This window comes from Musca vetustissima, unplaced genomic scaffold (genome assembly GCF_032173495.1).
Source record: "Musca vetustissima isolate MV318-11 ecotype Yass unplaced genomic scaffold, APGP_CSIRO_Mvet_v1 utg19228, whole genome shotgun sequence".
NCBI lineage: Eukaryota > Metazoa > Arthropoda > Insecta > Diptera > Muscidae > Musca > Musca vetustissima.
In genome coordinates, this window is record NW_026879637.1 from 115353 (window position 1) to 259531 (window position 144179).

The following is a 144179-nucleotide window of genomic DNA, read 5'->3' on the forward strand; positions in this document are numbered from 1 at the left end:
TGTATCCGGTGGCCAACGAACGGTAAACAAATCAAACAAGAAAGAAGTACATGAAAACAAGCAAATAAATATGTCTGACAACTTTATGTTTCCAATAAAATATATAAATAAAAATAAAAACACACATATTTATACTTTGGCAATACTTTGTTCTATGTTTATTAGAGTGTAAGGGATTATTGAGAGTTCAATCGTATTGAAATTGCTCATCATAAATATGTTATAGGTGTAAAGAAGAGGAAGATGGGAAGAAGAAGAAAAAATAGAATATGAAAATGCATATGAATAGTGAGCTATACGATTTTATGTCTAAAAGGACTCATAAAATAGGGATTGTTATGCGTGCAATTGGCAAAGTATCAAATATGGAAAAGACAGCTAAAGATTGGTTTTAAATCAACGATAAGTGAAACTTTTTTATTATAAGCAGCTAGTAAATAGTATACCCTCCACCACAACTGATTGTAATTTGGTACTTAAGGCTTCCATGGGGTAACAAATCGCCCCACCGAAAATCATCGATATCAGTCCACATTTTATGATAGCTACCATATGATGGCCCTACCCACTGTTCGGTATTTTGGGGAGTTTGGACACGTATGTAAAGTTTTCAGTGGTCCATTTCCTTAGGATAGTCCCCATATAATGATATTTCTCAAATTTCGGTACTTTGAAAAGATTGCTCACGTTTTCCACCGGGTTGGCAATTGTATGGTATTCTGAATTCACATTATGTAATAAATGTTCTTGCCAATTTTTGATATTGGCACATTTTTTTTCTTTTTTTTTTTTTGATTATCCACTTTAATGGTACTCTTATTTTGGGTATTATGGGCTCGTTTTTTGTCGAATGGAATTTATTTGGTTCTCATTTTATGTAAGATCTTACTACCAAAAACAATCATGTCATAACCTGTCATATCCCTAAGATCTCTAAGGATTACAGGTTTTCTAAATGTACACCTCATTATGTAAGAATATTTTCATTACAAACCAGCGAGCGGAGCAGTATAGTCTGACAAGGCCAATCATATCATATCATATACCCTACATAACTACCACGAAAATCCACATTTCTGCGGTTCTATATTCTGAACCTGTGCAATATTTCGCAACCTCTAGGACGATTACAGATCAACCGCTACTATTTCTTACCCTGGCATATTTCTCGGGGTGAACATTTACAATGTTTTCCATTTTACAAAGAAAGATCTTGGTTGATTTTACCTTCTTATTATCAAAAAACAGCTTTTCTAATTAGATGGCCAGATTCCCTTCCCCATGTGATGTGTTATGATCTTCGGCTTATTATTGTCGTCTTTAGAGCGACATAAAAAAACACACAAATATTAAATTGTTGGTCTATTTCAACCCTTAAATATCATTTGATCATCACCGACAATTGTAGCCGTTAAATCTCTGTAAATATTTACGTGTAACTACCACATCCGCATTGCATTTTCGCCTTTGTCAAAGAAAAACTGTAAAATGTACCGAATTTTCACACAAAAGTCTGGGTCCATTTGACCCCCTAAATATTGACAGATTTTTATAAAAACTTCTAAACTTGTTCTATGGCCAAAACCCTATCTCTGCGACCTCTAGAGGGGCAGAAAAACAAACAAAACAGTTTGGGTTTACGATCAATATTTCGCCGCGTTACAAACTCTTGGGGCTGGACAAAGCTATAATACCCTGACAACATAGGGTATAAAAAACGATCAAAATCGATTATAAAGACGGTCAAGGGACCGGCGAAATAAAGGGCAGCCCTTTTTTCGGGACGTTTAAATACCGTCGTTAAATACAATTTGGAATGTATGATTTTTTTCCAATTTTTTAATGTATATTTAAATGTACAAATTTTATTTTTTTTTCTGAATAGTGTAATGGAGATAGCTTTTTATTTATAACTCTTCAGTCAAACGTTTGTTTGTTCTCGTTTCGCTTTTGGCTGTCTTCATGTTAACCAGACCATCACCACTCACACATTTATTGGCTCTTGAGGCGTTCAAAAAAGTTTTAAATCAATTTGATTTCTATCAAAATGTGTTTAAATGTTTGGACCTTCATAAATGTCTAGGTGTATAATAGAGTGGTAGAGAAAATTTTAAATTGAAAAACAAAATAGAAAAAAATGCGATAGTTATGACAAGCATCTAGAAAAAATACAATTTCAATTGTGATAGGCTAAAGTAAATTTTGTGTAGAAATAATTCTTTCGAATTAAATTCAAAAGATTTCGTCCCAAAATACGTATTTAATTTACCCACATTAATATATAAATGTAATGACTATATGTGTGTGTATATCAGCTGGTTGCAGGTTAGTCTGTTTATGTTTCCCATAGAAGCCGATCAGATACAGCGAGCAGCAGATAAATATTTACAAACAAATTATTGATGCTTGGTCATGTTTAATATTATTTACAAAATATCCAAATAAAATCGCTACATCAACCGATTGAATGAAATCGAAACGATGTGTAAATAGTAAACATAGACACAATGCCAACAAAAACAGCTACTGCAACAACAACAACAACAACCGTAATAATTGAGGCGCAAAAAATGCCTAGTAACGATGAGCATATAATTCAATATTATATCCTGGGGACAACGGCGTTGACATTATCTGTTTAGCATTCAAGTTGTGTCGATTTCATCGTGAGATGCCTGCCATACGAAGAAAATGTCTGTGTTTTTTGCATGAATAATATATACTCACATGTATACATATATTGAATTCCATACTTCTACAGGCTTAATGTGTGATATATTTGACAATTTTAATAAATATATATTCGGTGGAGGTACAAACAGATACAGGCCTTTCTTTGTGATTCTAATTATATTGAAGATGTGGAATAAAAACATTGAAACTAATAATAGAAATTATACGATTTATGCACCTGCAATAAAAGAAATAATAGAGATATATTATAGAATTTCAATTATACAAAAAGGAAAGATAAACGATTCTGGATATAAATACATTTAAAACCGGTTATAATGACAATATTTTTAACGACATATTGATTTGAAGAAAGGCATAAAAAACCTGAAAAAAAACCAAATTAGATAGCTGATTTCAACTTTAAATACAAAAAATGACAAGTTTCTAACCATTGTGAATGCATATCTTATATCCTATTGAAGGTTAATTCTCCTCTTAAATTTATAATCATTATGTTTTTTTTTTCTAAAATCAACTTTTAATATTTAATTTACAAAATTTCCATTTCAAATCACCCCAAACATATTGTAAGCAGCACAATTTCGAATCGAAATCGACAATTTATAAGCTCAAACAAATTGTAATTTGTGTCATATTAAATTGTTGTCTATACAAATTTGTGGCAATTAACCACAATTTTTATGTTCCCACAACATTTGCATAAAAATAATAGCCGCGACTGACCATCGTTGTAGCTCTGCTGTAATTCTAAGCAGATTTATAATAAATGACATGAATAAATGTTGTTGCAATTATGGACGGTGCCATGCAAATCGAAAACCAAATTAAATGAATCTTAATAATTGTTTTCCATGGACAGAGGTATAGCTGGGCGAAACCACACTGCTGCGCTGCCGCCACCAAAAAAGTCTCTCATAACTCACAAAACATGTTTGTTGGTTGTTTCTGATGTCTATTTGATTTGATTGGAATTGACAACGAGTGTGGCAACGACAAATGAATGGACGGACCAATAGATAGACATACATACATACATACATATTGGCAGATAACTGCTTTTGATTTTTAGTTGTTTGCTATTGCCTTTGCTGCTTCTGTTCTTGTTGCTGTTGTTGTTGGTGCTAATTTCTGTTACATGACAACCAGAAAATATGAAATGAAATGAATGGTCAAAAGTTTACCATCACCAATCAACTTGACCTGCATGTTGCTGGAGAATGTTAGCTACGTATCAGCCACAATGGCCAAATGACACCACCATACCAACTGGTGGTTACTGCCATGGCTTTTAAGAATCATTATGCTCCACATATGTACTGCATATATATATATGTGTATGTATGTATGCAAGTTCATAAAACGATTGAAAATTGAAGTGGTAGCGGTTCAACTGGCTGGATATTTGGTTGATTGGTTCGATGTACGACAAATACCACTTTGGTTGCCAACATCCATTACTGCCGCCATTTAATTATAATCTCATTAAGCGTTTAACATGGCAGTGCATTAATTTAGTTATTACTACGGCAGACCGGTGAACAACAACAACAATAATAATTCGGTAGGGATTCACTTTTGCGAAATGTGTATGGGTGTGTGAAATATGATTTTATTTTACAGTATTTATATAGTATGAGAATTGTATTCTTCTTAGACACTTGTACATCAATCTTATATAAAATTCAGAATTTTGAAAATAGAAAAAATTCAGATTTCGAAATTAAAAGCAAAAAACTGGGATTCAGCCTGACTATTTTGCAAAAATAAAATTTTTGAAAAAATATGTATTGTTAAGGCTCATCTTTAAGTTGATATGCCGATTGATAATATCTCTACTAGCTGAGTCTATCTAGACATGTGCGTCTGTCCATTATAATTTGTAAACACGATACAGGCCACAGTTACGGGCTAATCTTCATGAAAATGTAGGACCGGTTAATATTTAGGGGATGAAATGGACCAAAAACTTAATTTTTGCCTTCTTCTGTCGACGCTCCAGAAGCCACAATTATGACCCGAACACTTCGGAATTTTACAGCAGTAAAGTAAGGGAATTTGGCGAAAGAATAAGCATGACTATTTAGCTGGTCTAATGGACCCAGACTTTTGTGTGAAAAATGACAAACTTTTTATTCTGGGGCGTATATATTTACTCCTGAAGGACATAGACCCAAGAAATTGATAGCGTACCCGTGAGGAGTTGTTGACCATTAAATAATGCATCTATGATGGCGGAAATGTCGCGCTGATCACATTGATATTTTACATGAAGTTCCGGTTAGGGTCAAGGACAGATTCTATAATATTCAGTGATGTCGATTTTCTAGTCGCTAGACGCTAAAGTCTATTATTATATGCAGAACGTCACATATACAAATACACGGTGAAGGGGATCTGACAAAATACTTAGAACGACTGTTTAGGTGATGATCGGTCAATATTCCGAGGGTCAAAATAACCAAAAGTTAAAGTGAACAGATTTTTAGTTTATAGCGTAAATATTCACCTCGTGAAAATAAGATTTAGAAAATATACCAGGGTTAAAAGGTGGAGAAGTTGTTCTATAATCGACCAAGACTTATAATCGATCAATATTCCGAGGATCAAATTATCCAAAACCTAAAGAGACCAAATTTTTTTATCGGAGAAACAAGATTTGAAAAATATGTCAGGGTTATAATGTAGAGAAGTTCACCTATAATCGATCAGCAGAGTGCAAATATCACGTAATATTGTTCAGTCTCAGAATACAGAACCGCAGAAAGTTCGATTTTCATACTGCTCCGCTCACAGGTTTTTACTCTGGTGTGTTATCGCACTGCAATAATCTACTAATGTTTACTATATTTTTCAATATCATAAAGCTTATGGTAGTAAACATTTTTACATTCTAGCAGTTTCTGTAAAGACATTATGTCTTTCTAAAAATATATTTTTAAACAAATCTGTTCATGTGAGAAAATATTTTTTAAAACCCGACATTGAAAATATGATTCAGTCTTTGAAACCACCGTGTTTATATAAAACTCTAATATTGTAATAATCTTTGAATATTTGTTTTAATCCAAGGCTCGGTTGGTCTTTAAAGAACTATTTTCTTATACAAAATCCCCTTAGGCCTCAAGTATTATTTTAAATTCCAATATTTTCTCTTATAACTATTTTTCAAAAAAAAATACTCTTTCAGTTCAGTTCGAAAATTACTACTGCCAACAATTTCCCCCACTTCCTCCAATCTTGTAAAGAATTTTTAATTAAAATAATCCAACAAGCGGTCTGTCAACTCTATTAGCCGCATTGAAATAAGTTTATCAAACGGATTTCCAATTGAATGCCGATATGGATGCAGATGCTGATATTTGTAATGGAAATGCATTAAACTGTAGCAAATCAACAGCAAATCACTGATACAGAATCATCTAATGAAAGTCATAAGTAAAATGAAAACAGACTTGCTTACTGCGGATCGTGCAGACCAACGTGGACAAGAAGCAACCAAGGAAAAAAACAACAACATTAGTTGCCACAAAGAAGTCATTTTTATAATTACACACATAACAACAAGAGACAACAGAGAAACTAGAAAGGCTAGCATTGAAAAATAGTTGATTAAAAACTTAAAGTTCATGAATTAATTAAAATTATTTTCTAGGTTTTATTGAAAAAAAAACAAATGGCTGCAACAAAATATCTTCAACTCACAAACAACTGTTTTCCTTGCAACTTAAAACTTCAGACCACAGCATATTTCGTCAGGGTTATTTGAAAAAAAAAAAGAAAAAAAAAACATTTTCAAAACCAAAAGTTATATTTACAGCTTTCATTTTGGCAAATATTTTTGTTTAATTTTTCATTAATGCTGGCCCTGCATTAAAACTAGACAAGACTTACTGTTGGCGTTGTTCTCAGTCGTATTGACAAAAAATTCACCCGGAAAATTCCTCCCACATAGATTGTAAGGCGATACATGAAAGTCAACCACTGAACTCCGCTTTCGGAGAAAACAAAAGAAACCTTTGCATTCTCATTTGCCTGGTTGTAATGACTCCAAGTTGCCGGACACAAAGAAACACAATTGAAAAGAAACTCAACTTCCAGATGCAGTGACTGCAGCCATTATTTGCCTGACATTTATTTAAGTAGAGTTTCTTGTTTTATCGACCTCCCTCTCTCTCTCTCTCTCTCTCTCTCTCCCTCTCCCTCTCTCCCTCTTTGGCTTTGCACTTTTTAATTGAAACAGAACCAAAGAATGCAGTCGTTGTTGTTGTTGCTTTAAATGCTCAAGGACAAATGCCAACAAATTGAAATAAGTTGACGATTTTTTTAAAGGGCGTTCCGCCAAACCAATGACCAGTGTGCATTGACAATTAGTTGGGGACAAAGAGAAATAACCAAAAATTAATATTTGTCTGGTGATGTCTACCACGACAAGAAGAAACCCAAAGCATGGAAATGACAACAAAAAAACATAGAAAGATTTGTTGTTAAGTATTTTTGACAAGTTCATGGTATTTTGCAAATTGTTGTTGAAGTACGAAATTTCAATCTAAGTGGAAGGATTATATCTTTTAAAATTTAGATTATGGACCCGGTTCGTTTTCGATCGCCACTGATCTATATTTTCATGTTCTATTTATAAATTTCATGTTCTATATTTTATATATACCATCCTTATTCTTGAATGATCTACCCTTTTCTTAAACTGCATTTTAATGTATTCGAAATGTCATTCTGTTCCCCATGTGCCTTGAACGGCCACACTAAAAAATAATGAAATCAGTAAAAAAGCCAACAGTTAACTTCCCCCCATTCATCTTACTCCTGTAAATCTCTCGCCCACCATGGCGTATGAATAATGGCCAGACAAAATTAAAAACTACCCGGTGAGTTGAAGCGTATGATTGATTTTTATTATTCATAAAACAAACAATCCGTTCAACCGTCAAAGCCACTACTGGCCCGACGTATGAGCAACATATTTTGATTACATGATTTTATGTTTTATTCATTCGCATCGTTCTTCTTCTTCTTGTTTCATTATAACCTGGCTTCATTTCTATCTCACGCTCTCACACCCACACAGATTCGAATACCTTAGCCACAAAGCCATTAACTTTTTGTGTGGCACAATTCAGTTCAGTCAGGTCAGCCAGAATGTTAATTATTTTGTTAACACAATGAAGAAGTTGACCAAAAATAAAACTGAATGTTTTTGTTTCTTCTGTTTACACACTGCACACACAACGAAACGACATGACGGAGGTAGCGGTGGATACACTGAATGTACCAACGATGACTTTATTTTAGTTCTCTGCCCTTTTGGCATTTCGACCAATTCATTTTCTTGTCGACGAATGCATGAATGGATGGTGTCGGGCATCTCACACAGCTGGGTATTCAAGTTGAAGGTGCATGTCTTCGTGCAAGGTGTTTCTGAGTGGCCTTTTTTAAAAACAGTGTCCAACAGATTTAAAACGGACCTTGTGATGAATGGTAAATAACAAATTTCCAATGTAAATAGTTTTTGATAACCAAAAGAATTCTTTTGAAATTTTCAATTGCGAGGGAATACATTTTGTTCGACAATATTAAACATAAATAGCTAAGCTTGTGTTACAGTTCGACCAAGTGATAATCAGTACGAAATTCTAAAGAGAAAATGCATTATTTCCGTTACTAATTTTAAACAACTTCGTACGGTTAATTTAATAATTTAAACAACGTTTTAGATCCAAAATTTGTTCTATCAAATCCGTTTCTCGTAAGCCGCGTCAGTCCATTTGTGTACACGATTCCGTACAAATTTGTCATATTATGATATATCTGCCGATTTTTAGAAATATGAAGAATATACTTGACTAAAAGTCCGTCCATCTGATGACAATGTGATGATCGGCCTTCTCACTATGGCCTGAGATACTGTGAAATTTGACTTTGGCCTAATGGTATTAAACCGTAACCCGCATTCTTATGAAATTTTACTGTTGTAAAGCTTAAAATCCCCGGAATTTAAATATAAAACGTTTATCGGCTCTACCTGAAATGGACTTTTTGCCAAAGAAATTGGATTCTTGGCCCATAGTGCTTCAGTTTTCTTTTAAATCTTAACTCTTTCACCACCTAAACAATGTAAAATAGTACATTCTTTTCCAGACTTTTTAGAAAATATCCCCATTACTTTGCTTGCAAAAGCATTATGCTCCTGTGATATCTACCTCATATTCTCCCTAGTAGGTGATTTGTCCCTGGCAATATTCTTGTATCCATTCCATTCGGTTTCTACCACCTCACTGTGTGTGTATTTGCATGCCACCCCAAAAGACAACTCTTTAAAAAATCTGTATTTGATACTCTTCTTGGTGTCAGTGGTACAGCCCGAGGAGTACATCGTGAAATGTACGATACCATTTAGAGCTTGTAAACCTAGGCTCAACAGCATCATTTCGGCAAACAGACAAACAAAGAACAAACCGAGCACTCATTCGAATGGGTGAAGCAACTTCAGTGACACAAAGACCGTTTTAAGGAGAAACATGTCAAAGTTTACGCTTCATGCGGCTGCATTTATTATGAGCTCTGGTTATGCGTCATCAGATTTTGTCAATGGTATTATTTATCTTCGTGCATCAGGATGTATAATAATGTCTATATATGTTTGTGTACAAATTCTCTACACCCAACCTCTCGAACGAAACAAAGAAAAATACAGCACTGTGGATATAACTCGTCATAAGTGTGACAACGGCACGGACAAAATGAAAATGTGACAATGAATATGGCAAATGGAAGCTATGACCTGAAGCCTTTGGAAGGTACATCGCTATCATTATCGTCATTACAACATGTTTTGGCATTCAACTCCATGTATGATGTCTATTTGTTGTTCCATAGGCATTCATTCTTGTTACACAGCACCTCCCTCCCTCCCTCACCACCACATGTTTATAAAAACTTAATGTAAACAAGTAATTGTTATGTAATGTTGTCATTATTATGCCATATGGTAACTCCCAAGTACTTAGAGACATTTCTGTTAGAGACACCATACCAACAAGAAACATCTTAAATGATACGCTGCTCACTTATTAGAAAATATGTCATAGAATATCTGAGAGCAGCTGCACGTGTCTTTTTTTTTGGGTCCATAAACAGGCATCATATTTTACACGTCATTAATTAGGCAATATATGCAATGGATGGTAATATTTGATACTGTCTTGAATATTTTGGGGCGATTTCAACCAAACGACAACTGAACATGTTTAGTTCCAACAATATTGAGTAGTCGTGTATCGAATGACTTAAAGTTGGAATGTGTAAAAATCAGAAGCAGTTAGTAATGTTAAGCCCAGTGGCCCGATATAATTACGCATCGAATGCACACTTTTAAATGGTATACCGATTTAAATTACACTAATGTTGGTGGGTCTAGAAAATCCCTCAGGCATTATTTAAGTATACCTCCCATTAAAACAATGGGTTGACTTACGTTGCATCGGTTTCGTTGTCAACTATTTTCCTGTTAAAATAAAAGTGTTTTCAGTTTGAAAGACCTCAGCAGAGATAGTCCGTCAGAAACAGGGATGGCCTGTCAGAAACAGTGACGTAAATGACATACATTTCCGACGTATAATACATACGTCAGTACCTACCTAGTTTGGAACCTACCCAAAACCATTAGGTTTTTGACAAAGTATCTATTTCCATTAATCAATTTGGAAATTACGCATGTTTTACTCAAATTCATATACAATCTCAAAAATTTTTCTCAACAAAGTTTAGTTTTAGTTCTAGTAAGGAATAGTCAGATATATGTAAAAATAATATATATTCTTGAAAATAGCTGTATATGGTGATAATATTGATATAAATGATATATTTTATACAGGTATATGACGTTTTCGACGTTTACACCTTTTTGACAGTCGAAAACCTAAAAATACGTCACACGGACCGTCCCTGGTCAGAAACAAGGACGTAAATGACATACATTTCCGACGTAAAATACATACGTCAGAAACGTTAGTATGCTTTACTCAAATCCATATCAAATTTCATAATTCTCTTCTCCAAAAAGTTTGGAATTTTTTTTATCAGTTCTAGTAAGGAATAGTCAGGTATATGTAAAAATTATATATATTCTTGAAAATAACTTTTATAACGTTTTCGACGTTTACAAATTATTGACAGTCGAAAACATAAAAATTCGTCACATGGACCATCCCCGGACCTCAGACATTTTAAGGTGCACAAAAATGGTTCAACGAACTCTAATGGCATGCAACTAGAAAATGTAATTAAAATGATATCCATCAATTCGTTGCACAAACACGATGGTTGTCATAACCGGTCAATAATCCAAAGCCATTTCTATTTTCAGTTTAGCATCATGAAGGAAACATTATTTCTGTCATAAGCGATCATTGGCCTTTTGGACGTTATGAACTAGGAATGAATGAATCAATTACAGAGTTTTAATTCTAAGAGTGCACACAGAGTGGAATGAAACACAGCTGTCAATTATATTTGAGAATAATATTGGAAGCATTCAGTAATATGCAAAAACAAGTCGTATATAAGTTCGGGCAGCTGCGTATCCTTGTTGACAAAAATGTATTTTGAAAACTATGCATATGTACTCGATTAAAATAGAAATCAGTCGAAAATATTAAAATTTTATTTTATATCATTACAAAATAGAGGTAGAACTTTGAAATTTCAAATAGACATTGTTACTATTCCTAGTAAGCTTGGGACGGAAAATGCGGTGTATTGGTCCAATATTCGATATTTTAGGGATTACAGAACCTTAAGGGATTAAAAAATTGTCTCTAATTTGAAATGTTGTTAGTTCTCGTTGTGAGGCGAACTTTCCTAACTTTAATTAACATTGTTTAGGTATATGTATTTGGTCTTAATTCTCTAAACGCCTCTACACACTGCTTATACAAAGATGTTCTGGTGCTCAATAATTGTTAGCCAACTGGCAAATTCTCACAGATTTTTTCTAATCGTCTCTCAACTAATATTTACCGTTAAATTAGAGTTCTGGGTTGCAGGGTTAAGTGGTCCAACTAAAGAGGTTATATTTGTTAGGAATTACGTGTTCTTAAAGAATAAAATGTTGGTATATCCTGCAGATAACCCATTCTCCATATTTAAAATGTGTTTGCTCATTTTTCATTCCGTACTTTTGGATGGTGAAAGACATCTATGTACATAATATTCAATATGTATTAATGTTGACATAGCCCCCAATGCAATGATCTCACCCGATTGTTGGAATTTATAAGGTACGAGGAACATTTTCCAAGCGATCTGGATGCAATTTGACATTTCGATATAGCTCCATGTTTTGCATATTTCCCACATAAAAACCCGCATACCCTCCACAAATGGATACTGACCGGTTTTTAGGTATTTTTAATATGAAGGATCTAAACAAATTGACCCGACAGAACTTGAAGACGTTTTCACTTGTTTAATAGTAAATGTGACAAAAGAAAAAACATTAAATCGTTCGGCATTAATCCTTTAAAATCAATACAGCTAACAGAAGTTCAAATTTCTACTTAAAATTTTTACTCGGCCAAATTTGCCCACAACAAAATAAGAGAAGTGAAATCGTTTTTTTTGGCTCTTGTCATAACCGGATCGGATTTCCACCAAAATTATGTTTGTCCTCATGGTGAGCTTTTCTTTCATTCCAGTTTTTTTATTTCCTCAATCGTAGCGGAACATTGTTCATTCATAAACATTCTCCGCTTTGTAAACAAAGAAGTAAAAAAGTGTCAATCGGTGTTTCCGACACATATATACCATTAGCCTATGGTTTGTAGAGGTCTTCGGAGTTACACACAAGTTTATCATTCGTTTTATAAAAGGTATATGTTTTTATCAAACAGGTATTGACCCTTTTCGGGGGTGATAGCAGACGGGTACCCCCTTCGGACTTGACCAAGGCTTGGTAAAGATAATAAGTTGTGCAAAGTTTGGTTCAAGTCGGACATTCGCCTGATATTGGATTTGTAAATATTGAACATTTCGACTATTTGTGGGGGAGATACCAGAAATAGTGGACCAATGGGTCTCATTTTCGGATTTGATCTAGGCTTGGTAAAGATAATAGGTTGTACAAAATTTGGTTTAAATCGGATAGCCCGTCACATAATATTATAAAATTTATTATTGGCAATTTTGTGGGGGAGATTCCAGAAGGGGTGGACCCATATACCCTATCTTCGAACTTTAACTATGTTTGTAGAAATATTACGATGTGCAAAGTTTGAAAGAAATCGACCACTCCCTTCCAGTGTTATTATGCGCACCAACCGGCCAAACAGATGGACGGACGGACATTTGTAAATCGACTCCAAATTGTCTGAAACGGATTTGGTCCAAAGAAACATGGGGTTTCAAACCAATATTTCGATTATGCACATTTTTACCATATGAAAGTGTATATAACCTCATTAACCATAAGACTGAGGGTATAAAAATGGCTCATAAGGTCTGGTCGACATTTTTACGAAAAAAAACATAAAGAGGCTACTGGGGTGTAAAAACAAATTTAGATTCTTATTCACGATATTCTTTATGCAATCTCGAAATATTGTTCCTGGGATCTTTACCATCACAATTTTCAATCAAACTATATGCCCTAATTATGAATCATTCCATAACTGTCGTTACAGTTTTAGAATTCTACAACCTCTTACTGTATATTCTAGTTTTTTTAATTGCTTGCAATCCCAAAAGCATTTAAATAATTTTTAAGGTATTGCAAATTTAATTTGAAAAACTGGGATATATCGGTTACATTCTATCCAATTCCAATTACTCTTTTATATTTAGTATTGACTATAAAATATAAGCCAAATGCTTCTCTTAACTACTTCAATTGATGTAGGAGATATTACATTCCGCTACATCCGATTTGGATCTGTCCTTTGTCTGACTTTACCTTACCAATGTGGTTAATGATTCAGCAGCCATGTTCACTATCAAAAAAATTACACTTGTCAAATATGAGACAATTTCTTCATTTATGTTTTATTATTCTTATTCGCAGAGTGGTATCATTTCAAAGAAGAAAAACATTGAGTATAAAAATAAGTCATGCACTGACTACTGACTCAGTACAAATAATAGCATCGTTTGTACGACCAGGCAACAGCCAGCCATCATCCATACTTCAGGTTCAAATGACTTGTTAATGCCCGAAACACTGTCACTTGCACGCTGGTGGATCAAATGAAGGTGTAGAAAAAAACAATTTTTTCTAATTCAAACCAAAGAAAAACGAGCCAACGATAGACGAGGACACAATGTACAAAAGTCCGCCTACATAGATGGGCCTGAATACAGTGGAGACAAGACTAGATGATGACGAAACTGATGACGATGCTGGTAATGGCTTCTGGCTTCTTTTAACAACACCAACAAAAAAACTACTGAAAACACACACAACCATTGACAATGATTGTAGATATCTCCCAGAGGGGTATGAGGGCTTGAATGTCAGACCTGTGGTGGTCATAGAATTCTTACTAAAAGAAACGAAGCAAAAAAACAATACCCAAGCAAATTCAATAGCTTAGTCGATAGACATGCACATCATCATTTCAAGTAGTTTAGCAACAGCTTGGGTGGACAGACATAAAAAAAATGTGTATTTATAAAGTTATTGTTGATTTTCTGTTTTCCTAATACCATGAATGTGCTATGCGATTGCTAAGAAGAATGTGTTTCTAGAAAAACTTACGGGTATTCCGAACAGAATAGTAATGGTGTGGAAAATTGTCATTTTTTGAAATTATGAATATCGTCGTCGCTGTATTATTCTATTTTGAGCATTGCACTGGAATGCGACTTCAAATAGTTGAAGATAAATTGGCTGTGAAATCGTTAGACCCGTGTCACCAAACAAACCAAACAAAATAAAATCGTATGCCAAACAGATATGTAAATAAACGCTAACCACAATAACAACAACAACAAAAATAGCGACAGAAGAGAATGTCAATGGAAAAGAAATGACAACAACGCTGGAAACCACAAATTCAACATTTATTGAAATGATTTCATTATTACGACATTCTGATCTAATTTCACCTGACATCTGTTGAGGTTTCCTTTACAAGTTTCTGGGTGGTCACTTACTATGGTATGGCACAGTACTTTGGAACTGATCAAATTTGTATGCAAATAATGGGGATGCAATTGGGTTTATTTTTATATTAAAATTATTGAAAATGTTTTAGGTATCATTAATCTGAAGTGGGTCTATATTTTCAATATGACTCTATTCAATTTTTCTCTTTTAAATTTATCGCGTTTGTGGTTAATTATGTGCGAACTAAAATATATATTGTCCAGAAATTGTTTAGAGTTCCATAACCTATAAACTATATACCCGCTTGCTGTATATGCTTTTAACTGTCTGCCATATTTTTGTGGCAAATTAATTTGAAAATAGCTAATATTATGAACTATATATAACACATATGTTTCATTAGATTAAAACTATAGCAAAACTTTGCAATTTGAATTTGTTTTTTAATGTAACATACGAATACATCCCTCCTATTCCATATACGCATAGTCGACCCCTGAACATTAGGTTCCCTTTCAAAGCAAATTACCATACCAATAATAATTTGCTACACTAGACAAACCCTAATTGGGCATCTTCTGCATATGTCTGTCTGTCTGTCTGGTCGACTCTCTATTTACATTCTCAAGTAACTCGAACTAATAAATAAGCGATTTATCTACAACAACAGCACCAACACATCAAATCCAAATGAATTTCTTGTCAATTTCAATTCGATCGTAACAAATGTGTCGCATAAAACCGTCATGGTCTTCTTGAGCCCAAAAGACTGTCGTCGTCATTGTTTCATACTCGCACACACACACACTCACCCATACACCTAAACACACTACTCATGCATAGTCGTAGTTCATACAAAGTCTTTGTTTCATTCTATTTTGTTCAAATGCTCGATTTAATTTTCCACTCGGCATAATGTGAACAACGACGACAGTTTTAACACCAACACCATGTCTCACCCACCCTGCCACGTCAACGAAGACGAATTATTTTGTTTACATTTCCACTACATGTCAAGAACGTCATCAAAGCGTCTGAAGCGTGTAGGAAAAAAAATAAACGTTCAGCATAGAATATTTATTCGCGGGTATTGAATTTCAAATATATATTTTCTGTTGTTACGTTGATGGGTGACAAGGTGGTGGGTGATAGGGAATGGGTGCGCTACCTTGCATTGGAATGGTGATTGTTGCATCGAACAATAAAAATAATAAACATAAAAATAGTCAATGACCAAGGGATAAAAAATTGCTCATAGGCTGGACCGATGAAACCCAACTTCGAAGTAGACCTCCTCCTTGTATTCAACCCCACAACACATGGTAGAAGATTGCTGCACGCGATCGCATGTTTTCAATACAAGAAAACGGCATCAGCCTGGCTAGAGTGGTATCAGAAAAAATACAGTCGAAATCACTTATAATGGCGGTCATGGGACCTGCGATCTATAGTCGTTGTAAGCAATATCATCTTTACCACACCAAATGATCAGCTATGTCAAACATACAAGATGGGGTTTAACACCACAGGTACCTTTGCAAGGCTATATGGTCTTTTGGAATACGGACATCTACACCCGTTTTACAAACAAACTAATTTCCCCTCATTTGTTTTCCTAACCCTTTTACATTCATAATTTTGTAGGGGCGCCACAAGTGGTCTGTCCGCATCCAATGTACCCAACTGAAAAACACTTCAACAATTGTTTTTTTTCAATTGTTATTTGTTGTTGTTTTTTTAATAATTCTCCTCACACAATACATAAATAAGAATATCAACTACAACAACAAACCATTTTTATTTAATAAACAACAACAAATACGCCAAGTAGGAACTATAAAAATGACAAGTGCTGAGTAGGGGTGGCGGCATCCAACAACTACTTGCAGGAGGGACACAACGATGGGTAGCAAGGGCCATTATACGCAGATCCCAAATGACATTGAGTGATTACACTAAACGGCGTTCCACACTCATTACACGAGTAATTAATTATTTTTTTTTAACAAAATGAAAAAAAAAACAACAACCACGGTGACCATTTGCCAGGTATAATGAAGTAATTTTTCATCAACTTGTTGTTGTTGTTTTTGTGCTTAATATGCAATTTTTTGTTACAACAAATTAAGCATCACAAATTATGACCAAATTTAGAATGGGCAGCAAAAAAAAACAATTCAAACAAACTATTTAGATATTTTCATTTATAATAAAAATTGCCGCATATCCGCACCTCTACCACCTCCTTTCCATTTTTACATGGTCTTTACATGGAAATGCCAACATGCAAATATCTGTTATTGGCACGCCAGAGCATTCATTACTGAACTGGTTATGATTGACAGAACAATGGCAAACGAATGATGGACAAAACGTGCCATTGTCCAAAAACAGAAATGAGCCTCCAATAGAGAAATTGAGGCCTCCACTAGTCTCAGAATATGAGCCGGAGAGAGATAGCGAAACTGGCACAGTATTTTCTGTTGAATTTTTTTTTTTTGATTTATCTAGACTGTAGTTTTGGCATTATCAGTTTTCTGTTTTGATGTTTTGAAATATTCTTACTTCCTTCTTGTAATTCCCCTATTTATATGTGGTAAAAATATTTCATTTTCCCTCAAGCGATAAAGCAAAAGATTTATTTTTTCAAATTTACAGGAATTTCAAAATGTTCCTGCCTTTCGAAACACTGTGCACAATATATTAGACAAACAGGTTGCCAACTAGTTATTCAGTTACCCAATCAGCCTGCCTGCCAGCCTGGCCGACTTCCATTCATCATTCGTTCATTCATTCATTATGCACTCGAAATGTTTTAAATTATTCCCAAATTAAAATAATTTACATAACCTCATGTCATGTTGTTGTAGTTGTTGCTTCTTTCATATCTCAATTTCAAAGCATTTTTATGTTTTTGCCATTTGGTAGGATAGCAAAGCTCATTAATTGTATGTTTCCCTGACTCTTTTTGGGGTGGACAATTAGTAGCTTCGTTAATAGCATTAGAACGGCAAACAACAACACCGACACTAACTCGGTGGCAGATCGCCTCAATGATTGGATGAAAATTTGCATTTTCGGCAATGTTGTCGTCAATTAGTGGAAATGTCTGTTCTCCTCCACATCATCATCGCCAGCTCCATCAAAGCCATTGATTTTGCTATAATGAATCACAAGCACACACACACAGCTCGTATGGCCATAAAAAAAACTAGAAAAGATTTCCCCGAAATTTTATTGTGATAGAAGTTGTCCTCATGAACTGAAAATAAATATTACCAATAAATCTTGTTGTTTTTTTATGAAACAAATATATTGAATTATTAATTATTGAATTTTTTAAACGTGCGTCGAAATAAAGATGACTTTTCTTCGGAAAAACAAATCGATAAAAGGAAATGCTATGAGTACTATTTCCTTAAAGTAGACTACAGGCATATGTTTATCACAAGAGTAGAATGTAAGAAATGTAGTATCGGAAAATCTTAAAAGAAATGGGAAAATCACCACAAAGATATTAAAAATTTCCACAAAAAAAATTATTGGAGAAATCAGACGCCATGTATTAAAGAAATTATATTAAAAAATTAAACCCTTAAAGGCGGAATGCACTCATGTACAACGGCTAGCGTCGCTAATGAGGACCGGAGAAATGCGATGCATATCTTCTTCACCTCTTCCCATATTAATTGCACTGAAATTTTACTTACTTAAACCAATGCAACATCGCATGTTGGAGCTCAAGTGTAGTTAGCAACTAACTGGAATGTCTCAGTCGTTAATGCCGAAAGTTATTTACCATTAGCCCCCCACCTGCGTGACATTTTTATCTCTCAGCCTTATGCCTAATGAGGGCATATATATACTTTGATGAGCCTCATTGAAGTATTGTTTTTAGACCCCAAGTTTCTTTGCACACAAATACCAAATTTCCGTCCGTCTGTCTGGCCGGCTGGTGCGCACGATAACTCACAATTTCATCCCAATTTTGCCCACTCCTTCTGTTACCTCCCCCACAAAATGTCAAAGTTGTGCTAAAGATTTATTTTATAATATCATTCGAACCGATTTTAACTAAACTTTGTACAACCTAATATATTTACCAAGCCTAGATCAAGTCAGAATATGGAACCCATTGGTGCACTCATTTTTGTACCTCCCATTCCCAATGATAAAAATTTTCAATTTTTATAAATCCAATATCTGGCGAATGGAATTTCCGATTTTAACCAAATTTTGCACATCCTATTGTCTTTACCAAGCCTAGATCTAGTCCACAGATGGGACCCAAAAAGGGTCAATATTTTATATACTTGCAAATTTAATTTGAAGCGAATTGGAGAACCGATTTGATCATCATTAAATCTGGCATCACTTTGATAAAAATATATTCCATATATAAAACGGATAATAAAACCTGTGTAATTTCGAAGACCTCCGCAAACCAAAGGTTGAGGTATATATCGTCAGTCGGCAACAACGACAGACACCTTTTTACTTGTTACTATTTTATAAATAAAATATGCTCAACAAAAATCGAAAATCAATAAAAGATTTGAGAGCACAGAAAGATCCAAAATATCCACTTTTTGGTCAGGGGCAAAAATAGTAAAGTCAATAAGTCATATTTTGCCTTAGATTATCTCAATTTTTAAAAAGTATTACTATATGCTTTGTTAAAAATTGTAGTCGTAGTCTAACAATTTCAAAATGTTGTGACCAGAATGTGTGGTTCGATAGTCTATCTTCGAAAATGGTCTAGGATTTATCAAAATGGTTATCTTGTGTAGGGGTCGGTATTAATGAGATTATTTCACTCACATATTTTGTGTACCAAATTATGACCATTTTCTTGGAGAGGAGTGATCCGATAAGCAACATAGACAGCAGACGTTGACTAAATAGTCTCCAAATTTTTTTAGAAATGGTTGGGTCAAAAGACATTCAAGTTTAAAACCTACATTTAATGGAGACATATTTCTGAAGGTAACATTTGTGTGTATTTTTTTTTTTTTTTTTTTTTTTGAAAATAATAGTTCGCACTATTTTGGAGTTTCCTGTATTTGTTCTGTCAGGTTCCTTCATTCATAAAAATATCATTAATAAACTAATCTCCATTTTTACCTTCTGTCGATCAAAATTCAAACAGTTTCCCAAAAAATAACAAATGACAAGCAAAATTTTGGTAGTGGCAAATAGAGATGCGAATGATTAATTCTGGAATGTCAGAAAGTATAACCACAAAATTATTCACAACATCATCGGCCACTTCACTTCACTCACCACCCCTGCAGGCATTTACTGCCTAGGCATACAATTAATTTAATCTGATTGAGATTTTGTTACTTTTCCAATGAAAATGCGAACCTTTTTTGTTAAATCGAAAACTGGTATTCATAACAAATTAACATAAATCACCAAATAACGTTGCAAACCACAAAGGACCGCACAAAACGGTTCAATGATTTGTGACCGACCACAAATTAATTATGTCAGATGGCTAACGTCTGATCCATGGTTTAGATGTCATCGAAAGGCAATAAATCTACCAAAACATTTTAATTGCAATTTCAAGTGGTTGACTATTTTTTTCCATTACAGAAAATCTGCGAGTCGCACAGGAACTGAAGAAGAAGACGACGGCCAACATTGCTGAACGCAACGAAAGTCTAGTTCAGAGCTTGTCAAACTGCTTTAGAATGAAATGGATTTGCAACAAAGGCTTGGTCTTCGACCAACCGCAACAAATGTCAGTGACAGTGCCACAACCACCAATACAACAACGACGGCAGCAGCAGCAACAACAAAAACCACATTGTCAGCAACACCACAAAGCGAATACAATAGCAACACCGACACCAACACCAGTGCGGGGAATATTGAAAGAATGTATGATTCCTTTTGTTGGCGAGGTTTCAGTCCAGGTACCACAGACGAGAACAAAAATGAAAAAGTTCTGCCCCACGTTTGGTGTGAAGAAGCCCAAAACCAAATCACCGAAACTACAGCGTACCCCACCCACGATAACATCGACGAATGGATGTCAGGGGAAGGGGGTTCAAAATCGAAATTGTTTCACACATTCCGTTGTATACTCGAAACTTCCACAACTGCAGCAACGCCATCGACATCGCCCACAACACCAACAACAACTCATTACAGCTGCCTTAATACAATACCGGTGTTATCCAGCAAACACCACATTGAAATGCCACAGGAATCAAATCAGTTGTCTCCTTCCCTCGTCCCCAACCCTGCCCCATCGCCGTCATCATCATCTATGTCGTCATCTTCGTCCTCATCGACAGCGGAGTTCGTGCAAAAATGTGTGGAACGTTTGAAAGTAATTGTCGATGATTTGCAACAACCACTTCAAGAATTCCAAATGTCCTTTAAGTATCCACCACATCCACAAGGACACCATTCACATCATCGTCTTCATCATATGATGAACATGGATGAAACTATGACAACAACTAGTATTACAACAACAATAACCACACCAGCAAGTATTAATGAAAATTACAATGATACAGTGATGCTCAGTGATTCTACCCGCCTCTGTCCCCAGTACACAATGTTCTGTGACAAGACCCCTGTTTCTGTTTTCTCAACGGTCTCCCCCTCCACGCCTGCAACGCTAAGCAATAATGTTCGATGTTTTGTATTTCAAAACTTGCCCGAAATGGCAAAAGCATCATTCGAATCTTTACATGACAGCCTGCCAGCGTGGAGCGAACAGTCTTCGTCGCAAACATTTCTCAATGCTAGCAGTTGGGCTCATGGAACGGCGACAACAACAAACACCACCAGCACCACCACATGGAACGATGATTTATGGCCTTGGAGTCTGTCGTTGCTCAATTCAACACTGGCTGTGAACTCATCGTTGACAACATTTCCCGATAGCATCAACGGTTCGGATTGGCATGGTGATCTGATTAGTAGTGCAACGCCACCGGTAAAAGGTTTCGATTGGGGATTTCTGTTTGTCCTCTTTTTTATATTTGCCGGTGGTTTGGGTAATATTTTGGTGTGTCTGGCTGTCGCCTTGGATCGTCGCTTGCAGAATGTTACCAATTATTTTCTATTTTCATTGGCGGTGGCTGATCTGCTGGTTAGCTTGTTTGTGATGCCGCTGGGCGCGATACCAGCTTTTTTGGGTAAGTTTTTTTATGCATTGAAATATTTTATTATCCACAAGTTAAGACTGATTTGTGTATATAAAAACAAATTGTTTTAAAACAATAATAAATGCAATGAAAACAATATCATTACGATCTGAGATTTGCGACAGGGTTACCTTATGGCTCGAACATCTTTCCGAATTAGAATATCAACCGAAATAAAAAAAAATATCTAATTAATGAAAATATACATATTTTTGATGTAATACAAAAACAACGACCTTTGCCCAATTTTAAAATAAAAATCCTCGTCTCCCTAAAGTACTAAATGCCTTACCTAAATTCCCCTACATTTACGGCTCATGCCAATTAACATTTTCTTACGCCTTTTTCTCTAATTTTACAGCTCAAATTTGCCAAGCCATTTATCATCCGAGTAGAATTTGCTCGAGTACCCCAATAAAACGCCCAACAAACTGTTATTCTGTAATTCGGTTCTAATGTTTTCCTAATTGTTTTCTTTTCTTTTTAATTTGATTTCCTGTTTCCACGTTTATGACCAATACATTCGACTCAATGGCACATTCACATTTCAGGGACATAATGGGGACAACTTCCATGCGATTCGATTCGATTTTACTGTCGGCTTAAGTATTCATTAAAGTGCCAAATAAATTTAACGCCTTTTCACTGGACTCCGCAGAAACCAGAACCAATTTGAATCCCCAACAAAGTGCAAAACTTTTATCCTTGGCACTTTTCTCTCGGCCGACTCCTCCACCGCAATAACCCTTTCCAAAACCAAACAAAAAAGTTACAAACAAAAGGAGAAACTTTAAAAAACAAAAGACGAAAATTTATTTCGACATTTTGTTGATATTGGCACAGACAGCATTGGTTTTGTTGTTTTCCATTCTTCTTAGTGTTGTTGTTGGTGTTGGCGATGGTAAAAATTAAAATGAGAACTATTTACTACCCTACAATAGATTTTTTGTACGGAAGAAAATGTGGACTGAGGAAATACAGGACCCTAGAAACGAATTCGAAATCCAAATGTTTTAAAACAATGTACCCCACACTACTCGTTTACATATTCTGTACGAAAAGACACATATCCTGCATATCAAATAGCCAATACGACCGGCAATAGCCTCTCTCACTTGTTTTTGATTTTCCTTAATGCAAATCCACAGGCGTAATGCGAAATAATTTAAATCGAATTTGAGAATTCCGTAAGCCAAAGCGAAGGCGACATTAAAAACAACAAAAAGGTCGATCGCCACCAAATTGGAATGGAATTCCAACGCCAACAAAATGGATTTAAAAAGGAACATGCATTTTTAAAAGAAAAACCAACACAAACACATATGAGTGTTTGTGTCCAGGCACCCAAAAATTTCCTTTTGTCTGCTCAGCTACAAATGGGATATTCTAAACAAATTAATGGATTTCTTATTGATTTTTCAAAAAAAAAAAAAAGAAGAAAAGAGGAATGTATTGTTTTGTTTAAAGCCATCCTCCCATAACAATAATAATAATGACAACATCTACAGAGGTCTTGAATAATACAATGTTTTTCTTTTTTCATTTTCTTTTTGGCCAAAAGGGGTAGGGGTAGCATTTAAGCACTCCATTAAGTATTTTATAAAATACCAAAAATACGAACAAAAGGTCAGGCGGATGGGGGAATTGTTTGCCGAATAATATTCTCTATCATTGACCATTGAATGAAAGGTTTGGTTAATGGTCTCAAGTTGCCTGTTTTTCTAAATGGAGTCACTTACACACTCACATAGGCATTCGAACAAAGAAGAAACAACGACAACAACAACATGGTCACCATAAAGGTAATCTTTTCAAAGTTCTACTCCACCCCTTGGAAGTCGATCATTAGTTGGGGAATCCATTGATGGGGAGAGGAGTAAAATGAGGATTTTTCAAAATCTTGCTACCATGAAATAAATGATTATGGTGGCATACTTTTACACACAGTGACACTGTTCACTCGCCTACATACGAGGCTTAGTAATACGACATACACACACTTACAAACGAACTTAAAATGTGCCAAAAAATTACAAACGGATATAAATGGCTTGTCCTCAATCCTACAACTCACAATTGACCTTAACACCTATGTAAGTATGAGTGTGTGTGTGTGTGTCTGTATGTGTGCTCGTCGGATCCCAACAAACAAAAGAAAATCAAAATATTTATGTTCCTCGCCATGGCCCTATTCGAGTGCCCGACAATTTCCTAAATGAAAAGAGGATGTTGGCAAATTAATTTGTAGAAAGACAGCTCGGATTTGAAATATGATGCCGGACAGAAGAATAATGAAAGTATTTTTCCATGTTATGTCAGGCAATAATCCACTCACACACCAATGCCAAAGGCATGCACACTCACTAATGGAAGCACGAATGTCGTCTCCATGGTCTACTCGTGTCCATTTGAATGATAGAAATTTGTACGGCGAGAATTGGTTGGTGGCTATTGTTCGTCGGACACCTGTCATTAATTAAAGTCGAGATTTGTAGCAGAGTTGAGGTATCTAACGGTGTGTTTGTGTGTGGGAGAGGAGTGAGAGAGACGAAATGCGAGAGAAATTATGTAAAGTTAAGGCAAAATTTTAATTTAATTTATTTACTTAATTGTTCTAACAGCAATAAAATTTATTGTCATCCATAAATTCAGTACACGGAATTTTTCCAATCGAATTAAAAAGTTGAAAAAAATATATCAGGATACGATATATAACTGTGTGAATTTTATTGTAACTCCACTTGGAGAACGACTTTGAATGTTGGAAATTCCTTCTATTGGGTGTTTGAATTGAAGCCCCAAGAGGGATTTATATTTTTACATATTGTGTAATCTTCTGTAAATAGTTCTCAAATCAAATATCAGAAACATTTAGTCAACACATTAGTCATACCGAAAAATTTAGAACCACTGGAAATACGAATTACCAAATCACAGCTCATTTGAATCACTTAGATTATTAAGAATCCGTACAGAACAATTGTTGGAATCCCAAGCAAGAATTGTCTTCGCATGAAGGGCCTACATTTTATGACAACGCCAAAGACAACAAAGAGGGACATTCCTGAAATTTTTCTACAAATACTTTCGATCCAAAACCTAGACTGTATCCCACTTTCAATACAAAAAAACCCTAGGAGGATTACTTTTTAAAACACTGCTCATGTTCCTATCACTCTCACCATATCTACCCTTTTACAAAAACATTTGCACAATTATGGACATCCATAAATATTTATTAATTTTACACACGCCAAAATCTAATGTTGGACAGTCTCATCATCAACTTTGCCGTTTTGTAGACGAACTTTTTCCCCATTTATTCGAATGGACTACAACAACACCAACACTAAAGTAACTTTTGTGGAAAGTATCATTCGTAGGTATTACGGTTTCACAGTATTCTATTATCCGACCATGCAGATGTTAAATAAGTGCATGAGTGTGCGTGTGTGTGCGTGTGGATATGAATGTGAATATCCACATTTGGTAAAAGGGATAAAAGTTTTGGACAGAAATATTATCAGGAAATCTAATATCGAACTAACACACAAACAAACCAAACAAACTTCTAAATCCAAAGAAATCGAAAACTAGATTGAGGACGTGAATGGCATTTCTATATATAAATATATATATATATATATATGAGTGTGAGTGTATTGATTTTGCTGATTGATAACATAAGTCCAAGCTTTGATTAAATATGTGATAATAGCCATATAATATTATCCTTTGGTGGCTTTCACCAGCACAATTTTTGCGGAAATTCCTGAGAATTTATTTTCTGGTATGTGCAGTTGGAAGTAATCCCTTCGTTCGTTCGTTCGTTCGTCCAATGCCTGTTTGTAATGATGATAGTTTTCTTCTTCAATATTTGCCAACAATTGAATTTCTATGGGAATATTATTCGCCAGAGAGATAAATGAGAATGAAATAAAAATGTGACAATAATGAATACGGTTTTTTCTGATTTTTTAAACATGTAACTAATATTGATGTTTTTAAAAGTCGTACAAGGATTACTTAACCTATAAGCAGATATTGACAAAAGTCAATTGATGTCAACTATTTGAAGGATGTGTATATAATTTACTTTGAGAACATTAAAGAATTTGAAACAAATGATTAGAACGTTTTACATAGGGTTGTAGATATTTCGATTGTCCTTGTTGCGAATATTTGAAATTGGATCTAAATTCCAAAAATTAGGAGTAAACGGTAAATTTTTTTATATGAGATATTTCATACTCAATAATAATCTTCAAAGCACTACAGGATTTTCGAAATATATATATATATATATATATATATATATATGAGATATACAAAAAGAGAGGTATATACAAATTTTTAGATAACAGTATTAATTACACAAATAGCACGAGGGTGCAAATATTGCCCAGAACTCAGAATATAGAACCGCAGCAAGGTAGATTTTCCTGGTGGTTGTGTAGGGTATCATATGCTCCGCTCACCGTGTTTTTTAATACTAACGTGACAATATCAGAGGTACGAACTTTACATTAAATCATAATATTTCGTATGAAACAAAGTATAGATGTCCCTTTATAAATCATCTTAATTAGAGGTCATCATCAAGCTTACCCTTATCTACATCTTTTTTTTTTAATCGAAACTCAACCATTTTGTTGTAGCAGTAGGGGTTTTCCAGTTCTGCTTCATCGTCTGACTAATACTTTCGAAAGGACATCAATTCAATAGCAAAAATTCCAATCATAAAAACGATTCTAAATTCAACTATTCAATTCATTCATTTACTGCATTGTGCAAGGGAGGTCGGAATATGTGTATGTGTGTATGTATGTATGTTCACATCGTATAATACACAACTAATGTTGCAAATAGATTCCCATATGCTGCCACTGAGCCATTTTTCCATTTACTTAGTCGCCTTTCATTGGAAGCATCTAAGTCTCGGTCGGTAATTGTGTGCTCTGCTGTGCTGTGAGGGCGTGCGGGAGTGTCTTCGTCTATCTTCTTTTTCCAGAGATAGCATCCAACCGAAATGGAGGACAAAATTGAAAATAAGTAATATTCAAAAGAAATGTCAATTTGTTTACTAACGACAAAGAACACTGCAGGATGCAGTCGATATTAAATTTGTCATAATGTTTAAAAAACATTTGAATATTCAATTTGATATCTCGCATGGCAGGGAATGGACACACATATGTATATGGGTCATTGCATGCTCAATTTCAAGAGGGAATGACTACTATTTGCATCCATAACAAATGGCTTTTGAATACAACACATACGATTGTATATAAGAGGATTTATTGCATATGATAAATGCTGTGAAATATAACCACACATTTTACATTTTAGGTAATCGAAAATTTCAACCGACCCAGCATACATACTTACATACATCCCCAATATATGTAAATTATATAAATCTTGTTTACCTCGATTAAAGATTTATTGTTTACATTGCAAAATGATATGTGCGTGTGCGTGTGTGTGTATGTCTAATAACTTTTTCCCTTTAAGATAAATTTAAACTTTACTTTAAAAAAGTAATTCAAACAAACATCTGTTTCAATCGAATACCCTGTAAACATCTATCTGCATCGGAATTTATGTGCCTGCGCTCCAAATCGAAATATACTTTCATATTTATGTAGCTACATGTGTTCAACATTGAAATCTTTATAATGTAACCCTGTGTAGACTAAATATATTTACATACCGACTTGTTTTTGTTGTTGTTGTCGCTTCTGTAGCAATGTACTTTCATTTTCCAAGAAGAACATCGGATGGTCATGGCGTGCGCTCTTTTTTCTGCCTGCAATAAATTCTAACAGCGGCCATACACGAATTTGGGGATGAGGGGATTTCATTCTCCGAATTCCCAATTGCCGCTTCGTTGTTGTTGTTGTTGTTTTGTTTGCCAAAAACCAATTTAAATAAATTGAATCTTTTGTTTTCTAGCTACAGAAATATACACATCTATTCTATTCGAGGGCATAAAAAAGTGTTAGTTAAACCTCAAATAGAAACGTTTACTGTTCAGTGGATTTAAATCGATTCCTGGAAATGACACTTAAACAACTGCATGGACAATTCCATTCAATGGGTATTTGGATTTTTTATTAATTTTTTGCACGAAGTCCTGAATTACGATGAAGCATTACAAGGGCAGATTTTAATAGTCAATGGCCAGCGTGTCATATCGTTGACAAAATATGCAAATTTCTTTGTAAAATGTTTAAAAATAACACCATCAGGTAACAAGCTTCCAAATTAAATCATTCAAACGTTTCCTGGGTAATGGCAATTATATAAAAATTTATTCTTTGTGAATAAAATTTCCAAATTAAATCCCAAACCACATCAGCAGAATGAAACTTATAATCCTTCATAGTAATTTTTAGAGTAATTATAGTCCGAACTCCACTTCATTACAAACCATTATTCGAAATATATTGTATTATGAATAAATTTGTCGGATTTTATGCAGATTTGGTTGGTATTTGGTTTTGTGGGAAGCATCAATTCACAGGATTTGGAACTGGATGGAATGATTTAATTATATGCAGATTTATCTTGTTTTGATAATTTATAAAATATTTTGACTTCATTAAAATTAGGTGTATATATGTATGTATGTAAAAGTGTTAACTTGACATTTAGCTGAATCAACACAAATCTAAATTAATTCCCAAAGGGTTTATGTACATCTGTATGTATTTCCTTTACATACATTTTGTTTTCCGACTTTTTCACTTACATATATAAAAATTAATAAATTTTCTCATGGTATTTGTGCATATGTTTGTAACAGGAAAAGGAAACGAGATTGACCTTTTGAGAATATGCATAGAATCTTTTTCGGAGTCGGTGTATGCATGTCCGTCTGCCCGGCCGTCCGTCCATGTATTTTTGTAAGTAAAATTAAGGTAACATTTATAATCCGATTTGGATGGAATTTCGCACAGGTCACATATTCGGCCCAAAGACGAAAAAAAATTAGAAAATATAGAAAATCGGTTAAGCTTCAGATATAGCTCCCATATATAGTTTCGTCCGATTTTATCTAAATTGAACACCATACTGCCAATGAAGTTTCTACAAGTTTATATCGGTGAAGTTTTGTTGAAATAGGTTCAGATTTTAGTATAGATCACATATATATTTTTGTCCCATTTATGTAAATGGTGCACCACATATCCTGTTCTATTTGCACGACATTTTGTTGTTGAAATCGGAATTCAGATGTAGATATAGCTCCCACATATATTTTTATCCAATTTTATGCAATTGGAGGAGCCGATGTCGTCTGTTCGCTTTACAAGAAATATAGCATAGCGTATTGGATTGAAGTCATTTCAGGCTTAGATATAAATTCCAAAAATATATTTTTGTGCCTAGTGGTGTGGATTAAAAAAAAACCTCGAGGACAGTTTATATTGTTAATACCTTCTTCGATGATTAACATTCCACAGCTTCTCTTAAAAAATAATATAAGTTCTAAACGAGTTCTTTTACAAACGTTTCTCCCATTGAAAGTGCAACAAATTGCCCGAAACTCTTATATTAATCACCATTTGATGTTCTGCCATACAGTGCCAAATTACCGGATAATCGTATGGCAATTAAACCTAATTCCAACACAAAAGTATGACAAAGTTCATTGAGGCACGTAATATTTTAAAACATCATTGCAGACACAAATGATAATAGCACCCAACACTGCTTTGGACTAGGAGAAGAAAAAATACCCATTCTAAGAATAAATCAATGGCACATATTCCACTTCTGTCAATGTAAAAGAATTGACCAATTAGGCATCTTAATTGAACTATTATTTTTAAACTGTATATTTTTCATACATATATTTTTGCTTTAAATTCATATTTTGTCCAAGTAGCATTTCGAATTATTCAATATTGTCTTCATTGTATTTTCTCTTCTTTTTTATTCGTTCTCTTTGCAGGCTATTGGCCATTGGGTTTTACGTGGTGCAACATTTACGTTACATGCGACGTAATGGCCTGCTCGTCCAGCATCTTGCACATGTGTTTCATATCTCTGGGTCGTTACCTGGGCATACGAAATCCATTGGGCTCACGGCATCGTTCAACGAAACGTTTGGCCGGCATGAAAATTGCCATAGTTTGGCTAATGGCCATGCTTGTTTCCAGTTCCATCACCGTATTGGGTAAGTTTCAAGCGAAGTGTGTATTGGGGAGTAGTACACACTTCTATTTTTATTGGGATATTTTGGCACAGTAATACTAACTCAAATTTACCGTAACAATTTTTTAATCTTTTTCTGGGAAAGTACAAAATAAAAACATTGTTCTTTATAATATTTTCCATTGGACAAGATTTTCATCTTATTGCCTTCTCCGCATATTCTAAAACCAGAGCATTCCAGAACACAGAACATCCCAATGTTTCTCCATTATATTTTTAAATTCTTTAAATGAAAGAAACAAAAACTTCGTAGTTATTTTGTGGCACTGATCTGATCCGCTTCACGGATGTTCTACTGGCCACTATGAATGTTGATATAACCACGAGTTATTCTTTCCCCTGACACTTTGTCGCTTCTACTGCGGCTACATCTGTCTCCAATAATTTACATTGAACGACTTATTTTCCCATAAATTAACGTTGCAATCTTTTCTTCCTTTATTTCATTCTTTCTTTCTTCTTCGTTTCTTTTTTCTCTCGTTCTTTTGACAATAGGTCTAGTCAACGAAAAGAATATCATGCCACAGCCGAATATTTGCGTTATAAACAATCGAGCGTTTTTTGTGTTCGGCTCGCTGGTGGCATTCTACATACCCATGGTCATGATGGTAATCACGTACGCCCTGACCATTCCATTGTTACGGAAGAAGGCTCGATTTGCTGCCGAACATCCGGAAAGCGAATTATTTCGTCGGTAAGTTTGTCTTTCAATTTTTGGGTTGTGTGTGTTTGTGTATCTTGTTGACATTCACTATAAAGGTGAGTATCTTAGTGTGTGTGTGTGTGTGTGTGTGAATCTCTTTGTTTTTGTGTCGTTGGGGAGTGCTTTTTATTATCCACATTACCAAACGATAAAAACAAAAGCTGTAAATTGTTGGTTATACTATGTGTCAGTTTTGACAGTTATTGTCCATGTGCCAACCTTGAACGAATCTTGAAACAATAGCAAGTTTGAGCGACAAATCCTTGGAATTTAATTTTTAATTACTTGGCATTTTACAAATGGGCCTAAATGTCCTTAATTATAATGGGCAGTGTTTTCATTAAAGGTCGCTTTTTATTGTCACTACGGTGACAGGAATCAATATTTTCATGAGATAATAATAGGGTGCGTATAATCATTGTCATTGCTTATACGTTATGGGGGACACAAAAGATATTCAAGAGACCCATTCTGTGTCGTTCCGACATGCGTCGTTTCATGATGTGTCTTCTTTTAAAAACTGACAAAATCCCTGTCCCAACTTCATTTTGAGTTAGTTTACAATCTTTATCATTTGTAGTGCTTGATTTAGGGTAGTGCTCATATATCAATGCCGTCTATTGAAATCACGGAATAATTCACTGTATTAGTGATGGTATTCATATTACTTCCAGGACATGATTTCATAGCTAACATATACCGATTTTAAATACTCTGAAGCTATAAAGTATAATTTCCTATATGAGGGTACAGTTAGAAAATTAAAAATTTATAATTGGGAACCCTAAATAAAAATTACAGCCATTTTCAACATCGAAGATTGACCCTATAAAGTAACTATAATTAGTTATATTCACTTTATATAACCCATACCAATTGTTAAAAATGAACACTCCCGACCTTGCGAAAAATACTCTGCATCATTGGTCAACATTTGGCGTATAAGTATGGACATTACGTATACGCCATATAAACAATATATACTCACATTTTATGCTTATTTTTTCATCATTCTATACCATCAATTATTTCAAATTTATAATTCAATTCGTGATTTCATTTAAAACATTTATTATATTGAGAGTTTTTTTTTTCAAATAAATTCTATTACATTTGGGTTTGTAATTTCTAAATACATCATTTAATTTATTTCAGTAAATGAAATTCTGATATTCGGAAACCATAGAACAAATTTTCTAACAGTCAATTTAATGTTAATTTACTGACTTGTTATTGTTGTAATTTCATTGAATAAAACTAATCTCTGATGAAATTGAATTGATTAGTTTTTAATTTCGTTCAATTTTGTTTTTTCACTGTGTTCTCTACTCTCAATTACAGCTTGGGCGGTCGTTTTACAATACGACCACAACATTCACAGCAGCAAATTCAAATGCACAGTAGTTTCAGCAACAACTCCAGTTTCAGTAAATATTGCTTTGGCGGGAGTGCAACGGGCAGCGGCGACACGAATCGTAACTTTAGTCACGACTACGAAAAGCAATCCACAGCTCATCGCAGCAATTCATCAACGAATTTCACCAATGGTAATAATGGCAGCAATTGTGGTGGTATTGGTGGTGGCGGCGGCCCTCTGACGACTTCGGGCCACAGCACAACGACGACCAACACCTGTCGTACAAGTTTTCGTAGTGGAATTTTGCGTCATTCATCATCGTCATCTTTACGCAGTAAACCGAGCAACTTTAAAGTGATGGTGCCGACGACCACGACGGCCGGTAGTGTGGGTAGCAGCAGTCTGGGGGCCATCGGCAGTGGCAGCGGCAACAGTTACTCTAACAATGATAAACGACGCATATCTGTGCATAGCCATCAAACGGCATCGTCGACGACGGGACACCAGGACACTGGCAACTATTGGCGTTCATCGCATGCTGGTAATGCGAATCTAATGGATAGGTAAGTTATGCTTTAGGAACAATGGCAAGTGTGGGAGAGAACTGAATGTTGCTTGTCTTGCCTTGTGAATAACGAAGTGAAAAACTACACATGAACAAAATATTGACAAGAAAATGGGATTCATATCAAATAACTGAATCACTTAGTTCTTGAATTAAGAAGGCTATAGGTTAGATACCGTGGAAAAACACAATTGCATAGCTAGGAACGAAACCGTAAAACGTTTTTCACATGAAATTGCGGGAATAATAATTTGAAATTACACTTTTCTCAGTGTATGCTCAATAAAATCGAGAGTAAATAAAAACTAAAAATCCCAAGTAATTTGAACAAGAATAATGATGTTGGAAGGGAAACATGTTCGGACACCCGGAACACATCCACATCTCAGCATCAACATGGAAATTATTTCTTAATTACATTTGCTTCCACTTTTTTTCCATTGACAAGACGAAGAGCCATTTATTAAGGCAAAATTGATCGTTTGTCAACATTGAGGTGTTAAAGTTATAGATAATTTCCGATAGATAAATATTGACAAGAACCAAATTGATTCGTAAAATCTACCCATAATGATTTACAAGAAAAATGCTAGCAAAAAATTTATTTTTCAAAATATCTAACAAAATTTAAATTTAAAACAATTAGGCGAATAGTTGGGCATTACCCAACATCAGCTCACAGTCATGGGGTCGCATGTCTTATTAGATGGAAGAGTTGCTGCTGGTTCACGATTTCCTAAAACATGCTGCAAACATGAATTTGATGTTTCTCTTTTTCGTTGAGGAAATTTAACAGCCAAATGGTTTAAATGGCGCGGCCCTTCCTTGTTACTCCTCTCCTTATGCCATGCAAAACAATTAGACCACCAAACTAACCGCCAAAAAACATGTGAAGGAATGCAGCAACCCTACATCCCCTTCGTGTTTAGCCAATACAGACGGAAAACGGAAAACCACAAACTTTTAACCATTGCCGATGCTATTATTGTTGGGCGATGTGGTCGGATGATAGTAACGGCTGTTGCGATTTTTTTTTTCTCGACATTTCAATTCAGTTTATTTATCCCTCCATCATAATAGTAACAATTTTATGGCATACAAAAAAATCCCTAGCAAATATTGAAAACCCAGCCATAAAATTAACACTAGTCTACAGTTTTGTGCTACAAAATATTACCGTCATGTTGTGTTTCGTATACACGTAATAAAATAGCTCAATTTTTGCAAGAAAGTGTAATGATGCAATGAATATTTACTGGGAATGTCCAGGCGAGAGTTGCCATATTATACGACTTCCATATTAACCAATTATTTTATTTTGAAAAAAACATTGATATAAAATTTCGGCCAAAAAACATTGTCACCTTGACATTGCTCAAAAAATTTTTGTACTCAGTCCGAGAAGTTCAATATTTCTACCATAGAGTAACGGACCATGATTATGACGTGGAAACCAAAGGCCAAAACTCAGTGGGGCGTATACTTCTTAGTATTACTTATACGTAAATCCATGATTTTCGAAATTTTCTTAAAAGACATTTGCTAAGAAATATCCTACACAACTACCACGGAAATCTAATTTTCTGCGGTTCTATATTCTGAACCTGGGCAATATTTCGCGATATCTCGACCGATTTTAGGCCAACACATCTACTTTCGAACCCTGACATATTTCCAAATCTTGTTTACCCGAGATGAATATTTACGCCTTAAAATAACAATTTTGGTCACTTTAGGTTTGGTTATATTGACCGATAATCATCTAAAAAGCCGTTCTAAGAATTTCATACCAATATTATTGGTATCAATTTAAAGGTCAACCATTCCTCTTGGATATGCTATCAACTTCTCGGGTATATGTCACGCAACTTCTCGGACATATGTCCTTTCACACAAAAATCGGACTACTACATATTGACCGATTATCACGAAAAGATCCATGCTGGTTTCTTAGTCAGACCATTCTCTCTGAGCAAAATTTCATAATGTTCAGGTCGTAAAGTTTTTGGTCGATTTCATGTCCTAAATATTAACCGATCATTACCAAAAAGGGGTATTCTTTGGCCAGAACCCTTCCTACATGCAAAATTTCGTGACGATTGGTCCATTGGCCTGTAACGTGTTTACAAATTATAATGGACAGACGGACACACATGTACAGAATGACTCAACTAGTCGAGATATGATCAGTATACTTAAGGGTCGGTCTAGAATCAATATTTCGCGGCGTTACAAACTCTTGGGGCTGCACAAAGCTATAAGACTCTAAAAACATAGTTGTGAAGGGTTTACGTGATAGATTAGTATTTATTTTTGAATTAATTAAACCCGAAGAATAAATATAACCTCAAACTATTTAAACCCCTAAAGGAACCCCAAAGGCTTTTTTTGCCAGCAAACACTCATTTTATTCGCCTTGTTATTTGAGAATTCAATTTATTCTGCCAATTTTATTCCTCGCCCATGAAGTGGCAACACTCTGCCTCTGGCTGTACGTGCCGAACACGTATTAGAACACAGCAGGCAACTGACTGTGCCCGAGAGAGCTTTAGATGGCAAATAACAACCGCATTCGCACATAAAAATGCAATTTCACTTACCTAACTTTACCAAAACCCCAACTGCATACAAAAAATCGAGAATCGAGTCAGTCAACCAGCCAGCCTGCCATCCGTATGCAACTGACAACAACAAAATGCATTTTATAAACTGGCACAAAATAATAATAATAATGCAGAAGGATATGACTGCAGTTACGTATTTAGGGCGAGTGCCGAGCATGATGACGAGGCTGATGACACTTAAAAACGAAAACCTAAGTTTTCCAAATTAGAATGCATTTTTTGGGGGAAGACCTCTAGGATGCCTCACAGTGGTTTGGTAATGGAATTTAAAGGAAAAATTATTAGATTAGATAATCTGAATAATATTTAAATTTGGTTGTATGATTATTGTCGTTAATCATACGCTACGCAATAAATCTGTTCAATATAAAATGCATAACTCCAGATTATTTGTATATTGTCAGATTGGGGTGTATGACAATGCAAAACAAATATTTGTTTGTGTTTATAAAATAATAATAAAATTATAAATTAATTTAATTTTATATAATATTTCTATGTGCTTTTAGTTGTTCTATTTTTCTGTATTATTGTTTGACCCAGTGTATATAACACTCTCATATTTTTTTATAATATACATAAATACCATCACTTACATATGCAAATAGTTAACATTTAGATGGAGACACTTTCATTGTAAGGACTCAGTCATTTGAATTATGACAATTGGATAGAAACAACAGTCCTTTAACGGGGCACTAATAGGTGGCTGGCAATGATAGTGTCTATTCTGTAATGTCTACCAAAACTCGGGTACACACACACACATACAGATTTGCATTTTACCTTTCGTCAAACAAAAAAGAATGGACATTTTTTCCAAACATCAAAGATTATTTTAACGGTCATATGGAGAGTAGCGTTATAGAAATCCTTTTTGAGATATTCATAATTAAAAACCTTTCATTTGCATTTGTGTTTAGAGATTTTCTCCATTATAATGATTAAAAATATGCTTTGTTTATTTTTTTGGCGACACATCGGAAGAGGTTTTTTTCGTTTTTTTGTGATTTTACAATAAATCTTTGTTATCCACAACAAATACCGTAGCCAAAACCATTTCCATGGATATGGAACGGAGAGAGAGAGAGAGCACGTATTTGTCAACATGAAAAGGCTACTGTGCATTGGAAATTACTGGTAATGGACTTGCTTTCTTTATCTGCAAAATGACAGTGACTCAATGCAGTCAGTGGCCCACCCTCAAGTGATATACCAGCATTTTCGTACACTCACGTAAATTTTATCAGGCATCACGTGAATATTTGAAGACATGAATGAAAACGCCCAAACACATCTTCGTGAAACGGCATTCAAAACAAATGTGAATTTCGATGTGTGGATATGTAGGTGAATGTAATGTACAACATATGACAATTCGAAATACGCATGTAAAAGAGCCAAAAATTTTCACAGTATTTCAACTAAACTTAATGGAATGCCTTAGCCCCAGAGGCAACGTACATACCATAGCTGGTGTTGTTTTAGTTCCCAACTCATCTTTCGAATAATAGCCAAGTGTCATGCCACCACAGTCATATTGCATGGTAGTTCGTGTGGAAACGAAACAAAGTAATTCGCAAACAATTAAATCGCAGAAAGTTGTTGTTCATATTCTTTGTTGCTGTTGTAAGCTAAATGTTTCACATTAAGTTACATGACTGATATCATCTGACACCCTTCTTCGGTCCGAAATATGTTGAATAAGACATGAACATTTATACTATACACAAGATCTTATGTCTCTTTATTATATTCGCATATTTTGATTTGATCATTTGATTTTTTAGAATCAATTCCTTTTTTGGTACAAAAAGTACATGATTGACTTCATTTGAAGTTTGTAGTATCAAAATGTTTACCCTGATACTATTCCAATTTTCAAAAAATAACATATCATTCCACCATATATACAGAGACCTCTTAGTGCGAATTAAAAAAAAAAATAAGTATATATCATTTTGCATTATGAATGTGGAGAGCAGTCACTTTAACATCATCTAATAAGTGTAGTAAAACATTTAGTGCAGTTCGATTTCGATTTATTAGCAAATTCGGAAACAAAATGTGTAACATTTTATATATCACAGTTAAAGCAGAATATCATAAAAAATGTAATCACTGGCCTACGTAACAACACTGACCTTCAAGGATCAAGCTTTCGGATTTATCTGAAATATCCTTTCAAGTTACTTAAAAGGTTTTCTATCCTTTTTTAGAAAATCTATAATAGATATCATATATATTTAAGACCTAAACATTGCCATCTAGAGACCTATTCTAATTGATATATTACACATGGCTCATTTAATTTAAATTAAATTAAATTATTATAGCTTTGTGCAGCCCAAGAGTTTGAAATGCCGCGAAATATTGGTCCTTTTAAATATACTGATCGACTAGCTGAATCGATCTAGACATGTGTGTCCGTCCATCTGTCCATTATAATTTCTAAACACGATGCTGGCCACAGTTATGGACCAATCGTCGCAAAACTTTACATGTATGATTGGTTCTGTCCAAAGAAGACCCCTATTTTTTGGTAATGATCGGTTAATATTAGGGCATGGAATGGACAAAAAACTTTATCTTTGTCTGTTTTTCTGATTGCTCGACATCATGAAATTTTGCACAGAGTGAGTGGTCTGATCAAGAAATCTCGCGCTGATAGCTTTGAAATTTTACATAATGTTCCGGTAATATATATAACTTTCGGTGATGTTGGGATGATATTTAGGGAGTGCAATGAAACGAAAACTTCATTTTTTGTCAGATCTTCTAGTCGCTCTACAGGTAATTTTTATATCCAGATCATCACATATTTTATACGGTCAACCGAAACCAGGCCACGGTTATGGACCAATCGTCACGAAATTTTAAATGGACGATAGATTCTGACCAAAGAAGACCCATATTGTTTTCGATAATCATCCTTTAATATTTAGGACATGAAATGAACCAAAAGCTTTATCTTTGTCTGTTTTTATGATTGCTCCAGATGCCACAGTTATGTCCCGAACATAATGTAATTTTACACAGAGAGAGTGGTCCGATCAAGAAATGTCGCGCTAGTAACTTTGAAATTTTACATGAAGTTCCGTTTATGGTCAGGACGAAGTCTATAATTTTCAAATGAACCAAAACCTAAAGAGATCAAAATGTTTATTTTATGCCATAAATATTCACCGCGGGAAAACAAGATTTGGAATATATGCCAGGGTACGAAAGTGGAGCTGTTGACCTATAATCGGTCAAAAGAGTTCAAATATTGCTCAGGCTCTGAATTTGGCATAGCATAAAGTTAGATTTTCGTGGTATTGTGATATCGATCCTCTTTAAAGTTGCGAAAATATTGTCTATGAGGTTTAAATTTGAATTCCTTATATTAAGTTTTATTATTTAATAATATGGCCAAATAACGAAAAGGACAAAGGTCATCTGCCACCACTCACATGCCGACATACAAAAGTGGTGTAATATCAACACTGCCTTTAAAAATATGCAATCAATTTGATTAATGTATTACGGACAAATGTCCTACATGTTGCTGGACACTTCTGTAACACATGCACACATACATGTATGCCTATGCATTTACGTATTCGAATGTATGTGTGCGTGCGTGCGTGAGTGAGAGTACTTGTTCAATGGCTTGTAACCCTTTTATGGGCCTCTTTTACAATATGACAGCTGTTTAATATTGCCAAATACTCGAGACTTTTGAATGGTAGATTAATGGCGAAACGGCCGCTTGTAATTGACACCAACGAACATTTCAATGGCCATTGGGATTTTTAAATGGAATTTTTATGACCCTTAAAAATTTACGAGCCAACCAACTAAAACAATACTGAGGTAAAGGCTTCAAATTAAAATTCATTTTTAAAGGAAAAGGATTTGGCATTGTTTTTTTTTAAATAAACTAGTCCAAGGTTAATGGTTTATAAGCCGAAAATTTCTCACAAGCTATTTTGTAACGAAATCATCATCATCATCAGCATCTTCGACACCAATGTACAAACAATAATTTGGCAAACAATTTGGCCAAAAGTAATAATTATGATGGCGCAAAATGTTTTGTTTTTGTAAGGACAACAAAAGATAAAATATCCAAGCACAGGTTCATGGTAGATATTGATGAGTCTGTTTGAAAGGTTTTCTAAAAAAAAAAAAAAAAACATTCTCAGCATGATGTTGATGCCGATTGTCTATGGCAATTTGGTGGCAAAGAACTTAATTTTTTTACGTGAAAAAAAATCTAATACACATTTGGCTATTATGACAATTTTTTTAAAGAGAATTCTCAATAGGAATATGAGATTGATATATGGTGATAGTGGTTGGGATTTAACATATTTTGTAGTCATTAGCTTTTAGAAGGATTTCTCGTAGAACATCTCCTTAGTCCATTTTGTGGACTAGGAACACCTAATATACATATATAAACTAAAGATCTATACAAGTCTTAAAGAGAGAGATATTTTATATAGATTATTGGAATGAATAGATTGAATGGAATGAATAATTAATCTATAGTCAACATCTATAGATTCCATTCACAACGTTCCACCAGGAACTTCGTGGTTTTAGTCGAACTAATTCAAGGCCTACATAAAAAGAAAACAATTAATTCAAACAATAATGAATGGAACATAGTTAAAAAACGTACTTCCAAAGTTACTAGATTTCCATTATACTAACATGGACAAAAAGAAAATTGCATCTCCAAACTAAAAATAAGAAAAATAAACATTTGGCAATTTATTTGGACCTTGAAATCGATGAAAAACAAAACAACACAGCCAGACAGCCTGAAAGTATTTTGGCCATCGAATCAAATCAAAAGAAATAACAATAATATGACAATTCAATTCAAACAATCAATATGAATTTCAATAAAACTGCCTCCACCAGTTCGGCCTCCACCATGAAGTTAAAACCAAACGACCCATACATTTTCCTATATCTGTCAATAAAAGCACTTATCATTAGTTTTTCGTTTTATTTTCATTCTTCAGCTCTTCAATTGTTTGTCTAAAACAATTTAAGTTGTTAAAATCATTTTCGTGTCTCTAGTTTTTGACTTGAGAAGCATTGCTTTGATGTGGTGGTCTTGTGTGACACAGCCGTGTTTGTGTATGTGAGTGTAAAATGATAAAAGTTGAGAAATCCTGTGAATTTTGTTAGTGGGAAACCATGCAGCCAGCCACACTGCCCACATATGTTTCATGCAATTTCCAATGTAAACACATTTAATTGAAAATAAATCTAAATACCTATTTTTTACAAAAGTTTGGTATTTTTTTAGTTTTAAGCAATTATAATATTTTTTGCTTATATTTATTTCTTTAATATTTAAATAAAATTTAGTTTATGACATGGTAACCCACATTTAATTCCCTCCTGCTAAATGGCTTGCTTAATAAATGCTGTCCAGTTTGGTGGAGCCGACAGTCCATGTTAAAACCATGAACAGAATTAAATTGCAAGTTGTCTTGCCAATCTCCAGACGCAATTACATTTTTGCATTAACATTTTATTGCTAACTTAAGGGAACCCCCCCCATTCTCGATTTGATTTTTTTAAGATTTTCAATGGGCTGGTAAATCTATACCAATGCTTGTTAAGGTTTGTAACTTTGCACATATATAATTGAAGATTTAAAAAAGAAGAAAAATAATTTACAAAAACATTTTGTTATTGTTTTGTTGTTGTTTTTTGTAATTAAAGAAAAGTCCTTATTTTTGATGGCGGGCATGATAACTCCTCACTGGAACATCGGAATGCGAAAATTCCAACAGTGTTAGAAAGAGTACATGTCTGGCTCTCGTATGAACTAGGATTATTGACTTCGCTCTAAAATTAACAAAATGGTGGACCTTTGAAAAAATATTTTTGGAAATTCGCCGATTTTTGACCAAAAACCAAATTAAAAAATAAGGAAGATCTTCACCGATTGGCTTTATCCTAGTTCATACGAGAGCTATACACTCCCAGAGAAACGATGCAAAATTTGGAACCGATTGGATTATTAGTTTTTGAGTTATCGTGCCCGCCATTCGCAAAAAAATGTTTAGAGAAAAACGCGTTTAAAGTTTGAGAAACCCTTTAGCCGTCACTTGATGCTGACACACTAAATCGGATATATCTTCAACAGTTCTTGAGATTTTCACTTGAAATTTTGTAGAGACATTCTTTTATCAGTGTAGATTCGAATTATATCAACAAAAATTTTGACCCCGAGAATGGGGGGGGTCCCCTTAAGTGAATCTGCACATTAAGGTGTAAAAAACGGTAACCATATAAGAAAAAAAAATAGTTTGTCACTCTGAAAACTTAAACCGTCTAAAGTATCTCTAACTTTTCATGGTGCGCCAATAGAAAATCTGAAATCGTCGTATAATTTCTAAAAATAATTTATATTTACAATACACAACACTATACACAACACATTCAAATGACACAACAATTATAATAAAATTCTAATTCAATTTACAGCCATCCCAACCGACGTTCCTCGGTGCGCATTACCAGTGCCAACAACAAATCCCAGTTGGAATTCTTCGGTGCCAAAGGCAATGGCAAGGGGACACTTGCCACAACGATGCAACCGTTGCGTTTTTCATTGCGTCGTAATCGTCGCGACGATGTTATGGATCACGGCGAAGGAATGGGTATTGCAACAATTGGTATGCCCAACCACTATCATCATCACCAACACCAGCAACAACATCAGCATCATTTCAACGGAACCTGTGAACAGGGAACCCAAACGCCAACTTCAATTAGCCGTGAAACACGGCGAAATCGAAGACTGAAAGTATTTCGTTTTAATTTCAATAAAGTTGCAACGCCCGCAATAAATTTACGGTAAGTTGAAGATGTCATTGTTCTATGGCGTATATATTTACTCATGAAGATCGTAGGCAGGAGTAATTGACTGTATAAATAAGAGGAGTGATTGAACTCCAAATTGACATCAATTACATGGTTGTGTGTACTCGGGAGTTATTTAAAGGGGTCTACTTCTGATATAGTTTAGTATTACCATTATCATACTTGAGGTCGCTGAAATTGTTCATGAACAATAATTATACCATGGGTGGGACGAGGTATGTGGGTTAATTAAATGATTATAATTTTTAATTTAGAGTTGTTTAAAATCAAATATTCGGTCAAACTATCTCAACAAAAGTTAATAAGTAATTTGTATGTGTAATCTAAATGAACATTCATATTAAAGATTTGTAGTCTAGAAAGATCTAACAGGAAGAAAAAAAGATAATTTCCATTTAAAAATATTCTTGTCTACCATCTATTGATCCAGATTTCTTCCGTATAATATATATTAATAAATATTCTGTTAATATATTTATCTACATCTACCGTTACAGCTTCCTCAACAATCGCAATAAACGCAACAGTCTCTCAGCCAATGCCGTTGCCACCGAACAAAAAGCTACCAAAGTCCTGGGTTTGGTATTCTTCACGTTCGTTTTGTGCTGGTCACCATTCTTCATACTGAATATAATATTTGCCGCCTGTCCCGAGTGTGAAGTACCCGAACACGTGGTCAACACCTGCCTATGGCTGGGCTATGTATCCTCAACCATTAACCCCATTATATATACAATATTCAATCGTACGTTCCGAGCAGCATTTATACGTTTACTCAAGTGTAACTGTGAAAGGTAAGAAGGGTTGGGGTTTTTGGTTTTTTGTTTTTGTTCTGGGAGGGGTTCATAAATCCAATGGTTGCATGCCAGCATTTGTCTGTTTACTAATTCATATATTTTCGTTTCGCCGTTGCAGATCTGGTCGTCCAACACGATATCGTTCGGTGACAGAGGGACGCAGTGCGTTGAGTTTGTGTGCACCCTCTGCCTTGCCATTGGCCATATCATTCCAGGGCGCCCCCCTAATGGCAGCTGGCCCAACCAACTCCTCGTCCAGTGGCAATGTTGCAACACCATTAAGCGAATTCCGTGGCAGTTACACCATAACTGATGATGAATGTTGATGTCTCTGTTGACATGTGGAGCTTAACGGTCGAACACCACCACCCATCATCATGTAAATAACAGAAAAAATAAATACATTTAAACGTACATATATGCATATATCATTTATTAGGATTATAGGGTGAATATCAGTAGGTGTGAGTGAGTGAGCGACTGTACCTATCAAAGACAAAGAGAATGTACTGCATTAAGAATTTTTAAACAAACAAAAATTCAGTTGTTATTTTTTCAAGCAATAAATGTGCATAGATTCTGATAGTAGCTTACGTTGCAATTACCTATCCGGACAACTTATATACCTTTTAGTATGTAACACTTGTAAAATGTATCCATACTTAATTATTTTAACATATTAAGCTATTTGTATGTATGTAGTTTAAGTACTGTACAATTTTGTTTTAGATAAAACTAAATAAGAAAAGAAAACAATCATATATAGCCATCTAAAACCACATAGTTGTAATACATACGTATGTTTGTAGTAGTGTGAAAAAATACAGGGTGTATCATTGAACCTAACCTAAACTGAATTTATGAATAAATTAATGTTGATTTTAAAATTAAAAAAACAAATGGATTTTTTATTTAGAGCTGTTCCATAGACTGAAATTCATTGGAGTTTCAATGTTTAACCCTTTGTGGTCCAATGTTGCCCACAGGCAACAAAATGTTTTAGAGCTTATATTTAATATGCTGTTAGTAGATACATATATAATCTTTGGATTTTATATGTCAAGACCAGATTATGAAAGACACATATCAAACGAAAAATCCAAGGGAAAAATCTAAAAAATTCAAATTTTTGGTAAAAATATAGAGAAGAGGGCAAACATGTGTACAGTACTAAATTGTGTATACAGTCCAAATTATTTAAATCGCTTCGTATTCGAATTGTACGAATTCTACCACCAAAATTATCTCTGATTCTTGTAAAAAAGAACATAGAGAATAATTTAAAATAATTTTCCGCCGATTTTGCATTTGGCTTTGGTTTGTATTCCCTCTCAGATATATTTTGTCAATTGTGCCTCTTCAACATTTGTAGTCTTCATTTATGACACGAACTAAAGTTTACTATTCAAATCTATAGGCAAGATCGGTGCAAACTATACATTAAAAATACGAGATCTCTAGATTGTTAAGAAAATACATTTATTTTCTCAGTGTAAAGTAAGCAAAAAGTTAACGGTTTCCATTGAATCTCGCATCGATTGAAATTCTCACTTTCAGATTGTAAGTCCATCCAACTGCTCTTAAGTAATACTTTGTATTGGCATAAAATACGCACATCTCTTAGCACTGCATATAAAGGCTAAGAATCTCCATGAATTTGAGCTGCCATTAATGGTTACAATGTCATCGACAGTCGGAAGAATGTGACAAACAGAGAATGAATGCCATCAATTAGACATGTTTATCCACCAAACCAATAACAGTAAACATTCCATTATTTGCCAAGGACTCAATTTGCCAGTGGTTGAGTAGTGAAAAATGCATGAACAAGGATATACGCCATTATGTTACGCACTGTGCAGAAAGTCATATTCCAGTACGTAAAGAGCAATGACTCAACGTGCTCAAATGGAAAAAAATGAATGTCCTTAAAATCAGACTATTATTTTCTTGTGTCTCTGTATTAAAGTAGCACACCGTATCATACATATAATATATTGGTATCAACATACATACCGATATGTAGATGCTGAAGCACCAGTTATGGCTTGTGTTATTACGCCACATGTGTAATGTGTAAAAGATGCTATATATTTAGAAAAGTGTTCACAGTTATTTTCCGCAAATATCAATGAAGACCTAAAGCACCATATTTAGTACCTTTGGTATGAATTAACATCGATTAATGTTCTAAAAATCCATCTCCATATAAATACAGTTGACATGTAGTAGTAATTTTATGGCCATTCAGACCCGCTTCATAACTCGGCAAAATCCATTCCAAATTTAATGTTTTTAAGCCTATACGTTCGTCAATACCAACTGCACTAAATATGGTACAATTAATCATTTTATCAGGCATTTAAAGACCCCTTCGTTACGTCTTATCCATACTTCATCTGTCCGTCAGTAATCAAACCTAACTTCAAGAGCACTAACCACCATTTTTTTTCTATACATTCGATTTGTGTTGCTTTTAATACCCATTTGGACTTTCATTACGATTTAAAAAAAACCCATCGTATTTGCATCAATTCCACAATGACACAACTTTTTTATATAGATTTATTTATTTGTTTTATATTTATACATTTTATGTTTGTGTGTATATAACTAAACATGTAGTTAAATGTATTTTAAATTCAAATATCAATTATTTTAAAGACAACTCTGTTCTTCATCCAAATGGTTATGCCGAGTTATTTCTCTGGCAAACAAAACAATTCTAAAGTGTGTATTTACAGTCAAGTGATTATATAGAGTAGTAGTGACAAATGGATTACAAGTAAAAAAATGATGATTTCTTAAAAATTAGCATAAATGGTTTGAATTAAAACTACTAAATTTGTTTAATACTACATCTATGAGCGACGAAAACATCAATAGAGCTAATTCAAAAAATGTCCATATTGATATGATGACTCCCCCTTTCTCATCAGTCGCCTGCAATTAAGGGTCCATTAATTTTTCAATAGAAAATCCATATCATTCTCAGTCTTTGTGGTGGCCATATATTGATCTAGTTCCTTATCGAGATCTTCTTTCTTTACCGTTTCCTTTGTTGTTGTTTTACCTACCAAAGAAAATAAATGTTATAATCTTAGGCCTATTTGAACGCGTTAGTTTAATAGAATTTGAGTTATCCTGCCGTTCTTGTTTCGTTAGCATCCGAGGCGGAATATGTTACTCACGTATGGGTCGTTTTTACCTTGAGAACGTTGACCTCCACGACCTCCTGTGCGGCTGCGACTACGACCACGTCTGTTGGAATTGTTACTACCTTTCTGGGCACTGTTAATACCACGCCGGCGTTGTTGACTACGTCCTCTTTTAGGTTGGGCTTGACCACGACCTCCTCTCTGTTGTGTCTGACCTCCTCCAGTGCCCTTCTTTTGTGGTGATTGTCCTTGTCCGTTTCTTGTCTGACCTACCTGACCCTTGCGTGTCCGAGAACGTGAGCGAGAGCGCTGATTCTGGCCATTTGTATTCCGAGTGACAGATCTTAAAGGTGTAACAAATATAGGATACTTAACACAAAACGCACAATTGATTTAAGACAATATTTACTAACCTTGAACGTGGACTACCGTTGTTTTTGGTTGTCGCATTAGTCGAGTTACGTCGTTTCTGTACACGCCCTGTTTGCACACCGCGCAGTGATAGACTTGATGTGCGACGTCTATTTCTGTTTCTTTGATTTGTGGCATTGTTGACATTTTCGCCTGGTCGCACTCCCAAACGGGCCTTAACGGGTAGATTAGATTTCTTGGCATTAATATCGCGACCGCGATTGCGACTAAGGGAACGTGAGCGAACAGGGTTGCGACTGCGACTTCTGGAGCGTCCACGAGGAGCAACAGCAGTTGCATTATTATTTTGACGGGACCGAGAACGGCCACGTCCGCCGTTCTCTTGAACTCGTGTCCGAGAACGACTGCGGCCTCGACCGCTGGCCAAAGATCTGCCTCTTTTGTCAATGACACCGCCACGTTGTCTATCCAAACGTCTTCTAGCAACACGTTGTGCAGCACCACCAACAACAGGGCGTCGTGGCCCCAATCGATTTGCTAAATTGCCCGAAGAGTTGGAACGACGCAAGGGTGCAGGTGAAGCACGTCTTTTAAGGAGTTCACGGTCAGCATTCATCCTATTTGTTTTTATGGTGAAGAATAATTGTGGTGTTTGTTTTAATATAATTTGGAAATTCCACTTAACGGGAAGGAGGCGGGAGATTGTTTTCATTTGAACTATTATGTTATTAGCATGTTTGTGGAATGTTTGTACATTATCTCCCGAAATGTACGATTGTTTCAAGTTTAGTAGTAGTGGTAGTAGTAGTAGAAGAATTTTAATATAAGAGAATTGATTCTTACGTTGCAATATTGGACAGACTATTTGTCCTGATGGGCTTGCCATTGGCTCCGACGCGTAACGCTTTTACACTGCCGCGTTTAATTCTTCCATATGCTCCGCCTCCAGTTCCTCCACCACCGATGGTACGCATACTTCTCTGTAAGATTCACACGTAATAATGTGTGAAGAAATATGAATTTTATTATATGTGTTGCTAGAGTATGTCCGCATGTGGGACTCTAAGTTCTCATTCTATGTTCTCTGTCAACATTACTTTTACTTGGCCTTCACACCTAACCCAATTCTATTTTCAATTAGCTTTCCCATTTTATGTTGCCTTTTAGCTGCACAATTTGATTTACTGTAGTAGCCGGTTAGTGACTTGTACACAATGTATATTTCGATAACTTCGACTGTTTACATTTCGAAAAACGTCAGTTGTGGAAACTTGTATTCAAATCCAAGCAAAACATTTTCGACTGGACAATTTGTGTGGATAAATTGATAACTCTGAGATATTGAACAGGACTGCTAACATCAAATATTTCGCTCGGCATACTTTAGTTGTTGATTATAACAGAAACGTCATACCGAATATGTTCATAACACCTGATATAAGTAGTGATAATGATATTCACATTTCAAAATACTTTTTTGTTATATTAAATTTAAATCAAGAATTTTTGGTATGACAATTAGTGTGTGTTATTTTTTAGTTATCCGCTCTTCAATATTTTTTAAGCACTCACAAAAGCGTAGAATATTTCGAATGACTCTTAAGGTTAAACAGTTCATGTACTTCTCTGGATGCTGTTGATTTTGGCTGGACTATTTTTATTTAATATTTTGCTCGGCATATATGCCCTTTTTTATTGTAACTGGACTGGCAACTTTGGCAATTCCCATCACTGGAAACCCAACTATTGAAATTTAAGATTGTTTTGCTGTTCATCCCTTTCAGTTATAAAAAGAACTTCGTTCCAACAAAGAGAAAAATTGAAGCAGGAAAGAATTCATATTTGAGTACAGCATACTATTATGTGAGGCTTATTGTTAATCCAGAAATAATTTAATGTTGATATTCCGCTTAGTTTTCTCAGATCCAACACCAAAAACCGTTGTAAGTACTGCTACACCAAAAATGCACTGAACGTAGAATGTGACATTATTATATAGGTCTCCAGAGAAGTCGGATACATTCATGACGATTGCTAGGAATTGCTCTATGTTGTGGTTGGCTTATTGTTGTGACCAAAGAACACTGAACGCTGACTGGAGCTTTCTTAAAATATCTCTTGATTTGTTTGATAACGGTAATGACGGATATAAGGTATTGATTTATGTTGTAGTTGTTGTTGTTGTAGAAGCCCTATTGCTTTTATTTTGTAGTTGGTTTTTGTATTGATTGGTGTCGTCTCAAATCGTATTCTTAACCGATGTTAAAATGATAACTAGTTCCTAATTATAATATCGGCACATGTCAATAGTATTGTACTGCAATGTACTTATTGATTTGATGTCAGACTCACGCAGATATCGACGTTATCGGGTATTCGAAATAATTTTGATTCGAGCGTATTATTTTCTTTAACTTTTAACTTCTTTATATTAATTGGTCTTATTTGTAGCTAGTGGAGAAATCAGCATGCCAAGAGCTAATAAACCACAGGCTTAACTCCTCAGCAACATTTTAAGAAATTTAAATACATCTTCCCTTACGTACTGCTTTGTCATGAAAAGTGTAAAATATTAATAGAATTGGGTTTCTAGGCTTTCTGAGGCAACAAGCTCCAACTTCTGTGGAATGTTAATATCTTTCAACATTTCATTAGCCCGTTAAAAGGATTGAAATCTTTTTCGCAGGAAAGTATATTTCCATTCAAGCGATTTTAAGCATTTACGTTGTCATTTCATAGGTTAGGATGTAAAGTAATGTTTTTGGAAAACGTACTCGTTTCAATTTCATGGCTGCTTGCAATTTATGTTTCCTTTGTAATTCAGCCAATAGGCGTTGGTTGGCTCTTGATGTTGCTTGATCCACACGAGGCATTGCTCGTTCAACACTTCGACTGCGACTACGGGCAGGTGTAACGGAAACTTTAGGTTGTGTTGTTATGGCGGTAAAGCGCTCATTTAAAGATACACCTGTCGAATTGTTTACGTGTATTTTGCATAAGGTTGACGCCATGATTTGGCTTTAGTTGTTCGGAATTGTAAGACGGATCTAAAAATAGATATAAATATATATTTTATTTAGAGAAAATAACAAAAAATTGCTTAGCATTAAAACATATAAGATTTTTTTGAAATTAGATGTAGGGTAAGTGCTCCTAATGTGTATAACATTAATTACCAGTGTAAAATTTCATCAAGCTTAGTTCCTTTATTAAGCAAAAGTGTTGCACCTTGTCAATATAGGTAGTTTTCAACACTACAAATAGTTTGTATGTCGATTTATGAAATAACTTACATTTTCACCGTGAAATAAATCTTGATTTACATTATGTTTATCTCAACTATGTAGTTAATGGGTCAAGTTATGCGTATTTTGGTCAAGTTATGGGTACATTACTAATTTATGTATTCTGTCCAAATTATTTAAATTCCTTCGCGTTCGAATTGTTCTCTTAAAATTATCTCTTGTAAAAAAGTTCCTAACGAATAATAACATGTATTAGTTCAATCATATTGCAATTGTTTTTCTTGATATTGGCCTTTTATTTTTCGGAACAAATGTACTGTATCTCCCGAATGGAAGGATGTAGCGACATCAATCTTTGTTCATGTCCTATTTAGGATATTAACCCGAATAGTGCTGTAATTATTATTTTTTTTGTATTTTGGGACGAAACTTTCAGCGTCTCTAGATTGTGGGCCATTGAATCCGAAAATTTGATCAATTGCATCTCACAAATCATCAGTGGGATATTTATCAGTAGTTCACACCAGATGATTTTTGATCATCTTATGAGTGTGACCATATGGTCACGGTAGCACAGCTCGAGTTAACAAGAAATAATTCTAAGAATTGCCACAAATAAAATAGTGCTTTACAATTCATATTGGGAACTATATCGAAATCCACTTCCATTTGATACAGTTGCCTCGATGGTGCACGAAAATGTAGATGGAAGCGGTACGGAAACAACAATCTCTCTTTGAAATTTCATCACAACTAAATAATAAATGCGATATTGTTTACAAAATAGACTCAGAAAGTGAATCCTAATATATCCTCAAAACTAAATATTTCTCATTTTTATATACAAAAGCGCGAAGACTAAAATATTAATATAGACCCCCTGTCCTGTAACAGAAAACGTTATTCGTTTCTCACAACACTGGTGTTTGGTTTTGTGTGGTTTGACAAAATGTTCGCCATTTCGAACTCGAAGTATACCAAATATATATACACGCAAGAAAACATTTAAGAATATATAGTATATAAAATGAATTGAATTCGTACAATATATTAATAATTACATTTTACCACATATACCGGAAATCAATGTGTCCTTCAAATTGGCAAATTGTTATAAAACAATTCTGCCTCAAAACAACAAAACAAAATATGAGTCATTTTTATTATTTTTTGGAAAATGACATCTTTCAAAGAATGTTTGAAGCTGGCAGATGCATTTGAGGTTAGACCTATTATTCTTTGTTCCCAATATGTATCTAAATCTAAAAATAGCTCCGTACAAAAAAAAACGGAAAAAAAAACAAATCTTACCTGCCTGTATGACGTTGGAATAATGTTTGATATTTTATTTATCTGCAATTTTTATATTTCAATGGTTTTCTAATCTTATTTTTTTTATTTTATTTTCACAAAAACTTGAAAAATACGATACGGCTATGCTCACTTTGCTCTGTTTGTATCTATATGAGAATGAAACAGGGATTTGTAAGCCGACAAGTGTGTGCTGTTGACAATTGTCAGTGCTCTACCTAAATGCGTACGTTATGCGCCGATATTTTTCTCCAGTTTACTACAGCTTCATTCCAGTAAAAACTGTGACGAGAGATTACGTGATGCTATGTTGATTTTCATGGTTTAAAAATAGGTTTCCTAAACTAAAAAACACAATATATTTATTTAAATTCGGAAAGAATCATATGTTATCGCACCCTCTCCCTGAACTAAAATAAATTTAGCCGTTTAAAAAAACAAATCGAAAACTAAAGAGGGAAACACATACGAGGATTCAGGCATGGCATGTTAAGTTGGCATTGTATGAAATGTCATTTTATAAAGGAATATCAGAATATTTCTTAATTTTGGACACCGTTCTCCTTTATTATTTTACATTGAACAAGGTCAACTTAATTGGTCTGTTCGAGAACTTTTTTAATGGCAAAGCTAATAACAACGTTACCTAAATTCCAACGAAGCGTACAAAAATATTCTACTTCCCCACTATGGCATTTCTTTTATTTTTATTAATAATTGCTTTTTCATCAAATTCGATAAGCATTTTGTGTATTTTAAGACAAAAATTTAAAAAAATTGAAAATTTTTTCGATAGCTTTGTCAAAGCTAACTATGGTTTTTTTTGGATTTTATATATTTTGATGACCTTTATAGATTGATCTTGCGTATGTGTTTCTCCCTTAACAGCCTAATAATACGTTTACATTGTACCGCATTTATTAGATCCAGAAAATCTAAATTATCAATTCCATTACATATATGTAAAATAAATCCTCACGGAGAAGGTTAACCCGGTAAAAAGTTCTAATGTATATGCCGTTTAAGTAATATGTATCTAATGACAAATTACGATTTAAAAAAAATGTTCCGCCTAAAACAATGTTCGATCCAGAGATCAGGTTAGCACAATTGGATATTTTCTTAAGTTCAATAGGTAGGAAATACGTAGGTCTTCTAACGCCTACAAAATTACTTTCAAGAACATCATACACACTTGTTTACTAAAACATATTTATATTCCCATAACAGAGAAGGCAATGTTGTCAATTACTATTGGAATATCTCAATAAATTTACCGGATTAAAATTTCTTTAAAAATTGCAAGTATGTTAAGTTAATAATGTTATGCATATTAATTCCGAACGTTCTATATTCACAGAGCAAAGACGAACAATTGGAATCACCCCAGCAATATTTTTTCCTTACAATTGTTCTGGAAATGAAATTATGGCAAGAGTGTCCAGCAAATGCTGGTAAAAAGTTACATCACTCTGTCAATTGGTCCATTTTCAAAGTTGTCTTTTATAGTAAAATCGGCAGAATGCGGTTGTCCGCAATTGTTAAATCTAATTGACACATTTTTGATATAAATTCAAAAGATGTTAGGCCGAAAAAGCAGACTGACATTAGGAGGAACCAGTTATCACAACAATATTTTCCATATTGGCAAATACACTTTTATTGTATGTGAGATCACTATATATATATATGGTGCAAATATAAATATATATTATGCACTAACAATTTTTTTAGATAATAAAAAGCAAATTAAAAAAAGGTAGACTGGGTCTTCTTTAGACAAATAGGGGTTCTTATGAATAATATTACAAAATAAACGTGCGTTGAGACATTTTCGGCTAATCTACTGTGCAGATTTGTGTCCATTCCCTTTATGAATCGGCGTTATTCGAATTTCATTGAGTTCCAAACGGAGCGCATCGACGTGTTCAAACAATCTTTCTTGGGCTTTGTGATACTGTTCCACAGTTGCTTCCAACGCTTGGATCCGTTCTTCTTGCTGTTGTATTATTTGTAGTAATTGTGCTCTGTCCAAACTCGCATATTTGTTGTTTTCAGAATTTGCACCCAATTCCGCGCAAGATATGTTGGAATCCGTTGACAATTGGTTGTGTGATGTGTCTCCCTCCTCAAATTTACTATCCGGTTCAGCTTCAAATGTCAACGACTTTTCGTCCTTATGGTCATTATTCCCCGATGACCAGTCGGACTCCACAACTTCTTCCGACATTAACACCTCGACATCCGAATCCGTTCCAGAATATGTGGGCTTACGTTTGTCCTGGTATTCCGAGTTTATTAGCATAAGAACTTCAGTCGATTCGTCACAATTACACATGCGTCTCGACTTAACCGGTTTCCTAAGGAGAGTAAAATCCCCATTGTCCTCCGAAACATCAGCCGCTCTAAGAAATACCTCATCTCCATCTTCACTTTCTAAAAATTCCTGGTCATCGATGTTGTCGTCGGGCAAGAAGTGTAAATCGTCATTGGCGTAGTGCGAGTCCAAGACACAAATGTCTGTGTTGTTGGTACTGGCTGAACTGATTGTACTTTCCTGAAGTGGACCTTTGTAGGGATTGCTCGGTGTCTCGACCACTTCTATGCTTTCCGATTCATTGTTGGGCGAATTGTCTTTGCTATTAAGTGGCGTCTTGTACTGTTCGTCTTTTGTGGACTCATTGTGTTGGAAATGGTCGAAGCACATAGCAAAGTTCAGTTGGAGATCGACGTCATCCATGTTGATGGAATGTTTTGTAGAAATACTACTTAAAACCCTTAACTATTAAATCGTCTCCCAGCTCGCTTCCTTTCTCGACATTGCTGCTTATCGTCTGTTTTGCTTTGATTATTTTTTATCCTGTATTCTCTCTATTTCTCCTCTTCTATCCTATTTTCGGCCTGAAGGTCCCTAAGCAAGGTAGGCCACACACCTCAAACATGTGCGTTCGATCGGTGTGAAGCTCCTAGCCCACACACGTCAAACGGATCCATTAAACTTCATTTCATATTTATTTTTGAAGCGTGAAGATTTTTGGACCGCGATAGTGATGACGGAAAAAAGATGAAATATTTTTATTTAATATAAATGTATTAAATACTTTTACTTTATTCCGGGAAAAAACATTTTTATTTGGCACACAGTAGAATATGTGTAAAAATATCAAAAAATCTTCCAAATACATATGTATTGCATTTGTCCGCTGATCCGCACTCCACGAAATTTCTCAACAAATGAGAAAATATCCACACACCAGGCCACAGACGTCAAACATGTGCGCGTCGCACAACGAAAAATTAAAAATTTTTAATTTCTTTCGATCGGTGTGCGCACCGGCAAATCGGTGTGAACACCGTACCACACACGTCAAACATTGCTTCGATTCACACCGATCGAACGCACATGTTTGACGTGTGTGGGCCACTTAAGCAAGGTAGATATACAAGGTAGACGCATCGTCGAATTTCTACATCGGTTGTTGTATTTTGATATGTCAAAAATATTTTGCCAAAACAGATTGACAAGATTTTTTTACACAAATTCTTGTAGAAAATGTTAAAAAAAGTATTGCCAAAAAATCTATTCGAAATTAGAGATTTTCATTTATAATTTTGTTTTTTAATTTTTTGGTTCAACATTACAACAACATTTTTGACATTTATTTGTCCAACAGCTGGGCCGATGGAAAAGGAAAATTCAACAGAAGTATCGATACTTCTCAAGTTTGCTGTCAAAATGCATTATTGCGAATTGATTTCCATTATGAAAACGTAAACAAAGTCGAAATTTTTGACATTAGACTTGAGAAAAAACAGCTGTTTTCCGATTTCGATTGCTATCTTGGTGACCTTATTAATAGATCTTGTTTTTATTTTTTTTTTAAAGCACGCGTCGTCAAGTTTCAAGTTTTGAAGGGTTTAAACGATTTAGAATTATTTGAATTGATTTAATTGTAATTTTAAAGTAATTTATTAATATTACAAGGGCTTCGAAAGCACAAACTCCAGCCAGGTAACGAAGCAGTTCCATATAGCCAATTCAAATCCTAGGAGATTACGGTATAGTAGTTATAGGTGATCTGAAGATCTGGCTTACTATTATAAAAATACCTTTCCATTAAGTTGATATAAAGGTGTTATCTCAATCCGTTTTGGAGATACAGTCAAAAAACTAGGTTTTGGGACCCGATATTTTGAAAAACAATTTGCCCTTTCCAAAATGGTGCGATACAGCCACATGTATCTGTTGTGGAGCAATATGGGCCTTAGAACCCTACAAAAACAGGGAAATTCTGTCGCGTAGCCTGTGTACCTGTCCATAGGTGAAAGTCTTAAAGCCCCGGCCCAAGGCTGGCCATCCACAAAAACTATTCTATTTATTTTATTTTTTTATTTTATTGCCACGAAAAAGCCATCTGGCCAATAAATATCGCAACATGCCAAAACTACAAAAGTGTACTTCACATTATAAAACGTATCTTATAGCTATACAGTATATATCTTAATATAAATTATGAATTCTATGTAACAAACTTTAAAGCATATTTAAATTCATTTTAAAACTAAACAGTTCATATACTAACATAATATATGGATTTTAATTAACAAACTACAAAGCAGAAAAGGCTCTCCAGCCATGTAAAAATAAAGCAGTAAAGACTATTGTTGGTAATATCTAAGCAAAAGAACTGAATAAAGTCGCATCTACCAAACAAATTAAAAAATACATTAGTCCAGCATGTAATTAACAGCAAAATCTTCAAACTTGCGTTGAAATACACTGCGCGAAAAAGAAAAATGTCGTAGTTCAACAGGAAGTTGATTCCACAAACGTGACGAACGAATAATAAAAGATCTTTCATATAAACAAGTGGAATAGCGCGGGAAAATTAACTGAGTGTTCCTGGTAGATCTAGAGAAAACAAGTCGATCACGCAGGACACCGGGAAGATCTAAAGTGACAGATTTATATAGAAATGAAATAACTCTTTTCTTTACGAAAACAGAAAACGGTACTCCTAGAAATTCAGCCGCATAAGCTGAAACATGATCTGATCGACGTAAATTATAAACGTACCTTACAACCATATTGAACAATTTTTCTATTTTGTTAAAATGCTCATGTGTGGTGCCAGATACAACTTCTATACCATAAGCGATATTAACAGAGAATAAGCAAGATTTATCTTTACAAATCGTGGCAAATAGAATTCAGTTGAGTATAATTTTCGAAGAATATTCATTACTCTAGGGTGTAGAGCATCAATATGAGCAGAAAAATCAAGTTAGCTATCAACAATAACTCCTAAGCACTTTATGCGATCAACGAACTCAATAATTAATCCATTAACACGTATATCTATACTATTGAGGCGACATAAAGGACCATATCCCATTGCTTTTGTCTTTGTAACATTTATTACTAGGTTATTATTACATAACCAACGCGATACTGCGGACAAGGTATTGTTAATGTTAAACTCCAATAGGGAACTAGATTTGCCAATAAAAAATAAGTGAATATCATCGGCATATAAAAACGGTCGACATCCGCTATTATGTAAACAGTTACCAATGTCATTCACATATAAAACAAAAAGAAGGGGACCTAAAATTGAACCTTGGGGTACACCACTGTATATATTAAGTTTATTAGAAGTCTTGCCATTTAATGAAACATACTGGGAACGCCCAGACAAATAGGAGAGAATTAAATTACAAGCTGTATTATCAAAAGCATTATTAGATCGTAGTTTTTGAATTAGTCTCGAATAATCTACACAATCAAATGCCTTGGATAAGTCCAGGGCCACGAGAACACCACTTTCACCTCCATCAATTGTCTCTCTGATAAGATCAGTTAAGTCTACTAAGAGAGATGTAGTACTGAGCCCACGCCTGAAACCATATTGGTATTCATTTATATATTTCCGCTCATCAATAAATTCTTGAATTTGCTCCAATATGAGGTGCTCGGCAACTTTTGAAAGTGCGGGTAAAATGCTTATTGGTCTCATATTTTCTATAGTCGGTGTTTCTTTAACTTTGGGAATGGGGACTACTCTAGCAACTTTCCACGCTTGCGGAAAGACCGATGTAGTAAACATAGTGTTAAAAAAGTAGGTCAAATGCCTAGATATGTATGGGTAAATCAGTTTTAAAAATTTAATAGGTATACCATCTATACCCACAGATTGGGACTTAACCCGCTGAAAAGCTTTAAAAACATCAATTTCAAAAACACAATTAAATGATAAAGTATATTCTTGTCTATCAATATCGGGTAAATCTACATACGCATTGCTAATACTGTTGTTCTCAGTAAAATATGAATTTAAAACATCAACATCTAAATCAGTTGTAAAGTTAGTGTCACTACCAACGATACCGCCGGAACGAAGCTGTCTCCAAATCTGTGTCGCGTTTAACCCATTAAAATATTTGACGTAATATTTCTTACGTTCATTTCTAAGAACACTCTTAGCTTTGTTCCTAAGAGTGCGATACACAGCCTTATTCTGCTGCGTAGGATATTTTAAATAGTTCCTGTAGGCAATATCTCGCAATGAACTTGAAAGAATTATAGGTCTACTGTTTAACCATGGTTCCATGCAAGACACTATACGTTTTTTAACAATAGGGACGAAAGAAAATAGATTCGCAATAAGGAAATCAAGAAATGAAAGCTGTGTATCAACATCAGATGTTCTATAAATAGTACCAAAATCAACTTCAACTATATAATTGTGTAAACTGTCCCAATCAATATTTTTGTAGTCACGGTACTCAAAAAAGTGTTGTGTGGAAGTAATATTAACATCGATGGCACCGAAGATTAAGGAATGATGTGAAATAGAAGGAACTTGTACTTGATCGTTGAAAACGAAAGAGCATGATTGGCTATAAGCAAAATAGTCAATTAAGGAAACAGAGTCCGTAGCGATATTCAAATGCGAAGGCAACGAGTTATGACCAATAGAAAGACCTAGACGGAGGCAAATACTCCTCATTTCAGAAGATTTGGAAATGTCGAATAGGTTGCAATTAAAGTCGCCGGCAATAACAATATACTCGTATTGAGATAAAATCTGTTGGTGTGTCTCCTCAAAGCTAGATATGTTGCCGTGTGGCAAATACACCACACCAAATAAAATCTTTCTTGAATCTAAAATAATTTCGATAAAAATAGACTCGCAAACACCAGGATTATCAGATCGAAAAACTATCTTGTGCTTAAAACCATTTATATTTACCAGGAGATTCTGTCGCGTAGCCGGTATCTGTCCATAGGAGAAATTTTTAAACCCCCGGCCGACGGCCGGCCACACAGGAAAGACGACAAAAACTCCTTTGAAATAGAATATTGCGCGTAGCCGATGTAGGTATCTGTCCATAGGTGAAAGTCTTAAAAATCCGGCCGAATCACAAAAAAAAAAACAGTAAGGAAAGTAGTAAAGTCGGACGGGGCCGACTATATGATACCCTTCACCAGTTTAGGTATAACCAACAGATGAATCCTAACAGACGCTATATCAAAATCTGAACCGATTTAAATGAGACTTGCCAGAAATTAACTTATATTAACTACAGTTTATTGTACAAAATTGTGTGGCAATAGGACAAACGTTGAGTCTTTAGTGCACAATTTACATAAAATCGGAAGAAAAAATATATGGGAGTTATATCTTAATTTGGACTGATTTTCGTGAAACTTAACACACATTATTCTAGACCTAATTCAGTACGCTGTGCCAAATATCGTGCACATCGAAACATATATAGGGACTTGGTACACCATTTACATTAAATCGGACGAAAATATATATGGGAGCTATATCTAAATCTGGATCGATTTTCAGGAAACTTGACACATCATTCTATAACTAATTCAGTGCGCTATGCTGAATTTCGTGCAAATATATAGGGACTTTGGAATACCATTTACATTACGAAAATATAATTGGGAGCTATATTTAAATCTGAAACCATTTTTCTCAATTTCAATAGGGTTCGTCCTTGGCCCAAATAAGTGACCTATGCCAAATTTCATTCAATTCGGATAATAAATGCGACCTGCACTTTGTTTACAATTTAACATGGACAGACGGACGGGCAGGCGGACATGCATAAATCGACTCAGAAAGTGATTCTATGCATATTCCCAAAACCATATGTCTATCTCATTTCCTTTTGCATGTTTCAAACATATGCTCAAAGACATAATACCCTGTACCACAGTGTGGTGAAGTGTATAAACATTAGGTTCGTTCGTTTACTTTCCCAGTAATATTTACTCAGTAAGAATTTGCAGAGAGTAAATACGAATTTTTCCTTTTCAAGAGAGAAAAACTGCAAAAAGTAAACGAACAACATCCAGTAAAAAGATTGTTTCGACACAGCTGATTAAAACAACAAACAATTTGGCGCAAACTAAAAAACAGCATTTTTATTAGAAAAATGGATAACAAGCGGAAAATTGATGTTGTTTGTTCTCCACAAACATTTAAAAGGGTTGTGACCGGTAAGTTTTAACTATTTATTTGGAAATATATTGATGTTGATTGATGTTTACAGATTCGGTGTATATGGAGTCAGTGGTTTGTAACCTAAAAAATCGTTCGCCAATTACTCTTGTATTACCTTATTTTTAAATACTTGCGTTTTCTTCAACCATTTTTGTATTTAATGATACAAAATCAAAATTAAATTCACAAAACAATAAATTTTCTTGAGAACAATTTTTTGTTTGTTTACAAAACATAACAAAACAGCAGATTAAATATCAGCTGATGGTACAAGAAAATTCTTACTGAGTAAATTTTCCTTGTAAGAATTTGCAAATACTCAGTAACACAACTGTCAAATCTGCTCTCTCAATTCACTCTCTTTTACTGGGATTTTGGGTAAACGAACAACATTATGTAATAATTTGTACAAATTATTGAGTAAACGAATGAACCTAATATTTAAAATAAGATTCCGTCATGTAGAAATTCCAGGTATCAGAAAAGTAATTGAAACGAAAAAAAAAAAACAGACGAAAAATAGCTTAAATTCAATATTATAGACAAAATAATAGACAAATAGTTAAAAATTGTTCTTGTTACATAGGCGTTCAATAAATCAATTTTATTAATTTAATGATATTTATTTATTCCTTTAACTATATTGAGAGTAGATTGGGTCTCGTTTAAAAACTAACTTTACATATACTGTTATATTTATTATTATAAATATATATTTAATAAAAACCTTTGTTTAATCTTACATACATATATAAAACCATGTACAAATTCAGTACACATATGCGTTAAATTAAGTATTTAAATCTTAGCACCTAATTTGAGCGATTCAGTGGCATTAAAGAACATAAACATTAGGCGCCTGCTAATTAAATTCATTGGTTTTTCTTAATTTCGTTCATACGTTGTCGTTATCGTAACATTCAAAGGGGAAGTGAGTGTGATCAATGTGTATAAATACAAAACAATTCTCTACTAAACAGCCATTTTCGGTTTGTGTGCCTCAGCACGTTTCCGCATTTGCTTTAACCGTTGATTGCAATACACGCGAATAAAGATGGCAACGAACACAACCAAAACTCCGAGTATTCCCAAAACTGAGATGCTATGATGATAAATTAGACATGAAAGTAAGATAGCCGTGGCCTGGAAGTGTACAACAACATCAACAAAGACAAATCGTTAGTAAACAACCGAAAGAAGTTTAAACATATCACAATATACCTATGAATGAATTGTTTACTTACCTGTCGCAACGTCATTATTATGGTAAACACAACTGGTCCAAAAACTGATATTGTGTAGAAAATGAATAGTTGACCTACTGCCGAACTTATTGACAGTACCACAATATCAAAAACAAATTTCGGGTGCTATCAAACACAAATGGATCATTTATATGTTTAATTGTTAAATTCTTTAATATGGCTTACCTCCGTGGCAAATGTTAGGGAATCGATGAAGCCACCTTGTACACTTAGGGAAGCAGCTGTAAAAATAGTCGAGAACAAATTCACTCCACACATCATCTGTAGTGGTGTCATGGCGTACGCTTTAAATAGGTCACCCTGCCAATTGGCAGTAAAGCTATCAAAGATCATGTACATGGCTAACAGCACAATGCCTGTTATTGTGGTGACACCATTTGACTTATCGCTGCTCGCGGAACCCATCATAAAAAACACCATACCCAGTGATATAAGAACTGCCGTAAAATATTCATAACATTGGTACTTATTTTTTGATAGGATTTTGCCCATCAACATCACAGGAATTATTTTACAAGATTTTGCCAATACTTGGGTGGGGAAATTGACAAATTTTAAAGCCTCATATTGGAACCAGGCACTCATAATATTCGAAAACGATGCAAATGAATACTTGTAGAGTGGGGCCTTGTGACGGGTCATTGGTCGCTTATATTGCAACACAATGCAGGCTACGATGAAGGCCAGAAGACGATTCGAGAAAACTAAAAATTGTGAATCTTTGAAATGAGATTTCACGCCTTCGAAATTATAGTACTCCTGTGTCATAATTTTTTCCTGTAACACACCCCAGGTTAGATAGGAAATCATGAGACCTCCAAAACACCAGATCAGCAATATGGCTTCCTGCGATGTGGTCCGCTTGGGAGTAGTTGCCTTTTGGGCGGGTGGAGGTGAAGGTCCAGCCACCACTGATTCCACGCCACTTTTTTGCAATGGTTCGTCGCGTTCGCCATCGAACCCGGTATTTCCATTAATACACATGCTAACAGCAGCATGTATATAGGTTTTATCTAAAAAATTAAGCAAATGTGAGTGAAAAACGATAACGAAATAGAAAGCCAGCAAAAACCTACCACTCTTTTCCAAGTAATTTGTGCGCTGGACATACTTATAAATTAGCAGACCGGGAACAAAAACACAACTATAACCAAAGCAATTAACAAGGAGTTTTAGAATCCATGAGTATTCTTTCGCTTGGGCATCCACCAGCTGAGAAAGAGTTCTGTGCGATTCATAGTCCCCTCCCAAAGCTGTTCTTAATATATCCGAAAAGAAGTGGATTACGAGTAAGGTCAGGACGAAGAACCCGCTAAAGGAATATGAAACACAATTAGTTTACCCAACCAAAGCGCAGTACACAATCATACTTACCATATAATGATATCAGGTGCCCTATTAGACATTTTTTATATCGCTCCGATACGCGCCTTTACTTAGAACTTAAATGATTCTTGTTGTTGCTTTTGGTTACACGTCGTGGGGGCTGATAGCTAAGCAGTAAAGTTTATCTAATTAATGCTGACTTGGCCAATCGCACAACCGAGTAACGAAATGTACGAAATATAATCGCTGCAGGCCTTTCATATTTCGCATGTTAAGCTGTTCATTACGTTTTGTTGTTCTTTCATTTGGTCGATTCAGCGGTCAGAGTCAAGAGGTTGCGACTTGTTGTTATGTTTTTGTAACAGAGTTCATTAACCGCTCTAAACAAAAATCAATTAATTATTTATGAATATCTTAACGTTTACTTCGTCTTGGCATCGATACGCTACTGCTTATGAACTGATGCTTTCTTCTTGTTCTTGTTGGTTCGAAAGTTGGATGTCAACATAAACAGATGTTTATCTTGTAGTTGTGTCGAGTGGTTCAAATGACATATTCACGGAGAAAACGTATCGGAATTATTATTTTCGATTATTGTTGAGTCTGAGTTGAAAACTAGGGTTGTCGAATTGAAAATAAGGCGGTCGAAATGGGATATTGAATACTGTTGTTGTATTGTCTAACTATCAATGGCCATGCAGGCTTTGTTGCAAGAAAGCGAAATAAATTAAATTAAAAGTCAATTTCGGAACTCAATGCAATGATTGTTTCTATTAAATGGACTAATTTGATGTTGCTGAAAAGTTTTTAATGGATGAATGTGTTAATTCGTGTACATAATTCCGAGAGTGAACTTCGTTGTTCGAATGCATATCAGAAGAAAATAGTAAATTCTAGTAGATTCTTGCTTTACGGAAACAGACCAACATTGGGGGAATATCAATCAAAATTGCCGATAGCGATTACATATTTCTTGACATGTTAAGCGTGGTTTTATATTTGTCGGGATCGGGATCGGTGTTGAGAGTTTCTCTCTCTTGAGAGAGTAATTAGAGTTGCGCTATTTTTAATTTTGTAATAAGCGTACTTTTTGTTCACAAAAGGTACGAATTGACATAAACGTACCAAAACAAAAATTATATTTTTTATTATTCGTGAATACATTTACGCTTAAATTATAACATATATTATTTATGCAAACAACTGGTATAAATATTGGCCAATATTTCTCGATAATTATGATTTATTATCATTTGAAGTAGAATTTTAGGTACCTTTTCGTACTTTTTTGTTCCTACCTGTGGCAATGTTTTCCAACACAATTCACAATTTACCACTGAGAGAGAGAGGCTCTCAACACCGATCCCGATCCCGGCAAATATAAAACCACGCTAAATGGTTATTGTGTTGAATCGATTTCACCAAAGTTCATTTAACAGGTGAACCAAAAAGCAATCGTTATCGGCGAGCATGCGTTGAGCAGTCCGTCGCGTTATATGTAATCGAAAATACAACAACCACAAGAAACGATATGCGTTTGTGACATCGTTTCCTTATTAAATAAGTACAATGCATTACTAAATCGATTCTCAATGTAATACGTTCTCACTTTTCCCACTGGGATGTTTACGGAGAGAGAGAAAAACAGCTGATTGTGCTGATATGGCTGACCCAAAATCATAACAAAAACAAAAGATCTTTCCAACAAATCCATGTACACCCCCATCCCAAGCAAACGCATGTACAAAAGACGACGTTGTATTGTTTGATTATTCTATCAAAATTAGCACACATAATGTAAATAAAGTCTGAGATTAACTGATACGGGAGCTGAATAGAAACTTACGTTAGATCTGGCGGTATCACAGCCGTATCATAGTTATTTGATCGATCTTAAGGGAGAAAGAGGCCAATTCATATTTTGTTCCTCGACATTCAAATAAACGCCGCTGCAAAATGAATTTAACACAAAATTACGAGCTTATATGGCCGAAACTAAGGGAATTAAATGCCTCGACCGAAATTGGAGAGAATGGAAGCGGTACAATGGAGAAAGTATTGGCCATGTTTGTGTTGGGTGTTGGTAGTTTTATTTCTGGCATGTTACCAGCATTTATATCTGAACGAAGTAGTCGGAGATTCCCACTGATTACGTCGTTGATGTTATGTTTTGGCGCTGGTGTTCTTTTGGCCACTTCAATAATACATATTTTACCGGAAGTAAGTACTTAAAGAAGATGAGAATACGTTCACTACTAATGTTTGTAATATTCTCATATTTAGGTACGAAAACAGATCAATTCAAACTGGGCGGAAATTTCAATATGCGGAGGTTTTTTCTTTATTTATTTTATCGACGAATTCATCCATTATTTCTTTGGCGAAGCTATTCAGCATTCCCATTCGCATAATGGTGCTGCGACAAACAATGGATCGGCGCCCAGTACAAGCCAGTATGGAAGTCTTCGGACAAATGATGAGTCAGAACCATTGTTAACTGAAACGTAAATACGGATTTCTATTGTGTTAAGCTGTATCTGAACTATTTCTGTTTTTAGGACTCGTCATCATGCCCCCCACTCACATGCTGGTCATGCACACTGTAATGATGAGGAAATTGAAGATGCAAACGCTAGAATTTGTCACACTAGTCATACAGAACCCTGTTCTCAATCAATGACAGGAACGATGGGCTTATTTGTAGCCTTGTCTGTGCATTCTGCGTTGGAAGGCATGGGAATAGGTGTACAAGATTCACCCACAAAGGTATGTATTATAATCTCAATATAGTTTTATTTTAAACTGGAGGATGTATTTGTATGAGAAACATATTCAACATTGTTGGACCTTATATCGGCTACAATAGAAATAAAGTCCCCATCAAACCAAATGAATAACAATCAAGTGTATTGTTGTCTATATTGATTGAATTTACAATATCAATTTGCCATTACGAAAGAAATTGGCTACTTTGTATACAATATTGTTCGAAATTAGATTGATCGGATTTTTCCAACTGTGCTATTCCGTAACATTGTCACAATTTGTTACCCATGCACAGCAAACCACAATCGTTATTTTATTTGTTAACGATAGATGTTTTTCTTATTTTCGTAAACAGTTATAAAGTCGTACTTTGGATATGGAGTTATAAATAATTTCTATATAATTATCATTGAATATATTTTTATTATATTGAGTGGTACAAATATGGTTATTTTTAGAACCTCCACTTTTCGTTGCAAATGGTGTCAAAAATATGTAAGTGCATTTCAATCCATTATGGAAAAATAATAAAATATGTATGGGCGTTTCGTACTAAACACAATTTACAATGTCGCGTATTAAATTACGCATTACGTAGAATATAAAAGTGACAAACTGTAAAAATTACTGAATTTATCTATTTGAAATTCTTATTTATAAAACTATGTTCACGTTATCAAATAATCTGCTGAAAATGTAATAGAGTCGAAAACGGTTAAGCGAAAACGCGTAATTTCAGCAAATTTTTTCTCTTATGCAGAATTTTCAATTAAAAGGATTCGGATAACCGAAACTCGTCAGGGCTAAACGAAGTTTTCAATCAATGTCTGAAAAAACGTGAAATTACATATTTGCAAATTAATCCGAAATATTCCTTTATAATTTGTTATTTCAATTAACCGATCTTTTCCATAAACCGGCGTTCGCTTATCCGAATTCGACTGTAACATATCTAGGCATCCCTAGGAAAATACGAAAAATTGAAACTCCAAAGTATTAAAAATATTTCAAATTTATTTAGGTGCTATTTTTATTGGGAGCTGTTGCTTGCCACAAATTTGTTATGGGATTCTGCCTCGGTCTGGAATTTCGTACCAATCCTTCTGCAAGTACAAAATCGCAAATCATTGGCATTTTGGTTTTTGCTTTGGGTGCAGTCGGTGGCATTGGATTGGGAATGTTGCTGGTAAATATGTCCACGTCATTACTTCCAGTATCCGCTTTGGCTGTAATCCAAGGTTTGGCGGGAGGCACATTGTTATACGTCACTGTCTGTGAAGTTATTCCTCGAGAGAAGGCAAGATGGCATCAAAATCCCACACGTAAAGTGGCTGGGTTTGCTCAATTTCTAACGGTAGCAATGGGATTTGCGACAATGGCCGTAATAAATTATTACCTGGATGGTGAGTGTGCTAAAACAATGCTATCATTATTGTTATTCTCATATTTTTTTATTTCTTTCATTAGATGATGAATAAATATCAAACGAATTTTGTTGGAGCAATATACAAAAAAAGTTAAATTTTGGCTAAGTGAAATACAATCTAATAAACAAATATTCTTATATTATGCATTGGACATTTCGCAAATGCATCCAACCATTTCTAGTTCATGCGCCAATCCATCACATTTTAAATAAGTATTTTATTAAAGATCTTGTTGTTACTTTATAAATTAGATGTATTTGCGAAATCAGTACAATCCTGAAATCTTTTTAAAAGGCTTCGAATAAAATACCTTCGCTGTGAATTTAAAACTTTAATTTTGTCTCACCTATTTTTTATCTATTTTTAAATATTTCAAAATATACTTATCGTTGGGGGAATCTACAGACGTAATATGTTGGCTTTGTTAAATTCAAATTTGGATTTTGTTAAAAATATTTATTAAAGAAAAATACGTTTAACAAAGATTTCATCTTTTGCTACATACAAATCAATTCAAATAATATGATTTTTCACATATTCAAGTGTCTTACGGATACTTCATACTTAATACAAGTTAATAATATTGCCAATAATGGATAAACGAAATTAGGTGGGGACGTTAAGTAAAAGAAGAACAAATACGTGGAAGTAATCAAGTGTCCGAAAAAATGTAATATATTTATGTATATTATGAACTAAATAGTAATCCATGTAATGAATACCACGTAAGGTTGTGTGTGGGGCAGAGATTTTCCTTCATCGCTATATAAATACGAAAATCATGCATATTTCCTAGTGCAGGAAGGGATTATTTGAATTCAGATCATATAGTTTACTTACAAAGCAACTAGAGATCTGGTGCTTATAGACTGGGTGTGGCTATGTTTGTTTCGTTCTCTTCCTCGTCATCGTCGTCACCCCATTCACTTATAAGACTTTTGACACGCTCCTCCGACGATATTGGGTTGGGATCTGTTTTTGTAGATGTAGTCTGAGCATCAGGCTCTTTTTCGGCTGTTGTGCTTGCGGCAGACTCATCTGGGGATAAATTTTTTGTTTTTTCAGGCGAAATTGCCAAAAATTCGTCTTCTACAGGAGGTTCGTCCTCTGAAATTTTGTCTGTAGAACAATCTGCAGTGTTTTTTTCCTCTTTCACTGTAACACTACTTTTTTCCTCTTCGTCGATGTTACTAACAACAGTGGCATCAGGTGCAGTTTCTGTTGCTTCGGTATCTTCTTTTTTTGATGCCTCATCATTTGTAGATGTAGTTGTTACCTTATCCTCTTCTGTTGGTATCCTATCTTTGTCCGTATCGTCAACTTCAGTTTCCTTATCCTCTTCGGTAACTTTTTCCAGCTCTGCAATATTTCCTATGACATCTTCTACAGTTTTGGGCTCATTTGCCTTTTCAGATGACTCATTTATTGCTTCCTCTTCGGCTTTAACACCATCATCTCCCTCTTTGTGTAGATTTTTCAAAGCCAGATCAACATCATCTTCCTCCATGGCAATATTATCATCCTCTATTTTAGTTTCAGATTCTTTGACTTCTTCTCCTTCTGCTACCTCCTCATCCTTATCTTTTTCTTTATCTTCATTTTCAATTTCATTACTTTCAACATTTGTTGTTTCAATGTCTTCATCAACCAATTGTTTGTCTTCTTCGGCTGGAGCTGCTGTTTCTGGCACTTCATCGACTACCTTATTTACATCATCGTCTAAGCATTCTTCTTCCATTTTCTCCTCCGGCATTTTTTCTTCCATTTCCTCGTCTAAATCTTCGTCTTCCGACCATTCACCGGCAAGTTCCTTAAGTTTCCTACTAATATCATCTTCTGTGTTATCTTCTTGTTTTGGTTTCTACAATAAAAATTAGCCAAGTCAGTTTCACGTATACTAACCAAACATATGCTCACTTACCTTATCCTCTTTGTGTATTTTCTCTTCGGCTGTAGTGGTACTTATCTCTGGTTTGGGACTTTCTGAAGTATGATCCGCCATTTCGTGTTCAGATATTAAATTCTCGGCCCATTCCAAGTCGTCAATTGACTCTTTGCTTTCCTCCATCTGTTGGTCGTGATGTACCTTGCCTCCTTTAGGTTTTTGTTGCTCCTCCGTACCATGTATGTCTTCTTCAGGCGGCTGACTGACTGTGTCCTCTTCCTCATCTTCATGAACAGCTTCAGAAGTCTGCGATTTAATTTCACTGTAAATATGACTATCGTCTTGTTCTGGGTCGTCATTGGTTGTGGCTGTTGTAGCCTGTGACGTTTCATCGTGGCTTATGGCACCCTGCTCAGACTGGGTTTCAGCAGTAGTAGTTAGCTGTTGGTTTTCATTGAGAACCATTACCACGCCGGATCCATCGTGTTCCTGATTCAACTGCGACAAAATTTCCTTTCGTTGCTCATCAGTTAAGATGACTTCGCTGCCATCGGCGGCAACAAATTTAGTTTCCATATGCTCCCCTCCCTGTTCCTGCAAATACTCCTCAGATGCTGCCGATGTCGTCGACTCTCCTGCGGTGACATTTTCCGATGCGAAGCTATCCGTTTTCATGATAGAACTTGCGATGGGCAAACTTATGTCCGATAGAATTTTTACTTTCTTTTCCGAATCTTGTTGAGCATCGATTTCTTCTTCCATTAACATTTCCTCATCCTCGTTCGGAGGAGGAAATACAGACGGAGCGTTGACATTTTCGTCGTCGGAATAATCAATTATACCATCCTCTAGCGCTTGTTTCTTGTGGAACGTTTTCATGTGAGTATACAATTGCAGTTCCTCGGGGAAGATCTTATTGCAGTAAATGCACTGTTGTTTATTCTCGTCGGGATGGCTGTCAATCAGGTGCTGATTTAAAGCGTCACTATCAATGCACATTTGCTGGCATAGCTGGCATTCGGGGAATATGTAGAGGTTAGTTCGAATTTTATGCTCCAACTGCATATGGAAATGCAACTCCCGTTTGCTGGACGAACGCCAACCACAATGCTCACAGAGCGCAGGGTCTATGGTCTCCTTGTGAGTATTTATAAGATGGCGCCTGAAACCACGATACGAAGGTATGCTGATTGGATGGCCATTGCGTCCACATCGTAAGCATAACCAAGGGCCGGTGGTATTTTCAGCACCTAAGGCAATTAAAGCGTGCATTGTTTTGCTATCGATGCGACGTTTCTGGGCAGGAGCCGCTTGTGGAGCTACTGCAGCGGCAGATCCTGTTGTTGAGTCCGCTGTTTTATTTGTGGTCTGGTCAACAGACGAAGTAACGCTTGTTGCATTTCCAGTTTGCTGTTTGGGCTTTGGCTGTACAGCTGAAGCTGCCTTTGGATCCGATTTTGCGCCTATTGCAATCTTTGTCTGTTGGGGTGCAACAGTTGGCGCATTCGCGTTATCAGATTCGGTAGTAGGTTCCTTCTTCACAATTACCTTTTGGCTTTGACCCCCAGCGTTCGGCATAATTTTCAACTTGATATTCTTATTGCTGTTGACCAAGTGCGGATATTGGCGCAGAACTTCCGATATAATCTTGGCGTGATTCATTTTCGAATTTGAACTATCCTTCACCACAATTGTGGGTGGCTTATCGGGTCCTTCATTCTTCACTATTATTGTTGTTGTGCCCGGAGGATCTTCCGTTTGTTGTTGCTGTGTAGACGATGTCTGGACCGCTGTAGAAGTATTTTTATGTTGCTGTGCCTGTTGAGGAGAAGGCATCGTGGTCGTAGCCATGTCGTCATCATCGTCATCGTTGTGAATGGTGTCGTCATCCATTATTCCAGCATCGTAGTCTCCATCATCACCAAATTCCGCTGCAATTTGTTTTCGCATGCGTTGTTGTTCGGCAAACTCTTTCACATCTTCTATGTTGGGCTTCTTAGCAGGCGGAGATACAAATGTTGCAGTTGGGGGCCGCTTGTTGTTATTTGTGTATCCCTTTCTCAATTGTTCAAATGGCGAGGAAGGCGTTGCTTGCTGCGGCACCGACTTCTTGGATAATGTATAACCGCCTTCGTGCTCTGCTTCCTGTTTGATACGCGTAAAGGTTGTAGATCCAATTTGCTGCTTTACCGGTACAGTTCCAGACACTACATTGCCAGTTGCAGAGCGTGGATAAGTGATTGAAGAAGCTCCCATACGATGCTGCTGTGGTGGATTGTTGCCGCTAACAATAATGCGCTTCGCCGTGGGTTGCACTAAAGTCCGTCCACCAACATTAGTCTGAGTACCGGAACCTGCGGCATATGATGGAATTATTTTACGCTTTGTCTTAGGACTGGAAGGCTATAGAAATAAAGAAAATATCAAATAATCTTCGATTCATTTGCAGCACTCAATGCTACTTACTGCTTGATTTTTCTGTGGGTGCATTTCCATTGTTCGCCGATGGGCTTCCAGTAGTTTCAGCAAGACTGTCATATTCATGTCCTTGGCTGTGCGTAGAAGGCGATTGTACATTTTCAGCTCGAATTCAAGGGTGCCGGTGTACATGAAATTGACAATTGGAACCACCACATCTGCCTGCAATCCATTTGGCATGATGATGGCATCATCCACCACCTCACACGTCTGCTCCAAAACATTGAAGTAATCTGTACAAGCACTTAGTACCAAACGATGCACTTTCAGCTGCGAATTATCCCGGAATTGTAAGGTCAGATCACAGTAATCTGTTTTGTTGAAGAAATTTTGCAATTTCTGGAGGAAGAAAACCCCCCAGTTGTCCACTTTTACAGACTTGATTTCACCCATGGTGCTGTGCCGGGGGTGCAAGTGAGGCCGAGTACAATGTTGCTGTTCCTATTACCGTACTTGTGTCGAATTCTCCGGGTATTGTCGGGAACAGCGGCACTGACTGTACCTCCACCACTTACTGTCTGCAATAATTTGGCGGGGCGGTACTGTGGCAGGCGAAGTCCTGTTTGTTTCTATTTTGCGTCGATGGAATACTTTTGAGATTTTTGACAACGCTATTCCGAGTTCCGAATACTTAAGTGAAACTGTTCAGGATGAGACACTTTTATCCTTGTAAATTCTTATCATCAACCAGATGCTGGATATTTAAAGTATTCACTTTAACGGGAATATTTTACTTTGAGAGCAAGCAAATAAAGTTCAGGAAAATTCAGCGTTGGTTTCTACAGCCTAATGTTGCCACCTTGTACGTTCAGTTGCCAAAATGGCGACCACACAGCGTTACCATTATATTATGTTTCGGTCGGATAGATTTGAATTTTTTTATTCGCATGGTATACGACAAAGTAATGTAATTTCCATATTCAAAATTTACATATCAAATAAAAATGATACAAAAACAACAAACTTCTATTTAGATTCTAGGCAAAGCTTCATTTCTACTGCATCGGTCAATACGCATTGAAATTGGCCAACGGATATAATGTGGCTACAGCTCGCATTCGAAATACGATAAACTCAAAAAAATGTGCTGTGGCAACACGATACATTACATGGAATATGAGTGCAGTTGGTGATATACCTAAAAATAAAAACGAGTTTTTTAATCCCTACCACTATAAAATAATATGGAAAATAAAAACAATAAATACAGTGTAGAATTATTGAAATTGATTTAATAAACATTTTATTGGAAAATGACTCCGTGACACCACAGACATAAACCGTAAACACGATTTTGTTTGATAGTAGTTCGGGCAAACTACCATTTATATATTTTTATGTATTACAAAATCAAGAAAGTGATGCCATATCACAGAACTGAAATGACGCCAAGACGTGTGAGTGGGCATGGATCGACCAATCTGGTAATGGAATCATTCTTATTGTCACCCTATTAATTAACAGAGTGCAGGGTGAGTATTCGTGGTGCGGCAATATTGCCACTAAGATAAATTTAAGAATATGCAATGTTTCCACAGAGAATTTCGAAGATTTAGGAAAGAACCATGTTATAATAATAGAAGGTTGTACAACAAACGATACAACAACCACATGGAAATTTGTTTTTGTAAGTAATACTAGTGTAAACGTCATTTGACTGAAAATGTAAACAAACATACAAATTATCAAAAAAAAAAAAATGTATTTATTTGAAAAATTTAATATTTTCGAATTTTTAAAATAAAATTGAAAAACATGAATTGAAATCTATCAATTTTATATTTCTATCGCTTACACATCTTCCCTCTAATTGAGCCATTGCCACTTATATGAGTAACAAATATGAAAATGCTGAGAATTGCGAGTTATTCCATGAAGAAAGATTTGCTTCCTCAAACTTTCCCAGGAGGCAGATTGAGTAAATTGAATATCGGAGGACATTATTAAAGAACAATTTCGAATTTTATGCTAAAAAAATTTTCTGTTGGGTAATTTTTAAAAACCTAATTTGTCAAATTCATATTGACACTAGTATAACTTCACACATCAAATCAGCTGAGCTGTTACCTTTTATAATTGTACCATGGAAAAGAACCAATGTTACTTATAGAAGAGAACGGCGGAGAACGGCGACGGTGGTTGTCGTAAGAGCTTTTGTTGTACGTTACCCCAATCACTTTCCAAAAGTCCAAAACTAAATGAAAAACGTTCTATTTAACAAAATAAAAAGAAAAATAATAATAATACTTAAACTCCATAAAATTTATTTTTAAATGTATTTATTTAATAAAATACATGGTATAATAATAGAAGGTAACAGCAAGTGTTGTTGTACAAAAAACGATACAACAACCACATGGAAATTTGTTGTCGTAAGTTCTACTAGTGTCAACTCATTTGACAGAAAAATGTAAACAAACAAACAAATTATCATCAAATTACTTTTAATTTTTAAAATGAAATATTTTCGAATCCTCAAAATAAAAATTGAAAAACATGAATGAAAATCTATCATATTTATATTTCTATCGCTTCCACATCTTTCCTATAATTGAGCCATTGCCATATATATGTGTAACACATATGAAAATGCTGGGAATAGCGAGTTATTCCTTGAAGAAAGATTTGCTTCCTCAAACTTTCCCAGCAGGCAGATTGAGTAAATTTAATACAGGAGCACATTTAATAAAGAACAATTTCAAATTGTATGCGTTCCCAATTTTCCTGTTGGGTGATTTTTAAAACATAATTTGTCAAATTCATATTGACACTAGTATTACGTTGGAATCAAATCAGCTGGGATTTGCTGTTACCTTTTATAATTGTACCATGAATAAAATACATATTATAACAAATGTATACAAGATCAGTAAGAAAATATAAAGTCAATTAACATATTTTGTTTCACGGAAATTATACGTTTATTTATTATACGTCTATTGTGGAGATGGCCAAGAAAAAAAATAAACCGGTGACGCTTTTTGGAGCAACAAATGACATATTCTGTGGTGCTCCTTCAATTTTTTGGAAATTCATTTCACTGAAATGTCAGTGAATAATATAATACAGATTTTATTAATGCAAAAAAATGTCGATTGTGAGTGATATTTTTGTATACCGAATAAATATTTTTTAAATAATTAAAATGCACAATTTTTGTTAAAAAAAAACACTGGAATTATGGTCATGTAACATTTATTTTGTATAGTTTAACTATTAATGGCCTTTTGGGCTTTGTTGCCTAAAAGCGATTCTTAAAAAATTAATTAAAATATTTTTTTGCGCTTCAATTGCTAAAGAAGGCTAAGCAGTATAGCCTTCTTGAAATGAAGTAAACCTTATTACCGATGAGATTAATATGGTCTTTAAAATTGAGATATGAATCAATAACAACGCCTAGACATTTAAGAAAGTGAACAATTTCTATCGGTTAGCCATTGAGAAGCAATTGATGACAAAGGAACGTACGGTTTCTAAGATGGAAAGTAATAGCCTTAGTCTTAGAAGGATTAATTACCAGACTATTAGTAACCATCGAGCTTCAGTACTGCAAGAATCTACTACTGTTTACTACGGTAACGAATTTTCCTTTATGATATCGAAGAAAATAGTAAAATTTAGTAGATTCTTGCAGCACGCGAACAGACCATAACCCAGAAATTGTTTACAAAATAACGAAAAATTGCCAATTATTTTCTTGGTATTGCCAACTTCACCACAGCTGCATGGGGTTCCACAGTTACGAAAATACCCCCGTCCTTCATAGCTAATTCTCAACTATCATTGGAATTTTTTCAGGGGTAAGGATTATTAACCTAATTATGGAAATATAAATACAAAATGGGTATCATTTCAAAGGTTATAAAACTATCTTTCTCTTGAGTAAGACATTAGGGGGGTGGGGAGAAAGGTCAATAAAACTAGTTTGGACCCTGATCTTTTTTACTAAAGTTCCTAGAGTTGCTAGAATCACGCTACTGAAATTCTATTCAGTATGGGTCTTTAGAATTTGGGATTTTTGCAACACCCTGTACTTTCGATAAAAAAAAATGTGTTATCGAAAGTTGGCAACGTAGCTAACTTCCCGCAGGTCAAACGTTCGCAGCTGGTCGCTTTTGTTAGTTTTGTTTGGAATAGGTCTTCTCTTGGAAAGAAAACAAAACATCCGCCAAAATAACGTCCCCAACTGAAATGCAGCCAAAATTTAAGTTCGCCGAAGGTAAGTAGCTGGTTTTTATATGCTGCTAATGCCGCACAATACAACTGTCATATTTCTAGGCGAGAAAGTGCTCTGCTTCCATGGGCCGTTAATATATGAGGCCAAGGCTTTAAAGAGCACCGTCACCAAGGACAAACAACTGAAGTATTTCGTTCACTATGCTGGATGGAACAAAAAGTAAGTGGATTAAGTACCTCCAATTGCCCACTAAAACATATATTCTATTACAGTTGGGACGAGTGGGTGCCGGAACATCGAGTTTTAAAATACAACGAAACCAATTTACAAAGACAGAAGGAACTGCAGAAGGAGCACGATGCAAAAAAGGAAAAGAATAGAAAAAGTGAGTAGATTAATGCAAATTATAATAATTACAATCGGATTATCATGATTTATATTACAGATACGGCTAAAGGTAAGAAAGGTGAGACCGTTGGCACGAATTCGAAGGAGAGCGGTGCAACCAGTAGTGGTGGCAGTGAATCTAGAGCTTCAACTCCATCAAAAGAGTTGGCAAACACTTCTGCAACAGCAACTGCTTCTTCCGGAAGGGGGAATAGGTCTAAGCAGGCTTCCGCTACCACAGAATCCAAAAAAGATGGCAGTGGTCGGGAAGATTCCATAAAGGACGACAAAGACGAACCCATTATAAAAAAGAAGAGGGGAGCTTCAACTAGCTCCTCTGACAAGTCTACGGCGAATAGCACAGCAGCATCAAGTACATCAGGCCCGGGAGCTCCTGCAGCTTCCCCGGCTGCATTGGCCAACAGTAGCACTGTAAATCCGGCATCTCAGACAAGTGTTCGGCTGGACCCATGCGTTGAAAGTGAAGAGACTTTCCTTTCAAAAATTGAAGTGAAAATAAAAATCCCCGACGAATTGAAACAATGCCTGGCAGACGATTGGGATGCTATAACTAGGCAACACAAACTTCTAGATATACCCGCAAAAATAACAGTACAGGATATCGTTGACCAGTACATAAGTTTCAAAAAATCAGCAAAATCAACAAATGCCGGCAAGGAACTAGCCATTACAGACGTTCTCAATGGAGTAGTGGAATACTTCAATGTTATGTTGGGATCTCAGCTTCTGTACAAATTTGAACGTCCACAGTATGCAGATATTTTGCAGCAATATCCAGATATTCCTTTATCCAAACTGTACGGGTCGTTCCACCTGTTACGTTTATTTGTAAAATTAGGATCAATGTTGGGCTATTCTGACCTAGATGAGAAATCTATGCAGCTGCTGCTCGTGCATCTACACGATTTTCTAAAGTATTTGGTAAAAAATAGTGCTACATTCTTTAGCATGTCGAGTTTTGTTAATGCTACCCCAGAATATCATCGCCACACACAATGATTTTAGTAGGTTCCATATTAATTTTTTTTTTTTTAGATCTTATTATTTTCCCCAATCATATATTTAACCTGTAAAGATCTTTATTAAATTTATATTATTTTCTTTATCGGAGAATATCAGTAGAAATGAAAAAATAAACAATATCTGATATATATGGATATTTGGATTATTAGGACGAAACGAAGTTTCTTTTGTCCGGTCTTTCAAACGTAGTAGAGTGTCCAAATATGTTAAATTTCTGTCATTTTTTAATGAAACGTATTGATAATTATGTTGCATGTATGTTTTGTTAGGAAATTTGATACTTTATTCGTCATCTTCTGAACTACTACTACTGGTTGGGTAAAATTCCTTGTAATCTTTTGGTTGATTTCGGGCAATTTGCTCTTCGTTGATGTAACTGTTTTGCACTTCAAGAATTTCTTCGCTGGATTTGCAAGCTGCATATCTTTCTAGTAAAGACTCGTTAAGCTCTATGAACGAATGACCCCACGAGAACTTTCCCATGTACCACTGGGCTTCCGAACGAAATCCGCAAATGTATAAAGTTGCAGCGATTGCTTCCACACAGCTCAGTTTACATGGTTTGCCGTAGTTGATAGGATTGGCTGCCACAAGAAATGGCAGAAGGCGTGGATGTGGACTTTTCATCCTTGAAAAGGGCGTTTCATCTAGCTTTGCCCATGAACAATCGATAACTGCGCACCCTGAAGACTGAAGAATTTCTCTATCCAATGGACTCACACAGTGTACACCCACAGGAGATAGGGTAAGTCCCGCAAATTTCTGTCCTAGGCGAAGATTTTCAATCAACCCCAAACGTGCTAATTTCCTCCCGGAACATTTTTTTGGATCACAGTGGTTTAAGTCCCACATTGCAACGGGGAAATCTGGTTGGGTTCCATGGCCTTCAATGTCATGCTCCGATGAAGATGAACTGGTATCATCAGAATCCGAAGCAAGTTCGCTCTCTCTTTGAGCAAAGGATCGTTCACAATTCCGATTAGATTTCACATTACGATATTGTTTTTGGTTGGAAGCTCCTCCACCACGACGATTACCCTTTCCACGCTGTTTGGAGCTCATTTTCGACCCATTTCGTCTTATTCAAGGGCAGATCACATTCTTCAGTTTGCGCAAATTACAACCATGGAAATGAAGTGAAAACAAACGAGACGACACATGGTAGATATATAAGGTAGCCGCATCGGCGAATTTCTACAACAAACATCAGTTGTTGTATTTTGATATGTCGAAAATATTTTGCCAAAACAAACACATTCATAGAATTTTTTTACACAGATTCTTGTAGAAAATGTTAATAAAAGTATTGCCAAACAAGCTCTTCAAAATTCGGAGATTTTAATTTATAATATTGTTTTTTAATTTTTTTGCTTCTACACTACAGCAACATTTTTGCGGCTACCTTGTTAAATATACCGTGAGACGACATATGTGATCAGCTGTTTCATAGTCGCTGTCCACTTAGGATTGATAACACTTTTGAACATGCTCAAGGTGCCTCTTGAAATGTCGTTCTCGGAGAATGGTGGTATGCACTAATCTTGATTTCAATGTCGCTGATTAATTATTTGTAGATTTTGAGTTGGTGTAGAGTGTAATGAAGATGAATTAATCGATTTGAGCTACAACCAATAAAAGTCATGGTATATGGTATAATTATGGAAGGTAGTCTCATTTGAGAAATTGATAATGCCAAACCTTTTTAATATGGAATTCATATATCCATTTCAAATAAATTCCATAAAATGTTATGTATGTCGAAAGGCATATTTTCAAAAAATTAAACAAATTATTATATATTTTCCAAGGCTACGAATTGCCATGGATGTTACAACATATATAATTTTTATAGGCATAGGACTTCAAAATATTTATTAATAAAAATAATTTAGAAATTTTAAAACTGAACACATGATATGCGTACAATTCGATTAAGATATTTTCATTTAATATATATATTTTAATAAATAAATTGATTTCTTGTGTATATATAGGTTACATGCGTTTTTAAGTTTTTTAACTCTCTTATTCCTATTAAAGTGTTGTCGATATAAAAAATACTTGGTGTTTTTTAATTCTATCATATTTGCAGAAATCGCATATATATTTTTAATTCTATGCAATTCCCTTATGAAATGTTGATGTTGGAATACTATGGTAAAAAATGCCATAACCTAAATAACATTATAGTGAGAATTTTTCAATAATTAAATTAATTAAATGATCCGAACTCAGCTTATTGTCATTTTCCAACACCAGATCCCATTTGTTGTAGTTATCTAGCCCACACTCTGACTCGATATCATCTATACCAGGTGTATATACAAATCCCCTCTCAATTCTAATCGAATCGGGGCACGTAAGGCGCATACAGGCAACTTTGTCGCCATATGTTTCATGGAAATAGCGAATGTCATTCATTCTGCGCACATCACTTACAACTATAATTTCCGAATTGGCTAATATGAAAAACAATACAGTGAAGTGAAATAGTTATTGCATGGAAGTACAATTTAAACAATTCAATGTGGTTGCTTACCTTTCTCCATTGCAGTCTTACAGAAATATCCATAACATTGCTTTCGAACTTCATCGCTCCAATCGATCATGGCTTTTCTATATTTCTCTTTATAGGGTCCATCACTTAGCAGCTCTTTTAAATCAAGCTGCATCTTTTTTGCCCATTCCGATTTTATTGGTTCCGATATCCTAACAATTTGACACCGGTCACCTAGTCTTAAATGCTAACATGAAAACAATCGTCCTGTGTAAAATTGATTACGTACCTTTGTTTTAATTTTTCTGATATGAAATCCTTCCCACATTTCCTCTTTCCACTTATGAGTATAATGCGCTGTATGTCGGTCATGTTTGAAACTTTCACTTTTGGAAATTAAACTTTATCTTTGACCGTCTCTGCTGAAACTGAAAAGGCAATTATCATATGAATGTAATACTGTAGTAAAATGTCTATTAGACGAAAATATTCTGAATGAACCTTGGGTTCAAAGTATTTACACAAGAACAATGGGATATATTTAAATGTTCATAACATACCTCCTATTATTGCTCAATCGAATCTCAATCGGTGTAACAAATCTATTATATGTATTTTGCTTGATGTCTATTTGTTTATATTGACGACGATATTACGAAAGGCAAGGTAGTTACAAAACATTTAGCATTCTCCCTGTCTAATGTCTCTGAGTCTAGTCCAGCCAGCAGCCCCCTGAAGATGGTGAGTTACCATCACATTGTTTACATATTTAAGGGTAGCTCATATTCATTGTTTTTCAAATTACAACCCTGTAAACTGAGGAGAAAGCAAATTATCCGAGAACCAACCAAACAGCTGTCTGCAAATCGATCAGCTGTCAAAACAGGTTAAATAACTTAGGGATACATAAGTCGACATTAGAAGATAGAACGCTATCAATAGTTAAAGTCATAATAGTCGATTAGATTTAATAAATCAAGTGGATTTATTAAATATATTATTAGTAATAAACCGTGGTACAATTATAAAATGTACCGTAATTCTCGTGTCAAAATGAATATGATAAATTATGTTTTTTAAATATTATCCAACAGGAAAATTTGGTACGAATAATATTGTAAATTGTTCTTTATTAAATGTCCTCCTATATTCAATTTGCTCAATCTGTTTGATGGGAAAGTTTGAAGCAGTTAATCTTTATTCATAGAATAATTAACCATTTTCATATGTGTTACACATATGAGAAAAGATGTGGAAGCTATAAAATGGAAATTTGATAGATTTGCATTCAGGGTTATCAATTTTATTTTGAGACTTTGAAAATGTATTTTTTAACAAACCCACAAATTTACAATAGAGGCACATAGTAGATGATGGAAAATTTAAGTACATAAATGATGGAAAATAGTACCTCCCCCTACAAAGAGTAAACATTTTCTCCTTCTGGTAACTCTCCCACATACGTTAATTTTTTTTTAATCCAATATAAAGCGAATAGAATGGCCAATTTGATACGAACTGTGGAAATAGTAATACTTTTGCCAAGCCAAGATCTAGCCCGACGATGGTACCCATTGGTCCACTTCTTCCGATGCCTGCTCCACAAATGATCTACATTAAAAAAAATCATGTAAATTGCATTTAAAGAAACAGATTTGATCCATTGATTCCACATTGTAATATTCGACCAAACCTATATTAAATTAGAAAATGGACTCTACGGCAACTTCCTCTGGTACATCTCTGCATAGGGTCAACTCTATGTTAAACATATATAAAACGAATAGTAAATCCTGCGTGTATTTCAAACATTAATATTTATACTGAGCATCGATTTAGTGTTGTATTGCATTTAATATTAGAAATAAAATGAACAATAAAAGAAAAATTGATTTGGTATGTTCCCCGGGAACATTTAAGCTTCCTGCATCAATACGTTGCCCTCTATCTGGAACTGGTACAATTAAATGTTTGAAGCAGTTAATCTTCCTTCATAGAATAATTCGCAATTTCCAGCAGTTTCATATTTGTTTCACATGCAAGTGACAGTGGCTCGATTAGAGAAAATATGTGGAAGCGATAGAAATATAACGTTGATAGATTTTCATTAATGTTTTCCAATTTTATTTTGGGGATTAAAAAAAGAAAGAAATACTTTTATAAAATTAATGCGATGTCAATTCTATTTCAAAATATGGCGTAACAATATGATAATAATATAATAAATCGTGAAATCTGTCTCAAATAAATAGATTTTCTGTAAATATAGATTTAGTAGGTCCATTCCTATTGGTTCCTCCTCACATATGGTCTCAATTTTCACAACGCAAAAATCCATAATAAACATTGCTAATACTAGTTTTTGAAACATTGACATCAGTGTTGTCACCATATTTTGAGGGTATAAATCTGTCAACAGCACGGGCTGGTAATAGTTTTACTATTTATATTTTAAAATGTGCCACTAAAAATACAATTGCCATTGCCCCTAACTCACTCACCTACAAAGGTTTGCTTGATAACTCAACAAAAAGAAATAATTTGTACATACTGTTACCTTATTAATAAAACACTTTTTATTTAGAAGCCTCCCTACTTCTTCAAAATTTTGACTACATTATTTGACTATAATTTAATTGATTGTATACAAATATGTTCAGGCTTACATAAACGACAGCCTGATTCCGTTATTAGAAATAATAATAAAATTATTTTAGAACATCATAGTTTTGCATTTACTTGAATTGAAATGAATATGACTCATAATCATTTTCAAATCAGAAAATGCTCTACGGTGAGTAGTGAACGCTTTACAAATTTCCCCTTTGTGAGATACAAAGTTTTCTAAGATTTGTAATTTGTTGTTGCACTAAATGACATGGTCATGTTTGGCATTAATGCCAAATAAGGCAACTTTTTCTCGAACAAGTTCACTATCCATTTTTATTAAATAAAAAAAAACAAAAATAATAAAATATTAGAAAATTTGACAACACACGAGAAAACGAACTTGAATTGTTAAGGCGCTTTTTCAACTTTTTTCTGCTTTAAAAAATCAATCTATACGTGTATATACGAATGTGTGTATGCTCGGAGTGTGTATTGTTATGAAAACAGTTCCCATTCAAAATATTCGCTGTATATAATATAACACAGTTTCTAAAATTAAATATGGCTATGATGAGATGTTTAGAAATAAAAAAAAAACTGTTTGGAATTATGGTTCCCAGCACTATGATTTTGTGTGTTATAAACAAAAAACGAAAACATATATATAGTTTTTATAAAAATAAATTCAACAATTGTTTTTGCTTTTGTCTTAATAGATATTTATACACGTACACATTCTTATATTGCATTCTGAAAAGATTGATAGTTTCGCTTTATTATTTGTAATAATACAACTGAAAAACAAATTTGAAAAATTCTTCAAAATATATTAACTGGCATGAAATGGGAAAAATATTGTTGAGCTACTCTGCCTTATTACAAGTGACAGGACATTTAATTTCATGTATTATTTGTCAAAAATAACTCATCGTACTTTTAAAAGAACACAAAAAATGGCAATACCACTGCTAGAAAAAACATTATATCAGTGCATTTCTATAAATTATAATATTTTATTGTTGTCTCCTTTTTTTGTTGAAAAAAAACTAATTGTAAATAACATATTTCATTTATTTCATTTAATGTAATGAAAAAAGCCAATATGGTCAATAACTTACTTATATTAAACGACTTGTACATTAGAACTTTCTACAGGGGTTAACCTTCATTATGAGGATGTATTAGACAAATATGTAATGGAATTGACAATTATAACCTACTGGGTTAACTTAATCCGGTACAATGTAAATGTACTAATAACGTTTTAAAATTTATTTTATGATTTTGAAGCAAAATTCTCCGGCCTTATCTGGGTTAATTGCATGTAACAATCGACAAAGTTGTAAATATACATATGTTGGGGAAGAGGCTGAAATATTGATCGCATTTTTATTTGGCTTTTACTTTGTTTTCCATTTAACCTATATAACCTTGGTCAAAAAATTGGGTATTCTTCCTTTATCTAAGAGATATTTAAAATTCAGGAAGTACCTCATTAGTATGTTGCTAATCTACCTGTTTTGTAGAATAGATTTGCAAAATTTAATGTAAGATCTGTCCAAATGGTCGATAATGATAAATGTCACATGTAACCATGAAAAAAAACTATTAAAAAATAGGATCAACGGTAAATTACAGTAACAACCTATCAGAAAAACTTCTAATCGTGAAATGTGACAAGTTTAAATTAAATTTACATATTCACAAATTTTTTCTATACCAAAAATATGGGCCGAGCAAATATTGTAACGACACTGGGCGTTCTATTATTGAAAAAAAAAACAAAACTTAAAAAGCCAAGGCCAAAATGCAAAAATCTATTGGCAGATCACAAAAATTTGGCATACAAGAAAAAAAAAATAATATGCTAAGAGTTAAGTGGTAGACATCGAAAACGTCTGCTAAAAACGATGATCACATTAAGTTATTGTCACGGAAGAACGTCCAGGATTGTCCCATTATAAAAATAGAAACTATGTTATGTAAAAAATGCATATGAATATCTCTTACACACTCTGATTGAGACACTATAGAATTTCTTCTGTTCTATGTAAATTGAAAACTTAAAACACATTTTCTGCAAAATCGTTGGCATATAAAGTGGAAAGGTCCGATACTTGTCAAAAAATGGCGAAATATACTCTTGTATGATGAATCTAAAATAAATATAATTGGCAGTAATGGAAAAGTCTGGGTCAGACGCCCTGAAAACATATGTATGCTTTTTTTGGTATGGAGTGGGGCCAATATATTGGTTCAACGAAAAAATGGATACAAATTTGTACTGCTGCATTCTTAGTGAAGTGATGCTATCTTACGCCGAATGGGAAATGCCCGTCAAATGGGTATATGTTATGATATGGGCAGTACAATCGAAAAAAATTTTGTGGATACTAGTGAAGGATAAGGTTACATCACAAAAAATAAGCAACAAGGAGAAATTATGGGAACAAATCGAAGGTGCATGGTATTCTATACCGAACAAAAAGTGTCAGAATTTGGTGGAGTCAATGTCGCGGAAATGTAAAACTGTTTTAGAAATACAAGGTTTTACTACGAAATATTAGCTTAGAAGTCAAGTTTTGTAAATAATTTCGCTTAATTTCAATTGATGTTAATCCTTGAAATTAACTAACACTGTACTGTATATTTATATTTATATATAATAAACATATATATATATATATATATATAGATATATATATTCCGATTCATTTAATTGGGTCAAAATCTTGGATAAAATCTAGTAGATTTTTGCTGTAGGGGAATATACCAATAGAGATGCACCTTATTTAAATACATCTTGGGCTAGACTTTAAAGTTTTGGAATACAAAATCGATTCGTCTCATAAAATCTTCACTAACTGACATGTGTTTTTTTTTAATACAATGCTTTTAAATTTATATATGATTGTAGTACACATATATACGAAATTATATACTTATTATCAAAGTTATTTATATTTCGGATAAAACACAAACATTTGTTATGCTTTTCAGTTGATTTTATTTGACGTCATATATTTTTAATAGAGATAAGTGAACAAAATATGTGTACATACATATGTATATACACATTTCAAGAACCTATGAAAATACCAATTTTTGCATGCTGTGCATTCTTGTTTATCTCTTGAAATGTACAAATCCATTTCTTTTCATTTTTCGGGGTATGGGATATGTAAAACTGTTTGTTTGGTCTGAATTATTTATAGACTAATGGGATTTAAACGGTGAAGATTTTTTTCTTCTTCTGGACGTACTGTGTTATAATATCAAATGTTTTCTTTTTTCTTGGCCTCTCAAAATGTAAACATATAGATGCTTGTATGTTCACAATTTTTGAGTTTTCGTGTAAGTTTGGATACATTTTTCGGGTGTGTTAAAAAAAAAACAGTGAAATTGATTAGGAATAACAACCAAGAAGTATATCTTTACCACGCCTACAGCCAAAATATGCCGCAAAAAAAAAACCGGAGCGAAAACTAATGTTTGCTTGAATTAGGATTATTTTATTAAGTAGCTTGAATCATTTTCAACAATATTGTTAGATATCTTTGTGAAAAATTACGTAATCTATTTGCATTTATTAAATGAATATTTAGCTTTTGGTCATATTGTTATTTAGCTTTATATTATTCGTTTATTTTGTGGTTTAAGTCTATTTTTAGGTTTTGATACCCAGCTTGGTTTTCTATTATACGTTATTACGTTATACATTTTAACATGTTTAAGGACACAAAGCCACAAACAAAATTAATAACACTTAACAATATTTTTGAAACCAATCACAAAAAACTCAAATGTTTCAAAAAATAAATGGAATCAAACAATCGACTCATATTATAATTTTAGAATTCATAAGTCAGAGGAGGCGACTTTTTAAGGCATAAAAGTTAAATCATTTGATCATTTAATCGATTTTAAATAATATTTTTTAATAATTTCATGGCGGGGAATGTGGTAAGGGGTACCACATATTTTTATTCAGAACAATCACGCCCAAAATAGGTGAAATTAGAAAATGAGCAGCAGAGGATATGAAGAAAGCTGCGAGATAAAAACCAAATTATAATTTGTTGCTATCAACGACATTTATTATGCCCCATCATTAGTATGTTGACTACCGCAACCAATCTTTTACATGTTGCGGTGTATGTTTGGAGGTTATTGTCAAGCTGAAACACCCAAACATGCGGTATATTTCCTTCAATGAATGCTTTATAAACCTTGTAAATATATCGAACTCCATACAAGAACCAGTAAGGAAAGTAGTAAAGTCGGACGGGGCCGACTATATGATACCCTTTGCCACTTAAGCTTTATTCAAGAACTCGCATTTTTGAAGGACAATTATTTGGACCTCATCGATATAATCATCTCCGACCCCATAAAGTATATATATTCTTGATCAGGGTAAAATTCAATGACGAATTATACGGGTCGGTCTTTCTGTTGTAATCACTCTAGCCTCTAAACGAATCGAGATAGATCGCCAAGATTTTGCATTAAGTTGTCTCTTGTCTGCATGTCCGAAGATGAGCTTTATCGATCCAGGTTTAGGCTATTTTGGGGCTCTTGAACGTGCTATTTAAGGGAATTCGCAGACTATTAATATCGGTTTGACTCTTTGGTGCACCATTTGCTAAAAACCGGACGAACGTATATATGGGAACTATATCTAAATCACAGTACGATGTGCAAAATTTCGTGTCGATCCGCTTAAATTTAACTCTTTGATGCACCATGAACCGATTTTTCCCAATTTCAATAGGTCCTGTGTCAAATTTCATCTCTTTCGGATAACAAATACGACCAGGATTTTGTTTACAATTTAACATGGACGGACAGCCAGACGGACATGCATAAATCGACTCAGAAAGTGATTCTATGCATATTCTCAAAAAGAACCATAGGTATATCTCGTTTCCTTTTGCCTGTTACAAACATATGTACAAAGACAATACCCTGTACCACAGGGTACAGGGTATCCCGCCTCCGCGGGATTTTTTTTTCATATCTTAAATGTTTAACTTTTAAATTAACTTTAATTCAGCCGAGAGCATAAGATTCCAATTAATATGAGCTGTTGCTGAAGGCAATCTGGCTTTCCGATTCTTTACAGAAATAAAAGAACTTTCTTGATAGTTTCCGGGCATGTAGTCCTGCTACCTTAGCTCGTATCGGAGTTTTATCGGAGTACGGCATTTGTTTCCAGCCATTTTGAAATAATAAATTGAAATAATAAAATCCATTTAAAAATAATCAATAAGAATCGAAATAGGTGTAGAAACAAAACATAGTAATTATAACGATAAAATAACTAACATTTTAGAACTCATCTGTTTGTACTGTAGAGTTGCTTTAGTTTAGGTCCAAGCAAAAATTGAGACAATTCCCTTATCTATAAATTATTATTTTTTTTCATAATATTAAATCTGAAAACGCCAACACCACATCTTTATTTTTGAAAATGTTATGCGGCATTTATTACCCATTCCATTTTATGGGTATACTCCACATTATGGTGGAGGGTATATTAAAGAATCGAGTGTTAAATGTCCAAACCTATGAAGAAAGATTTACAAAAGTAACATTATTTGTTTTATTACAGGAACTGCAAGACTCTTCTATATATGAAATTTATTTTCGATTTAGTTCCCATACATTAAAAAAAACATTAAAACACAACTGAATTATTTCAGAGAAAGTTCAACATTTTATATAAATATACAGGTTTTGATAAATACATACAGGCTTTGTTAATTAGAATCTAAATAGAAAATAAGAACGCTCATATTTACAAATGCCAATTTTAAAATGTTTTAATATTATTTAATTTTTTTTCAAAGTTTTATTTGAAAAGATACGAATAGCGCTGTACAAAATTAGGTCAGTAGTTCGGGCATTAAAATAACAATTTTTTTTTGAAATTAATTCACCTCCGGTCTTTTATTGTTACAGGACAAAATAATTCCCTTCCCCTTTTTTTTAACGAAATGATTATGAGTGGAAACGGTTTTGTAAGACTTTAATTCATAAATGTTGAAGTGTGCCATTTACATGTAACACATAATTAAAGGAACATCGTATAATCAGTTAATAATTATTATTAATAAATTAAAATCAATAAATATATTAAAAATCTTTCATTTCTTTTTAACAGATATCATTTGTATGTTCTTATTATTTATTTTGTTTGTGTTGTTGCTTTTTAAGAATTTTAAAAATACCGTTTTGTATTATCTGTGAAAGGCTATTTTGTTTTTAATAAAATACAAATGTTTGTAGATGTGTGTATGTTCCAATATAATATGTGTATTTATAAAGATCAAAATACGTATATGCATATATGTGTGTATGTATGAACAGATATAGAAAATTAAACGATATAAAACATAGATATTTTGCAATATAAAATTTGTTTGTGAACTCTTACACTCACATACACAAACGTACATACATATTCCAAAATAAAATACTTTCGCCACAAATACTAAATATATAAATACAGGGACATATCGCAGAGAGAACGAGAGCTCCATTGAGAGAAAGAGAAAACACGGACTTTTATAAGGTTGGAAAAAATAAAGGGAAATAAAAGAAAAATACTGTTTCTTCTCTCTATTTCCTGAACATTAGAGATTGAGAAATAAAATGTAGGATTATTGTTGGGATACTAACACCATTGCATAACACCAACACTCATGCAACAGCATCAAAACGTCAGGTAAGATGAGATGCAAATAGATCAGAGAGAGAGAGGCAAAGATCAAGGCCTCCAAAAGCAAATCGAACATTACGTAGTGGTGGTGGTGATAAACATTTGAATCGAAAGAGAAATGGAAGTGGAAATGGAAATGTAAAGATGCACTAATGGCGGTGGCAATAGTGACGCCTTCATCCCCAAATTCCATGGCAAGTGGGTGGGTAGTTGGGTGGGTGGCTGCTCGGTGTGTTTATATTCCGGCTGACAGATATATGAGGACTTAATATTAGCCACAGCCAGTGTTGAATTATTGATTTAACAATTGCACGCCGCTATTGTTTGAAACTTTTTGGGCCACTTGGCCTTAATATATAAGTGTGTATGTTGGTATGTACATATGTATGTGGAGTGATGTGCTGTGTTGTGTTGTACGTACATAGAACGTGTGTAGCAAGCAACAAAGCACAATGACGATTAAATGTTTTTACAAAATAAATTGCTTAGCGGAGCACATACAACACACAAAGCAACACATGCGCACGTAGTTTCGAAAACAAAAACGTCCAACAAAAATCATATTTTGTTGTTCTTCTTCTGCCACACAACAAATAAACTTGGCAAACACACACACACGATCACACGCTCACCCATACCAGCATACCGTCACCAATACCCTCACACACACGCATATATGCATTCGAGTCCAACCGAGTCAATCTGTCGAGATCGCAGCCAGTTGATTCAACGGTTTGCACACAAATTTTAGTTGAACATCACAATCCGTTCAAGTCGCGGATAACTCCGATATTTAGTATTTTATATTGTAAGTAAAGAAATATTGACGAAATTTCATTAAAAAAAAATTCAAAAGAAAAAAAAAATGTCCTAAGTTTTTGCTTTACGACCATTTAACAATCCACCAACCAACCAGCATTTAAATAACGAAACAGTAAACGTAGTTTGAATTGACCGTTAAAGGACAACGTTTGCATTGTGTTCAATTGGTGTCTGTGTGTGTGAAGGGAAGACAGTGTGGCAACCTTCATTTCAAACTGAGTGTTAACTTTCCCAGGAAAAAAAGAAGAGAAAATGTTGTTAACGGCCTTCTGCCTGTGCAGTGTTGTTAAGTGATTTTTTTTTGTTTGAGTACGAAACGCAATTTTCAAAAACAATAAGTAGACAATTGGAAATAAATTATCGATTGGACTACTTAGCAAATACTGAACTCAATAATAGAACAGGTAACTCGTCTGTATGATGTGATGTGACTCACTGGTGGTATTTCGCTGTTAAAGAACTTAAACTAGATTCGGCGAGGTTAAACTACATCTCGATGCCGTACAAACCAAACGAACCAACAAACGCTTCTTATTGTTGATACTAAAATTCGATCCAAATTCGAATGATTTGATGATTGTTTGTTGTGCAGAAACCACAGTTTTGTGGGGTTGAAAAAAGTTTACAATTTCAAGAAAAACGAGAAAAGAAAAACAAGATATTAACAAAATAGTTTTTTGCCATTCAAAAGAAGAACCGCACACTGAGGCGATAGCTAATTTAACAGATACAGATAACCGTTGAAACCCCATTCTATTACAAAGTTGATAAAAGGAACATCCCTTTTTTAGTGTAGTTCAAAATATTCCATTGTAATGCATAAGAATTGCAGGCATTTTTTCATGTTTCATACATATTGAATTTGAAATTCTAACGAATTACGCAATTTGAAAATATTTACGATTTAAAAATAATACTCTTTGTATGTGTAGTTTCATCTTTGGCTGTATATGTGAATATGCTGTACCCAAAAAAGCTTTCGGGAAGTGTCGGTGAATTTTGATACAGATCTCTTGGGAAAAATGCCTTGGTGAATTCTATTTTTAGCCACTGTTAACAGTAGACTGCCCTCCCCCAAAATGTTCATTGGTAAGGTGTGCTTCTTCACGAACGCCAAAGCACTGAGATCGAAAACAAAAAGCTTTTGAGGCCCGAAATGTATGCATACATATTCACGGTTATACATGTATGTGTATGCGTGGGTATATGTATCATTCAAATATGTATATGATTACCTATAGACAAAATATTAAAAAAAATCTAAAAATATTTATTTTTCCAATAATCATTATGCGCACATCCAAACATGATCTACATATGTGTGTGTGTGTGTGAGGGAAGATATTTTTATTTGTATTATTCGAAACTGGAGCACATTTGATACACAGGCTTGTTCTTGTTATTTTTCTTCATTGACCAACAATGTATCAGGCGTACGTTTGTATTTCAAAGCAGAAGAAGCTCTATTTTATTTCAAATAGTCTGCCCTAGTTCCTTTTTTTAAGAAATATGGTCTAATTACCTTATAAAACATATGTCATATGATGCCCCATAATGGACTAAAAACACATCCCAATATATTGCTTAAAAAATTCTTTGATAAGAAAATATGTTTAGGTTTTTGTCGAAATTTAAAGAGTCCAGGAGATAATAATTCGGTGAAAAAAGAACCTCAAAAATAATGTTGTCGGAAATGCTTAAATTATTTCAAGCATTTTGGAAACCTCCGTCTCCGCCTAATCGTATGGCAAATATTTTCGAAAATAAATAGAATTTTCCGATTATGTTCAGTCATTCTGCATCGTTATATCTCATTGAGCACCTTTAAAAAAACAATATGACGATGTACAATATTTCTAAATTCAAATATCATTACATATAATTATTACATCTGATTTCCGACCAATAACGACTCGTCACTTAGACTGGTTAATATCTCTAAAATAAGTATGATTTTAGACGGAATAAGCTTAGAAACATGTTTAACATCTTCCCAAAAGGCATGCACACCAGAATAGTATTGTAGGTATTACTTTGATCATCTCCACATTCTCTCACTTGTATTCCATATGAAAAACGGCAGACCGCCGAACAAACACATCGACCTATTAAGACAAATTTCGAAATGCCCACATTTCACATTTCGCCGATATTTATTCTCGGTGTGTGTGTGATTGGAATCTGAAATGATTGAAAGACGAATGCCCTCCAAAACATTGGGAGTCGTGTGTGTACCTTGATAATTATTCGTTGTTTGACAGAGTAATGTGTTTTGTTGTTGTTGTGGTTGTTATTATTGTTGTTTCTGTGTCAATTCGCCTGTTTGTGTTTCAAATATCACCGTTACAATTCCATACAATTATTTCCTCTCCCCGTTTCGCCCTGTCCCGATCTAAATCTGGTCTTTTATTCGATTTAATTCAACCGAGTTCTTGAAACGATGAAAATAAAAACATTTTTATTTTTTCTTCTTCTTCTTCTCCGAATTGATTGTAGGGGGACGCAGCGATAATATTTTATAGAAGTGAGTAATAAGTCTGTGTGGTTCATGTGAAAGCCCTTGAAATGCAAAAAAAAACAAGACGACTCAACACTTTCTTGTTCACACAACTTATTGGCATGAAATCGAATTATTTACGAAAACAGCGACAACAAAAAACATATGAAAAAAAAACAACAACAAATAAATAAAAATTCCAATGGTTTGATTCACATTTTTGTCTTATTTTTTACAACGACTCAACACCAGCAAACCAGAACATATTTCCAAAAAAAAAAACACACCAAATATTTACATACATATGGTATTTTTTTTAATTTATAACAACACATTTATTCAGTGTATATACTGAGAGAAAAATATTCCCTGATCTAAGAACATGATTTTATACAATGCCTTTCTCGATCTGTGTTCAATTTCTGTAAATCACAATCTATAAAAGCCCAAAATGTTGCCGTTATTTCAAACAAACGTGGCTTTTACTTTTAAGTGATTTAAACCAATCCTGTTAACTTACAAAAGGAGATGGTTAAAAAAGTACACCTATTCTGTAACAATAAAATTTGACTTTATCCCCAAATTATAATTTATCGTCATCTTTTTATCCTGCACATGGACTATTTCCTATCGAAATTTCTTAAAACTAAACTAACTAATTGTTGCTAGTTACAAAATCTAAAACACAGACAATATTTGGGAATTCAAACTTTTGCACTAACAACTTTCAAGAAATAACCCCCGGTTTGCGCTGTAATGTCTAATGTGGTTTATTTTTCTTAAACTCCAGTTTCTTCTCGAGTAATCGTAAACACAAAAAACCGCAGCCATGGATGCCATCAAGAAGAAGATGCAAGGAATGAAAATCGACAAGGATGCTGCCTTGGAACGTGCTGCTACTTGCGAACAACAAGCCCGCGATGCTAACACCCGCGCCGAAAAGGTAGGTTATTACAATTAATTGGATCATATGAAATTTTACAAATTAGTGCTTGGACACTTTTCAAAAAGTGTTTTCTTAAATTAAAATTGTACTTTAAAATTTATTTGTTTTATTGTTTTCCCTAACAGGCCGAAGAAGAAGCTCGCCAATTGCAAAAGAAGATCCAAACTGTTGAAAACGAATTGGATCAGACACAAGAAGCCTTGACTTTGGTCACCGGCAAATTGGAAGAAAAGAACAAAGCTTTGCAAAATGTAAGTCAACTGTTTGTTTTTATTTGAATATCAATTGATTGGCATACGAAGAAGTTCATACGGTGGTTCGAACAACGTAGCAGATCGGTGGCACTTTCTGTTATGTTGTATGAACACCCCAAGAGGCAGCAATGCGATTTAATCATTTACACCACAACAGCCTCCATGGATCGACTCGTATGAACTTCCAGAAGTGTGTGCGATTGATGGTTACGTCCCACAAAATCCATATAAAATTTGTTTTTTTTTTATCGTTTCTCGCGATATTTTAAACAAATAGTTATTTGGAATTTTTGTATGACGACGAACATCAACCACACCCTTATATTAGTTCTTAAGTTCATATATAGAATATTTACCTTTATAGTATATATATATATATATAAATATTTACATAGATATAAAACTCAAAGATATGCATCGCTTCGTTAAGTGATAGCAGGGCAATACTTTCGTTCATTTCCGTTTCATATTTATTTGTGTTCGCTGAATTATGCAATTATTCAACACATTGGCAACAATTGTATATTTGCCAACGGTTAGTGTTGCCAACTGCGTCGAAATTTAAATGAAGCTATTTTTAAAAAAATGAACTCACATGCACACTGTTTATGTAGAAGAAGATTTTGACCAGATATTCCTAAAGAGCAGAGACAATTTGTAATTTTTCTCTTGACGAGTGTAAGAATGTATGTGTTAAACACACAAGAGAATATGTATGTGTAATGTGCGCATATGTATTACTTAGAAGCAGACGAAAAAAATATACTTTTGATTAAATTGCTATATTGAATATCAAATAACTGAGAACAGATCAGGGAAATGTGAACTGTAGGTCATCCCACCAATAATTTATGTCAAAAAAGATTATGTACACATTTCGGAGAGAAAACTATCCATTTGGCCTTCAATGTTTTCTAAAAACAGACAGACAAACAAACACTTTAGAAAGGAAAAAATAACCTGAAGGCCAGGTGAAGGAATGTCATTTTTGTAAAATAGATTTGATCATCATCCTCTAACACTTTCACATGTACGTGCCTTAGGTCGAAGAGATACATACATATATGTGTGTATATATGATAAATAAAAGCATCGTTACTCCAGAAATAAATATTACGTGTTATGAGTAATAATCATGTGTATGTATATTTATTTGCGTCCAAACACACACGCATATACACATGCGAAAAATTCCATTTTCCTGAAACTTTTGCTGCCTGCCACCGACCATGATGATCGCAATGGTGGTCAACACCCCAAACACAATGAGAGTATCCGAACATAAAAAAGAGCATACGGCTTTGAGAGCGTATGCCCATGACAGTGTTGGTGTCTTTGGGGGGTTTGTGTGGGTTGTATTATGGTCATAGATCGTTAATTAGAGCGTACTTGTGGGGGAAATTGCTGGCCTCTCCTCTCTATTTCGCTCTTTCGAAGCACACATACGCTCATACGGGCGCTGTGTATGAGTGTGAAGCGGACATGCTCTTGCCTCGCACAAGAATACGGCAACGTTTTACTGCTTAGACGTTTAGATTTTGTTTGGGGGAGCACATTGCTGGCTGCAAATATAGAAAATCATAAACCGCATCATACCACAAGACAGCAGCGCAGCACATACGGGACTATCAACCTAACGGGCAGAGATCTGAAGCTACTTAACTTCAACACACCACCAGTCAAACAGAATCCCTTCATCAAAAGTTTCTTCGATGAAAGGTTACTACACACTGAAATAGCATTTGAATAAAATCGCATTGGATTTCACCGATAGTCTGTGGATCGCTGGGGTACTGACGTAATTTACAACTCAGTCATTGCTGATAACAATGATGAGCTGTGAAATCTCTTGCTGAAAGCCGGAAAGCGTACTACACTTAACACATACAATATATACTATTACGTTACTATGTTACAATAGGGCAACCAAATCAGCCAAGCGTACCACCAATATCAATACTACAATTAACTACAACAATTATTAAATGAAATATACCAGAACACGCAACAAAAGGAAAGTGAAGTGAATTGAAGAGTGTGCAAAATGTTATAACCAAAAGCAGAGCTATTGTACGCGGTCATAAGAAAAAATCCTTCTCGCTATTGATCACCTAAGGGAAAACGCCGCCGGATCACATAAAACAAAACAAAAATTTTAAAACTTGCTTTTATTTTTTCCAAAAAAATACAATAACAAGTTTTTAATTCATTCATTAAACGCCAAACTCTGTCACTTGAAGTCGAATTAGGCAAACATTTTCCTTCAAAGAAAATAACGTCTTTAATTTGAAGTACATAGAGTGGCTGTGTGTGTACGGTTCGGAAAGGCAGATGGACATACCATTTTGATATTATTCGTTGTTTTTTTATTAATTCTGACTCATTTTATTATTAAGAAACGCGTTGGAAATTATGACCGTATAGTTTATTTATAAATTTCCATATCATTACGCGCCACATACAATAGAATGTGCTACAAGCCATCCACACCCCTCCCCTTCGCAATTGTCTCTTATCATTGAAATCAATAAACCTATAACAACGCGCCGGTGTCTTACTGCTTAGTGAATATGGTGATCAACCTCATCGCCGCCAGATTTAAAAATATCATTGAATAATTGCCAAAAGCTAACTTGACATTGCTGTGCTGCATTCCCCAACTAGAAACTAGAGCAAATTCTCTACGACGAAGGAATTTCTTAAAAAAAATGTTTTGATTTCTATAAAAACGTTAATGCAAAAGTAGTTAGCCACATCGAATAAACAGCCCAAATCTGCACATACTGTGTCCAAACTTAATTTAATATGGTGGAAAAAGTGCTGAGTGAAACAAATTCAAGCAATAAATGGCAAATAGTTTCTTACGGGAAATCAAAATACGTACCAAAGACAATTGCAAATGTAACTAAAAACAAAAACAGCAACAACACAACCACCAATCTCAAAAGAAAACAGCTCGTCGACATTAAGACTATCGGAACATCTGTGTCGGAAACAGCAAAGAACAGTCGATTGCACAATAAAACACAGCACAGCGACGCTCGCCTTAAACAGCAAGAGAACACGCATCATTACCCCACAACGACCAAAGATCTCAAGAAATCCGGATACACCGCTCAACCGCAACTACAACAGCACCACCATCGCAAGCGCTCAAAGTTACAGCAGCAAATTAAACGCGCTCACCGCCATCTGTTGACCAGTGGCGGTTGCGATAAGCAACAACTGCAGCCACGGTAAGCTAACAATGATAACTCTTGAGAGAGTACGACAAATAAATATGAATATTTATTTTGCCTCTTGCCATTCCGCTCAACACAGGAATCAGCTGTCATCATCGGCACCAGCAAATCAAAAATTAAGGCAGAAAAATAAAAACACAAAAGATATTGAAAACAAATCGGCACAAACGCATCTGCAACAGCAGCAAGTTAAACGCGCCCACCGCCATCTGTTAACCAGTGGTCAGCAACGGTAAGATATCATCATAACAGCTGTCATCTCATCGGCCACTTATCGACCTAGAGGACCCCACAGTCTAATCAGTTTTGTTTTGATTCTGTGTTATCAGTTTCTTTTGTCTTTCAATTTCGCGACGCCGACGATTTTCAAAACGCCGGCATTGTAATCCCAAAGAAACAAAGGTCTCACGCGTCATTTTCCTTTCCAAATCACCAAAAATTAATTATTTAATTCTTGGGGCCTAACTAATTCGGATAAATTTATTAATAATTCACAGCAACAATCTAAATAGTAATAAAATATCGAAGCATAGCAGCCACCAACACAAAGCTAACGGCAATCAGACCAATCAGAAGAAGGTGCAGAGGAATTTTGCAAACGATCAAGAATCCATAATATCGTCGCGTTGGTGTTCCATAGAGGAGCAGTTGGATTTGTTGGACAAACTTCTTTATTACTGTAATGAAGAGGAGGAGAATGCCGCATTGAAGGCTTGGTACAGTTCCATTAATCGAGAGTACCTATTGGAAACAGACTCATCCGAGGAGAATTCGGAAGGTGCCTTCAGTGATTGCGATTGGAGCTGGAGTGACATGATGATGTCCTCCTCCTCCGCCAACTCAGCCACAGCGACAATTACAACGCCAAGTGAGGACGATGCTCGCTCCACAATCAGTAACAGCAGCATGTCCACAACAACGTCGTCATCGTTGACGCCCAGTTCGCTTAAGAGAAGAGGTCACCAACATCATCCCAGGTTTTCTGGTACTAGAAGACCGGTTGTTCCGCCCAATGTCCAAGAGATTTTAGCTGCTCTGTACAAGAACGACGACAATGCATCACAACAAGAACAACAACAAACTACTTCGTCCTCCAACCTAGATATTGACCCGACGTACGATGACAGCCTGGTCAGCTATCCCGATGACCCAGAAGATGATCCCGAAATGGCCCAGCGTATCAAAGCATCACTTAATTTGCCTTTGACTGAATCAGTCACAACATCAATGGGCAGTAACAGCCCAACGCCCACTGACGATAGTAGTATGTTGGACGAAGGTGTGATGCAGACATCTACCTCAGGTTCTTCTTCCGCAATACAGCCACTCAGAGAAAAGAAATCCAAGTCGAAACGTGATAAAGGAGAAAAATCGTCTGGCGATACCACCACCAAGGAGAAAAAGTCGAAGAAATCCAAAAAAGATAAGTCGAAACGTGCCTCAGCTTGCCTAGACTCTAGCACCGACATAACAAATGCAGCATCCAACAGTGACTTGGCATCGGCAGCCACCGACGAGGGCATTGCCATCGACGATGATGATGTCCAGTCGGCGGAATGGGCAAATCTGAGATGTACAAGTGAGGCAGCTGAAATTGTGGCTGAACGGGAAGCTAGACGAAATAAAAATCGTTGTGCCGACTACCCGGGTCTTGCCTTTGGTCGTTCCATTTTCAGCTCCGATACCATGATGAAATTTAACATAATTCGCAATGAATTGCATAACATCATGAATACACAATTGAAACGGGTAATTAATCAATACACCAAATTCGTCTGCAGTATTGTTATTGTAGAATGCGGATGATAAATATCCGATCTGACATTGAAGGCCGATTTGTTCCATTGAGGATGTTGCAAATCGCCTCGATTGTCTAATTATACAAAACAACAATACTAGCTAGTGAACATTATTCATTCATATTATTCATTTTTCAGAACCGTGCTATATATCTAAATAGAACTAAAGTATGCAAACATTCAACATTCTGGGACTTAGAAAAACAATTGTCGCTCTCTCCACCGCTCCCATTCCATTTCGTTGTAGAGCGAAAATCAAGGCTATGCCGGTCAAATTAATCTAAATGTACGTCCTAATTAATTGGAATGAATTTACGGTGAATATATTCTATTCGTACTGAACACTCTCAACACTTCCCCCTCCCCGCAGTGAATACGCTGTATATTTAGCAAGTGATTACGTAGTGTTTAAAAGAATTTCCTTCTGTTTACTCCATATACGAATTTCTTGCTAATATGCAGCGCGAAAAAAGAGTACAAGCAAAATAGCCAAATATTTTTCAGAGTTTTTCTACACAGCGTGTCTCTGTGTGTGTGTGCGTGGATGGATGATTTGCCGGTATAGCAAATTTAATTTCATTGCTCTACAATACCGAATGAACAAACAACCGAACGAACGTATCTATCTTTTAATGGGGCCCAGCAAGCACAGCCGTATGTGTGTGTACGCTAAATAAAGACAAATTTCTCTTTGTACCTTCTCACTTTTAGTTAGCATGGCTAGCTCATTGTTTTTGTCTGTGAATATGAATTTCTAGCGGACCGACTGCTTTTTGAACCGACTTTTGTCTTTGAACTCGTTTTTTTTTACATCTATTATTTGTACAATGACCCACTTTATGTTATGATTATACGAATACCTTTAAGCCATTTCACATCATTGAAGAGAACGCCAAAATATCGTAGTGTTGTTACCCCACTTGCCGACACGGCCAGCCAGATCGTCCGACCGCAAGCTTTTCGACGACCTTCTCGAGCAAGCATCGATGCACCAGCTAATTTGCGTCTACCCTGTTCTATATAAGATCAAATACGAATGCTTACCACATAGAAATGTGTCTTTAATTATTTTCGATTTCGTCGTCCCCCATTTGTGTGTAATATAATTGTCCGAATTACGCAATTCTAATAATATTTCCTCAAATGGCAAATGATTGTATTCGCCTTTAATTAATAACTTATGTTCACATTTTTTGTGGGCTTTGTGTCGTTTTGCATTGCAATTTAGAATTTTACTTTTGCCATATTCTAGATTGAATTACTTTATTTTCAAAAACATGGATTAATATGGATATGGCTTTTTATGGTCGATTTTCGACAATGACACATCCATCCAATCAATTATTGAAAAACAAAAAGAAAGAAAAAACGTCGCCACACTGTTAGTGTTGTCAACGACCTTCCTAATGACGTTTACCCATATTTCCCATATATAGGTGCAATTTACTGATTCGTGCGCACCAATAAAACGTACATATGAGTACATATTTGTCTATCTGTGTGTTTATGTTTTAGTTCCAAAACACTACATACGAGGAGTTCACTTTTTCTTTTCATTGCCACTCAAGTGTAATCGCCGTAATCGCCGCTTATGTGTACATTTTCAAAACATGAAATTAGAAAAAACATCCAAATATGGAAAAATTATGAATTATAATCATTTTAAGTAAAGCCAATGATTTATTTGCCGTTAACGATCGTCATTAGTAAGGCCGGTTAAAGCTTACACACTTATATAGACAACATACATATACATAGAGTTTAAATAACTTGTCTTGCACATCGCCAAAACAGAAAAATACCAGACACTATCAATAAACAGAATTAGAGACTTACCCTGCGAGGGAATTATCTTTGTAAAGTTTAGGGTTCATGGCATTACACCTTCAAACCCCAATATATTAGATTGTCATTGTTGCGCAAATCCGTAGAAGTTCTTATTACATTTACAAGTTCGTTATGTTTAAAGGGAGTCATCTTCACAAGCGGTTGATTTTTTTTCAGTGTATGGTTTTTGAGTACTCTTCATTTTGGAGTGGCCTCTTTTATTGGAACTTCAATAAAAGAGAATGTTGTCTTATCAGAATTTTCTTTGCCTACTGCCAACATTCATAGAAACGTCATTCAGATTAGACTCTAATCATTAGAGTATCCTTTTGATGAGAGAATTAACAATTGGATTATTTTCCGCCCAAATAATACAAAAAATTCTTATTTTGTTGCGGCATTAACAGGTTTTATAGCTCTATACGCAATACAGCTGTCTCGTTTTCACCTATTGAGTTTTTTCTACAAATCTAGGCGAGGCTTTTCATGTGTTATTAGCCATACTTCTCATATGTTTACTGTCCCGGCTCTCTTTTTGTTTCTCAACTCTCAAACCTCTTCACAAAAGCCGACGATATCATTGGTTTTGTCAACGTAATCGTTTGTCACCACTCACAAAATTCATATGAGCTCATTCGCTGCGAAAAAGTCGAGACGTAAGCTTCGTTTTGTGTGGTTACAGTGTTTTTTGTGGGCATAAGAGCATTAAAATAAAAGTTTTTTTTTAATTATTCGAGCAAGAATATTGTTAATATTTAACGAAATTGAAACTGAAGCGTTAAACAAACGCCAAGAAAACGGTGAAAACAGCGAAATATTTTACAAAATATAAGTTATACACACCACAGCCAGATCTTTTGAAAAGAAAAAAAGTAGTAGAAGAAGAAGAAGAGAAAGAAAAAACCGGTGGTCGTTTTTAACCTAACGTTTGCATTGAATAAAAAAATATACATATATATATTCTCAATCGTTGTCTCAGTCTAACTTTAACTATTAACGTAATTTTTTAGCTAAAATAAAAAAACACAAAATTTGAGAAAAAATCAAGGTGCTTTTCATAAATAATACACACAAAAAAAGTTATAAATTGTACAAAGTTTTAAGTTTAAAGTAAAAGAAAAAAAAAAGAAACAAAAATGACGACCAGCATTCCACAAGGCACTTTATTGGATGTGCTCAAGAAGAAAATGCGTCAGACCAAAGAAGAAATGGAAAAATACAAAGATGAATGTGAGGAATACCATAAGCGTTTACAACTAGAAGTGGTTAGACGTGAAGAAGTAAGTTGAGAGAAATCGAATATTAAAAAAAGAAGAAAATATAAAATCCAAATAAAATGAAGAATGCTCCAAAAATTCACGGGAAAATAATATGTAAATGCAAAACATTATTCAGGCTCAAAAGTCTGTCTGTCCGCTCGTTCGTCATTAGTGGCTTTTGTTAACTAATATTTTGCTTATCTTAGGGCGAGTGTGTGAAAGGGACCGCTGTATTGAACCACCAACCCGTGTGAACATAAACTACTCAAGAGAGTAGAAGTGACATACCAAGCATTATTGTTGTGTTGCTCTTGCTTGTTGTTTTGTGAGAACTTCATATTGTACCTGTGAAACAGGGTGATTCCTACTCAGAATGAGAGTGGCACCAATTTCGATTCGATTGTGGGGAATATCTGGCGATTGCGACATGGATGATTATTTCATTTTAATCGTCGTTATTTATTGGTAGATTTCTTCCTTATTTGGTTTTCAGATCTCGTTTAGGTATATTTTAATTGATGTCGGTGGTGGAGAGTGTAGCCCCCTCCTTTTTTGTTATGTTGTTTCCGACTAACCGTTGTTTATGGTTTAAGATTCATGGTCGCCAGTACTAGTAGTATCTCGTTGTTGTTGTTTGTTTAATGATTGTTGGCACAAATTTCAATGTTACCCCAAATTGAGGCACGAATGAATATGCATGTGTCTATTTGGTATGTGAAAATGGTGTGAGAGAGGAAGAGCGAGAGTGACGACAAAGATGATTAAAACATTTCGATAGGCGTTTCTACAGTCTTTTTTATTCAAATATTATCTTACTTGGTTGGCATTTGCTTGCAATTGTCACCATGACCATAAAACGTTCATTCGTCTTTTGCTTTGACTTTTAATCAATAGAGTTTTGCAAAGTTTCCAGAAATGTATTGCCTTTACAATACTACAGAAACCAATATGATGGTGGGAGAGTGGAGAGTGCGAGAGACAACTTAACACCTCTACGAGCATTTTTTTGTTTTTGCTGCCCGATTGATAACACAACGCACTGCTGTTGTTTTCTCCAGAAGGTAATATTTGACGGTTCTTTCTTTTGGCGAGAACAATCAAAATTTCCGTAATCACTTTTGTCAAAGTGAATAATAAACATAAATATAGAAATGAAACAACAACTACTACAGCAACAAAAAACGTTTATTGAGAATACACATGACGACATGACGTCGTTCATCATCGAATCTGTATAGATAAAACACCAAATAAAGTATTTATTCACTTTTTGGTTGGCTTGTTTGCATTTCATTGTTGTGTCAGGGTGGCGGTGGTGGCGACGATGAGCTGACTGGCTGGCGATTCAAGACACAACATCAAAGTCCCAAAAAATACCCCATGGCAACGTTTTTGTGAGAGTGTGTGAAGTAGTGGACGACGAACTACTACACCACTTCACTCCCTTTTTTATTGTCAATGGTAGGTTGTTGGGCTGTTGTTTTTTTTTTATTTTCAAATGAATTCGTTAATATACATGTATGTATGTTCGTACGACTGTTTGTAGTTATCTACAAAAGCCACAAACATACGTACATTCTAGTTATAACGATGACGTAATGTTTCACTACCACTCCAAAAGCCCCCACAGTAAGAGAACAGAGAATTTTATAAGCTGGCGAGAAGAAATGCTTTCGGTGAAAATAACTTAAAAACAGGACAAAACTGACATGATTCACGAAATTTGGCGATTTCAAAAAGACTCAAACCACAAATGAAATAACCACCAGTTAACAATGTTGATGTCATGATGTCATTCCCACCCATTATCGGGTGGCTATCACCAGCGTTAGGCGAGGAATGTTTGCATACTTTAGATAATATAGGAAAGCGTGGTTTTCGTTCATATTTCTCTTTACAGCAGCATTATGGAAGAGGAACAATTTGATAAGAAGCTGGCCTATACCACCTACTATACCGGATTGTCTCTGATACATAGATGAGCATTGTATTCATAGAGTGTGGGTGTAGGGAATCGATGATGTAGTAGATTCACATTGGGCTTCCTAGGAAATTTAGAAAAAAAATATATATTGTAATGAGCGAATTTTTGGAGCATATCTTTGAGTTTTATATCTGATTAGGCTATTTAAGTTATTCTATCGTATTGTATTGTATCGTACATTTCTATAATATCTGTAGTTGTATCTTATATAAAATTTCCCTTGAAAACATTAATTTCCAGGCCGAATCTGAAGTTGCCGCTTTGAACCGTCGCATTCAATTGCTCGAAGAAGATTTGGAACGTTCCGAAGAACGTTTGGGTTCTGCCACAGCTAAGCTCTCTGAAGCTTCCCAAGCTGCCGATGAAAGTGAACGGTTAGTATTCTTCATTCCAATGCGAACTGTATTGGGATCTTTTTGAATTTGTTATTGTTTATTATTATTATTTTGTATCATTATTCCTATATATACCTATATTTATTTATATGTAATTCTATATCCAATTTTGAAAATTCGATATAGTTTATAGCTACGTGGTGAAGGGTTTATTTTCTTATTTTTGATTTCTCCTTATGAGAATATATTCATTTCAACAATAAAAATCTATTGTTTAAAAATATTAGGATACGAAAGGCCCTTGAAAATCGTACAAACATGGAAGACGACAGAGTAGCTGTTTTGGAAGCCCAATTAGCACAAGCTAAGTTAATTGCTGAAGAAGCGGATAAGAAATACGAAGAGGTACAGAAAACACAACTAAACTTCTTCAATACGATACATCTGATTAGTAGGGTACTAGGGTTATTAGGTTCAGAATTTCGTCGTACATATTTCATATTTTAATTTAATTTGGTTTGCGAGGTTAGAAAACGTCGTTGTGCGGTTTATATGAATACAATGCTCTCTCTGAAAGGTAAACTATACAACCATATCTGCTCCAATATGGTTGATACTCATTAATAATAAGATTAGTATTAAGTAGTAGTAATTGTATTGCAATGTATATATTAATTATTTAAATTGTAGTCCTAGATTTGTAAGAATGAATGTCTGTGTACACACACACAAATTGTATGGCGAATTGTAAATCATTTTCAAAGACACTAATTCGTTTGCAGAAAAATTAGTAAATTCTGATTTTATTGGAATTTTGGATTGTGGCTTTGAAAATGCTTTACTTCTTAACTGTTTAAGTTAATTTATTTTTCTTATTTCTTCTTAACAACAACAACATTATCATCAACAACAATTTATGGCTTATATACAACGTAAACAACGACAACTCCAACAACATGGATTATACGGCAACATAAAAATTATAACAAAACCAACATCGTTTGTATCCATACGTGTTATTATGTCTCTGTGTGTCTTGTGTATTTCGTAATACCTTCACATGTGATTCTTCGGCACTTTGTTGTTATGTCGACTGCACCACCACCTATCCTCTCTGTGTGTTGCAAATGTGGTCGATGAATAAACGATCGTGCGGATAAACGGAATCTGATTGCAATATACTTCACTTTATAATCTTGGATGTCTTCTATCTGCAACGCTTAAACGAACCACCGAGCAGTGCTCGTAAGATCCTTGAGAACCGCGCCCTTGCCGATGAAGAACGCATGGACGCTCTTGAGAATCAATTGAAGGAAGCACGTTTCCTTGCTGAGGAGGCTGACAAGAAATACGATGAGGTGCAAATCAAAACCCATTTCAATAGTTTACTTATTGCCGATGCTAGTTGTTCATCTTCTACCACTACTACCAATAACAATATTATAACCACTACTAATTGTATCCCCAATGATGAAACATCAGATACGAAACAACCAACCCCCGATCCATTGCCACAAACTTGATTGTCTTTTGTTATATATATGTAATGTCTAGAAATATCAACAAAACTTGTATTTACACGATTTAATAAATTGCTGCACCTAGAGACCGACCGAGCTGCGGCGAAAAGAACGAACACCACGCATGATTGGTTTGTCTGTGACCACAGCTCTGTAGATTTCCTAGAGACTAATCAGCTCTTGTAAATTGATCAAAAGTTCTTTATTGCACATAAAGAATGCTTGCCCGCCCTATGAGTCAAAGAAAGAGAAAAAGAAAGTAACACTATTTGGAAGCAGTTGGAAGAGGAGTTGGTTGTTCTAGATCTGAAAACAAAAAACTAATTGGATGATATATTATTATAATTGTATATGAAAACTTGTGCTGCTTAACAATCTAAGATTAAACTGTATATGTATATATAGCGTCCTATACATATATATTTATATGAAAAACAAAAATACTGTTGTAAACTAAACAAATTAGCGAGTTGTAAATTGAAATTTTGTAACATAGTTACTTCTTATTGTAAAAAAAAAAATAAAAATATGTAAATTTATTGCATCTGCTGCACCTACCTCGGAGGACAGTGTCGTCTCTTCGTTAAGTGTACGGTGCAGTGCAATGTATATGAAGAACTATATAAAACAATTATGGCAATAATTAGAGAATTCAAATTTACGTTTAAATACTTTCTACAGTTTGCTTATGTACTTTTTTCTAAGAGAAGAGAAAAAACATATTCTAGTTTTTGTTAACTGTCCTATTATTGTATTTATTTTGTGGTAAAAAGTCTAATTAAATTCAATTTTCTTTTTTTGTCATTTCTTAATATGAAACTATATTATTATTATATTATTGAGCATATATTTTTTTTTGCTTATTCATATAATTTAATTTTTTTATAATAAACATAAAACAATAAAATTGTAAAAAAGTTAATAAATACGAAAAGCAAAAATTGCAGTAAGAATTGTTATTTTAGTTGTAATGGAGCATATTTAGCAGTCTTGGAGAGCATTGGGAGTGAAATATGGTATTCTTGTGGATATACAAAAGTAATGGTTTTATTTGTTGTTAGGGATGATTCTATATAATAGTAATTGTTGTTTTTTCTTTAGAAATATACAGGTGTTTAGATAACCTAAATACATCCTCCATATTTTTTTTTTTTTTGAATTCAAATTGGTCAAATATGCGTGTTTTCCAAACTATTTCAAAAATATATTTTGGTGAAATACATTTATTTAATCAAAATATAGAATCGACATGTTGGACTTCTTTAATATAAAAGTTCATGGCATAGTAGGTTTACTTTCCTGATCTAAAATAAAATTAAAATGCTACTACCTGTACTTCTCCTCATAGTTTTGAATATTAATTTGAAGTTTAAATTGCATTAAAAGTTGTGATCAAAAAATCTAAATAGAAAATAATGGAAATTTCTCTTTCAAAAATATAAGCACCATTAGTTCTACCTAAATCATACCGTACATGGTATCCCATTATACATCAAATCCTACCTTACATGTTAAATGAATCATTTTTGTAGTCTAGTTTCGACAAACAAAGATAAGAAACACTTTACAAGTAAATGTTATGCAAGTTATGTATTTTTTAGTCAATTCCTTTGATTATAAATTATGATTCATACTTGATTATATGTAGTGTGGTTTTATGTCTTGGTTTAGCGTCATAAAACATATCAAAATGAGGCGAAGCGTAAAATGCTGGATTTAATGTGTTCATCAACACTAAAAAAGCTATGCATATAAATATAGATTTTGTTCCAATGACAATATACGCGATGGTTACTCATTGAATATTTTAACAAGGGTGAAATTTGGTAACACCAATATACATAACATTTATATATATTTATTGATTCACGTAGACATTTCAAAAAATATGATTCATTTGAGAGAATTTATTGCCATAATCGATTTAACTACCATTGTTTTCTTAGGCTACATTTTCCGTGTTTCGATATTTAACGGTTCGTCTTTTCAATAGATACAAATATATATATATATATAATGACCTAATTCCCATTTAAATTGTTAGCTTATTTCCAACAATACAAATTTAACTCGTCTTTGAATTATTAATATTGTTTAGATCTAGCCGTTAGCTTTGATATAGACAAACAGATTTTTTATACGTAACAAATGTAAATTATGGCGGCGATTCTATTACTAGGTGTGCCAGCCAGCCAGCCAACCAGCTGACGTTATACTTTTACATGAGCTATTTCTGCTGTTACTTAAAAGTGAGGAATTCTTCGTTGACATTTACATAAATAAAACCATTACTAAATCATAAGAAGAATATTAAGAAGATGTTTTAAATTGTTTCACATCCCAATGTTCCTTAGAGGACTCTATGTTGATAAAAGGAGAAAATATTGCTCCATTCTTTCGTAGACAAATTGCCATAATTGTTAGTAAAACTCAATACCCTTTAAAAGGCACAAGTTTTCTCTACCTTAGTTTCCCTTGTTGTTCGTTGTATATAGTATTACTATTGTTACTATGATGCGCAGAGCAAAAGCGATACAAACGACCAACGCAGTTACTAATGCCTATTAACAAATCCATGTCAAAGAACCAACAAACAATGTTGATGACAAGTGTGCTAAACAGTAAGCAGTGCCGCAGTGCATACTGCTCTACGATCGCCGCCCGCCAGCAGCCAGCCGGCTTTATTAACTCTACTATGTGTTTTGTGTGAAAAGAAACAACACCCTCCCATCGAAGTCTATTGTAAACTCATAAATGTATGTTTTTGTTTTAATCTTTCCCCTTTCCAACGAAAAATGGCTGTATTCAAAATAATTCGCCGCCTTTTTTAAATACACCACACAAAGGTTGCCCGTAAATTGGCCATGGTTGAAGCTGATTTGGAGCGTGCTGAAGAACGTGCCGAACAAGGAGAAAAGTATGTTTTTCGAAGAGCCGAATGTTATATCGAGTTGTTTATGTTTTTTTTAATATTATCCTTAAAACCTGTTACAAATGTTTACTGTTATTGTTATCAAATGTTTCCTTAACACAAAAAAAGAAGCAAAACCTAACCTCCAAAAGTGCAGGCAATCAATTTTGTACAATTCAAAGAATTAGCTAGCTAGTTTCAATTTGATTATTGTTAACAGTGTTTGCTTTTGTAAAAAATGTGAATAATTTGTAAAGAAGTGAAAGCATGTTTGTTATTAGCGTTAGACTCTCGTCACACACTTATCATTTGCTTGATAATGTTTGCCGTTACTTTGGATCGAATTCAATCAATCACATTCACATTTTTTACCAAAGAAACTGATGTTATTACCACAAAATGTGGAAATCCCTGTTATTAATATATTTTCCTCTTTCTCATTTCCCAAATGAATTTTGTTGTTCAAAATGCTGCTATAATACTCTAATGCTATAACATCCTGCCAAACAAAACGCTAACTAAAAAAAAACACGTTACACGCCAACTTGTGGATCGTATGTGAATGAATGCTCGATCGATCGCTCGCTCGTTTATTGTTTCTATGTGTATGCCTAACCATAACAAACAAAAAAGGTGGCCAGAAAACTAGTTCTCATGGAACAAGACTTGGAACGTTCTGAGGAAAAGGTTGAACTAGCCGAAAGGTTTGTAATCGCTTTACAGTTGTCTGTCTGTATATCTAACTAACATAAATGCTTTTGTTGTGTTTATTGTTTTAAGGATAAATAAAAAAGGAAGACAATTCATTTAATATTTGGAGCGCTTTGATGCAAAACTTGCAATATTATTTGACTGACCGATGTCGCAATTTGTCTCATCTCAAAGTTGCATTGTTGGTCGGTGCAAGTTTGCAACAACGTCGTCTGAATTGAAATAATTTATCTTCCGTTGATTTTATAATTTTATTTTTGATAAATATATTCTAAACGATGATTTCCTTTTATTTGAATTCTCACAGCAAAATTGTTGAACTTGAAGAAGAACTCCGCGTCGTTGGTAACAACTTGAAATCCCTTGAAGTTTCTGAAGAAAAGGTTAGTTTTTGTATATATGTTTATAGAGTTTTATTTATTTGCCTTGGATGTTCTCGTGACATCAAGAGCAACATAATAATGAAATTTATCTTCAAAAATTCATTCTCAATAATTATTTTTGTTATTTCTCTTATAAAACCAACAAAATTCCATATCTATTTCACCATTACTACAACACTACACCCTATGTATTATATTACAAAAATTCCCCCATATATAAAAAATACATACATATAACAACAAATGCATTATCATTGTCCAATGTAATGATGCTGGCGTTATTAACTCGAACACCACAATGACATAAAAACCACCAACACCCTCCATGCCGTACATATGCCCGTAAAACTACAACAACAATAAATAGGCTAACCAACGCGAGGAAGAATACAAGAACCAAATCAAGACCTTGAACACCCGTCTCAAGGAGGTATATAATGAAATCACTAAAATTTACACACGCTTTTGTAGCGAAGCGAAGAGTATTTTCTTCTCGCAAGAAAATATGATTCGCTACACGAAAGCAAAACACAAAAAATAACAAGACTTCCCAGAAACAAAAGCTCGATCGATCAATTTTTGAAATGAATTCTGCACCGAAAGACGCCGACTATGACTCTGCCTATGTAAAGGGAGTTGGTCTCAAAGTCTAGGGGTTTGGTTTAAATGTTCTAGCATCAACTGTGTGTGTTTTATTGTTGTTGGTTAATTTAAGAGAGATGCCTTCAATCTAACTTTATTTTATTTTTTTAAATTATTTTTGTTTTTGTTTTTTTTTTTAATTTCCTTTGTTTCTGTTTTTTGTCTTTTTCATGTTTTTGGCTGCTTTTTTATTGATGAATTTTATTTTGTTTTTATTATTCAAATATGACAAAATAAAAACGCTTGAAACACTAAAACCAATTTACATTGCATGCAAACTTATTAACCCCTTCCAAATTGAATGTATGGTAATATGCCTCCCCCACCTGCCACTAAAATCCAATGTAAATCGAATTGTTTGAAAACCGAACTGCAATGATGCCAACCATCACCAACCAAAGGCTACACACAAAGAAGAAACTTTAGAGTCACAGCTCAGACTTTTGGATCATCAGCTAAAAGAGGTATTACAACATTGAAGCCAGTGTTTTCAATTTGAATGGTGATGGAGTAACTATGTGGAAGAACTTACACTATCAATACTAAACACACTCACTCTATTAACAAACTCTAATTTGAAATATCGCATTAGATATAGAAATTACTTTTTTAGTGGTCATAATTGGCAAAGTTGGTTAAGTCAGTTGTGCCCGCGCCTTGTTGTGCCCTCGCTTTAAATAGATACACACACAACTAAAGAAAGAAAATATGAAACTGCACAAATTGTTATTCTCAATTTTAATAGTTCAAAATGTACATATAAACAACAACAACTGGAAACATTTTCATTGGTTTGTTGTGCCGATTGTGTAAAACAAATCTATGCGATATTTTCTTTTTTTAATTGACACACGGACCCTAAAACCATAAAAAGAATATGTCGTGATAACCAAACATGAGTATTTACAAAAGTTGACCCATTTTTGCTGCATATTCCTTGTCCTGTGGATTGAGGAATGAGTCATATTTTCTTTTTGGGCCAAACGTACACTTTTTGGCAAAATAAAATTGAAAACAACCTTTTGTGCATTTATTGCAAATCATTTCTAACATAAAGTCATAAATTATAAACCAAATGATGATAAAAGCCAAAATGAAAACTTTCTTAAATGCTCATGTTTTTCGTTTAGGCCCGTGAAACTCAAAGTATTATCGAAAGGGAAATCAATAATCTCAAAAACCAATTGCAGGCTGTAAGTGTACGTTTTTGTGCGATTTCTGCTGAGCTTGGTGCAAAGTAGTTAGATGCAGTAGTAAAACTAATGAACAGTCACAGTCTAAATCGACAAGATAATCAAAAGATGAATTCGAAGATGTGCAACGTGCAGCTGAGAAAAACCAATGACAAGACGACGTATTATGTCTATTAACTTGTTTGCGATGACTGTAGTATTATTCTAATTGTTAAAATTGATAGGTATTTGCATTAAGAACTGTATTAACTTGGTGGTCGTCTGATCAATAGAAATTAAAGTTGAACAGTATTAAAATTATTACTTTTGCCTGATTATGATTATTTTTTCTAATTTGTTGTCGTTTTTATTTTGTTATAATTTCTAACACTATTAACATTTACGCCATGAAACCAACCAACCAATTTACCCTCCCTCAGTGATGAAAGAACAACACCCCACCCTTATTGCTAATTAAAAAAAAAAAAAATAGTTTAGTTAAAACTCCTTCATTAAGACTACAAAAATGTTTTGTTAGCGCTGGTTTTGGTAGTGTATAAATCTCTCTACTTAATTTTTGGGAAGCTTATGTTATTTTTTATATCAAAATGGCATGAAAACAAAGACAACACGTAAACACCGAACAACAGTGTGTTAATTAGAAAATAAATAATGAATTTCAAGTAATTGCAAATCAAAAACTCGTTGTCTTTGTTTTAAATCACTTTTACCTCTTCCTAACAGAACTGAAACTAATATACATATTTTTACTTTGTGTAGGCTGAAGCTCGCGCTGAATTTGCCGAACGTTCCGTTCAAAAATTGCAAAAGGAAGTCGACAGGCTCGAAGGTAAGTGCTAATTTTTGACTTGATTTGATATTTTTCAAATTCAAATATTGAATAGGAGCTAGAAAATATGAACTCTTTAAAAAATAAAGAAGACTATGTACGTTTAAGTTTAGATGAAATATTAACCACAATTCTCCTTGTGTTTTTTTGTTTATTATTTATTTAATATATTTTTTTAATTTGATTTTTTTATTTTTATGTTACTTACACGCTTAATCTTTTATTTTGCCTGCCTGCCAAAACAAAATGTTTTTTTGATATTTGTTTACTAAAAAATCGAAACGAAACCAACAATCCGCCATTCCTGTGTTGTTCATTGTTGTGCCGCCATTTTACAAATGCTAACCCCTACTTCCACCATACGCCTATGTGACAATCAAAAATGAAACTATTAAATGCCTTAAGATGACTTGATGAACGAACGGGCCAAGAACAAACTGCTTCAGGAAGAAATGGAGGCCACCCTGCATGATATTCAAAATATGTAAAACCCAACAACTGCAACAAAATTATTATTATAAAAACAGCAAAAACACTACCATACTACTTAGCCTAAGGACTCATTTGATACAACAAGGCTTGTTTGCAGACACATCCAACAAATGAGAATCCACAAACAAAGCGGAGGGGGAATAAAAAACAAAAAACAAGAATCGTGCATACGTCCCCATACATAGACCTGCCCCTTATTAAGATAACGAGCAGCGTAATTTTTAACGAAGAGAAAAATAGTCCATTAACTACTGAAGACCGTGTTTCTTATTCTTATAATTATTATTACTATTCCATACATACTAAGAAAAACTCAAGCGACTTAGTTTTCCTCCTTTGTATTTAACTTCTATGACGTTAATGCTTCCACAACAACAAAAAACAAAACCAACCAACCAACATCATTCCCTTCATTTAACTATAGTTTAAGAAAAGGTAAAAGACAAGAAAAAAGAAATTAAGGAAACATTCCATATACCACCTATCTATCCACCCTAACTAATTTACAAAGCAACGCCACTTTTCAAGCACACAATCTCTCTCTGTCTCTTCCTTTCTATACCTTTATTGCCAGTAAAAATGTCGGTAAATCTTTTCTTTTTATTTCGAAAATAAAGAAAAGCGATTTTTTTTTTTAATTTTTACAAAATTGCATTTCTACCAAGGAATTGTGTGTATTTTCTTCTGTATTAATAATGTTAATGTTGTAAAAACTTTTCACCCTTACCGTTTTATTCGATCATAAGTTTTTCAAGTAAAGAAATCAAAATTTTTTCTAAAAGAGCAAAATATTATAATTCTACGACAAGCTTTTTTTAAGCATTATATTCTATTCTTTTCAAACGAGAACTACACGCAACAAATATTTGTTTAAATTGATAAATTATTGTGTATTTATTTTCTTCTTATATAAATGTATTTCGTTTTAAAATGTACATGCCCATGAAGAATGAAAATAATTATTTTGCGACAAAAACAAACAAAAAAAGACAATATATAGTATATTTCTATTATTTACCGTTTCTTTTTTAATTATTTATATTATATAACTACTATTACAAAATAAAATATTAAAAACCAAAACCGCTGCAATTTGCACAAAGAACATTTGTTTTTACGCGAGAGAAGACTCAAACGCCCCTCGAACCGCCGGTGGCAGAACTTTCATTGGCTGACCGACCGACTGACTTATCCTTCGTCCATGTATTGAGAAACACATCTAACTGTTGAGCTGTTATTGAATAAAAAATAAAAATAATTTTGCCTGTGTACCCAAAACGATCGATTGTCATAACACACCGTCTATTACCAGTTTATAAGATTGCATTTATTTAACTCTTTTTTTCTTTTTGCTTCGAAACAAAAAATTCTTTTCCTTTTCAATTAATTGCAATTTTATTTTCTTTTTTTGTTTAAAACAATATATCTGTGCCTTCTTTTTTTACCTCCGCTACGCCTCCAAAATTACGCTAACTAACGCTAACAAAACCAAATTTTGAACAAAATTATACGCGATCCAATCCCCGAATAAAATAAATTGTTACCACCAACACCAAAACCATTCCTCTTTGTAAATGCATTACATTGTGGCAATTTAACATCATGCTCCGTGTCCGGACAATAGATGAGATAATTTACGAAAAGGAACATTATGCAATCATCGGTGATTCGCTGGACCAAACATTTGTTGATTTGATGGGTATGCCACCCTGTTATAATGATCGCCATCCCAAGCCTCCTACGCCAAAGTTACCAACACCAACACCAGAAGAAATTGCCGCAGCCGAGGCGGCTAAAGCTGCTGCAGAAGCTGCGGCAGCAGCCGAATCCGAAGCAGCAGCGGCGGCAGATGCTGCTGCAGCCGCTGCAGCTGAGGGAGGTGCTACGGAAGGTGCTACAGCGGGCGATGGTGCCGCTACGGAAGCTGCACCACCAGAGCCTGTTAAAGAAAAAACACCACCTCCACCACCACCATTTGAATATGCCATTGATTTGCCACCAGAAGGTGCTGAGGTGCCATATGTGAAGAATTACGAACCCGGCCAGGAACCACCACCACAGCCTGCTGCGGAAGGAGAAGGTGCTGCACCAGCCCCAGAAGGTGCCGCACCACCGACTGAGGTTGCTGCGCCACCTACTGAGGGTGCTGCGCCACCTGCTGAAGGTGCCGCTCCTATTGCTGAAGCTGCTGCTCCTCCAGCTGAAGGTGCCGCTCCTCCAGCTGAAGGTGCCGCTCCTCCTGCTGAAGCTGCTGCTCCTCCTGCTGAAGCTGCAGCACCACCAGCCGATGTTCCACCTGCCTAAGCGTCTTCAAAGAAGAAACTGTAAATTCTAGAGAGAACACAATAAAATTGGATTTGAGAACAAAACAAAAATAAGATAGCACGTGTGCCTCCTGATTATGACTGCAACTTAAGGGTTTCCTTGTGTGTTCTAACTGACTGTACCAAACATCTTTACTGCCACATAAACACATATGTGTCCGTAACAGCTGTCAAGCCTAATCATTCCTCCTACGTATGTGTTCTTCGCGTACACCCATTTACGTGTTACACCAATATTCCTACACCCTCTTATCGCCCACTTCTATTTCCCGTACATGTGGATCTATGTCTATATACTTTAGATAGATTCCTAAGCTATTCTTCTTACTATCTCCATGCACAAATTTATCTAGTATTGGATTTTTATTTCTTTACTACACTTTTTATTTTGCTTTTTGCTCCTGTTCTTCTTCATCAAATCTATCCATTTCAATTCGACACCTCATTCTCCAACTAAAACACAAAAGACGAATATATTGTTGAAAAGGAACGTTACTGTTTGATTGGTGACAGTTTAGACGAGGCGTTCATGGACTTGATTCCCGGCTTGGAACCGTTCTACACACCACGCAATCCCAAGCCACCCACACCGAAATTGCCCACACCTACTCCAGAAGAAATCGCCGCTGCGGAAGCAGCTAAAGCTGAGGCAGAAGCTGCAGCAGCCGCAGCGGCGGAAGCCGAGGCTGCTGCTGCTGCTGCCGCCGAAGGTGCCGCCGCCGGAGGATCGCCTAAGGGAGAAGGCGCTGGTGAAGCTGCACCCGGCGAAGCTGCACCTGAACCAGCGCCCAAGGAACCCACTCCACCACCACCACCTCCACCACCATTTGAGTATGCTATTGATCTACCTCCAGAAGGTGCTGAAGTACCATTTGTTAAGAATTATGAACCACCACCACCTGGATCAGAACCCGCAGCTCCTGCTGAAGGTGCTGCTCCACCTGCTGAAGGTGCTGCCCCTCCAGCTGAGGGTGCTGCACCAGCCCCACCTGCTGATGGAGCAGCCCCAGCTCCACCAGCTGAAGGCGCCGCCCCAGCTCCACCAGCTGAGGGTGTTGCGCCAGCTCCACCAGCCGAAGGTGCTGCCCCAGCTCCACCAGCTGAAGGCGCAGCTCCCGCTGAGGGCGCTGCCCCAGCTCCACCAGCTGAAGCCGCCGCACCAGCCCCTGAAGCAGCAGCACCAGCTGCCGAGCCTGCTCCAGCTGAGGCACCAGCAGCACCCGCGGAGGCACCACCCGCCGAAGCTCCTGCGTCTTAAATTAAACTAAATATTTTGTTCGCCTACCACAACCGCTAAATCAATACTGCCAAATTCTTTTTCTAAGCTCTAACGCATGACCAATTAGCCGAATATGAATTATATTTTTTTTATTATTATCCTAAAAAATAACCAACCTTCTCCGTTTGGACACGGCTTGAAGCAAGTGTTTGAATTGAGAACAAAGCGCCATAACTGCCGACATTACTGCTGCTGCCGCTGCCGCCAAACTGCTAATAAACCGCAGGAGGTAATTTGTATGTCGAACTAAACGTTTTTTGTGCTTGTGTGTCTGCAATAAGTGAGAATTTCGTGGACGTTTCGTGAGGAATATTTTGTTTGTTGTTTCTGTTTCTTTTTGCGTTCGGTTTACTTATGATTTATTTTGTTTCTTTTTTAATTCTCACACATAGACGACCTTGTTTTGGAAAAAGAAAGATACAAGGACATTGGAGACGATCTCGACACCGCCTTCGTCGAACTCATCCTCAAGGAATAATTTCGGAAATCTTAAGATGTCTATGCGCTCTGAAATACCAACGTATCGTGTGTCCTGTTTTGTAATGGCAGTGCAGTTTTGAGTCGTAGTTTTTAGAGTGTATTGAAAAGCAACACCCACCCCGTATTTAATTATTTATTTATTTTTATTTGCACTTTTGGATTTTGTTGTTTCAACTCAAACGATTTATTTTGTTTACACTATATATGTAAATTAAAATGTAATAAAATCACCAATACCATTATATCATCCAAGTATATACACATTGTGTATATCGAAAATATATTAAATCCTGTTTTTATTTATTTATTTACACATACATATTTATATATACTACCAGAATATATAATAAAAAATATTATACAATTTTGCATATCAAGAGAAATGTGGTTGGCGTTTTTCATTTACCCTCCGATTGCCTTTCATTCCAGAGGAAGTTAGCAAGAGCAAAGAGAAGTACAAAACAATCGCCCAGGAACTAGAATATGCCGAATTAAACAACTACTAACCAATCATACATCGTTCCGTACGCAATGTCTGGCATACCGTTGACAATTACACACTCACACACAGCATTTCCTTTTTGGGAAGAGCAGATTAGTACTCATAAGAAACAAATTGTATTAAAAACATTATTTACAAGGAACAACAATACATTCCATAATTATTTTTGATCGTACATATACATACACACATAAAAATAAATAACACTATCTGCCTATTAATTCTAGTAATGGAATAGAAAATCTAATTATCAGTACATACATCCTTTTTTGCTTATACCGTACCCCTATTAACACATCGACAACACACAGTCATACAAAAATATAAAAATATTGTAATTGTGCAAATATTTTGACATAAGTTAGTCCCACCAACCATTAAATATTTATGTATCAATTAACCAAAAGTAACCAAATTAATATATTTACCATTTATCTGCGACGTATCGGAAATCGTATCCAATTCATTCATTAAAGATCATCTCACATTGTGACGTTTGCATTACTGATGTCATCATTCATTTGCCTTTTTTAAAGATTGAAATTAAATACAAAAATAAATTTAACAACAATTTATAGCTTTTAATAAAGAAAATCATTTTTATTAGCGTATCGTTTGGTTTAATTTTTACAAATAAATAATATTTTTCTAAAAAAAAAAGTGTTTATCTTGATCATTTTAAAACAGAGGGTACTTTTCAAAACAATAATTAGATAAGCTATCTACGCAAATTCCATCTACATAACATGGTATGAGAAAATCCAGACAGTAGAAATGTGTACATGATTCGAAACGCAAAAAATAATGTAAAATTTTGCACGGAGGTTCGATGTTCGATTTTGCAAGGAGTTGCTGACATAGAAATCTGTCAATTGAGAAAGGCTGAATCAATTTGACATTGGCGAAAACGGACAAACTTTTAAAGCTACCCAGCAATAAGGTTTTTAGAACCAGGGCAACAGTACCAGAAGTTAATAAAAATTCTGTCCATGTTGCCGACAGATATATACAAACCTTAATAAAATATTATTGTGCAAGCAATGAATTTGATCGAAATCGCTTGATTCGATTAGCTTCTATTTAAATTTACAGTCTTGTAAAAAATTGATCCATTGTGGGGGAGGTATCATAAGGAGTGGTCCGTTCGCTTCATATCAGATTAACAAGTTTTTAAAATGTTGACCCTTTGTTAGGGAGGTACCAGAAGGAATGCGTCGATAAGTCCCATATTTCACCAATATACAGGCTTGGTAAAAATATTAGGTTATGCAATGGTCCGTTCCGTTCTCATCATATTACAAAACGAAAAATGTTAACCATTTTGTGTGTAGGTACCAGAAGGAGTGACTCGATATTCTCCGTCTTAAAAAATTGAATTAAATTTGAAAGAAATCGGTTACTCCCTTCGAGAGTTATTGTGCGCACCAGCCAGACGGACGGACAGATGTAAATGGACTCCAAATTGTCTGAAACGGATTTGGTCCAAAGAAACATGGAGTCTAAAATCAATGTTTGGCCGTAACAATGAATATGTATATACCCTCATTAGGCATACAGCTTAGAGTATAAAAACATCGCTGATCAAGAGCGGGAAACGTCATTCTAGACTCAATTCAATAATTCAATTCAATGGTGTATATTTTGTTTACATTTAACAAATCACTTGATATTTTAAATATCTTTTGAACTTTTACATAAAGATAATTTTCTCGTATATAACATATGTTTATATGTATGTGTATTGTCAATATGGAATACAACTTTAGAATTCCCTCCAACCATTTGTGCAAAAATAATAAAAATCGGTGAAGTAGTCGCTGAGTTATTTGCATTTGAATTCAACGATGCTGCGAAATATACTTACTGTTCGGTGTTGTACGCCTATTACCTGAAAATTGAAAAAAAACCCACACAAAATTTATTTTTTGAAAACGGCATCTTTTTTTCATAATGACTGCTGGTCTGTATAGAAAATTAAAGCATACTTTTAGGTTAAACACAGTCTGAATGTAGTTCGATTTTTAAATTGATAGGACACAAACTAAGCACTAATTTAATGAAACATAACTATCTATACATACATACACAGACAGCGATTAAGAAGAAAATAATTGTTGATTTTTCATTTTCAGATAATAGGGGTACAGCACCGACCTGCAAGTATATTTCGGAGCATCGTTGAATTCAAATGCAAAAAACTCAGCGACTACTTCACCGATTTTCATTATTTTTGCACAAATGGTTCGAGGGAATTCTAAAGTTTTATTCCACATTGACAGTACACGTAAAACATATGTTATATACGAGAAAATTATCATTATGTAAAATTTCAAAATATATATTTTAAATATCTTTTGATATTTTAAATATCTCGAGTGATTTTTTGTTAATGTAAACAATGGAGTATAGATTATTTGGTCAGCCTGTGCTAATTTATGGACATATATCGAAATATTCTTACCATTCAAATGTTTCCAATTTTATTACTATAATGCAAATATTTCAAAAGTTATATCACGAATTCCATGTCACGCACTGTTACAGCGTGCGAAACATTATCGTTTGTTTAGTTAAGAAAAATTCGTTTCCGAAATTTCTTTCGCAATTTTTATTAAATAGTTTTACACCTTTTACAATACCTGCTAATTTTTTTATGAATATGTTTGTAAATGTCGGAGATATTAAGAAAAAATTAGCGTACGCAGGCGCTACAAAATTTGCCCTTTAAAAATTGGATATCAGTTTCGATATGAAATTTCTGCGAATTGGCTGGAGATAAAATTGCGGATTTTTTTTACAGCTATAATGGGTTATTCAAGATTATATTGACATTCAATTTTTTTGAGAAAAAATTTTCTAAGATATACTTTTTTAACTTTGAACACCGTCACGCACATGTTACACTCGTAACACACTGTTACACACACATGTACTAAAAAAATTAAATTCAAAACAAAATGTTTTAAAAATGCTAGTTCTTATACCCGACACAACTATGTTGTCAGGATATTATAGCTTTGTGTGGCCCCAAGACCTTTGGTATATCATTATGCAGTTATGGACGATATTTTTGCCTGTAAATTCGGTTCTAATGCAACTTATTGAGGAAGAATGTAACATGTGCGTGACGGATACAAATTTGTTCGATGGAGATAGAAGACAAACTTTGTTTTATTTGAGTTTGTCATCTCAAGATCCACACATAACAGCATTATCAAAAAAAAAATTCTCATATTAGAGTCTGTATAGAAACATATGTTAATTTTGTCACGCACGCGTTACATATTTTCTTACACTATTTAACTGCACTTACCACGGGATTCTCTTGGTATATGTATAGGTTTATATATATGTAATTCTTAGTAAGATATTACTTTATTTGAATTTAATATTTATTATTGATATTGTTTTAGATAACAGCGTTCACACTTACGACAAATGACACTCTAAAACTCTCCACGCGAAAATGGTACAACGAAAAGAAAAACTACTGTTATTTTTCAAAATTCAACTAAAAATATATTGTCCGGATTGCAAAGAATATTTCCTATATAATTTCATATCTCTCTTAACGAAATGATTTTTCACCTGTGTGGTTGACCTTTTTGTGGAATTCGTGATATAACATTAAAACAAACCTCAAAATTTTAGTCATCTTATTTTCGATGTACTACATCAACAGATGGCGCCCGAGTCGCAAAATCGACATGTCGCAACGGAAAATTAAGGTATTGGTAAAATTAAAAAAAAAAACTTTAAAATGGTTTGGCATATTTCGAAAAATCCAACGATTATTTAAACCTTCAAGGGTTCTCGTTCGGCATAAAATTTGTTTGTCTAAGAAAATATCATAGAAAGCTTTCAACAAATTCTTGAAATTATAATTTTTTTGCAACATTTACCTAATTATGATCGGAATTTTAAATTTATTTTAGTACACAGGCAATCAGTGAGTTCTTGCCATCTTATATAGGTTTGAATCTTCCAAGAATCAAAATTCATTCAAAACTTCTTTACATTTTATGAATGCAGCCACAACGCCATCTATTGATGCAGTATATTGAAATGACGAAAGCGAAATCTGAAGAAAACTCCATAAGGAAAGGAGAAAAGTTAGACTACGTCGACTATATGATACCCTACATCTCATTGTGTATATACAACAGATATTTCTACTATTCTTATAGTAACCTACATTGATATTTATACCAATTAAAATCAAGCTTAACAAATGCTTCATTCTAATGTATTTAGTATGAGAGCTATATGTAAATCTGAATCAATATAAAGCAAATCGGCCACACTCCATTTTGTATTGGAACGCAGAGCGAAATTTCACGTCAATTGAGCACACGTAGGTACACAATTTAAAGTAATCGACGAAAATATCGAACCATATTCGCCAAAAACCCTCAAATTTGTAATTTTCCAAATTACTAGCTTTATTTCAAAATAATAGCTTTATTCAAATAATTGGTCTGTTCCAGTACTTTTTTAATAGAAAATCTAGTAAAAGGGAAACATTTCAAAATTGCTCTCAGAGTACAAAATAATTTGAAAAGTTCGGGAACGCAAATCTAGTAAATATGCCAAAATTAGGTGGCAATACTTCAAAATCAACATAACAGCCAATCAGAAGTAAGCATTCCTGTTTACCATTTTTACTCGACCAAATTTCTCGAGTAAAAAGTTTACAAAGAGAAAGCCATTTTGTTTTGTGCTCTCTTAAATTTGACTCAATGTTTTACCAGTTTTGTGGGTTGAGGAACGGTTTTCTAGTAAAAAGTTGCAAAACATGTAAAATGAGTAGATTCTTTTAGGTTCTGGAACGGAACTAATAGCCTTTCAAATAATATCCTTCTCCTGTAAAATTTCAAATTTGAGGGTTACGTTTTTGTGGCGAATATGGCTCCATATATAGAACTGTTATATCTTAATCGCGGCATAGATTGCAGAATGATATGTGTTTGGGTGGAATTTTCGCAGACAAATTTTAAATGTAGTTCCAAGTTTTGATTTAGCCCCTTCCCACCGAAGTAGCTATAACTTGGCATTTCGAATTCTTGTAGAGTGAAATGTATATTTGCCAAAATATTCAATATCGGCCCATATTTTGACGTGGCATCCATACTAATTTCCCGCCTAATTTCCAATATTTTATATTTTACAGCCCACCAAAGTCCTGTAATTTGGTATACCAAATTGGTAGGTGAGCAATATTTGTTCAGAAAATTTTAGATCTAAGCTCAGGTTGTGACACAGCACCCATATAAAGGTCCCATCTCTTCTTTGGTATTTTGAGGGTCATAGCCGCATTCTCTAACCCATGTAGCTGCAATTTGGCATTTCAGGTGCTTCGAAGGTGACAAATAATTTTTTTTCTTTTGTTTCTTGTTTTACACCGAAATTGTAACATATTTGCGTGAATCGCATATGGATCTAAAAAGAAAAAATAATTCTATTCCTATTGACTATAGTATGATCCCATATCTATTTACTTTTAATTCATGTTTTCCATTTTATCTGAAAATATTGTCGTTTTAAAGATATTTTATATATTTTCTCAATTCAAATGTCACACATAAAAAATTGGAGAATTATTTTTTCGGATTCCCACATTTATTTCTTGTTTTGTACGCTAATTAGAACCACAGGAAATGAAATGCATATTGCATTATGTAGATAACAAAATTTACATCCTTCCGCATACATAAAAACTGGATAATTTTTTACTTTTCATTCATCATTTTACTGAAAAAGCATGGTATAATAGGTAACAGCAAGTGTTGTTGTACCACAAACGATACAACAACCATATGGAAATTTGTTATTGTAAGTCCCAATTTAGATTGGGCGAGTTTACTTGCGGCAAGTCTTTGTTTGCCGGAGAGAGGGACAAGGGGAATAGAAATAGAAAAAAATTGCTCGTACCGGGAATTTTCTGGAAATTCGTTTGTGTGTATTTTGTTCGTAGTGTCAGTAATTTGAAATACTAATCCAGAACATTTTCGAACATAAGAAAACATTCACAAAATGCCAAAAAAAATTGTTTTGAAACCGAATTGCCTTGTATAGACGCATGAAACATGTTCAAAAGAAAACGATAAAAATTGCCGCAAGTAAACTCGCCTAATCTAAATCAGGACTAAGATATACGTGTCAACGTCAATTGACAGAAAAATGTAAACAAACAAACAAATTATATATGTATATATATATTAAATATTTTCGAATCCTCAAAATAAAATTGAGAAACATGAATGAAAGTCTTGAAACATTGTAGACAATTTTCCTCGTAAATATGTTCGCGAAAAGTTCCTCTTAATTTGGCTTTTCATTTTACCAAAAACCCCTACTAGAAGGCGATATTACAATAACCATATAAAGTACCCGACCATTTTTTGAGAAAATTTTAATATACTCCACATGGTGCAGGGTATAATACTTTCTGATCGGCCGAACTTCAATACTTTTTTTTATTTTTTACAGATGTACTAACACCTTCTAACATCAATGTGAAATCGAAAAATGCTAAAAAAGGTGCTAGGTACTAGATCACTTTTTTTGGTGCTAAACGAGTTTGAAAAGTGCTAAATCTAGCACAAAAAGTGCTAAATTGGCAACACTGCATGGATATATTATCTCTCACTATTTTTGGGCTAAATCGAACACTGCTCTCTATCGGCTAAAGTTTTTAAAGATTTGTTTCCGCAAAAACTTCAAATACATCCATTATTGAAGTGGAAATGGTGCACAGAAAACGAAAATAAATACGCTATATATTCAAAATATTTTTTGGCATATTTCATGTTTTTGGCAGATTTTCCGCTGAGAAAATATTTATTTTGTCCGGGAACGTAATATAACCTACTGGTCGGGTTTACCAATGTCAATGAAATGGCATATCGCCTCTTCCGGGAAAGGGCTTTTTAAAATTCGACTAAAAATTTCACATAAATCCCAGAGTTTTCCCATTATTAGCAAAGATGTCTAAAGTCATGTATATTTGAAGTCGTGTGAGTGACCGCTATTTTGTGGATTTTTTGAAATAAATAAAAAACCGGAGGTTCTCAAGTACTCCTGATTGTACTCCTAAAATAGTATTTTATTGTTTTTGCCACCGAAAGTCGCGTTTTTTAGAAATTTGATTGCAAATTCATCCAAAGCGAAAAATTTGTCTGTGAAGGCAAAAAATATATAAGAAGTTTCTGTGGAAATTGCACAAGGTTGGCATGTTCACTTCTTTAAAACTATAGATGAAATTGTTTCCACACGACCTTTGGCCTCGTATACGTATTTATTGTAATTATAATATAGGCTAAAAGCCCTTTACGCGGATTTAATAAAAAAAAAATTATCGACATATTGAAATATTTATATTTTTTTTTGTTTTTTTTTTACCTCTTTTCGAGCTGTTTATATTGTATATTTGTATAATATTAAAACCCGAACTTATATATATATATAATATTTGTTAGCCATATTTGTTATTTAATGGAAATAAATTCGCAATAGCAGCAAACAAAATTGCATTGATAAATTGAGAATATAAAGTATAATTTTTTCTTGACTCACACAACATATTTTGCCCAAGGATATAGAAGACATGCAAACATATGTATTTCTCAAAATTCTCCAGTGTCATATATATGTATGTACGAACATATATGTGCAGATTGTGATTACGTATTACCCTTTATTGGTCAAATATGTTAACATTTTTATATAGTCGTTGTTATATTTTTTATTTTATTTTGTATTTTTTTTTTGTGTTCAAACAACCACCCACATTATTCGATGAATAAAAATGCTACAACAGAATTTGGAAAACACCCACCAACACAAATTTAGATCAAATTTCCAAATAGTATTTTTAATATAAACAATTTTCAAAATACCCTACAAGATTAGCTACAAATGAACGGATCCATTCTATTTTTTATTTCTGCTTCTTTTTTGAATTTCATCCAAATATTTTCGGTAACTTTTACAATGGGAAGGGATAAAAGAATCTCTTACAAAATGACCTAAATTTGTAATATGTGTAATTTTCAAATATGTGCCTCTGAATGAGGCGTAAAATTGAAAACTTTTGTTCCAAAAGAAGGCAACAACAACAAAAACACGACAAAATATTTCAAATACTAAATAGACTGGCTATATTTTCGTTCTAACAGAACAGAATTTCAAAACTTATACACACAATATTGATCTATTTTTAAAATCATAGATACACACGGAATATTTAGAATGAAAAGCAGACACAGAGATCACGGTGAGATGACATCGGGAGAGAGATCGAACACACGAACTTGTGTGAAGAGTGTGCGAGGATCTTCAGAATAAGAACGCCCAAAAGAAAATTAACCAATACAACGATCTAATTAATATCGTTCTTGTATATTTCGCTGTCTGTGTTTGTTTGTGTATGTGTGACACATATGTGAGTATATATTTGCATATATGTATTGTGTGTGTATGCTGTGTTTATATACATATCTGAACTCACAAATACCATAGCAATAGTGCTTTGCACAACACTAGGAAAATGAGCAGTTGCATTGGGAAATTTTTTCCGTTGTATTATACCTTGTGGGATTTGGAAAAAAATGCTATTAGAAGACCAAAGAATAAACATAGAAACATGCTAATGTGTGACCATAGATGCGAGAGAGAGAGTGAGAGCAACAGAAAAAATTAGGGGGAATTTTCACTTTTTGAAAATATCAAAACAAAATTATTTTTGTATTTGTGTGAAGATTTTTCAACACAGAAAATTCGTGTGTAGGTAAATTTTTTTGCGATCGGGGCTTTGTGTGGTCGAAAAGTTGGTCTGCATCAGTGTTCTCGGGGTTTCGACAGCGTATAGTGTGTTTGGAACGCTAAGGTTAGTCGCTGTTTTTCACTTCAAAAAAGAAAAAAAAGAAAAGGATATTCATACTCAATCAGAGGAAATATAACCGTAATAATAATTTGTGAATAATATTAAAGAAAATAAAAAACAAAATACAAGATATACAAGAACTCTAAATACTAGTGTTAACAAAAGGAAAAATATTCACGAATATTTTGTATAATGAACAAAAATGTTTAATAATTTTACAAAATCATTAAAGATGTGTAAATGTATGTGTGAGTGTGTGTGTGCGTCGAAGTGTGTTTCATGACATAATAACATATGTAAGAAAATATGAAAAAATCGGTTTCAAATAAAAAAATTAAAAAGTACAAAAAAGTTATAGAAAATTATTAACCATGATCACAATTTCAATATAAATCATGTGGTGATCTTTTTCCCATTCACAAATAAGGAATTTGTAACCGAATCGCTTTTTTGAATCTATTATCTGAAAGTAATAATGCCAGTGTGTTTGTTAGTGGCAGTACAAATACCAAAAATCAAATGAAAAGAAAACAACAACAATTATCTGTCTGAACAAATACATTGGGAAAAATCATGAAAATGCTCACGCACACAACACACATTTAACACTCGTACACACACACACAAACAGATACACAATTTGTTATATCAAAAGTCTTGGGAAAACTCATCACATTCGCCATTCCTAGGCATATTGATGATCAATGAGCTTTTACTCTCCTCTACTCAGCCTTGAGTTCTGAAAGCCACCCACTCACTCACTCACCTCACATCATAAAATGAACAACATTCCCCACACAGAACTTTTTGCTGTAGAGGACAAGCTTTTGATACACAAATAGTATAAAGAGAAAAAATAATACAAATATTGAAGAGCAATATTAATATTTTTCACAAATAAATAAAATATCTAACATTTCTGAAAAGGGAAATCTCTATTTGTCACGACATAGTTACAAATATATATATTTATACTAATCTATTTTAAGTAGTTGTAGAAATTGCGTATTTCTTAAAAGTATTATTATTTATGTTTTTGACATTTTAGGGAAGTAGACAAATTGCAGGTCTTTGGAAGGAATTAGCGAAAATTATAATATTTGATATATCACCGACAATATTATATTTATCGAACAATTGATATTTATTAGCCCCTTAACTACCGACAAAAATAGAAAATAGATTTCCTGCAAAGTACAAAAACGGTTCATATCAAGAAAATATTATTTCACCTTGGTATCGACACCTATTTTGTTTGGGAATTTATCGTCATCAGTTAGCGGCTAAAATGCAAAATATCTCCATAGAATAGGATGAGCGGATGCTAAATTTAAAAGTCTACATAAAATGAATATTAGCATGTATAGGTGTGTATATGATTATAAATACACCTACGTACAATTATAATACATATACGTAAATATATATATGTAGGTGATGGATGCATAAATGGGGAAATATAAAGCTTAAATTTCATATATAAGAAACATATTTTCCAAATACATTTTCTTTGCCGTGTGTGGAGAATTTATTTTTATAACCGAAAGCTTTGACGAAGACACTGAATTTTTAGAAATGATCGTTCGGGTGAACGAATGTGCATATGTGCGTATGTGTGTTTCGCTCAACGACACTTGTATGTGGGGCGAGGGTATTGCGTGGGCCAGCCACGAAGCTTTTTACGATCGGTGAAATATATATACACGGACTGCCACGTAATTTGTTTACAAATACACACACACACGTACACACAATGAAATAAAACAAACCCACCCACCTACCTACCTACAAAAGGAAACAAATTTAATTCTATACAATGAACTCGAACTGATTTCGTTATGGAGTGAAAAATCTTTGGAATTCACAAAATAAATGTTGTTCGATGATTAGGGTCAGAGGATATTTCTAGATGTAATTTTACTAAATTAAGTAGAAGTAGTTTAGGAAACAATGTCATTTTCCACAATACTATTATTATTATATTGAATATTCAAATAACATTTCCAAGAGGCTGTTCCCAAAGTATCCGGCCTTGTAAATGATAATAAGTATCTTTGATAAATGTCGACATTTAGCAGATGACAGCTGAGGTATTCACACCTCAGTATTGTTCAGAATTGCGCCTTTCAAATCGAAATGACACTCTTTGAATACTAATACGATGCCATAATAAGTTATACAAATTATTATGTTTTCGAACATACCTAATGTAAACAGTCAAGAAAAAATCGATTTGTCGTAGATAATGGAGGTCTTACATATATTTTTAGGGCGAATTGAGGCTAACTATATTAACGGACAAGGATATTTATTAGTTTCTATCCATTGCAAAACTATATGCATATGTATATAGACTTTATTTGAACGATTAAAAACCCCCAATATGTCTTTCCGGAAAAAAACAAACCTTAATTCAATTCTAGATTCAACTTATTTTATTTACATCAATGATCACCTGTAATTTTAAATTAATCAAAAAATATTTTCTTTCTCTTTTTTCGTACAGTGTATATCTTCTCTTTTTCTCCTTCCTGCCGTAGTAGCATACAAAACAAAACACAAACATGGATGCCATCAAGAAGAAGATGCAAGCTATGAAGCTTGAAAAGGATAACGCCATTGACAAGGCCGATACCTGTGAAAATCAAGCTAAAGATGCCAATGCTCGTGCCGACAAATTGAATGAAGAAGTCCGCGATTTGGAAAAGAAATTGATCCAAGTTGAAGCCGATTTGGTTTCATCCAAGGAACAATTGGAAAAGGCCAATCATGAATTGGAAGAGAAGGAAAAATTGTTGACCGCCACCGAGTCTGAGGTAGCCACCTTGAATCGCAAGGTCCAACAAATTGAAGAAGATTTGGAAAAATCTGAAGAACGCTCAACCAGCGCCCAACAAAAATTGTTGGAAGCTTCTCAAGCTGCTGACGAAAACAACCGGTGAGTTTCGCTAATCCCTAACCTCAAATGATCATATTGTAATTGCCCATGTTTCCGTCCGCTTGTAGTATGTGCCAAGTATTGGAGAACCGTTCCCAACAAGACGAACAACGTATGGACCAATTGACCAACCAATTGAAGGAAGCCCGTATGTTGGCTGAAGATGCCGATACCAAATCTGATGAAGTATCGCGCAAGTTGGCCTTCGTTGAAGACGAATTGGAAGTCGCTGAAGATCGTGTCCGTTCCGGTGAAGCCAAGATCATGGAACTTGAAGAAGAATTGAAGGTAAGCCAATCGAAATACAAACTCCCCGCCCAAGTCCATGGCTCTCTACTTTACTACAACTAGGTTGTCGGTAACTCTTTGAAATCTTTGGAAGTATCCGAAGAAAAGGCCAACCAACGTGTTGAGGAGTTCAAGCGTGAAATGAAGACTTTGACCGTCAAATTGAAGGAAGCCGAACAACGTGCCGAACACGCTGAGAAGCACGTCAAGCGTCTCCAGAAGGAAGTCGACAGGCTAGAAGGTATGTTTGTGTCAATATCTTGCCACCATAACCAAATGTGTATCAAAAGAAAAATTAAGAAGAAGAAGCTGAAGAAAAAAACTGAACGCTTACAAATGTTCACTAACCTATATATAGTTGATGATATTCTATTTTGTAAATATTTATGTATTTTAAATGCTATGCTTCTTAATAATATTAAAACAACAACAATAATGCTTCTTACAGACCGTCTCTTCCAAGAAAAAGAAAAATACAAAGCAATCTGCGATGATTTGGACTCCACCTTCGCCGAACTTACTGGATATTAAAATAATACAATTATTCACACTGAACATACACTTACATGATCACACACAACACATGCATACACTTAACAAAAAGTTCCAATAGAATTCTTCATTCGAACCAACCAACCAACCCCCTATTGCCCCCTTTAACAGCTCAAGCAGCGATTTTGTGGGAACACTCTTTCTTTTTAATTTTGTAAAAAGTTATTCTCACTGTCGTCGTATCTTTTTTCTTGGGATTCGAAGTGAGATTACAAACATCTCTCTCCCAGCTCTTTGAAACACTTCAGATCCCTACATATACCTGTACAATACCCCTTTGGTCCTCCCAAAACACCGCCATCTTACGAACTCAGTTCGTCTACAAAATTTTTTTTTTGCTTTTTAACAACACCCATTTTTCTGCGAGTGTATTTTATGTACAGTACTGAACAGAGAACTCACACATACACACCAATACCAACACCAGCATACACAAAATACACTGTAAAAATGACAAACAGCGTTTACTATAAGAATATCTCGACCTGCCTACGTTTCTTGTAAAAATAAACAATAAAAACAAAAACCATAGCTAAGTCAGCAACCGAATGAGGTGATTAAATTCGACATTCGAATTTTGAATATGTTTTGTAAGCCTATTTATAATTTGTTGAGTTCGATTTTGTATTATGTTTTTGTGTGGCATGTGAACTTGACTGACTCCAAGCTCCATAGACAAACAACTTTACTTTGCACCCAGACTGGCACAGACTCCCACCGAGACACGAACACACAGTACCACACCGTTAGACACAATGTGCACGCTTTCGTCGTGCACAGCAACACGACTGTTGGTGTTGATTTTTGTGCGTTTTCCAGTCATGACTTTTCGTTAATCACCCGTCGTTCTCCGTCCGAGCACACGATTAAAAAAATCTATCGCAACAATTGATATGTGAAACGCTGTGTGGCCACATGAAACCCTGCTCCCAAGAACAACATCCGCAACAGTAGCGCATGTATTATCCTTCATAGCATTTCCATCGTTCCCGATGTCCCTCTCACGATTGCACAAACACAACATTCAAACCAACAAACATAATATGCTATGAAAATGCTCCAACCCTTTTGCGAGGAGTGTGTAACTCAGTCAGTCACTCGCTCATCGTCCATCCCCACCCTTCTCTGAGTCTATTGCATTTTCCACCCAGTACATCTCTTTTGTGAAAGACATTTCGTCAAGTGTATGTGATCGATAAGTGTTGTGTTGATTCGCACCGTTACACTGAGGAGACAGCCTCTCATCTTTTCGACTATCTAACTGCACTACTACAGGCACATTTGCACCTTGTATGTGTGTGTGTGCGTGTTGTTTAAGTTTAAGTTTTCTTGTCTCACCTGTTGTTGAATATTGATTGTTTTGATAACTGTTATGTATCTCTGCTTTTCACCGTTACTAATTTCGAAATGTTCTCCTTTTAAAATTTTAGATGAATTGGGCATCAACAAGGACAGATACAAGTCTTTGGCCGATGAAATGGACTCCACATTCGCCGAATTGGCCGGTTATTAAACGAAATTTGTTGGTCTCTCTGTAATATGTTTTCCATCTTGTAAAAAAAAAATAATAATAAAATTATAAAAAAAGAACCGAATCCTAACAACATCATCATTAAGATAACGCCGTGTAGACATGAGCGCGCACACACATTACACACCCACACACGCAATCAACTCTCCTCGCTACTTTCTATTCAAGGAGTCATCGTCTGGATAGAAGGCAGCCCGTCAGACGTTGTGCTTAGAACATTACTACCTGCATATAAACATACAAACAAACATATCTATTTGTTAAATGAAAGCAAAAGCCAAATATCGATAATAAACTTTTATGTTTTTGGAAAAAATCTTTATTTATATATAAAAATTAATAAACAAACAACTTTTTAATTATTTTTATTTTATTTTTTTAACAAACAAAATCAAAAAAAAAGAAAATAATGTTTTAAAATGCAAAAGATATTATATTTGATAAATTCACGATATGCAATTCATAGGACATATGAAAATGTGTTTCAATATCATAAATTCACGGCTATAAGATTTTTTTTTTTGCTATGCCTAACTCAGATATGCCGAGGATACAACATGCAGTACACCTGTCATTTTTAAGTTAATGATAAGCATATGCAGAACATAATGGTCAACAAAGCGGTATGGTCTGCAGAGCCTCAACAAGCTCATTAGAAAAATTAACAAACAGTAATGACAGACTTTGTATCATAACAGCTATACTATGTGTAGAACACTTGGCATAGCTGAGTTAAATACAATTAATGTCAATCTCTTTCTCATGCTGAGAAAAAAGTGTGTGTGTGTGTTTATTTTTTGGACTAGGAAGTAAGTAGCGAGTGAGGAATCAATGGAACATCACTTTACATTTTTTAATTCAATATTATGTGCTGAAAATTAATTGGTATAACATTGATTGCTTGAGTCGTTTATTTTGAAAGTGGTGTAAGTCCATTTTTTTTTAGATTGAGATATGAAAGGGTTTGTGTTTGATTTGTCTCAAAAATATTGTTAAGTGATATTAATTTAGTTTGAGGCTTTGTGCCCTTCATCGTGTTAGGAAATAAAACGTTATATGTTTTGTAAAATTTACTAGAAATGCTGGATGCGTAACAAAATTCAAATTGGACTTGAACCATTTTTAAAATAAACAACTCATTTATCATCCTATAGTGCGCACGGACATTATGGCGTATGAGTAATAATATCACACAAATCAAATGAAATATTCCACCAAGCATGTCGTGTTTGGAATTTACATCAATTCCTTTCTGGGAACATTTGAGGAGAAAGTCCTTCATATAACTCTGATAACACTGCGACGAAAGTCCTTGGAGAGAATTAAAAAAAACAAATTCGCAACGTATTTTTTTATGAGGTGATGATTTTTTAGCAGTTGGGGAAAGGAGTTCATGAAGACTACGAACTAAAAGCTAAAAATATAATATATAAATATAAAAAATGAAGTTCAAGGCTGCCCCCTCTCCCCTACCTCTAAAGTTCATAGCGAAAAACATTTCTATCGTTGTTTGCGACTATTGTCAAATCGAATAAGAAATATTTTTATTTTCAAGATAGAAGGAGAAATAAATATATAATAAAAAAATGAATATATAATAAAGACGTTTTATGTACCAGTTTTAACCGAACGATTAAATTTACTATAATAATACACCACATTTATAATCGTCCATAAGTTAAATAAAGTAGCTATATTTCTTTATACAATAAGTCGAATTTATTAATGCGCAATTTTCGATTAAAAAACTTCGGATAGGCAAACTCGTTGCTCTTAAACGAAATTCTCAATATCAAAGTATGTAAAACTTGTGCAACATAATTTTACGATAAAGATTTGATGAAGCCGTTGCAAAATACGCTCGTTTCATGCATAATTGTGTTATTGCTAACAAAATGTCTCTCTTTTAAACAAGAAATTCATCGGAATTATTCGTTTATAAGTATGTATTTGTTTCTGTTAAATGATTTATTCTGTAAAATGGCATTCGCTTATCCGAATTCGACTGTATTTAGAATATAAAACTGATCAAAACTATAGACATTTTAAGTGGGGAATTCCTTCAGTCTTTAAATAAAACTAACCATTTTAACATCATTAACATATTAAAAATTATACATAGTTTGAATATTTTACACTACCAATGTGTTAAAATAAAGAAATCCCATCCATTTATGTGTTTTTTCTTGTTTCAATGGGAATGTCCGGTGCGTCACAAAATTCCATGAAGCCTCAAACTGGCCTTCGCTAATGCGTACATCAAGTGTTAGTGTGTTAGTGTAGGCGTGTTGAAAGCCCAATAAAACAAACACTTACATTCGTTAAGTATTAAAATATCTTAAAATGCGATAATTGTGAAGAGTGTTTTTTGACCTTAAATCTGAATCTGCAATATTTCTAAACGATGAAATATAAATATGTATGTATATGATTGGAGTTATAGCATAATTATATTTTTATAAAAAAGACATATTCGGTTTGACATTAAAAAATGTATAACAATATACGCTAAGAAAGGTGCCTTGATGATTTCCTGAAGGTCATTTTTCGCCATACGCCCCTTTACACGCCAACAATAACATGCCCATCTACACAGATTAAGAGACGACAAGTCAACAAAACCAATGGGAATAAAGCATCCGACGCGTCGGAGAAAGTTACATTTTCGCATCAAAACAAACACGAGCTTGACTACATACACACAAAATATTATGAATGTTACAACAAAACAGCTAGACAAAACCAGCACTCACTTGATGTCCAAATGCGCCTGCGTGCAGCAGTTTATTACGAACCGCGGAGAGCAACAGACACCTTACCGAACTGGAGACGCATAAAACCAAATTCAACTCGAAGGAAAATAAAAACGTATTATTTTTTTTTAAAAAAATAATAGAAATCGAAACAATGCCAAGTGAATTATAAGAAAATAATCTGTTGTTGTAATCAAATAATTATTTGTTTTAAAAAATTGAAATCACCCAAAAAAGAGAGTATAACGAGCCAGAAAGACAACACATTGAATGAAAACGAAAGTAAAATACAATTAAGAGATTCTTAAAACGAACCCAGCCGACTATGTTATCGTCGTCGTATATAAGTCGCACACGCCGCCTCTGTCTGTACAACAACAATAGTTCGACTTACATTTGTGCGCTATGGTGCGGTTGTGCGATATTGTTTACCAGTTTAACCAATTCGGTATTATGCAATAATGTAAATGACGGTAATGGTGAAAACATTTCGTCAACGCTAACGGCATCGGCAACTACAAAATACGTCAATGAATCAGCGTTCACAATAAATGCACGCGAGCTGTTACTCGAAGATTCGTCTGATATGGTATGGTCCCAGGTTTTAGAGGATTATGTTTTTAGGTGAGTATAGCCAAAAGACGGAATTGTTAACAAGTAAAAAGGAACGTTGAATTCGGTATAAATATATAAACTATAAAAAACAAAAGGAACTTGTAAAACCGCCGATGATACTTGCAAAAATGAATATAGTCAAGTCGTGTTAGATATACATCTAAAATGAAATATGGATTAAAACTTATGGTATCACTATTGAAATGTTGTTTTACATTCATTCCCATACGAATATTTGGAATACAAATACCAGGGTACAATAATGGCCCAAAACAAATAGAATTTCTTCTCTTACGATGCGCCTTTTCGGTCAAAACAATAAGTCATTTGTGTGCAGAAAATAAAATTGAAATATTTCCAAATTCAGTTGTAATTGAAATTCAACATTATAACGATTACGAGTAAAATCTTTCTGGGTTGAAGGAAAAATATTGACATTCATTCGTTTTTTGCGATTTTATCCTCATTTAATTAAATTATAAACAAATATCAAATGAATAAAGCAACTTATTACATACGTATGTATGTAATAAGTAATAAGTTTCTTTATGTATCACATTTTGATTAGTTTTTACATGAGATTAGATAACATCTTAATTATAAAACTCACTCACAAACCCAATTTAATTTTGTTATGTATGAGAATTTTTTGAAAAAAATTTTAAGTCATTTTAAGCAAATAATTAAACACAAGCCTTAGGACTCCACAAAATGACATGCTCTTAATTGTGAAAATCATAAAAGGTTTCAACGTTATAAAAACGCGAATAAAAACGTGAAATGCACAAATTGTTAAGAGAACGTAGATATAATTAAATATTGCAGTATAGTTCTGTTTTTCAAAATTAATATGTTGACGAAATTTTGAAAAACAGAATTATACTTACATTACTAGTTTAAAAGTATGCACATATCTGTAGAAAACTTATCTATCGATCGAAATTAATTTCAAATTAGTAAATAGATTTCCTCATTTTTTAATATTTTTGCCATTTATGACAATTGATCCTATTTTAATTTTAAATGCGAAAATAAAGACATATTTACCCACATTTATAATGAAACTCTTTTATTCTCTAGTCAAAATTCCAGATATAGAAATTCCAAAGATCTACAATTTTTCAATGAAATGAATGGATTTGGAGGTCCACCACACACACCGCCATATCAAATGATGATTAATCCTGGCATGGGACCCAATCCACCAAATCCCCAACCGCCTATCAATTATCATTCGTCGGCCTACAAAAGGCCTGCCCCTAATGTTTTCATAAATAAACGTATAGGCGAGGCTGGCGTCGAGCTGGAACCTCATAAACGAGCACCTTTACAAGTGGTAAATCCTCAATTCCGACCTATGACAAACCAAATGATACAACAGCAACAACAACCAGGATTTCTACAACAACTTTTCGGCGGTACAGCACCCAGTGGTAGTATGCAATTGCCACCCACAGCTCCAACATCACAACAGCAACAACAACACAGGCCACTACCCCTACAACAGCACAATATTCGTGGAGGTCCACCGCAGACATTTAGAGCCGTTTCTGAGAATGATTTATATCTGTTGGGTGCCATCGAAAAACTAGTATATCGTGTGGACTATTTGGAGAGCAGAGTACGAAGAACTGAACAATTAATATATTATCTCATGGCCGGGAACAAACAACAAGAAGGTAAAACAAGAGCTGAATTAAAATCTCAATTGTGCATATTCTCATATTTTGTTTTTTCTTAGTTCGGGATCCTTGCCCAACAAATTTCACCCGAATCAGTGACAATTGTTACTACATTAATAGTTTCCAGCAAGTGAATTGGAAAACTGCAAACTCAGCATGCAAAGCATTAAACGCACATTTGGCTGAATTCGAAAAGGTTTCCGAAAACGAAGAAATAATGGCTTACTTATTGAATCAACCCAACCATCGCGGCCGCGACTATTGGTTGGGTGGTCTCAATCCCGGTTTAATTTGGATTTGGTCAAATTCTGCGAAGCCAGTTAATCCAAATATGAATTTGACATCCATAGCGATGTCACACAAAGAAGGCTCCGCCACAAAGGACAGCGAAACAGAATCGAATACCATTGACGTTGACGGCGAGAAGGATCAAGAAGGAAACGACAACAAAACTGAGTCAATTTTGAACAATACACTTGAGATTCCCGGACAAGGTAGATGTCTAAGATTGGCCTATAACAGTGCAAAGCACGCATATAACTATCACGGACAGGAGTGCACAACGAGGCAGAGTTATATTTGTGAGCACGAAGACAAAACATTAGATAATAAGTTGAAAAAAATTGCTAGGGATTTGAAGTTGTTGGATTAATCTATTTATACAATTTATATATTTAAAAAATGTATATATGTTAGTCTATATATTTTTATACAATACAATAATATTTATATCTCAAATATACTAAAATATACAACAAATATCTTAACACATTTCATATGAATAAAATGTGGGGTGAGATATACAGAATATGAAATGGGTAGCATGGTTTACATATAAAAATCATCAATTTAGATTTCTATATGTAATTTTATACCAAAAAAATGAGTGATTCCAAAATACCCTTTTCACAAACTGCAATACAGATATAATGCCTCCCAATTACTATGTTATTCTTTTATATATAAAAATAATAATATGGTTTATATAACATAAATTTAATTTTTCGATTAATTTTGAAATAATTTCAATGAATTATCAACAAAAATAAAAGAATGAAATAAAAAGGCAAATACTTTATATATCTAGGAGAGATTCAGTTTTACTTGCAAGGAAGGAGAGATATCAACGAAAAACAAAAAACAACTTTCAGCTTAGCAATTACTTTATTTTTAAAATGTTGTATATAAATTACATAATAGCATTGCTAGTAACTGTATGTGACGATTCCAATGTCAGGTCTTCTTCGTCATCTTCACATTCTTCCATCAACGTTATATTTGTTCCATCGTCTTCTCCTTCTTCTTTGGAATACTTAGTTTTCAATAAATTATTAATTGTCGCAATCTCTTCGTCGCTCATATTCGGATGCTTCACTCTCAAATGTATTCTTAAATTGGTTATTTTGGAGAATTTTGAACCACAAAAACATTTAATTTCGCCATATTCATGTGTTCGTTGATGTAATAAGCAATCTCCTTTTTGCGTAAAACTTTTTTCACAAAACAGACATTTGTACGGACGTTCTCCTGTATGCGTTCTATGGTGATTTTTGAGAATATTTAGAGCAGTAAATCTCATGGGGCAAATGTCGCATGAATATGGACGCTCTCCGGTGTGTTTTCGTACATGTTTTTGCAGGGAAGACGAAGAAGTAAAACTGGCATTACAAAAATTACACTTAAAAGGTGTTTCTCCAGTGTGAGTTCGTTTGTGTGAAAACAGTTCGGCTTTAGTGACGTAGGCATTGGGACACATATCACACTTATAATCTTTTTTGTTCTGATGGCGCATGATGTGCTGACGCAAGTTAGAATTTTGGGTAAAACGTTTACCGCAAATGGTGCATAGAAAAGGTTTATCGCCACTGTGTACGCGTAAGTGGTCAATAAGAGATGCTTTCATCGTAAATACTGAAAGTAAATATATATCAACACACTTCCGATCTCAATGTTCGTATAACTGTAACATTGTGGCATATCAATGCAAAATGGTTACAATGAATGAAAAAAAAACTCCAATAAAATTCATTATTTGGACTCATTCAAATACATCCTAATGATATTGAATGACTAGGTTTACCAAAAGTTGATACATTTAGAAATATCACATTGGTGGACTTACCTTTCTTACAGACATGACATTGATTTCGAGCATTCCGATTGTGTACCTCAATCATATGTTCACTCAATTCCTCAACACTATCACACACTTGTTTGCATTCCAAACACGGATGAGTCTTGTGAGTTAGACTATGCTCATCTAATTTTTCCTTTGATATAAATATACGATCGCATTGATTGCACTAAAATAAAGCAATACAATACATCAACTGCGTTCCACATTTTAAGCATTACTGAACATACCTTAAAATTACTTGTCATACAATTTTGCTTCATGTGATATGTTAATGTCTTCCTTTGGGCGAATCCAGCTTGACAATATTCACAGTAAAATTTGAAGCTGGAGTATTTTTGTTCATCCACCTTGGTTGAATGTCGAGATCTGGTCAACAAACGTGGATTGGGAACATTTTCTTCTGTTAATTCTTCCTGGACGTCTTTAGCTGCATCTGAATCACATGCATTTTCATCGTTTTCTGGTAGGTCTACAACGCTGGATGTGTTGGCGACAACATCATCTATCCCAACACCAGAATGCCGATTTGCAATATGCCTTCTCAACACCTTCAAACTTACAAATGTCATTATGCACATGGAGCATTTGTATTGCTCTTTTCGCTTTCCAGAAGAGCGCAATCTCTTCGAGCACAATTCACTTTGCTCAGCAGGGTACTGTTCATTTAAATTGTCGTTGTCGATTTTGGTTGCATCGGCATCTTCTATATCATTATTATCGTTATCATGATCTATGCATTCATTTTCATCGTTGTCGTAAGACTTTGTTTCTATATAGTGTGGTGTATCCTGATCCATGTCTTCGTAATACTCAAAGCAGGTGTCGTCATTTTTTTCAACCATCTCATTGATATTTAGATCAAGCTTATCTTGGACCACAAACATCTTGTCTTCCGATCCATAGGACTCATTATTAATACTCTCTGTTTCAACAACAATATACGATTCGCCATTTTCACTGTTTTCGCTTGAAACCAAAGAGTAATGTTGTTCCAAACGGTTCGATTTGGATGAATTTCGTCGTTTCATGATATTTTTACACACTTTAATGACGCTGTCATCACACGATGAGAATTCTTGTACAATATCATCATCATTTGTTTCTTCGTTGGAGATACACACTTCAGTTTGGACTTCCTTCGTTACAGTACTGGCGACATACTGTGTTTGACTCTGAGTAGTCCTCACACATATTTCATCGGTTTGAATATCAATATCCCTTACCGACTTCTCATCCATAGCCACATCAGGGAGCAATTGTCTCAAAGTTTTATTGGAATTTTCACATTTGATTTTAAAAACATAACAGCGATTAATTTCACTAATACAGGACAAGCAGACATTTTCTGGCATCTTGTCGTGCGGTAGAAGCTATGCAAAAGTGACAATCTAAGTAGTTGGGTGTGTGGACATAAATATTGAACTCACCTTTAAGTTGGTTATAGAAGCTATCATGTTTGCAACACAACCGCCAGCACCATCCGATTTGTACATGGATAGAAGGGGATTGGAATTTAAGCTTAGACAACATCGGCAGATCTTCCCGGTGTCAATATCCATTGCGAGAATGATTGGATTACTTTCTGAAAATGGGTTACTGAGTTAATGTTACTGGAAAAGCGGTCATATGTGTATTCATTTACTTACTTTTTCCCGTTAGGTATTTTTAATAAATTAATAAAATAGTTCTTAATTATGTTGTCTATCACTATAATATTGATAAATATAAACAAACCGCACACACATAGCCAGTCCCTGTACGCAATCAAAAATCGAAAACATTAGTAGAAGAATCGATTAATCGATTGTTGCCAAGGTCTTTTAATAAGGTCGCCTAAGCCGAAAGGAAAACAGCTGTTATTTCTCAAGTTGAGTGTCAAAAATGTCTATGTTTTTATGTCTCCATAGTAGCTGTGTCTGGTTACTTTTCCAGTAACATTTAGTCATTAAGTTCCATTTCAGAGAGAAAGCCGTTCCTATTTTCTTCTGTATAATACTGAGAAAAGTAAATAGACATCATCCAGTATGATTTTGCAAAATATCTCGTAAACTCAATTCTATAGATAAAAAGTTTAAAAACACTAAAAAAATGTTTGTTAGAAAAATTAATAATTAAAATATTTGTTCTGTTCCCGTACTGCAAGAATCTACTAGATCTTCTTATTTTCTTCGATATCACAAAGAAAAGGAAACAGACCAATTATAAAATTATATTACAATGGTGCTACACACATCATAACTTCAATTACAATATGGCAACACAAATCTTTTTATTAAACAAATTTTCGAAAACTCGAAACCGCAGCTTCCGTTTTTTGCTGACTCGCCTTATTCTGTATGAACAAGGATGCAGAATAAGGCGAGCAAGCGAAAGCGAACATTTTTTTCGCTTGTGTAATCATAGCACAGAATAAGGCTGATATTTTTTAAATATATTCTAATCCGGAAATGTACTATTATCCGAAGCGATAAATGTCGAATGGTCAACACTTTGACAACGAGTGTGTAAAATTTGGTGGTGATTCATTCTAAAGAAATGGTACTATAAAAAGTAAAGTGTTTGTGCCTCAAGTTCCGAAGAAACAAAATTATTTTATTAAAAACATATCGGCCTAACCTTGCTGGGATTTAAGCTCCGTATAAGAATCTCAATATATTAAAAATTTTAATCAAAATTTATTGATTTGTTGCTAGGAACGGAAATAGCTTGAACTTAAACGTTTTAACGACAGTTGGCTTGGTTTACCTTAAACATTTATGAACTATATTCATTTGTTACTTACACTGTTACTAATTAGAACAATTATTATTAAATATTGTTATTACAAACAATTCTATTTAATACATAATAATTTTAGTATATTTCAGTATAATAAAAACTAATGTTTGACACAGAATATTTTATTTGAGTGTATTAAATTAAAATATGTCATTATTAATATCTTGCATTGTTTTATTTAATATTCATATTATACGTACACATAAATACATATCACATTATTAAAAAGATAGATTAAAATTTCCGTCATGCACTCAATATTAATTTTTACATTTCTTAAATCTATAAAGAAATGAGCATGTCACTTAGTAGCCAAAATTTCACAATATAATTACTAATAAAATACAAATGAATATGACAGCGAATTGTGTTTACATATGCTTAATTATCTGCACTCTACTTTCCTATAGATGAATGATCAAAAAATGAAAAAGTATTATATACCTTTGGGGTGGAGTAGCTACTCAAGAGGAAAATATGGATTTGTAGGAAATTTCGCCCTGATTGAAGCAGCAGTTTTAACAGAAGGGACATTCTAATTTATGCTAAGATGCAAAACTGTCATACAACAAGTTTATTTAACGCTGTGCCTTTAAACATTGAAGATTTACCGTTGTCTGTAATGTAAACATATTCGTCAATTCTATGTACATATATATACGAAAATTACACTAATGACAACAATAATTAAATAAACACATCATGAAAATATTGTTGGTATCCACATTTCAAGCGTATTATGACAACCCTTTTATTGAAATTTATCGCTAAGACCTCTGGCTTTAATAGCAAATTCCGTAAGATGTTGATGCAACAGTCTTTTATTCACTTTTTCCCTGCAATCATAGAAACATGTAATCACACACACATCAACTATATGGAATGTTTTGTTTGCCTACCTTATGACTTGAGTAACAAACTTAGTTTTGTCGGCATCATCGACCAAAGGCGTCGGGAAATTTGGGGCATGCATAATATTTTTCAACCAAACTGCCATTTCTGCTGGATACTTCTTATTGATACTCAGGAAAATGTCCGCAAACTTTTCTACTTGTTGTCTAGGAGTAACACACGCTACACAAACTGTAGCGGTGCGTAAGATCTCCTCACCGGCTGCAAGTACAGCTTGGGTCATTTGTGGATAGTTGCGGGACTGCATTACGAAGTGCGATAGAAATTGTATTGAAAATCTTATAGGACCATTTTCTGGTAACGTCATTGCTTTGAGCGCATAAAATATAAGACGATCATATGCAATCGATTTATCATCCAGAGATTGTGGAATCTTCTTAATGATTTGCATTAGACAAGCATAAAAAGTCTCGATCGTTTCGGCAATATTAGAGAATCCATTTTCGGGTGTGGCCTGCAATAGAATCGTTATAGCATACCATGCATACATATATAAATGGTTGGTTTACAGTGTCAACAAATTACCTCAAACAATTTAAAACTGTGCATTACGAATTCTATCATCAGTTGTTGCATCAGGGCTTTGCAATCTTCATCTCTATAGAATATGACAATGGCCTATAGAAGAGAGATAATACATTATTTCATATATAAAATGTATGTATGCGATTATTTAATTACCGTTTTGGAAATTTCCAATGTCGGTGCACAACAACGTGTTTGGAAAATCGCGACGATAAAGTAACAAAGATCTTGCAGCATTGGTTTGAAGCTATTCTTTAAATTGACAATAGCATGCTTGAGAGCCGCACAAGCCGTCTAAAACATAATTGATATTTGAACAGTAGTGTATTAATCTAGAATTGTTTTTCATTACAATTTAGGATATAAAACCAATATACATTACCTCCAGAACATCCAATTCTTCTACCCATAATTCAGCTATTTGCCTAAAAATTGGCATTGTTTTTTGCATTACAATTAAAACTGGCTGCATATTTTGCAGATCTTCAATAGGCAGATCGTCGTCATCGATATCTGTGTTAAGTGACGAAAACAGAGTTGACACCATGTTAAGACGGAATATTGTACGAATTCTTGCTTGTGGCGTTTTCTATAATAAATTAATAATCATATATTAGGTGAACACAACGATAAGGAAATACGCCTTACAGCTCCACTTTGGCATATGGTAGACAATTCTTCGAAGCAGGGACTAACAATCATATCCAAATAATTGGGAATTTTGTCTGGTGTTAATAGACTCATAAGTTTCCCAATGCTGAACATCAACCTGACACTGTCGGAATTCTTCATTTGTCCCGAGGCCAAAGACGACTGGCATGCATTAAGCAAAGGCTCAGCGTAGGGTTTCATTTGCAACTGACAGTCGCGACAGAGCTCTTTGAGCCCCAACGTAGCCTGTGCAGACATGGACGAATTTAGGCCACGTACTAAAAGTTCTATGGCAGACGGTATCCACATTGGATTTCCACGTAACCACTGGCAATAGGAACCTACAGCTTCTAAAGCGGTGCCGAGTAGTTTCTCGTTCATAGTCTCATAGGGGATTTCGTTAAGCACACGCATGAATTTAGGAATCTGTTTTGTTTCTTCTCCGTCGAAATGCTCGGCTACTGACTGGAAAGAATAGATACATGCTTCCAATTTTGTCCACTGGTTCGGATTTGTCTGCAGTTGAGCAATAGTCTCGTCCAAAACAGCCGCCAAAATGTCCAAAATCTGATCGTGCAAGACATCGTAACAATACATCTGGAAACAACAACAAAATACTCAAACCCATTAAATATTAACGTTTCAAAGTCTACAATCGAAATACGTACAAATGTGTCCGAAATATCCTGTCGATAGCACCGAAAACTTTCCAAATCGTCTGAACTCCATTTATCTATTGAATTCTCGTCAGGCTGCTCGGATTTCCTTACTAAAATGCGCGTTAAGTGGGCATAAAGGGGTTTAATATACTCCCAACATTTAAGACGTTCCTCTGCATTCGTCATTGCAAACACTTCGTCTTGTAAAAGATACCAAAAGCCCAGGGCCATACTGCTACACGATTCCTCTACAGGATATATGCCCGGCTTGTCTGTGCACTGCAGGATCTCATGCACTAGCCGCGTATATAAGGACGAGAGCTCGGGATCTGTGGTTGTAATACCACTCAGCAGAAGCTGAGAATGCCTTTCAACGGCCGACACAAACAAGGTGTATATGTAGGAGACTATGTCCTCATTATTATTATCCGGCTTCCATTCCATCTTAGTAATATTGCATAGCGAGTCCAAAAACATTTTAATGAGAATAAATGCTGTCTTTGGGTAGACATGACAATCCGGTTGAATAATAATATTGACGAGGGTCTTTAAGCAAGTTTCAGCCAAATCGTTTTCGTCTGCAGACATACAGCCGTCACCATCTGGATCCTGTGTACATGGCCAATAGCACTTATTTACTATTTTAAGGATAATATCAACCATATTGACGCAGTTTTCGATGGGGAAGCCAAT

General features: G+C 34.6%; 13 protein-coding genes across 25 annotated transcripts in view; 6 read left to right on the top strand and 7 right to left on the bottom strand.

The window, feature by feature from the left end:
* Nucleotides 1-20471: 20471 nt before the first annotated feature.
* LOC133324645 (5-hydroxytryptamine receptor 2A) lies at nt 20472-43154 on the top strand. The gene is made up of 7 exons (XM_061533479.1): nt 20472-21975; nt 29948-30172; nt 30706-30904; nt 32255-32632; nt 32690-32833; nt 41958-42329; nt 42854-43154. Exons 1-7 carry the CDS (start codon nt 20517-20519, stop codon nt 43152-43154), a joined length of 3078 nt encoding a protein of 1025 aa, XP_061389463.1. The 5' UTR covers nt 20472-20516.
* A 2959-nt stretch (nt 43155-46113) lies between these two features.
* Nucleotides 46114-49694, bottom strand: LOC133324646 (serine/arginine repetitive matrix protein 2). The gene is made up of 5 exons (XM_061533480.1): nt 49458-49694; nt 47527-47663; nt 46725-47300; nt 46345-46654; nt 46114-46230 (listed from the first exon to the last, which is right to left on the bottom strand). The coding sequence occupies exons 1-5, from the start codon at nt 49692-49694 to the stop codon at nt 46114-46116; spliced, it is 1377 nt and encodes a 458-aa protein (XP_061389464.1).
* An 11035-nt stretch (nt 49695-60729) lies between these two features.
* Nucleotides 60730-62435, bottom strand: LOC133324648 (adenosine 3'-phospho 5'-phosphosulfate transporter 1). The gene is made up of 5 exons (XM_061533481.1): nt 62404-62435; nt 62106-62341; nt 61195-62042; nt 61009-61134; nt 60730-60907 (listed from the first exon to the last, which is right to left on the bottom strand). Exons 1-5 carry the CDS (start codon nt 62433-62435, stop codon nt 60737-60739), a joined length of 1413 nt encoding a protein of 470 aa, XP_061389465.1. The 3' UTR covers nt 60730-60736.
* Nucleotides 62436-64392: 1957 nt separating this feature from the next.
* LOC133324649 (zinc transporter ZIP1) lies at nt 64393-66599 on the top strand. Its single transcript, XM_061533482.1, is given in 4 exon segments — nt 64393-64575; nt 64639-65121; nt 66143-66530; nt 66589-66599. Coding segments are annotated over 4 exon segments (1056 nt in total). The 5' UTR covers nt 64393-64401.
* A 750-nt stretch (nt 66600-67349) lies between these two features.
* On the bottom strand, nt 67350-71333 carry LOC133324650 (centrosome-associated zinc finger protein Cp190). The gene is made up of 3 exons (XM_061533483.1): nt 70900-71333; nt 68511-70836; nt 67350-68396 (listed from the first exon to the last, which is right to left on the bottom strand). The coding sequence occupies exons 1-3, from the start codon at nt 71302-71304 to the stop codon at nt 67411-67413; spliced, it is 3717 nt and encodes a 1238-aa protein (XP_061389467.1). The 5' UTR covers nt 71305-71333; the 3' UTR covers nt 67350-67410.
* A 3736-nt stretch (nt 71334-75069) lies between these two features.
* LOC133324642 (mortality factor 4-like protein 1) lies at nt 75070-76495 on the top strand. Its single transcript, XM_061533476.1, has 4 exons — nt 75070-75130; nt 75190-75307; nt 75361-75473; nt 75534-76495. Exons 1-4 carry the CDS (start codon nt 75103-75105, stop codon nt 76493-76495), a joined length of 1221 nt encoding a protein of 406 aa, XP_061389460.1. The 5' UTR covers nt 75070-75102.
* Nucleotides 76496-76801: 306 nt separating this feature from the next.
* Nucleotides 76802-77581, bottom strand: LOC133324644 (18S rRNA aminocarboxypropyltransferase). The gene has a single exon (XM_061533478.1). The coding sequence runs from the start codon at nt 77579-77581 to the stop codon at nt 76802-76804; it is 780 nt and encodes a 259-aa protein (XP_061389462.1).
* Nucleotides 77582-78703: 1122 nt separating this feature from the next.
* LOC133324651 (phosphomevalonate kinase) lies at nt 78704-79388 on the bottom strand. Its single transcript, XM_061533484.1, has 3 exons — nt 79306-79388; nt 79059-79255; nt 78704-78978 (listed from the first exon to the last, which is right to left on the bottom strand). The coding sequence occupies exons 1-3, from the start codon at nt 79386-79388 to the stop codon at nt 78704-78706; spliced, it is 555 nt and encodes a 184-aa protein (XP_061389468.1).
* Nucleotides 79389-88999: 9611 nt separating this feature from the next.
* LOC133324658 (tropomyosin-2) lies at nt 89000-116596 on the top strand. Of its 12 annotated transcripts, none has more exons than XM_061533498.1 (10): nt 89000-89158; nt 92460-92612; nt 92741-92866; nt 103221-103354; nt 103603-103720; nt 108380-108450; nt 108765-108840; nt 109884-109946; nt 111435-111504; nt 116509-116596. In XM_061533498.1, exons 2-10 carry the CDS (start codon nt 92499-92501, stop codon nt 116583-116585), a joined length of 849 nt encoding a protein of 282 aa, XP_061389482.1. In that variant the 5' UTR covers nt 89000-89158; nt 92460-92498; the 3' UTR covers nt 116586-116596. The 12 variants fall into 12 exon arrangements, with proteins under 12 accessions (XP_061389482.1, XP_061389480.1, XP_061389481.1 ...); XM_061533496.1 differs by lacking the exons at nt 109884-109946; nt 116509-116596 and adding exons at nt 109208-109270; nt 115992-116323; XM_061533497.1 differs by lacking the exon at nt 116509-116596 and adding an exon at nt 111910-111994.
* Nucleotides 116597-127950: 11354 nt separating this feature from the next.
* Nucleotides 127951-130960, top strand: LOC133324660 (tropomyosin-2). Of its 2 annotated transcripts, none has more exons than XM_061533503.1 (4): nt 127951-128403; nt 128472-128691; nt 128755-128932; nt 130674-130960. In XM_061533503.1, the coding sequence occupies exons 1-4, from the start codon at nt 128030-128032 to the stop codon at nt 130754-130756; spliced, it is 855 nt and encodes a 284-aa protein (XP_061389487.1). In that variant the 5' UTR covers nt 127951-128029; the 3' UTR covers nt 130757-130960. The 2 variants fall into 2 exon arrangements, with proteins under 2 accessions (XP_061389487.1, XP_061389488.1); XM_061533504.1 differs by lacking the exon at nt 130674-130960 and adding an exon at nt 129140-129242.
* Nucleotides 130961-135298: 4338 nt separating this feature from the next.
* On the top strand, nt 135299-136479 carry LOC133324643 (uncharacterized). The gene is made up of 2 exons (XM_061533477.1): nt 135299-135821; nt 135884-136479. The coding sequence occupies exons 1-2, from the start codon at nt 135314-135316 to the stop codon at nt 136474-136476; spliced, it is 1101 nt and encodes a 366-aa protein (XP_061389461.1). The 5' UTR covers nt 135299-135313; the 3' UTR covers nt 136477-136479.
* Nucleotides 136480-137013: 534 nt separating this feature from the next.
* LOC133324652 (zinc finger protein 569-like) lies at nt 137014-139199 on the bottom strand. The gene is made up of 3 exons (XM_061533485.1): nt 138189-139199; nt 137947-138127; nt 137014-137735 (listed from the first exon to the last, which is right to left on the bottom strand). The coding sequence occupies exons 1-3, from the start codon at nt 139197-139199 to the stop codon at nt 137014-137016; spliced, it is 1914 nt and encodes a 637-aa protein (XP_061389469.1).
* A 2291-nt stretch (nt 139200-141490) lies between these two features.
* Nucleotides 141491-144179, bottom strand: part of LOC133324653 (importin-13) — a 3598-nt gene continuing 909 nt past the window's right edge. The window contains exons 5-11 of the mRNA XM_061533486.1: nt 143496-144179; nt 142825-143424; nt 142559-142765; nt 142333-142470; nt 142177-142269; nt 141639-142105; nt 141491-141575 (exon numbers count right to left, since the gene is read on the bottom strand). The exon at nt 143496-144179 is cut by the window's right edge and continues 4 nt beyond it. Of these exons, the coding sequence (XP_061389470.1) occupies nt 141491-141575; nt 141639-142105; nt 142177-142269; nt 142333-142470; nt 142559-142765; nt 142825-143424; nt 143496-144179 (2274 nt within the window). The remainder of the gene's footprint in view (nt 141576-141638; nt 142106-142176; nt 142270-142332; nt 142471-142558; nt 142766-142824; nt 143425-143495) is intronic.

Bases quoted from the DNA above. Each gene is read 5' to 3' on its own strand.
- LOC133324645 (XM_061533479.1), top strand. From the start codon at position 20,517: ATGGATTTGCAACAAAGGCTTGGTCTTCGACCAACCGCAACAAATGTC. The intron at 32,633-32,689 runs GCCGACGACCAC...GGCCATCGGCAG, and splicing joins AGCAACTTTAAAGTGATGGT to TGGCAGCGGCAACAGTTACT. The intron at 42,330-42,853 runs GTAAGTTGAAGA...CTACCGTTACAG, and splicing joins ACGCCCGCAATAAATTTACG to CTTCCTCAACAATCGCAATA.
- LOC133324646 (XM_061533480.1), bottom strand. From the start codon at position 49,694: ATGGCGTCAACCTTATGCAAAATACACGTAAACAATTCGACAGGTGTA. The intron at 47,664-49,457 runs GTACGTTTTCCA...TGAATCTTACAG, and splicing joins CAGCCATGAAATTGAAACGA to AGAAGTATGCGTACCATCGG. The intron at 46,231-46,344 runs GTGAGTAACATA...TTATTTTCTTTG, and splicing joins AAGGTAAAAACGACCCATAC to GTAGGTAAAACAACAACAAA.
- LOC133324648 (XM_061533481.1), bottom strand. From the start codon at position 62,435: ATGTCTAATAGGGCACCTGATATCATTATATG. The intron at 61,135-61,194 runs GTAAGCCATATT...TGTGTTTGATAG, and splicing joins CCCTAACATTTGCCACGGAG to CACCCGAAATTTGTTTTTGA. The intron at 60,908-61,008 runs GTAAGTAAACAA...GTACACTTCCAG, and splicing joins TAATAATGACGTTGCGACAG to GCCACGGCTATCTTACTTTC.
- LOC133324650 (XM_061533483.1), bottom strand. From the start codon at position 71,304: ATGGGTGAAATCAAGTCTGTAAAAGTGGACAACTGGGGGGTTTTCTTC. The intron at 70,837-70,899 runs GTAAGTAGCATT...TTATTTCTATAG, and splicing joins ACCCACAGAAAAATCAAGCA to CCTTCCAGTCCTAAGACAAA. The intron at 68,397-68,510 runs GTACCACTACAG...AACCAAAACAAG, and splicing joins AAGTCCCAAACCAGAGATAA to AAGATAACACAGAAGATGAT.
- LOC133324642 (XM_061533476.1), top strand. From the start codon at position 75,103: ATGCAGCCAAAATTTAAGTTCGCCGAAG. The intron at 75,131-75,189 runs GTAAGTAGCTGG...TCATATTTCTAG, and splicing joins AAAATTTAAGTTCGCCGAAG to GCGAGAAAGTGCTCTGCTTC. The intron at 75,474-75,533 runs GTGAGTAGATTA...TTTATATTACAG, and splicing joins AAAGGAAAAGAATAGAAAAA to ATACGGCTAAAGGTAAGAAA.
- LOC133324644 (XM_061533478.1), bottom strand. From the start codon at position 77,581: ATGAGCTCCAAACAGCGTGGAAAGGGTAATCGTCGTGGTGGAGGAGCT.
- LOC133324651 (XM_061533484.1), bottom strand. From the start codon at position 79,388: ATGACCGACATACAGCGCATTATACTCATAAGTGGAAAGAGGAAATGT. The intron at 79,256-79,305 runs GTACGTAATCAA...TTAGCATTTAAG, and splicing joins TCAGAAAAATTAAAACAAAG to ACTAGGTGACCGGTGTCAAA. The intron at 78,979-79,058 runs GTAAGCAACCAC...TTTTCATATTAG, and splicing joins TAAGACTGCAATGGAGAAAG to CCAATTCGGAAATTATAGTT.
- LOC133324658 (XM_061533490.1), top strand. From the start codon at position 96,925: ATGATGATGTCCTCCTCCTCCGCCAACTCAGCCACAGCGACAATTACA. The intron at 109,947-111,434 runs GTATTACAACAT...TACTTTGTGTAG, and splicing joins TGGATCATCAGCTAAAAGAG to GCTGAAGCTCGCGCTGAATT. The intron at 111,505-115,991 runs GTAAGTGCTAAT...TCTCACACATAG, and splicing joins GGAAGTCGACAGGCTCGAAG to ACGACCTTGTTTTGGAAAAA.
- LOC133324660 (XM_061533503.1), top strand. From the start codon at position 128,030: ATGGATGCCATCAAGAAGAAGATGCAAGCTATGAAGCTTGAAAAGGAT. The intron at 128,404-128,471 runs GTGAGTTTCGCT...GTCCGCTTGTAG, and splicing joins GCTGCTGACGAAAACAACCG to TATGTGCCAAGTATTGGAGA. The intron at 128,933-130,673 runs GTATGTTTGTGT...TTAAAATTTTAG, and splicing joins GGAAGTCGACAGGCTAGAAG to ATGAATTGGGCATCAACAAG.
- LOC133324643 (XM_061533477.1), top strand. From the start codon at position 135,314: ATGATGATTAATCCTGGCATGGGACCCAATCCACCAAATCCCCAACCG. The intron at 135,822-135,883 runs GTAAAACAAGAG...GTTTTTTCTTAG, and splicing joins CGGGAACAAACAACAAGAAG to TTCGGGATCCTTGCCCAACA.
- LOC133324652 (XM_061533485.1), bottom strand. From the start codon at position 139,199: ATGGATGAGAAGTCGGTAAGGGATATTGATATTCAAACCGATGAAATA. The intron at 138,128-138,188 runs GTATGTTCAGTA...GCTTTATTTTAG, and splicing joins GTATGACAAGTAATTTTAAG to TGCAATCAATGCGATCGTAT. The intron at 137,736-137,946 runs GTAAGTCCACCA...ATTTACTTTCAG, and splicing joins ATGTCATGTCTGTAAGAAAG to TATTTACGATGAAAGCATCT.